Source organism: Aquarana catesbeiana, linkage group LG01, assembly GCF_042186555.1.
Source record: "Aquarana catesbeiana isolate 2022-GZ linkage group LG01, ASM4218655v1, whole genome shotgun sequence".
Lineage (NCBI taxonomy): Eukaryota > Metazoa > Chordata > Amphibia > Anura > Ranidae > Aquarana > Aquarana catesbeiana.
The window spans coordinates 761,437,454-761,576,075 of record NC_133324.1 but is presented as its reverse complement, the minus strand read 5'-3'; the positions used below and the strand labels follow the sequence as shown (position 1 = coordinate 761,576,075).

General features: G+C 42.4%; 2 protein-coding genes across 2 annotated transcripts; one reads left to right on the top strand and one right to left on the bottom strand.

Moving 5' to 3' along the window:
• Positions 1 to 18,144: 18,144 nt before the first annotated feature.
• Positions 18,145 to 88,046, top strand: LOC141127696 (transmembrane protein 192-like). Its single transcript, XM_073614435.1, has 4 exons — positions 18,145 to 18,190; positions 33,796 to 33,927; positions 73,084 to 73,186; positions 83,230 to 88,046. Exons 1-4 carry the CDS (start codon positions 18,145 to 18,147, stop codon positions 83,366 to 83,368), a joined length of 420 nt encoding a protein of 139 aa, XP_073470536.1. The 3' UTR covers positions 83,369 to 88,046.
• A 33,972-nt stretch (positions 88,047 to 122,018) lies between these two features.
• Positions 122,019 to 131,506, bottom strand: LOC141122386 (apelin receptor early endogenous ligand-like). The gene is made up of 2 exons (XM_073611974.1): positions 131,057 to 131,506; positions 122,019 to 122,107 (listed from the first exon to the last, which is right to left on the bottom strand). The coding sequence occupies exons 1-2, from the start codon at positions 131,130 to 131,132 to the stop codon at positions 122,019 to 122,021; spliced, it is 165 nt and encodes a 54-aa protein (XP_073468075.1). The 5' UTR covers positions 131,133 to 131,506.
• Positions 131,507 to 138,622: the final 7,116 nt, after the last annotated feature.

Below are 138,622 nucleotides of genomic sequence, written 5' to 3'. Positions count from 1 at the left end.
CGCCTTGTGCGCTTCTTCAGGAGCATAGAGTGGAAAAAACTGTAATAAATGATACAATATTATCAGAATTTCCAGAACATTTTTTTGTATGTACATTAACGTATACACCAAGAAGGAAGGAATTAGTAAATAAAATAAATGGAGGCTGTCTAGAGAAAGCACCAAGGGAGCATCAACCCTGCAGTAATCAGGCGGAGAAAAGGCAATGTGGGGACAGGTGTAACATAGTACAAATCTATAATAAAGAGTAAGAAAAGTAGAGAAGTGCTATATGAACTAATTAATAGGTAAAGTCAGGGAAGGGGAAGGAGGGGCAAGGGAGGAGTGAGATGGGCAGAAGGGAGGGGGGAGGGGAGGGAGGAAAAGGAGGAAGGAAAGGGGGGGGGGGGGAATAGGCGGGAATGGGGGAGGAAGGGGAGAAAGGGGAGGGAAGGGTTAGGAAAAGAGTGATAGGAAGAAAGGAGGGGAGAAGGAGGAAGGGAGGGGGGGGGAAAGAGGGGGGGGAAAGGGGGGGGAGAGGGGGGGAAAAAGGGGAAGGGGAGGGAGAAAAGGGAGGGGGGGAGAGGAGGGGGAATAAAGGGAAGGAGAGTGGGGGGGTGGGGAGAGAGGGAGGGGAAGAGAGAGGAGGAGAAAAGATGGGAGTGAAGGAGGAGGAGGGGGGAAGGGGAGAACACTAACAGGGACGGAGGAGGAGGAGGGGGAGAAAAGGGGGGGGAAAAAGGGGAGGGAGGAAAAAAGGGGGGCCGGAGACGGAAAAGAAGGGGGAGGGGGAGGGGAGGGGGAGGGGGGAGAGAGGATTGGGGTAAGTATTAAGTATAGTCTATAGGTAATATATGTAGAGGTAATTCCCAGTATATTGAATGGGGATGGCATATGTATTTAAAGGTGATTAGAAGGGGCAAAGATACACTTACCCTAGTCAATGTAGAAACTCATAATTAGGAAGGATAAAAACCCACAAACATAACCGACTCTTTAGTAGATAGTAATAATTCCCAGCATTTTGGTGGAGAAAGCAGGGGAAAGAAACGGAAATGCTGTCGATCAAGGACAGGCTTGTAAATTTCACCAAGATATATGAACATTAAAGTTCCTTGCGGAGCTATGTAGTTCCCCCAATCTTGCTGAGTCTGTTAGATAAGTAGAAAGATTGTCATATATAATAGAATCTAGACTGGGTGGAATTGAAGAGGGATGCTGGAAGTGTGGACTTACCTAATTGTAGAACATATAGGAGTAAAGGAACAGAGGTGGGTGGTGGAGCGTAACGCCGCTATCTCACCACAGGTAGTAGTTTGTAGAATCAGTACACAGAGAGACGCCATGACGGCGTCTCTTGTACACCCGCCCCGCCTGTAGTCACCAATCGGCAAGCCCGACGTGACGTCATTCAGGCCGGCCGCTGGCGCGTACTGCGCATGACCCAATCACGGCGCATATCAAAACAGCTGACAGCGCGCCGGGGAGAGGGGGCGGCAGTCGCGTCTAGGTAACCAAGCAACCAGAGGGGGCCGGGTCTGGAGCACAGACCGCTCATCCCCCTGTGGGCAAGTCATCCAATGGCGCAAAAGAGGGGCAGACAGGGGGGCGGTCCAAGCCCCTGCATCCAATGGATCTGGATGCAGGGAGGTCCGACACCCCGCATCTGCCCATCCATGTCGGCCAACGGATGTCCGTCCACAATGGAAAGGGGGGGAGAGAGAGGAACGGCGCAGACACGGCCGCACCGACTTGGTAGCCATGGGATACCGAACGCGCCACCATCCACAGTCATAGTAGAGGTGGCGCTGGGCGGCCGCACATTGCCCCTAGTGGCCCCACCATAGCACTGCAGATGGAAGATTTACCCCAGGTGGTACAGACAGTCTCCATGATACATCTGTAAATACAATGAACACATGAAATTACAAATTATAAGAACAGTATATATTCATATAAATATGAGTATCAAAATAACGGTTGCAAAAGGTCATAACAGCGATAGGATGGGAAGGAAAAAGGGGGGAAGGGCAATGACATATTGTGAAACCTATGAAAGTGCATTATATTTGCAATTGGTTTGTAAAACGTATACAATTTGGTATCTGTTAATCAGATGTGTATACAGAGGTATATAGGGGATTCTGGGTCGGCCTAGGTTAGTCGGTGGGACACTAAGATAGATTTCAATTAGTAGATGGGGATAATTTGATGTACTTATCCCACTCACATTGAGTCCACTTAGATTTAAAGAAATGGTTTATATGATTGGGCCTCGTTGATCCCTGGAGGGATGGTGGCCCTCAAGTGTTCGATCCATAGTGTTTCTTGTTGACAAACTTTTTTGTCCCACTCGCCACCCCTAGGGTCCGGTGGAATGACTGTTAGTGCGATAAATGAGACAAGAGAGGTATTGAATTTGTGATAGAGGTCCAAGTGCCTACTGACTGCCGTCACCATTTTTCCTTCCCCAGAATAATAAACGTGGTCCCTAATTCTGCAGCGTAGATGTCTAATGGTCTTCCCTACATAGAATGCGCCACATTGGCATAACATTAAGTATACCACACCTTTTGTATCACAATCTGCATAGAATTTGGGTATAAATTTTTCTCCATTTGGTAGTGTAAAGGAGTTTCCTACTTTGATCCAAGGCAAAAGGAACATTTGCCGCATTGGGCCATTCCTAGTTTAGAATGTCTGAATTTGGGTGTGGCAATATAGTGACTTGAGGTCAATTGGTCGCCTATGGACCTTGTTCGTTTAAATGTAATTTGGGGATTGGGACTGATATATTTGTTTAGAATAGGGTCCTCCTGAAGGATCGGCCAATGTTTATTCAATATGTCCCTAAGCTTATGGTGTTGTTGGGAAAATTTAGTAATAAATCTCACTGAAGTATTGGTCAAAGCATTTTTCTGTTTAAAGAGTAAGGAAATCCTTGACTGTCGGATGGCCTTATTATATGCACTGCGTAGTATGGTTTTCTTGTAGCCTCTTGTTAAAAGTCTATGGCGGAGTGCTCGAGCTTGGACTTTGAATTCCTCTAGGTGTGTTGCAGTTCCCCCCCCCCCCCCTTTCCTTCCTCCTTTTCCCTCCCTCCCCTCCCCCCTCCCTTCTGCCCATCTCACTCCTCCCTTGCCCCTCCTTCCCCTTCCCTGACTTTACCTATTAATTAGTTCATATAGCACTTCTCTACTTTTCTTACTCTTTATTATAGATTTGTACTATGTTACACCTGTCCCCACATTGCCTTTTCTCCGCCTGATTACTGCAGGGTTGATGCTCCCTTGGTGCTTTCTCTAGACAGCCTCCATTTATTTATTTTATTTACTAATTCCTTCCTTCTTGGTGTATACGTTAATGTACATACAAAAAAATGTTCTGGAAATTCTGATAATATTGTATCATTTATTACAGTTTTTTCCACTCTATGCTCCTGAAGAAGCGCACAAGGCGCGTAACATGTCGAGCTTATGAGCTTACACAGAATTTGACTGCCACCATCACATAGTGTTTGAACCCTACAATTTGTATTGTAACTATATAGATCAATAAGATGTGTTGGTCTTTTGTTGTTCTTACAATCTTTTTGCTCTTTCTACACTAACTGACCTATTGTGTATGGAGTGCATATTCTGTTCATATTGTATGTCATACCTAGTTTTTATCTTTTTGTTCTTTCCCGTTTTTTAATATAATATTTTTGAAATAAAAACAATACTTTTAATAATATAGTATCCTTATTGTGCCTATAAAGTCTTGGTGCCTGCCCACACTTTCTTGTTTTCCCAATCTATTCATATTAGACGTGGCACACATAACTATTCTGTATCCGCATGACCACTATGCGATGATACATATATTATCCATTTCAAGTGCAAACATTGGGATTTTACGTTTCTCTTGCATTATATATATATATATATATATATATATAATATATATATATATATATATATATTATATATATATATATATATATATATATATATATATATATTTTAAATAAGAATAATGTAATATTTAAGCCTAGCTCCTGGGAAAGGAAAAAATGCTCCCTTGCAGTTGGGTTGCCCCCATGCTGCAAGAGTTAAATGCTTGTTTAGGTCTAGGAGCCTAGGAACAACCGTTTCACTTACCTGATCCCATTCCCCCAGCAGTTGGTGCTCTCCTCTACTTCCCTTAGCTCCAGCTTGTAAACTTGCTTCTCAGAGTCCTCTTACCTAATGCAAGGCTATGGGCATTGTGCTTGTTGACACCAGAGGACCTGGAGCATAGGGGAAAAGCAGGCTGGTTTAGCAGCACATGGGAAGCCTCTGGACTTGGAGGAACGGGTTAGAAAAATTGCTTTTTCCTTTTATCCTAGACTTGGTATACATGTTTCTTCACATTTCACGACTCTTTTCACTTTTGCTGGCACTATTCAGCAAAGTTCCCCCATGACCCACTTACTGTATACTCGTCTTTCCTATGCACCCTTGCTACTCCATTATGCAGGGGGTCAAACTCTATAAGCTCCATGTAGAATGGCGTTGGGAGTTCCCAAAAGGTAACGGCATTATCCCTTTTCCCTTGCATAACAGTTTTTGGGCCTAGTGATTAGCCACTCAAGCCTCAACACTGCATCCTGGATGAAGATTACATGCCTCAACAAAGGTGATAAGTGAGTCATAGGTTGAGCTATCAAGAGACTCTGTCACTTTGTCCTAAATGACTCTTTGAAAAACAGATAATAAAGTTTTCAGATTCACAACTCAAGCGTTAAACTGATCCCGAGCCTTACTTTCAGTATTGCACAGTTATATTGACTCCTCTCCTCCTGTACTGAAATTGCTTACTCTAATTTCACTGCACACTATGAGCTCCTAAAAGTGTACATTAAGACCCCTTTCACACTGGGTCGTTTTTTCAGGCGCTTTAGCGTTAAAAAAAGCGCCTGTAAAGCGCCTGAAAGAAGCCTCATTTGCAATCCCAATGTGAAAGCCCGAGTGCTTTCACACTGAGACCCCTTTCACACTGGGGCGTTTTTCAGGCACTTTAGCGTTTAAAAAAAGCGCCTGTAAAGTGCCTGAAAGAAGCCTCATCTGCAATCCCAATGTGAAAGCCCGAGTGCTTTCACACTGGGGCGCTGCGCTGGCAGGGCGTCAAAAAAAAGTCTGCAAGTAGCTTCTTTGCAGCGCTTTCGTGCTTTTGCCACCAGGCTGGGTGCTCCAGTGGCCCGAGCCTTTTCACACTGCCAGCGCCCGAAAAACGCCTGAAAAACGCCCCAGTGTGAAAGGGGTCCGAAGCAGCGCTTTACCAGCGTTTTTAAGGCGCTGGCAGTGTGAAAGGGCTTGGGCTTTCAAATTAGGATTGCAGATGAGGCTTCTTTCAGGCGCTTCTTTTAACGCTAAAGCGCCTGAAAAACGCCCCAGTGTGAAAGGGGTCCGAAGCAGCGCTTTACCAGCGTTTTTAAGGCGCTGGCAGTGTGAAAGGGCTTGGGCTTTCAAATTAGGATTGCAGATGAGGCTTCTTTCAGGCGCTTCTTTTAACGCTAAAGCGCCTGAAAAACGCCCCAGTGTGAAAGGGGTCCGAAGCAGCGCTTTACCAGCGTTTTTAAGGCGCTGGCAGTGTGAAAGGGCTTGGGCTTTCAAATTAGGATTGCAGATGAGGCTTCTTTCAGGCGCTTCTTTTAACGCTAAAGCGCCTGAAAAACGCCCCAGTGTGAAAGGGGTCTAAAAGCTGCAGAAAGTTGGTTATAGCCAACTTTATTTCCAGTTTGGAGGACAGCAAGCAGCATCCTGCTTTTTCCTCCCTAAACTTACTGTCAATAGCCTGCTCCCCTTTTTTTTTTTTTTTTTTTTTTGTTTTTTTTTTTTTTTTTTTTTTTCTTTTTTTTTTTTTAATTGTTTAAAACATTTTTATAAAACCGACAATAACGTGAGAGATAAGTAGGACATTTCAACATAGAGGGAGTGTCACATGCACACAGGAATGTGAACTCTCAAATGCATGGTGTAGTCTAACAAATCAACTTTCTATTTTTGTTTAGGTTACACATATGTACTACATCATACCATACTGAACAACCGAATTAAAACAAACAAAAAAAAAAAAAAAAAGTAAAACCTTCAAAAAGGGAAAACATTGGAGAAAGGAAAAATGGTTCCAAAGGGGTAAGGGGAGATGGTCACAATCGTTACTGAACCATAGTGTGAGAGGTGTACTGGACTCTTAATTAATACTTCATATACTTATCGCACACTTTTCTGGATGATTTCACGAAATGTGGGTGCTGCAGCAACAACCAGCTGGATATTGGTTCAAGTCAAAATGAAAATATTTGCCAGCCCACCATGGAACGGCGTAGATAGCGTCCAAACGTGTAGTTTATTGCATGATCACAACACAAAGAGAGTGCAACGACGATGCTGAAAACCATTGTGGGGATAGAACAGCTGTCCAGGAACATCAGGCTGCAGTGCACAATCCCTTAACGGATCGGCACCGGTGCTTGAGGAGGTACCATGATGACAGTTTCACATTACTTTTTTTCTGTACCCTCCTTTGTCATTTACTCTTCCTCCATTCATGAAAAAAATTTTTTAAACATTTGTTAGTGCCTTTTGGCGGGGTTTATGACGTCACACCAGTCTGGGGGTGGGAGGAGTCTTTTGTTTTGTTTTTTCCTTTTCTCTTCTCCTGATTGGTTGATGTTTCTTTATATAATTTTCACTGTTTTTTCACATTTATCACATGCCTGACGAAGGGGTCCTGCGTGACTCCGAAACGTTGCACTCTCTTTGTGTTGTGATCATGCAATAAACTACACGTTTGGACGCTATCTACGCCGTTCCATAGTGTGCTGGCAAATATTTTCATTTGGACTCTTAATTAAGGCACCGAATGGATCGGTTCCAAAGAGAATTCAGATTCATCCCATGTTTTCCAGATCCTGGGTAATGAACCGTCAATCAATGCAGTCAAATGTTCCATCCTTCGTATGTCTGTCACTGTGTAGCTAAAAATTGTGGGAAGGTAGGGGGAGATGTAGACAACCAGCATCTAGGTAAGACCCTCTTTGCAGCCAGTAAAATTAAAGGACACAAGTCTCCCTGAGGCTTTAGGGATACCTGGTAGAGGAAGACCCAATAGGTAGTAGTATGTATAGGGTTGAGAGGTACAGTCAGGTCCATGAATATTGGGACATCGACACAATTCTAATCTTTTTGGCTCTATACACCACCACAATGGGCTTGAAATGAAACGAACAAGATGTGCTTTAACTGCAGACTTTCAGCTTTGAGGGTATTTACATCCAAATCAGGTGAATGGTGTAGGAATTACAACAGTTTGTAAATGTGCCTCCCACTTTTTAAGGGACCAAAAGTAATGGGACAATTGGCTGCTCAACTGTTCCATGGCCAGGTGTGTGTTATTCCCTCATTATCCCATTTACAAGGAGCAGATAAAAGGTCCAGAGTTCATTTCAAGTGTGCTATTTGCATTTGGAATCTGTTGCTGTCAACTCTCAATATGAGATCAAAAGAGCTGTCACTATCAGCGAAGCAAGCCATCATTAGGCTGAAAAAACAAAACTAACCCATCAGAGAGATGGCAAAAACATTAGGTGTGGCCAAATCAACTGTTGGAACATCCTTAAAAAGAAAGAACGCACCGCTGAGCTCAGCAACACCAAAAGACCCGGTAGACCATGGAAAACAACTGTGGTGGATGAACGAAGAATTATTTCCCTGGTGAAGAAAACCCCTTCACAACAGTTGGCCAGATCAAGAACACTCTCCAGGAGGTAGGTGTATGTGTGTCAAAGTCAACAATCAAGAGAAGACTTCACCAGAGTGAATAGAGGGTTCACCACAAGATGTAAACCATTGGTGAGCCTCAAACAGGAAGGCCAGATTAGAGTTTGCCAAACAACATCTAAAAAAGCCTTCACAGTTCTGGAACAACATCTTATGGACAGATGAGACCAAGATCAACTTGTACGAGAGAGATGAGAAGAGTATGGAGAAGGAAAGGAACTGCTCATGATCCAAAGCATACCACCTCATCAGTGAAGCATGGTGGTGGTAGTCTCATGGTGTGGGCATGTATGGCTGCCAATGGAACTGGTTTGCTTGTATTTATTGATGTGACTGCTGACAAAAGCTGCAGGATGAATTCTGAAGTGTTTCGGGCAATATTATCTGCTCATATTCAGCAAAATGCTTCAGAACTCATTGGACGGCACTTCACAGTGCAGATGGACAATGAGCCGAAGCATACTGCGAAAGCAACCAAAGACTTTTTTTAAGGGAAAGAAGTGGAATGTTATGCAACGGCCAAGTCAATCACCTGACCTGAATCCGATTGAGCATGTGTTTCACTTGCTGAAGACAAAACTGAAGGGAAAATGCCCCAAGAACAAGCAGGAACTGAAGACAGTTGCAGTAGAGGCCTGGCAGAGCATCGCCAGGGATGAAACCCAGCATCTGGTGATGTCTATGCGTTCCAGACTTCAGGCTGTAATTGACTGCAAAGGATTTGCAACCAAGTATTAAAAAGTGAAGGTTCGGATGATTGTTAATCTGTCCCATTACTTTTGGTCCCTTAAAAAGTGGGAGGCACGTATACAAACTGTTGTATTTCCTACACCGTTCACATGATTTGGATGTAAATACCCTCAAATTAAAGCTGAAAGTCTGCAGTTAAAGCACATCTTGTTTGTTTCACTTCAAATCCGTTGTGGTGGTGTATAGAGCCAAAAAGATTAGAATTATGTCGATGTCCCAATAATTATGAACCTGACTATATGTGTGGGTGGACTCAGTTGGAGAGTGTCATGTAGAATTTTATATATAGACAAAATTGAATTGAGGTTCATAAGGACCATTAGCACAAAGGTAGTGGGTTTCTCCAGAAACAGTGAGGGAAATTTTATAGAGAAGTAATGTTTAAATTGCAAGTAGGCATAAAAAAGTGTCTTGGGGACCTGGTGTTTCGCTTGGAGATCTGAAAAAAGAGAGAAATCTACGTGTCACTGGGTTCACAAGGCGTCCAAAGCTGGAAAACCTCTGCCTGAGTCCAAGGTGGCACCCACTCGTAGGATAAACTATTAGTAATATCTGGGTTAAAGAGCACATTGGAAAAAAGGAGAACAGAGGGAGGAAAGGGAAAACCATCCTGAGCATCTCTTCCATATGGATAACGTGAATAACATTGGACCTAGGCACATGGATCTCAATTGTGGCATATGTTTGCTCGAGGAAGGCCGCAACATATAGCATGGATGGACTGAGGAGGTAATCCCCATTTCGATTTTGGCCCATCTATTTGAGGCCTTCCTAGATGTCCAAGATGTCAGTACCCACAAATGAGATGCATAATAATATTTAATGATGTCTGGAGCGGCGAGACCCGCCTTAGTTTTTAGAGCAAGGACCACTGAACTCGTGATGCAATGGGAGGCATTATTCCATACAAAGCATAGGCACTTTGGTTGGAGAGCCTTTTAGATGTGAAATCGGGATTACCACTGGGAGTGTCTCAAATAAGGACGTTTTGGGAAGTATCGACCTCTTGAGTACATTAATTCTTCCAAGAAGCGACAAAGGGAGGACAGTCCATTGATTTTATAGTCACGTAATTTCCATGATCGTCGGGGGGGGGGGGGGGAGACGTCTTGGAATTGGCCTGATAGAGAGTAGAGTAAGAGGGTGTGATGTGAATGCCCAGATATTTAAGGTTATGAGCACACCAGTGGTCTTTAAAATTATGTTGGAGGGAAGCGAGTTGATCTGGGGGGACATTTATAGGTAGGGCTTCTGTTTTGGACAAATTAATTTGAAACCCTGATATATAACTAAAAGATGCTAGGGTATCGTGTAGAGAAGGTAGTGAAATGTGGAGATTGATAAGCGTTAGCAGGATATCGTCGGCAAAGAGTAACAGCTTATAATCTCTCTGTCGCAGCGAAACCCAGCGGATGTCTGGATGAGACCTAATGGCCTCAGCCAAAGGCTCCAGACGTAAAATAAAAAGCAAAGGCGACAAAGGGCAACCCTGTCTGGTACATTACTTAGGAGGAAGGGCTGCGACAGATGAGAGGACAGTTGGACTTGGGCAAAGGAATGTGAATGTAGAGCCTTTTAAAGCATTAATGAAAGAGCCCGAAAACCCATATTGGGCTAGTACTGTGAACATGTATGGGCAGCTTAAGCGATCAAACACTTTTTGAGCATCCAAGTTCAAAACGATGGCAGGGCATTTTGTCTTAGGAGATCTATTGTACGTCTTGTGTTGTCTCCTGCGTGTCTAGTCGGAACAAAGCCCACCTGGTCTTTATGTATTAGAAACGGCAGCAATAGCGAGTGTCTATTGGCTAGAATTTTGGTAAATCTTTTATAGTCTGAATTTAACAATGCTATGGGACGATAGTTATCGGTTAGTGAGGGGTCTTTGCCTGTTTTTGTTATAAGTTATGTTCGCATGTAAAAATTGGGAATGTGGGAGTGCCTTTGAGCAATGATGAGAATAGGGCCAGTAGGTATGGGCCTAATGTTGGGAGGAAGGTTTTGTAGTAAGAATAGGGGAGCCCATCAGGTCCCGGAGACTTATGGGATGGTAAAAGGTTGATCACTTCAGCAATTTCCTCGGCCGTAAAAGGCAAATGTAAGTTTAGAACGTTGTTCACAGGATATCTCGGGCAGTTGTAGAGATGACATAAAGTCGTCGAATTTACCTTGTGTGAAATGTGAGGTTGGATCTGAGCTCAGACAATTCTAAAGATCTTTATAGAAATCCCCAAACACCTTTGACATGGTATGAGGACAATAAGTGGGGCTACCATTTGACTGCATTAAGTGATCAGGTATAGACAGAAATGGACGTGGCTTGACTCTATTCACTAGCATTCTGTGTGGTTTATTAGCATACTACTAGAACTTTTGTCTAGAACACAACAATGATTTAGAAATCTTATTGAAATCCAAGGACTTAATACGATTCCGGAAAGAGACCACAACTCGTTAGACGTTCCACTGTGGGGGAATGGAGTAGGCTCGTCTAAGCAGCTCGTAGCTGAGAGACGAGCTTGGCTTTCAGTTTTGTCAGCGTCCTGTTTTAAGCAAGAACCAAGCGAGAGGTGCATGATCTGACCATGTGATAGGATTTATCTCCGAAGTGACTACATATATAGCAGCAAAGGCGCAGTGGTATAGGCAAAGGAGCATTCTGGTCTTTCAAATGCTTCCCTCTTTAACCCCCCCGGGTACAATGGCACCTTCCATTCGGATCTTTAGAGACGTAGTGCTACGCGATCTAGAACACATTAAAGTTAAAAAGATCAAAGTGCAGAGGGACTTGGAAGTGGGTCTTGATTCCTTGTGTAATAACAAATCATTGGTCATTCGACCAGCTGATAAGGGGGGGGGGGGGGGGGAATTGTGGTCCTAGACCAGTGTGACTATCTCAAGAAAATGTACCGGATTGTGGGGGATAGTGAGACCTATACCCCTCTAAATAGGGATCCTATTTCTAAGTATAAAAAAGAGCTGGAGAGCATTGTCGATACGGGTTTCCATAGTGGTATTCTTACTAAAGAGAGGCTGTTTCTGGTACCATGTGCCCCCCGCACTCCAATTATTTACTACCTCCCGAAGATCCATAAGAGCCAAACTTGCCCCCCGGGACGTCCCATAGTGAGTGGGATTGATTCGGTCATGTCCTGGGTGGGCAAGTATATCGATCATTATTTACAGCCTTTGGTTAGGAAAATCCCATCCTATATCAAGGACTCCAAACAGGTCATTAATCTACTATCAGGAATCACTCCTAGGAGTGGGTTATGGCTAGTTACAGCGGACGTAACCTCGCTCTACACCATTATCCCCCACCAATTGGGTTTGGAGGCGGTTAAACCGTATCTGGAGAGGGATTCGGGATTGGTTCCATTGCAGATTGATTTTATTATGGAGTTGTTAATGTATGCCGCTACCCACAATTATTTTCTGTTTGACCAACAGTTCTATCGTCAGGATAGGGGTGTGGATATGGGGGCCAAGTATGCCCCTCGCTTGGCCAATTTATTTATGGCCAAGTGGGAGGAGGACGTCATTGATGCTCAAAATAGACCAGAGGTGGTCTTATGGGCTAGATATATCGGTGACGTGCTCCTCCTATGGGATGGCAGGGAGTCGGATTTGCTGGATTTTATGGCACTCCTTAATGATAACAATAGGGGCATCAAATTTAATTTTGAAGCTAGTTTGGAGGAAATCAACTTTCTGGATTTGACAATCACAGTCAAAGAGGAGAGATTTAACACGTCTACTTATTTTAAGTAGACGGATAGAAACTCTTACATCTCTTCAGACAGTTGCCATTATAAACCCTGGCTTAGAGCTGTCCCTTATGGCCAGTTCATGCGGTTGAGGCGCAACTGCACTGAAGTTGAGGTTTTTGACAATCTGGCAGCTGTCTTGTCTGCCAGATTTATAGAAAAGGGCTATGACCTGCAAGTACTGTCCCAAACTGTGAAGACGGTAAGGGATATAGACAGATCGTTACTTTTGGCGGATAAACCCCACCAGGTGATGGAGGATAAAATGTCCCTGCCATTTATCGCGATGTTTTCAGTACAATTCCGGAGTATTAAGAAATTAATTCAGAAGCACTGGCACCTACTAGGTAATGATCAGGTTTTGAGGAATATATTACCGGATAAACCACAGATAGTATTTAAGGGGCATCCTCACTTGGGAACAGAATTGCTCCCAGTGTCCAGGATCCTCCGAGAGTGAACAGATGTTTCTTTCAAAATCTCACTGGTTACTATCAGTGTAAGAAATGTCAAGTCTGCTCCCTTAATAGGTGTAAGGATAGGAAGATCTGCAAATTTGTATCCACTAGCACCTCTCTGGCCTTTGAAGTAGAACCCTTCATCACTTGTTCATCTGAGGGTGTGGTCTACCTCATCCAATGCCCCTGTGGGTTGCAGTACGTGGGGAGGACCAAAAGGGCTCTCCAGGTAAGACTGAACGAACACCTCAGCAACATCAGAAAGGGCTTTAAGAACCATTCAGTCTCCAGACATTACGATGAGGAGCACCACAGAGACCCCTCCAATACATTTTTTATGGGGATAGACAAGTACAAGACCCACTGGAGGGGTAGCTCATTGGTTAGGGAGATATCCAAACAAGAAATGTCTTGGGTATACGTCTCAAAACTTATGTACCTTTTTGGCTTAAATGTGTATACCGATGTTAATGCATTTATTAATAACTCCTAGTTTGCATTTTTCCTATCGATATCCACATTTGTTTTTATGTACGATTTCCATGCTGCCATTTTGTTAATTTTTCAATTTATTCTGTTCAACTATGGTTATGACCAACCGTCCTTTCGCTATAGGTGGATACCTTTTTGGTCATTAGATTTATAATCTGTACCATCTGTTATGCGTATTGTATGAGCTTACATATTGTTTGTGAATTCTATTAATGACCTTTGTTCTGAGCCCTCACACCTCATGGACTTATTATCCACAGCAGATGAACTTAGGTATTTAACTTGCTGTTATTTCAGTGGAATATGTTCTTTATGAATTTTATGTATTTTTATCAACTCACTAATTTTTATCAAGTGACCAGGTTGCTGTGGTCCTTTTGTGTGGGTTGGACAATTTTTATGTTGTCCACTGGGTGTCGCTGGGCCGCAGCGCTGAGTTTGTCACCTTCACACACATGTATTTCCGGGGTGTGTGTGTGTGTGTGTGTGTGTGTGTGTGTGTGTGTGTGTGTATATGCGATACGGCATTGTTCCATACCCATTTTAATTACATTTTAAAAAAATTAAGTTTGTCTTAGGTCCGAGTCATGTTGGCTCGGCCGTGGACTATAATTCATTCTACCGCATATGTTCGTGGGTGTGTGGTGGCTCGGATTGAGGCTTGGTACGCTTTTTTTCTGTACAAGTAGAGGTGACGCAGTGCGCCGCCCGTGCCCCTGGACGACGTAAGTTATGAAATGCATAGGGAGGAGCGACGCGCTGATGTCACCCTGTGCTCCATTCACTTACCCAGAAGGACGGGTTGTCTGTTTGTGCTCCCGGCCGGCGCATCAGACTTCAGGCCCTTTTTTTACTGCAATATTGTAAGTGTGCTAATTTCTTTTTTAATAAACAATCATTATGTTTTACACTATATGGAGTTTATTTGTTCTATGTACCACGCTATCCATGTGATGGTCTGATTGTCTGTGAGGTGGTTTCCCAGAATCTGTGATCATGCCTGCTGTCTTTTGGAACCAAGTTGTGATTCATTACATGCATTCCTTGATCCTCTTTCATGGGGGATCATGGTGATCTGGTAAGGGTTTGATTCCTGCTGATTTGGTGGTGGATTCAACACAGCTTCCTGCTCATAGATTTTGAGGGCGGCTTGCTCACAATTTATGGACTTTTACTTCACAGTGCACTGGTGCATTTTCAATTAATCACCATGTTTTGATTTTTAAGTTCAGCTAATTTATTTTGTGCACTTATGGACTCATTATTTCACTATCATTGATGTTTACTTTTATCAATTTATCCTACATGGATTTAATATTGTTTTTGGTTATCATTTGATTAGATGTCTGTGGATTTATATAATTTTTTTTTTTTTTTTTTTGATTCGTAATCACACTTTTTGTATTTATGATCACACCCACAGGGGATTCTTTATAAGATTTGGTCCATACATGTTAGTTTGATTCTGGGTCAGAATCTTATGGGTAGCGCGATTCTTAATTTTTTCCAAATTCTCTTTTTTGGACTATAATTACATCTGCTCCTGAGGCCTTGATTTCCCTCAAAGCTATTCATATTTTTGAATGGATTTCAAGCTCTTCACATTACAGGAAAGTACTTTAAGAGCCATTATAAATCATAATGATAAGTTTCAATGTTAACTCAGGTAACAGGGAAATGGACACAAATCTACAGTGCATGGAACAGAAAATATATTGAGGTTGGTTTGTTGAAATGATGCAACGGAGGGTGCATCGAGTAACCCAGAAAAGGCCAAAAAAAAAACAAAAAAAAAAAAAAGCCTGCTGAAAAAGATATATCATCAAAAGATATAAAAAACAAAACAAAAAAGTTAAAGGGGTTGTAAAGGTAAAAATTTTTCCACCTTAATGCATTCTATGCATTAAGGTGAAAAAACTTTTGACAGTACCGCCGCCCCCAGCCCCCCGTTTTACTTACCTGACGCCTCGAATCTTCGCTGCTCGTCCTCGTCATCTTCATTGCAGCTCAGCCTGGTCGCTGATTGGCTGCAGTGGATGGATTGAAAGCAGCGCAGCCATTGGCTCGCGCTGCTGTCAATCACATCCGATGACGCGGCGCGCCGGGGGGGCGGGGCCGAGTGATACAGCGAGCGGCTATAGCCGCCGGCTGTATCACGGGAGCGCGCCCGCAAGCACTCACCACCGTGCGAGGGAGCTCGCACTAAGGTGGTAAATGCTTGCGGGGAGGAGCTGAAACAGCCGCCGAGGTACCCCAGAAGACCAGGTTCGGGGCCACTCTGTGCAGAACGAGCTGCACAGTGAAGGTAAGTATAACATGTTTGTTATTTAAAAAAAAAAAAAAATTTAACTTTACAACCCCTTTTAATAGCATTGAGAAAGAAAAACATTGTAGAAGGCCTGAATTATCGGCACAAGACAGACATGAAACTTTCAAGAACACATGGGATCCATGGAACATGTTCATATTTTCAGAAGAGGGTAAGGCCCTATACGAGACCTGAGTAAATGAAAATTACCCGTATTTATCGGCGTATAACACGCACTCCAAGTTTAGGAGGGATTTTTAAGGAAAAAAACTTTTAGGAGTAAAGTTTAAGGAAAAAAAACTTACATTTAAATGCCCATCAATCCAGCCTTATCATGTCCATCTGCAGCCGTGTCAGTGCAGCCTTGCCCCAGTGTCCATTGCAGCCTTGTCAGTGCAGCTTTGCCCCAGTGCAGCCTTGTCAGTGCAGCTTTGCCCCAGTGCAGCCTTGTCAGTGCAGCTTTGCCCCAGTGCAGCCTTGTCAGTGCAGCTTTGCCCCAGTGCAGCCTTGTCAGTGCAGCTTTGCCCCAGTGCAGCCTTGCCCCAGTGGTCAGTGCAGCCTTGCCCCCAGTGTCCATTACATGCTTGGACAGATCGCCACCGACATACACAAAGCGTGTAAATTTGGCGCCGCAGAGTTCGGAGGGACTCGGCGGAGCTGAACGAGTGCCGCCGAGATCACAGTGACTGGGCGGAGCCGAGATACACATAGCCGAGTGTTCTCGGCTCTTCTCGTTGCCGCTCAGTCACGCCCAGTCCCTATGATGGACATAACACAGGTCCAATGGCGGGACTGGGCGTGACTGTGAACGGTGCCGAGAAGAGCCGAGAACACTCGGCTATGTGCATCTCGGCTCCGCCCAGTCACTGTGATCTCGGCGGCGCTCGTTCAGCTCCGCCGAGTCCCTCTGAACTCCGTGGTGCTATATTTAAAACTAAACGCTATGTGAATGTCGGCGGCGATCGCTCCGATAGATCACAATTAGCGTGGATCGGCGTATAACACGCACCCACGATTTTCCCCTGATTTTAAGGGGAAAAAAGTGTGTGTTATACGCCGATAAATACGTTAGCTTAAAGACTGAAGACTAAGACTGACCTAAGCCAAAAATACAAGCTTAGTCTAACACCATCCTCTCCGTTTCCCTTCCCTCCCCCCCTTTCTTTCTTCCCCCTTATGGATAAGTTATAGTAACTGTCTGGAAATTAGATTATGGGCTGCCCGTATACTTTGACACACATATGTATACATTTAACAATAGTAGAGCCTTGTAGTTACAGGAAGACAGCAAAAGTCACTTGCAAAATCTTCAATATGAACACTGACTGTACTGAAGTACATTATTATTATTATTATTATACAGGATTTATATAGCGCTAACAGTTTGCGCAGCGCTTTACAACATGAGGGCAGACAGTACACTTACAATACAAATCAATACAGGAGGGATCAGAGGGCCCTGCTCGTTAGAGCTTACAATCTAGTTACTGTACCAAAATAAATATAAAGGAGGCTGCGACCACCGCTGTTGATGGCTTCTATTGTAAACTGGGGGCCTTGCCCTATTTTTAATTTTTTTGAAAACTTCATAAATCTATATTTGGGGGGGGGGGGGGGGAGGCCTGAAGGAAAAAAAAACCTCTTCAGGGATCCAAGGCGGTTGCCTTGAATATTGGTGAGGTGCATGGCTACCTGCAAGATCAAACGGTCTAGGGAGCACATAACCAGATCTAATAGGAGATAAGAATTTAACCGGGGAAAAAAAAAAACAGAGTACTTCAGGAGAGCGGGAAAGGGTCTTCTAGGTATAAATGAACGACTCACGTACTGGAGTCCCAAACACGGACTAATCAAATGTAGACTGTTCGTGGAAAAAGTAGAATAATTTTCAGCTGCTTTCAGTCGTCAGGTAGGGAACTGGAAGGAGCAGCCCGTTGAGGTGTTGTAGACGCTTTCTGCGATCTCCGACGTACTGGGGTCCAGATCTTGGCCGGTGTCAGGAGTGGCTTTGCAATCTGAATAGGAATCTGAAGGTCCTCCTCAGGAATAGGCGGAAGGCCTAGGTTACGGATGAATGCCTTGCTTTCATGAAGATCTTTTAGAGAGAACTGCACACCATCCTTAGAAGCAGATAGGCGGAAGGGGAATACCCATCTATAGGCAACTTGGTGGTTTTGTAAATGTGTGGTGACGGGGCATAGATTGTGTAATGGATGAGAGATCGTTGAAGATTTTAATCTTGGCGCCCTTGAAGTCTATGCAAGACTTGTTACGGGTGGCGATTAGTAAGAGCTTCTTTGCTTTTGTAGTAGTGAAAGCGAATGATAACGTCTCTTGGGTTGGAGCCCTGAGGTGGTTTGGAAGCCAATGACCTGTGGGCTCTATCCAGGCGCCAATCAATATCGGGTATATGAGGTGCCAGGGTGAAAAATAGAGCCAGAAGATACTGGCAGAGCTCTTTATCGTTAATAGACTCTGGAATCCCACGAATTCTGAGATTTTGGCGGTGTTCCCTGTTCTCCAAATCTTCCTGCTGCTGTTGAAGTTGTGTGTTTTTTAAGGGCAGTGCTATCTTCCTCAAGGTCATGACCATATTGGACAAGATCATCAAATTTGCTTTCCAGGGTATCAGTACGTTCACAAAGTTGATCAATCTTGCCTCTAAGTTCCTGTGCAATTTTCCCAACCTCCTTAGTCCCATTGTGAGTCAAATCCTGAAGCAGGGTTTGTAGTTTTTTATCAAGCACAACAACAATCTCCATTGCTGTAGAGTCTGTGAGCTGGGATTGCTGGGGTATGTGGTCCATCTGCAACAGATTAAACACTGACAGATTTGACAGGATACTAGAGGCTGGGGATTGTGGCCTAAGGAGGTATCGCTCCATGTGCTAATTAGGCCGGAACAGAGGCGGTGGAATAAAACCAGAGATAATTTGTTTTTCTGGTCACCGATTTTGCCCATGGAGTACCCGGCACTTCTGGCTGCGATTGGTGCTGGGGTGGTAGGTAGCTGTGTAGTGGAGCAGGAGCCTCAGACAAGGAGACGGGGACCGGAGCTTAGCTCTCACATGTCCACCATCTTACAAGCCGCGCATGCGCCCCCTCCAGCCTGCTTTTTTCATTGATTGGATTTAATTTTTTTCAGTCATGGAGTCCCAGCATAACATATGTGGGCACTACATAGGACAAAATAAACTAAATTCTGCCGCGCTAATACAAACCACATTATTAAATGAAAAAACGTGTGTGAAAAAAATTATATAAATAAGTCAGTTTTAAAATGTGCATAAATAAAACCACAGTCCCAATCATCAAAAAGTGGTACACACCGCTGTGTGATGAGGAGGAGTGTCAGAAAGCTTCTATATTCACCACGTGGGCCATCACCAGTAGTTGGATGGACTCTTACCAGAATCTATGGACTCTATTATGGAGTCGGATAGGCCTGCAAACAATATCCTTATGTAGACCATTGTTCCCCGGATGATGTCAATTATGACTAGGCCTAGCTAAAGCATGATACGTTGCCAAGCTTGTACATAATCTCTGGGATTTGCAAAAGCATTTGACACTGTTCCCCATAAACGTTTACTGTGAGTACATGGTTTGAAACATGGCTACAAGGGTGACTTCAGAGGGTGGTGATAAATGAGGAATACTCGGAATGGTTAGGGGTGGGTAGTGGGGTACCAAAGGGTTCTGTGCTGGGACCAATCCTATTTAGTTTATTCATAAACAACCTGGAGGATGGGGTAAACAGTTCAATCTCTGTATTTACGGACGATACTAAGCTAAGCAGGGCAATAACTTCTCCGCAGGATGTGGATACCTTGCAAGAAAATCTGAACAAATTAATGGGGTGGGTAACTACATGGCAAATGATGTTTTAATGTAGAAAAATGTAAAATAATGTATTTGGGTGGCAAAAATATGAATTCAATCTATACACTAGGGGGAGAACCTCTGGGGGGAATCTAGTATTGAAAAGGACCTGGGGATCCTAGTAGATGATAGGCTCAGGAATGGCATGCAATGCCAAGCGGCTGCTAACCAAGCAAACCGAATATTGGCATGCATTAAAAAAGGGATTAACTCCAGGGATAAAGGGATTTAATTCTCCCACTCTACAAGACGCTGGTCCAGCCGCACCTAGAGTATGCTGTCCAGCTCTGGGCACCAGTCCTCAGGAAGGATGTACTGGAAATGGAGCGAGTACAAAGAAGGGCAACAAAGCTAATAAAGGGTCTGGAGGATATTGGTTATGAAGAAAGGTTGCGAGCACTGAACTTTATTCTCTCTGGAGAAGAGATGCCTGAGAGGTGACATGATTTAAATTTACAAATACTGTACTGGTACCATAGGGATAAAAGTTTTTCACGGAAGGGAGTTTAACAAGACACATGTCCACTCATTAAAATTAGAAGAAAAGAGGTGTAACAATAAACTACGTAGAGGGTTATTTACTGTAAGAGCAGCCAGGATGTGGAATTCCCTTCCACAGGCAGTGGTCTCAGTGGGGGCATCAATAGTTTCAAAAAACTATTAGATAAGCACCTGAACGACCACAACATACATGGATATACATGGATATACAAGGTAATACTAACTTATAATCACACATAGGTTGGACTTGATAGACTTGTGTCTTTTTTTTCAACCTCACCTACTATGTAACTATAACTATGAATATCTAGATTTGTTTACTACTATGTTGTGTATACACAGCACTGTTTTTATGGTCTTCATTTGCGTAGCCTTGCACTTTACGTTTAATAGTGTGAATCCATAAAACATTTTTATATGGGCATATCTGTTTACAGGCATATCTGACTCTGACTCCATGGATTTTGATAATAGTCCATCTAACTACTGGTGATGGCCCACGTGGTAAAGATAGAAGCTTTCTGACACTCCTCATCACACAGCACTGGATGTCACTTTTTTTAATGGGACTGTGGTTTCATTTGTGCAGGTTTTTAAAGAGATTATTTATATATATATATAATAATTTTTTTTTTAAGTAAAAGGGGGGGGGGGCTCTGGGGGAGAGCTGCAGCAAAAATGTTTTTTCACCTTTAATGCATAGAATGCATTAAGGTGAAAAACCTTGAGACTTTACAACCACTTTTAATGTGGTTTGTATTCTTATTAGCACATCAGAATTTTGTTTAGTTTGTTCAGTGCACAGTGTGTCTGTCTCTGCCAGCGGCTTTCTCTGTATATGCCTGTGCGTTTTCTGTTTGTTTAATTATTATTACATAGGACGATCCGAGAGGAACCAGTGAAGGCAAAATATAAGCAGATAAAATCTTCTTCTTTTTCATAGTTGTGAGGCAAAAAGTGTTCACATGATACAGTGCTACACTTGTAGAATCAAGGCTTACATTGTGAATGCGCATTGGAAAGCTTCATTATTATGTTATAGAAACCGTCCCTACAACAATAATGTAATTTCTTTCTCATACATCACGGGACACAGAGCCTCAGTAATTACTGATGGGTTATATAGGGTATCACTAGGTGATTGGACCCTGGTCACACCCTAAACAGGAAGTTCAACCCCCTATATAATCCCTCCTCTTGCAGGGATGCCTCCAGTTTTTTAGCCAGTGTCTTAGGTGTTGGATGTGTAAAGATGCCCTGTGCTGAGCTCCAAAGGGAATATCCTATATCCTATATCCTATATCCTATACTGGGGCAAGCCAGGCGAACCGGATCCATTTCAAAGTGTCCTTTCTAGGCCGAATTGGATGGTACCCGGGCCTCGTGTCCGAAGAAACGAGGTTTTACCTGTAACGCTTCCTCTTTTTAGAGAGCTGGACCCCGCATATCAGAAAATGGTTTTTCTAGCCTTATTTCTGGCTGGGTGCTTTACAGGCCCAGAACTGCGGATCCCCCTATCCATAGGGGGCCCCAGTCTCTGAAGGTTTTTCCAAACGGAGCCCACTGTAAGAGGTGAAGATTGGGTCTGTATAACAGAACCCTGCGGCTGGATAAGGTAAGGGAGATTCCACAGAATTTTTTAATTCTAGTAGGTTTTCTCCTTTAAGGTAAATGCATGCTATGCCTATTGTCGCCACCGGGGGCTGCCAAGAGCACATACCTTCTCATGCTGATGTCTATCTCAGTGTTTCACACTGCACAAGCTCCTCCTGCCGAGCTTCAGGTAGGATGGGGGGTTCTCCTCTGGATATTCCCCCCAGAATAGGGGGAGGCCGCAGGTGGTCTGTGAGGCGGTAATATACCGCACTTTCATCACCGCCGCCATTTTGCCACGTGCAGGCCCCATCACTGCCAGCCTCTCTCCTTCCTGCCCCACCCCCAGCCTTTCCTCCATGCTTGCCAGGAGGGTCGGCTTGCGCGGGAAGCGCACGTTTTTTTAAAAGACGAGGGGGGGGGGGCGCTGGAGAGTGGGGGGGGGGGCGGAGCGTCATCGCAGCATCCAGCATGCTTAGACGCCCAGATCGCCGGCTGCAAGGCTATAGAGGCATACTTTGCAGGTGCACACAGCCTTTGGAGGGACACAGAGCTGACGTTCGCATGTAAGGTGGGACTCAGGCATTCTCCTAGGCAGCATTTACTAAAGAAACACTAGACTGGGCATTTGGTATCAGGGCTTTTGCCGGACTACATTGCTCAGCAGTCAGTGTTCATTTGTGATACCTCCACCTTGTTGCTTTGCACTATGTGTAGAAGAGGTTCAAATACCCCAAGAACTAGAGGCTCTAGGGGATCTCCTTCAGGTTCTTAGGACTCCCTTTCTGCAGCACCTTCCCCCCCTTAGGGGCCAGGGACGGCTAGCCAGGGAGGGCCGTTGGGGTCAGGGGCTACACCTGCTTCTGGCACTTCAGCCCCTGTATACATTACGCAGGAGGTTTTTTTCCTCAACCATTAATGGTTTAGAGGAAAGATTAATGGCCGTAATTGCATCTTCACTCAGTGGAAAAAAGACGCACCAGGCCTTCCTCTGTTTCCCAGGACCCTCAGGAAGGAGCTCTGGGATAGGGGAGAAAAATCCCTTTCAGAGGATCGGGATGGGACGGATGATTCCTTTTCTGATGAATCAAGTGGAGAAGGGCCCTCTTCGCTTCTCAGTATGAGAAGGTGTTAGTACAGATCCTTGCTGGATTGGTCCGCTCCACATTTAAAGTACCCGTATCTGAATCAGTTAAAGAACCCTCTACTTCGTTGGGGTCACTAAAGCCTCCTCAAACAACACATGCTTTTCCTGTTCATAATTTACTTGAAAAAGCTCATTTATTCTGAGTGGGATCACCCAGATAAACGTTTTTTTCCGCCTAAAAAGGTTTTCAACACTTTATCATATGGAAGAAATGTTTATAAACATGTGGGGGATACCGGCCGTTGATGCCGCCATTTCCTCTGTAAATAAAAGTCTGATTTGTCCTGTAAACAATGCTCAGATGCTCAGGGACCCTGTGGATAAAAAGTTGGAATCCCTATTAAAGGATATTTTCTCCTTTGCATTTTCAGTAGTTCAACCTGCAGTGGCAGCGATCGGAGTCTGTCAATACTTAAGAGACCATGTTAAGCAGGTCATCAAGGTTTTACCTGAACAGCAGGCCCAGGGGTTGGCTAACCTTCCAGTGGCCTTATGTTTTGCTGTTGATGCCATTAGAGATTCTATCATGCAAACCCCTCGTCTTTCACTTGGGTTGGTGTATATGCGTAGAATCTTATGGTTCAAAGATTGGTCAGCTGAAGCACCATGTAAGAAACTTCTGGCTAGATTTCCATTTCATGGTGCAAGGTTGTTTGGAGAAGACTTGGATAATTATATCGAAAGGTTCTCTAGTGGGAGAGCACTCTCTTACCTGTTAAGAAGAGGAGTAAGCGTCCCTCTTTCAAACGCACCCTTTCCCCAGTGCCAGGGGCATCAGCCTCTAGGCAGTCGCGACGGCCTCTTCCGTCAGGGACAAGAAGCAAGAGTCAACCCCAGGGACAAGGAAGTCCTGGGGGAAGAAGCCTGCTAGACAGGACTCTAAGGCCTCTTTATGAAGGGGCGCCCCCTCTCACTCGAGTGGGGGGAAGACTGCTACAGTTCTCAAAAGCTCTGGCAGGAGGATTTCAGGACAGATGAGAATTTCCCTCTCCTCGTTTCCTCCGATCAAATGTCCCCAGAGATCCAGAGAAAAAGCAGTCGCTCCTTCTAGCGTTAGAGCGGCTTTTGTCGCAAGAGGTCATTATGGTGGTTCCCACGAAGGATCAAGGATTGGGATTCTATTCCAACCTTTTACGGTCCAAAAGCCAGATGGCGATGTCAGACCCATTCTGGATCTAAGGGATCTGAATCGATTCCTAAGGATTTGGTCCTTTCGCAGGGAATCAATTCGGACAGTAGTCTCCATCCTGTAGGGAGGAGAATTTCTGGCATCGATGGACATCAGAGATGCATATCTGCAGGTGCCCATTTTTCCTGCTCCTCAAAAGCTCTTATGCTTCGAGATAGGAGGGCGCCATTTCCAGTTTGTGGCTCTGCCTTTCGGACTAACCACTGCACCTCGAGTGTTTACAAAAATCTTGGCCTCCTCTGGCCAGATTAAGGGCTCAAGGTATAACTGTCATAGCATACCTAGACGACCTGCTCTTGATAGACCGGTCGGTAGCCTGTTTGAACAGAAACTTGAGAACCACAGTCTAGTATCTGGAACACCTAGGTTGGCTCCTCAACTTAGAAAGATCTTTCCTAAAACCAGTAAGAAGACTGGAGTATTTGGGTCTGATCATAGATACAAGTAGGGATGAGCCGAACACTCTCCTGTTCGGTTCGCACCAGAACATGCGAACAGGAAAAAAGTTCGTTCGAACACGCGAACATTGTTAAAGTCTACGGGACACGAACATGAATAATCAAAAGTGCTAATTTTAAAGGCTAATATGCAAGTTATTGTCATAAAAAGTGTTTGGGGACCTGGGTCCTGCCCCAGGGGACATGGATCAATGCAAAAAAAAGTTTTAAAAACGGCCGTTTTTTCAGGAGCAGTGATTTTAATAATGCTTAAAGTCAAACAATAAAAGTGTAATATCCCTTTAAATTTCGTACCTGGGGGGTGTCTATAGTATGCCTGTAAAGGGGCGCATGTTTCCTGTGTTTAGAACAGTCTGACAGCAAAATGACATTTTGAAGGAAAAAACTTTGAAGGAAATTTAAAACTACCCGCGGCTATTGCATTGCCGACAATACACATAGAAGTTCATTGATAAAAACGGCATGGGAATTCCCCAAAGGGGAACCCCGAACCAAAATTTAAAAAAAAAAATGACGTGGGAGTCCCCCTAAATTCCATACCAGGCCCTTCAGGTCTGGTATGGATATTAAGGGGAACCCCGGCCAGAATTAAAAAAAAAAAAAAATGACGTGGGGTTCCCCTTAAATTCCATACCAGACCCTTATCCGAGCACGCAACTTGGCAGGCCGCAGGAAAAGAGGGGGGGACGAGAGTGCGGCCCCCCCCCTCCTGAACCGTACCAAGCCACATGCCCTCAACATTGGGAGGGTGCTTTGGGGTAGCCCCCCAAAACACCTTGTCCCCATGTTGATGCGGACAAGGGCCTCATCCCCACAACCCTGGCCGGTGGTTGTGGGGGTCTGCGGGCGGGGGGCTTATCGGAATTTGGAAGCCCCCTTTAACAAGGGGACCCCCAGATCCCGGCCCCCCCCTGTGTGAAATGGTAAGGGGGTACAAAAGTACCCCTACCATTTCACTAAAAAACTGTCAAAAATGTTAAAAATGACAAGAGACAGTTTTTGACAATTCCTTTATTTAAATACTTCTTCTTCTTTCTTCTATCTTCCTTCATCTTCTGGTTCTTCTGGCTCTTCTGGTTCTTCCTCCGGCGTTCTCGTCCAGCATCTCCAGCGGCGTCTTCTTCTCCTCGGGCCGCTCCGCACCCATGGCATGGGGGGGAGGCTCCCGCTCTTCTCTTCATCTTCTTCATCTTCTTCATCTTCTTCATCTTCTTCATCTTCTTCATCTTCTTCATCTTCTTCATCTTCTTCATCTTCTTCATCTTCTTCTCTTCTTCTCTTCTTCTCTTCTTCATTTTCTTCTCCGGGCCGCTCCGCACCCATGCTGGCATGGAGGGAGGCTCCCGCTGTGTGACGGCGCTCCTCGTCTGACAGTTCTTAAATAACGGGGGGTGGGGCCACCCGGTGACCCCGCCCCCCTCTGGCGCACGGGACATGACGGGACTTCCCTGTGGCATTCCCCGTGACGTCACAGGGAAGTCCCGTCAAGTCACCGTGCGTCAGAGGGGGGCGGGGTCACCGGGTGGCCCCGCCCCCCTGTTATTTAAGAACTGTCAGACGAGGAGCGCCGTCACACAGCGGGAGCCTCCCTCCATGCCAGCATGGGTGCGGAACGGCCCGGAGAAGAAAATGAAGAAGATAAGAAAAGAAGATGAAGAAGAAGAGAAGAGCGGGAGCCTCCCCCCATGCCATGTGTGCGGAGCGGCCCGAGGAAAAGAAGAAGATAGAAGACGCCGCGGAGGAGATGCTGGACGAGAACGCCGGAGGAAGAACCAGAAGAGCCAGAAGAACCAGAAGATGAAGGAAGATAGAAGAAAGAAGAAGTATTTAAATAAAGGAATTGTCAAAAACTGTCTCTTGTCATTTTTAACATTTTTGACAGTTTTTTAGTGAAATGGTAGGGGTACTTTTGTACCCCCTTACCATTTCACACAGGGGGGCGGGATCTGGGGGTCCCCTTGTTAAAGGGGGCTTCCAGATTCCGATAAGCCCCCCGCCCGCAGACCCCCACAACCACCGGCCAGGGTTGTGGGGATGAGGCCCTTGTCCTCATCAACATGGGGACAAGGTGTTTTGGGGGGCTACCCCAAAGCACCCTCCCAATGTTGAGGGCATGTGGACTGGTACAGTTCAGGAGGGGGGGGCCGCACTCTCGTCCCCCCCCCTCTTTTCCTGCGGCCTGCCAGGTTGCATGCTCGGATAAGGGTCTGGTATGGATTTTTGGGGGGACCCCACGCCGCTTTTTTTTTTTGGCGCGGGGTTCCCCTTAAAATCCATACCAGACCTGAAGGGTCTGGTATGGAATTTAGGGGGAACCCCACATTATATATTTTTTTTTTTTTTAAATTTTGGTTCGGGGTTCCCCTTTGGGGAATTCCCATGCCGTTTTTATCAATGAACTTCTATGTGTATTGTCGGCAATGCAATAGCCGCGGGTAGTTTTAAATTAGTTTTTTCCTTCAAAATGTCATTTTGCTGTCAGACTGTTCTAAACACAGGAAACATGCGCCCCTTTACAGGCATACTATAGACACCCCCCCCAGGTACGAAATTTAAAGGGATATTACACTTTTATTGTTTGACTTTAAGCATTATTAAAATCACTGCTCCTGAAAAAACGGCCGTTTTTAAAACTTTTTTTTGCATTGATCCATGTCCCCTGGGGCAGGACCTGGGTCCCCAAACACTTTTTATGACAATAACTTGCATATTAGCCTTTAAAATTAGCACTTTTGATTTCTCCCATAGACTTTTAAAGGGTGTTCCGCAGCATTCGAATTTGCCGCGAACACTCCAAATTGTTCGCTGTTCGACGAACTTGCGAACAGCCAATGTTTGAGTCGAACATGAGTTCGACTCGAACTCGAAGCTCATCCCTAGATACAAGCCAGGAAGAAGGTATTTTTTCCTCAGGCAAAGATCACTGCCTTAAGGGAGCTGATTCTGGTAGTCAGGACCAAGAAGGGTCCTTCTGTCCGCCTTTTGTATGAGGCTGCTGGGAAAGAGGGTAGCTTCGTTCGAAGCAGTTCCCTATGCTCAGTTTCATTCAGGACTGTTGCAACACAGTATCCTGTCGGCCTGGAACAAGAGGGTTCAGGCATTAGATTTTTCCGATGCACCTGTCTCATGCAGTGTGTCAGTGCCTCAATTGGTGGTTAATGCCCGAAAGCTTGCAGAAAGGGAAATCCTTTCTACCGGTCACCTGGACGGTGGTAACAACGGATGCCAGACTTTCGGGTTGGGGAGCAGTTCTGGAACAGTCTGCAGTCCAGGGGGTATGGTCCAAAACTGAGAGGACTCTACCCATCAACATTATGGAGATCCGTACGGCATATCTAGCTCTAAAAGCCTGGACTCTCAGGCTACAGGGTTGCCCAGTCAGGATCCAGTCCGACAATGCCACAGCAGTGGCTTATATCAATCATCAGGGAGGCACCAGGAGCCGAGCTGCTCAAGGAGAGGTGAACCAGATCTTAGTCTGGGCAGAGAAGCAGGTGCCATGCACATCGGCAGTCTTCATTCCAGGGATAGAGAACTGGCAGGCGGACTATTTAAAGGGGTTGTAAAGGTAAAATTAAAAAAAAAAAAAAAATAACAAACATGTTATACTTACCTTTACTGTGCAGCTCGTTCTGCACAGAGTGGCCCCGAACCTGGTCTTCTGGGGTCCCTCGGCGGCTGTTTCAGCTCCTCCCCGCAAGCATTAACCACCTTAATGCGAGCTCCCTCGCATGGTGGTGAGTGCTTGCGGGCGCGCTCCCGTGATACAGCCGGCGGCTATAGCCGCTCGCTGTATCACTCGGCCCCGCCCCCCAGCACGCCGCGTCATCGGATGTGATTGACAGCAGCGCGAGCCAATGGCTGCGCTGCTTTCAATCCATCCACTGCAGCCAATCAGCGACCAGGCTGAGCTGCAATGGAGATGACGAGAACGAGCAGCGGAGATTCGAGGCGTCAGGTAAGTAAAACGGGGGGGCTGGGGGCGGCGGTATTGTCAAAAGTTTTTTCACCTTAATACATATAATGCATTAAGGTGAAAAAATTTTTACCTTTACAACCCCTTTAAGTCGCCAGCAGTTACTCCCAGGGGAATGGTCCCTGCATCCCGATGTCTTTTGGGCCATATGCCAAAGATGGGGGGGTTCCAGATGGAGACCTCTTTGCATCCCAATTCAACAAAAAGATACACAGATTTGTGGCAAGGACAAAGGATCCTCTTACATGCGGGATAGATGCGTTGGTGATTCCGTGGCATCGGTTCTCACTGATTTATGCATTCCCGCCTATTCTGCTACTGCTACGACTCCTTCGTAGGATCAGGCAGGAAAGTAAGTCAGTACTTCTGGTAGCCCGCGCTTGGCCCAGGAGGACCTGGTATGCAGAAATAGTAAGGATGACGGTGGGTTCCTCGTGGACCCCACCGTTACGCCCAGACCTGTTTTATCTCAAGGTCCAGTGTTCCATCCTGCCTTACAAACGTTAAATTTGACGGTTTGGCTATTGAAACCCACATTCTAAAAAATCGTGGGCTTTCAGGTCCTGTGATATCTACCTTGATCAATGCAAGGAAGCCAGCTTCCAGAGTAATTTATCATAGAGTCTGGAAAGCTTATGTATCCTGGTGTGAATCCAGGGGTTGGCATCCCAGAAAATATGTGATAGGTAGAATCCTTGATTTTCTACAAATGGGATTAGAGATGAAGTTGGCCTTGAGTACCATCAAGGGCCAAGTTTCGGCCTTATCAGTATTGTTTCAACCACCACTTGCTTCGCATTCTTTGGTCCGAAACTTTATGCAGGGGGTGACGCGTCTTAATCCTCTGGTTAAGGCGCCCCTAAACCCCTGGAACTTGAACTTGGTTCTGTCTGTTTTACAGAAACAGCCTTTTGAACCAATACATCAGATTCCTTTGGTCTTGTTGACAAGGAAGTTAATTTTTCTGGTAGCCATTTCTTCTGCTAGAAGAGTATCAGAATTAGCAGCTCTTTCCTGTAAAGAGCCTTATTTGATTGTACACAAGGATAGAGTGGTACTGCGCCCTCATCCTAGTTTTTTACCGAAGGTGGCTTCAGATTTTCATCTAAACCAAGACATTGTTCTGCCTTCCTTTTTTCCAGATCCCTGTTCTTCGGAAGAAAGGTCACTACATTCTTTGGATGTAGTAAGAGCAGTCAAGGCCTATCTGGAAGCAACTGCTCAAATTCGCAAAACGGATGTTTTGTTCGTTCTGCCAGAGGGTCCCAATAGAGGACAGGCAGCGTCAAAAGCTACCATTTCTAAATGGATTCGACAATTGATCATTCAAGCTTACGGTTTGAAACAGAAGATTCCTCAGTTTCAGATCAAGGCACATTCCACAAGGGCTATTGGTGCTTCTTGGGCAGTGCATCACCGGGCCTCTATCGCTCAAATTTGCAAGGCCGCAACCTGGTCTTCAGTCCATACATTCACCAGATTTTATCAGGTGGATGTGAGAAGGCATGAGGATATCGCTTTTGGGCATAGTGTGCTGCAGGCAACGGTACAGGGTCCTCAGGTCTGATTGCGCCCTACTTGGTTGTGATTCCCCTCCCCTCAGGTAGCATTGCTCTGGGACATCCCATCAGTAATTACTGAGGCTCTGTGTCCCGTGATGTATGAGAAAGAAAATTGGATTTTTTTATAACAGCTTACCTGTAAAATCCTTTTTTCGATGTACATCACGGGACACAAAGGTCCCGCCCCTCTTCTAATACACTTATATTGCTTTGCTACAAAACTGAGGTATCCCTGCAAGAGGGATTATATAGAGGGTTGAACTTCCTGTTTAGGGTGTGACCAGTGTCCAATCACCTAGTGATACCCTATATAACCTATCAGTAATTACTGAGGCTCTATGTCCCGTGATGTCCATCGAAAGAAAAGGATTTTACAGGTAAGCTGTTATAAAAAATCCTATTTTTCCAATGTGCATGCACAATGTAAGCCTAAAGAACCAAAAAAGATAAACCCTTTGCAAGATATTGGTACGCGTAGACACACTGTATGTAATCTCTACACCCCCCACCCTAAAATTGGGCTTAGGATCTTCTGTGTTTCCAGTTGTCCACTATCCTTGTCGGTATACAGAAGTCCTCTTTCAATTAGGTGGTCTTATTACCATAAGAGTGTCCAGTGTGTACCAACGTAACACTTCTCCATTTATAATTTTTCCATGCATTTTCAGCTTAACAAATGTAAAACCTAGAAAAACAATCTCATCTGTAGTCCTAAAATGCCTCCTTTTGTTTTTTACTGATCCATATATTAGCATAACAATTCCTTGTTATTATGGCAGAGAGCAGTGATGTTCTGTACAAGCCAGCCAATGCAAATATGTGGAGGATGCAGGCTACCTCCGCACAGTTGGAACCGTTTAATTAGGAAAAAAGGAGTGTATGGGACATCTGGATCCCAATGTTGTATCCAAATACTGGCCACACATGGGCTGTCCAAGACTTTTTCTTTTGCTGTGGGCTACCCAGTCTATAGTGGTGGTCACATATGACAGATGAGCAATTGGTACACAGGGCCACAGTAGTGGGCATACCAGAGCCTACCCTTGTAATAATGCATCCTCGATTCTCAATACACACATCTAAAATTACATTCTCTGCATAATTAGCATAAGTATTGAATTCTGATATTTCCAGGCAAAATTATTATTTTTTTTTCCCCAGTTTGAAGAATGATTCAAATTTGCCAGTTTTTACTTCTATTTGGTCCTGTTGGGGAGATATCTCCTCTATTACAAATCCCAGTGACATGTCACCAGGACAAGCAGTGGGATCACATTTTTTAATTTCAAGGGCACAAATTACATTAAACCTTTTTTAATTTTTTTGTAGAGTAGGGGAAGGCCTGCACCTCCTATTACTTTCACATGAGAACTACAGTACGTAATGTATATAACTGACACTTAAAGGCTAAATCTAAATTGCCAGGCATACCATAATTGTGTCTAAGCATCTGTAGGTTCAATGTGCACTATTTAACCTTATACATGACGATAGACTGTACATAAGGTACAATGTGCTAATTAAACAGGGATATTCAATCAGTGATGAGCATGGAAAAATATATATATATATATATATATATATATATATATATATATATATATATATATATATATATATATATATATATTATATTTATTTATTTTTTCACACAAGCTTGCTTCTCTTCTGATTAAGTTGGCCATACATGTATAGATTTCTTTTGCTCCGCCTTAGCCTAGGTCCACACATATCCAATGTGGGAACCAGAGTGATTCCTGTGCCGGTTCCCGCATCGCATCTCTCCGCAGGCAGTTCACACTGCCTTTTGCAAACCGATGCGGGTGTCAATACAATGTTATTGATACCCCCCGATCGGTTATCGGTTCACAGATCGCAGTGTGAACTGTGAACTCGCACAGGAATCAGATTGCATGGGTGACAACACCCATGCGATCCGATTCCAGTGCGGGGGAAAAAGTCCCTGCACTATTTTCCTACGAATCCAATGCGAGTTCAGCCCTACAACTGTAGGGCTGAACTCGCATTGCACAGACATGGCATGCGATCGGCACCGCAGTGCAGGTGCGAATCGCATGCGATGTCTGTGTTCGCACAAGTGTGAATCCGGGCTAAATGTAGGTAGATACAGGTTTACCTCTGTCCAGTAGGTGGTACTGTGCCATTATACAGATGGATTGGAGTCTAATAAAGAAAATGTCCTCTCGTGGACTACATCAGTGACGGTGTCTCAAAGGTGTCAGCAGTCTGATTGGACACTGCAACTTCTGGAGACCTTTTGGCAGCCGTCTTGGTGTGGGAAGTTTATAAAACAAGGTATCTGCATTGTTCAGGCATGCCAGGAGCAAGTGGTAGGTCAGGGACAGAGACCCTGCTTGTTAGGGAAAGCCAATACTGCAGGGAAAAGTCCCTGGTGAGTGGGGTCAATTCCAGGAAGAATGCCTGCCTACAGGAAACATTCCAGTTGCCGGATCAAGTACGTGGGGCTCTTTCCAGCAGCACTGTTGCGCCATCTCAGCGCACCACCACAACTTCAGCAGAATCTGTCCTCTCTCTGATAATAGGGTTTGGATTGAATGCAAGCATTGTTTGGCCAACAATTTTCCAATAGACTCCTTCAGCAAAAGTCTGTTAAACAAGTGGTGCCGACAGGGCCATATACTGCATGAATTTCGTACAATCAAGCAGGAATTGACTAAAATTCAAGCATTGAATGACTGCCTTTAAGCCGGCTATACATGGATTGAAATTTGGCTGAATCCATAGGGACTGCCTGAACTTCGATCCATCTACCGATCGACTTCTGTACTACCGCCGAGTTGGATTTTTGCTGCTCAATCAGTGCTGCCAGCTATAGCTGTGTATTCTGATGGAGGGGAAGTATCCCCAGTGTCAGAATACAATAGCTCAGCAGGGAGCTGGCATTCGAGGTGCATGGGGGAATCAAGTCAAACTGATTCATGTACGGGCTGCCTTAAGCCTGCCATTGGTCGAATCTCAGCCGGTTCAGCAGTACCAACCTTAATTTGATCCATCTATGGGCAGACTGGTTGTACTGAAGTCTATTCATCAATCGACTTCAATACAATCAGCCTGTCAGATTTTTTTGCATGTGATCATTGTGTTCTGCTGGCAGGAAAGGCTTTCTGACGGTAGAACACAGTAGCGCTGCTGGAGAGATTCCCCCATCAATACTGACTGTGTTGATGGGGGGCATCGGAATTTTCTTTCCCTTCACCCATGGTGGAGAGAATTTGTATGGCTTGCCTTGCAAATTTCTTCCCTGCAACCACGACCATTATGCTCTCTTGGCGGGGGAAGCTGTCCTAGTTGGTAGAACACAGTGATTCGCATGTAAAATCTGGCAGGCTGGTTGTTAATTAACTTTAGTCCATTCAGCCTGTCCATACATGGTTCGAATCTCGGCTGGTTCCTGCTGAACCTGAGAAGATTCGCTCCCTCTATGGCCGGCTTTACTCTGTGTATAGTGCTTTACTGTTCTCCACTTTTGTGTAAGTCTGTTTCTGTGGACAAAATGAAAGCGGTGCTCTCTTGTTCTGTAAGTGTTTTAAATCCAGCCCTTGTTCAGAAGGGATGCTCACTACGTTGTTGGATATAATGTCTGAACAGGGGTCAGAGATTGTGTTTGTAAGAAAATATGGGATGCCAGGAAAGTAAAACATGAAAGCTTCTTCGAAAATGTATTTTAACATGACATTCAAAGTAGACATAAATGTTTTCAATTGGGACCCCTGGAAGTCAAAATGCATAGCAATGCTGGGACATTACATAGCTGTGAATTGGGTTGGGGGATGCAATTTTTTTTTTTTTGAAATGACTTGTTCTGCTGATTGTCTCTATGTACAGTATTTTCCCCAGAAGCATTAATTGTACAGTCCTCTCCTGTTTCTTTGTTCTTTTCTGTTAGGCAATGCGGCTGTCCTCCTGGTTATCTCTTCCAAGGATTTGTTGAATGACAACAACCTCTATCTCTACCTTATCTGGAGTGTGCTGATCCTGGAGCTGATCCTAACTGTGATATTCCTGCTAATGTATACAGGTGAGAACACGGGAGGCCAAGGAATGCTTCTCATCTTATTTATAGCTATACGACACAACCATGCACAATGTATGTAGTAGATTTTTAAAAAAAAAATTTCTCCATTGGGTTTTAGATGATGATGATTTCATATGTTGGTATCTACTAAAAGGGTACCGAAAACCTTCCTTTTTTTTTTTTTTTTTTTCCCCTTTCCTCTTTCCTTTTTTCCTTTTTTTTCTTTTTTAGAATATGATTGGTTGCATTGGTGGATTGTAGAAAAACATTGCTTGAGGGCACAAAAGCTAATTCTGTAATAAGCTGGCAATTGATGGTGCCATGCACCTTTGGTCAGCGTGTTATGGGGGAGATAGCAGCAATTCCCCATGCAGTTATCACTGTTTCCCCATTAATACATTGATGGCACAGGTGCCTGGTTTCAGCTCTCCCTCACACTTTAATAGCATAAGCGTGCATATTAGGGCGGATTGCCGTTATTCATCTAATATAAGCTAGTGCCTAAGATGACATGCTGCATCTCCATCTTTCTCCCGCTTCCTCCCTTCTGTTCTCATAGAGGCAAGCTTGCATGTTTGTGAAGCATTCAACTGTTCTTTTAGTACAAGGGCAGGCTCACACATACCAACAAATTTCATATTTCCCAAATCTAGATAGCATCAGTAACATGAAATTGTTCCTGAAGTGCATCCAGCGCCTCATGCATCAGCCCCATGCTGTGGAGGTCTCTGAGCACTTACTTTGTGGGGGAGCTATCGGGAATGACAAAGATGAACTGCATGCAACCAGTGCTTTGCCAAATGCCTGAATGTATTGAGTCTTTTGAACGATCGTAATACATCTCTGTCTGCTTCAGGTGCCAGGTAGCACTTGTTGAATCATAGAAAAGTGTTCGAAATACATTTAGTGTGATGGGCTATGTCTACAAAATCATTTACAAATTGTGATATCTGTTTACTGTGATGCAGTTAACTTTGTACCATCTCTTATCCAGCACCACAAAGACCAGACTACATTTTTCTTCTTAGCCAGTGCAATACTACAGGATGTCGATGCGATATGAATACCCTTAACCCAGATGATGTTTGTAGATGGTTACAAACATGAACTTGCTTTGTAACATTTGCCCTTTTTATGCTGTTGAGATTACCTTTTTGTGTTCGAAGAGTTGGTGGGGGAGGGGGGATAGGAAGTGTTAACAATTGAAAGTAGATCATTAAAGTGTCTGTGTTTGCTCAGAACTCAAAATATCCAGGACTGTGCCATGAAAGAATGCTGGTGGAATGTATATCCATCAGAGGCCTTTAGAGGCCGTCCAAGTCATTGTACTTTTACTAAGATGGCATTACACAGTTTAAAGAATCTCCCAAAGTATAGATACTATTGGTAGAGCTGGCCAGTACATAAGTGATATCCTATTATTTTACTTCAGATGCTTTCCACCTTCAGTTCCAACTTCATGACTTCCGTTTAGGAAGGCTTTATCTCTTCCAGTAGGCCTCGGCATTCTTGACTATCCCAGGAATGAAAAGTGTTTCCTCCCTTCTGACTTCAGGTTCTCTTTGATGTCATTTTCGGCCCTCTTAGGCTTCTTATCTGTAGAGATATAGATTTCTTCTATTACTTGCTAAGTATGTGTCCCTCAGGCTTATTTAAAAAGCCCAAAAGCAAGATTGCTAAGCATGTTTCCCTCAGGCTTATTTAAAAGGCCCAAAAACAAGATTGCTACGTATGATGACAGATCCAGTGCAATGCTATAATGTCCATTTAATAAAATCCCTCTGTTCTACATCTGGTATTGTCTTCACTCATTAGTATAAAGGTTGCACTGTCTCTTTTACCAGACCTTAGTTGGCAGTTGTTTAGGTATTTTTTTCCAGATTGCAGACAATGCCAGACCTTCTAAAACACTGCTGAAATATAGTGGTTGTTGGGGGTGAGTTGAGTTGAGTAGGTCCAAAACTATCAGAGCACACATTTGTGCAAAAGTACTTGGCATTCTTCTTCCTTTTTTTATTTTTTTTTTTTCTTCCTTGAGTTGAATGTATGGATATCTGTTATCTAGTAGAGCCTCTGAAGTTAGGATATGGTTATTTGTGTATATTTGTGTAGAGAGACTGGTAGGGAGAGTATCCTATACCCAAGATTTATGTAGGGTTATGGATAGAAACCAGTAATGCAAACGTAGACAAAAAAAGCAATGGATTTAGACATATACTATTCCACAGGGGTGAGATATATGAAAAACACCTATAATATGCTATGCTTTAAATCTTGAAGTGATATAATAGAAGCAACGTAGATTTGATAAAATATAGGAAGGTGGAGACGTGTTTCTTGTATGATTTTGTCTCGTTTGTTTGTTTTTGTTTTTTTTTTGTTTTTTTTTTCTTTCTAAATGTTCACAATATCCAATTTTAGAAGTGTTGAATGTATTTTTGTATATCTTGTTAAACAATGAAAAATAAGCGAGATTATAAACAAAAGTACTTAGCATTGAGAGCAAGTATTATCCACAGACAAAAGGCAAATATTTGCCATAAAACAAAGGAATCTTAACGTATAAAGTATGTATTGATTACTTGCCTAGTTATATTTGTAGCAATGATTTTGTATGATCGAGTGTGCCTTCATTTGTTCGAAGTAAGCTGGTGAAAGATTGCTTACATAGCAAGATGGAATCCTAACCTTGTGTGAAAGGGAGAATTCTTACATTTTTGTATATGAGACGGGCTCATTTTTTGTGGGAGTTACTAGAAACCTGTCGAGCACAAATATATGCATGGAAAACAATACCTTTCACAATGTATCAGCAACCAGACTGAGCATCATCCAGATACATGGTAGCCTCTAATTCCCTTTACAATGTAGCGGGTACCAGGATGGACACTGTTCTGATGTTGCTATGTAATCGCACACTATTTTACCTGTAGTAATTATGAGAATGTATGCATTTTATGTGACCATGTATTTGGTGTATTTCATTTTATATTTTTCTCATTGATAATTTTTCACACATACTGTATATTGGCAGAAAAAAGCTTGTTTAGCTCTTTAAAAGTAAAGGAGAGTTCAATATTCACTACAATCATATTCAATGACTGCCTTCTTGCAATATTTGCTAATTATTTTTCCAGCCATTTCAGCAATTAGGAAGATCAAAGGATATTTTCAGAGCCTAGATCAAACACTTTAGTCAGGCTATGTAATATCTAGGAGATGAAAAGGGGATGTTTGAGAAACCATTTTTTTTCATGTGTTTGCCTAGTACCAGTTGACTTTTTTTTGTATGTTTTCTGGGCCATTCTATCCAAGCTAGAGTATCATTCTAAAACAGTCAGGTGGCATGAACCATAAGGTCTCCATATTAATGTACTACGTTACTTCTGCTGTTTAGTGAAGTATAAAAGTTGCTTCTTTCACTGTGTGTAGTTTACCAGGTATTTAATTTTATACAGAAACAATAGTTCATGTCACGTACTTGATAGGAGACTGAAATGATGAGGTCAGCCTCTCTTCTCTCCAGCCCGGCCCCCACTGAAGGTGGAACAGAGGGTACTGAGGGACACGAGTGCCTGCAGATATTGATAGGAGAACTTGCAGCAGGAGATGCAGTCCCATGGAGACTGGTGAACCAATTGGTCAGGAACAGTAGTAAGGTTCAGAAGTCTAGCCCAGGTTAAAGGGGCACTCCGCTTAGGCTGTTGGTTCTGGACATTCGGCTTGTCAGAGCTACCAGCAGACTTGAGGCAGGAACACTCAGCGGTTCACAGAGCTGGTACAACAGACAGCCAAACAGGCACTTGAGCAGAACAGGAATCCAGGATCAGAGATCAAAGCATAGTTACAAGGAATAGCCATGGTCATCAAAAGGCAGGCAGCAAGATACCACATCATGGGCAAAGCTGTAGTTAGGAACGGAGCTGGTTCAGGAATGAACGACAGTTCAGAAGCAGAATCCAAGATCCCGTCAGGAGCAAGCTGGGTCAGCAACAAGGAAATCATACAGGATAAATGCAGGACACAGGGAACAGCTGAAGATCAGTCAGCACTGAACACTGGCATGAGCATCCTTCTACATAGCCTGTCTGGTGCCAACAGAAATTGTGCGTGTACGTTTGCGAATTTTTGCATGTATGTGCATATCTGCTCACTAGATGTCTCACATGGATTCCCTGGCACTTTCCTGATTCCTTAAAGCAGTCCTGTACTTCAAATCTGAAGTATATAAAGAAATAACAATGGCTTAAGCTGGCCATACAGGTATATGGCGATATCCCTAACCGATTCCTCCATCCATGCTAGTAGTGCAAATGGATCTCCCATTGCGGGCTATTGTTTGCCGACAGTAATTGCTGTCGGCTATAGGAATACCCAAGCAGTGCCTGTATTTGATTGGATACAGGTTCTGTTCTCCTGGCAGTTTTCCACCTGGCTTCTTCAACAAGAGTTGATTGAAAAAGTGACACTTGTCAATCTCAGTGTTGCCATCAGGTTCACTGATGGAGTGTATTTCAGTGGCTTCAACATAAATCTGCTGACATTTGATGCATGTGTCACTAGCTTCAAATTACTTGGCTGTCTTGGAGATTATGCTGCTAGCATGACTAGAATGCTAAGGGTTTAGTTATGTAATCTCTGTTAACAGAAGGTTTGCAGCCCAGAGTCTAGAGTCCAGATTGGCTGAACCTCTCCTTTCACAAAAATCATGTGACCAAAAGCATAGACTTTGGTTATATTACCATCACTAGTAGCAACCAGGAGCAGCAAAGGTATTTTATTTCAGCCCTCATATGATTCCTTATCAGTCCCAGAAAGACTAGGAACATAGTTTTATGTGTACATTTAAATACTATAGGTTCATATTATTGGGTTTTGATGGCCTACCTGGCCTAAAATTTGAGTTTTGTTAAAATTTAAAGTGGTACTTCACTCTCGCATTTAACATTGTCTATTTTTACTCCTTATGCTGCTAGCATTAGTAAATAGAAAAGTATATCATATTTACTGGTTTTAGGCTGGGTTCACACCCGCATCCAATTCACATAGCAGGAGAATGTGACTGGCTCTCTATGGAGCCGGTTCACATGTCTCCAGGGTGGCTGCGGAGCGCACTGCACAGAAAAGATGTGCATCTTTGCCTCCATTTCAGGGCCGAATTCAAGCAAAGATTCTGCCCTGATTCGTCCCTTAAATGGAGAACAGGGACGGACAGCGTTGCTGTGCGATCCACGGCCGGTTTAGGTGTGAACCAAGCCTTAAATTTTCGTTTCCTTAATGTTTTCTTTCTTTTTTCTTTTTCCTTTGCCTAGGCAAATTATGTCATACACCCAGGAGTCTTCAGGAAAGGAAGAGGGGTCTCAGCTAGGCACACCCTCTTGCTTGTATGCCTGTGCTAAGGGCAGATGGATTCCAGGAAGTAAAAACATGAATCATCTGCCCTTAGTCAAGATGGCCACGACCAGAGATGCTAAGAAAGTTGTCTTTCAAAGTGATTTCTCAGCAAAATAAATCAGAGACATGAATAGATGAGGGAGCTTGCTTTGATTATTAAAAATGAATTGAATAGCTTTTTTATTTTGTGGTGCTTAGATGTTGGTAAACCTGGATCAAAGAATCACAAATGACCATAGACAAAAATTTACTTTTTTTATTTTTTTTTGTCAGGCTGCAACCACTCTGATAACCTTCAGACAAGAGTACCTAAACAAACCCTTGTAGTGGCCCCTACCCCATACTGCAAGAGTTAAATGCTTGTTAAAGCGGTTCTTCAGTCATCTCTTCAAAAATTAGAAGTCAGCAGCTCCAAAAACTGTAGCTGCTGACTTTTAATAAACCGACACTCGCCTGTCTTGGGATCCAGCGCTGTCCTTACCTGGGTCGTTTTTTTTCACCCTTCTCTGATCCCTGGTGCCAACAGGTTTACTGTGGGCAGCTAGCTGTGACTTTGCAGCTGGTTGCCCATTGTGCATTTGCGATCCGCACTACGCCTTGTGAATGGTTCCCCATTGTTTAGGGCGGGGGGGAGCTTCTGCACAGATTGCCTAATCCCATCAATGCCCTGCACCCCCCCCCCCCAAAAACAATTTTTTTCCCAAATATGACAAAAGAGGAGGAAAAGCAACACGTCTCCTTTTGAGTGAAGTTACGCTTTAAGTCTAGGTGGTGTAGGATGAGGTTGCATTACTTACATATTTCTCCTGCTGGCTCCTAACTCTCCTCCTCTCCCTAAAGCTCCATATGCTCTGTGAGCAGTCCCTCATTGTCATCAGGTACAACGAAGGGCTATTAATCCCTAGAGTAGTTTGAAAAGGAGGTAGAAAGGGGACTGGTTGCACAGCTGGAAGGAGCCTGCCAGAGCAAAGAAGGGGTAGGTAATGTAGCATTTTCTGCAACCCTCTGTTAATATGCATTTAACTCTTAAGTGTGGGTGGCCCACTGCAAGGATAGATAGATCGATCGAGATATATAAAAAAATATACATTTCTAAGATTTAACTCCAAAAAATGCTAGTTGACTATCTGACCCAGAACAAAAACATTTTTCTCCAGTCATCTTCCAGGATGGCACACCTGAGACATGACTGGTCTCGCCTGACAGGAAACACAATTGACAGAGTTTAAAAGGCCCCACCCGTCCCTCTGTCGCTCAGTTCTTGAGTGTTTCCCATAAGATGCAGCAAAATCTTTTTTTCTTTCCTCCGGACCAATGCCTGGGGCTGAGGTCCCCCCCTGGGCGCTAGACCCTATGCAGACCAGTGGTGGATGCAGGTTTTGGTAAAGCTTGCCTTTGCCCAGGGGGGATATTGTCCCCAAAGAGTTCCCCGGGGGGGGGGCAGCAGGATCTGGAAGAGCCCCCCTGAGAGCTGGAGGCCCCTGGACAGAGTTAAAGTGTGTTCAGAACTCCAGGGACCACGTTCCCACTCTCTCCTCCTACCTGACAGTGGTAGATGGGATGGAGGAGCCGGTCTGCAGAACCCCATCTGCCCGGGGAGCGAAAGGCTCCTGAAATCATGCAGGTCCCTAGCATGGCGTGTACGGCATTCTGCTGGCGCTACTGCGCAGGTCCTCTTGCCATGCAGAGGGGCGGAGCGCACACAGCGTCACTTTCCACAGGTCATTTTCGGGGACAGAGGTTCCATCAAGACTGATGGAGAATGAGGGACGGATGAAGGATGTGCCAAGTATGGCCACAGCGCTTGAGGAGCCAACAGGGGGTGAGTCTACCCAGCTGATGTGGGGGTAAGGTTAGGGGTGGCCCTATTCCTCACCCCCGCAAGACACCTTAAAGGGGCGCTAGGCTAATGGGGATTTGTCTGTGTTTATTTTGACAGAAACAGAATGCTCGGCCCAGGGGACTGCCAGCAGGTCAAAGTGCAAGGGCCCCTCTAGGACGAAGTGTTGTGGGTACTGCAATGAGAAGCTCCCGCAGGACCATGCCAAGCCATTTTGTTTCAAGTGCATCCATAAGTTAGCGGGCAGGGGCACGGCACAGGCCATGAAAGAGTGCCTTGCTCTGCAATCTGAGATGATATCGACTCTCCAGTCATTCAAGTCTACAGTTGGGGCTAGTCGGCCGGCACAGGCCCCTTTCTGTAGGGTGGGCTCCCCCTCTCAGGAGGGAACCTCGAAAAGTAACACGGAGGTTCCAAAGAGCGCCTGCTCCTTGTTCTGATGAGAAGGCAGAGGCCTCAGAGCAGAGGTCTCTGGAGGGGGAAGATCCAGACCGGGATAGTCATGGTAGCGAGGAAGCAAGGCCTGGAAGGCATCTCTTCTCAGCCGGAGACATGAAGGGTCTCCTCAGAACAATCTATGCATCTAAGGATATTCAGCAACCATCCACGTAGGTCTCGCCTCAGGATAGAATGTATAGGGGGGCAAGGACATAATCCTGAGAGAGTGGAAGGAACCCGAGCGAAAAGGTACTAAGGCTCAAGACGTGAAAGCGCAGATGTCTCTTCAGAGAGAAGGAAGAGGAAAAGTTCTTTAAGGTACCATGGCTGGACACTTCCCTAGCTCAGGTGTCCAAGCACTTGCACCTCTCCTTCGAAGATTCCGGGATCAAATGGATCGGAGGTCGGAAACCCTGCTGCGTAGGGCCTGGGATGCCAATACAGCAGCTATGGGGCCTGCATTGGCTTCCGCCTGTGTTGCCAGGAATGCCGACACATGGGTCAACAAATTGGGGGACCATGTGTCACGGGGGTCCAAGACCAGGGACGTGTTGGATTCCCTGGAGGTCATCGTCAAGGTGGTAGCCTATCTAGCAGATGCAGTGGTAGAAACAGTAAGGACGACTGCCAAGTCTGCAGCCCTCTTGAATTCTGCCAGGAGAGCACTTTGGGTAAAGATGTGGGATGGGGAGTATACCCTTTGAGGCTGACTGCTCTTCGGGACTGGCTTGGAGCAAGTCCTGTCCCAGTCGGCGGAGAAGGGGGAAAAAGTTCCCGGTTAAACCCAATAAGGGTAAAGTTTTTTTTTTTTTCCAGGCCCCCCTTCAAAAGACCATTTCAAGGGTAAGATGGAGACAGTTAAGAAGTGGGTGTTTGGTAAGGGCAACAAGGAAGCGAAATGACGCCAGCCCCAGGGTTAGTGGAAGGCTCTTGTGGTTTCTCCCTCAATGGGAAGAGATCACTCAGAGCCCATACATTTTAAACCTTGTAAAAGAGGGTTACAGGTTGGAGTTCCTGTCTGCCCGTCCTCCGAGCTGTGCCCTTACCCATCCCCCCAAAGAACCACATAAAGCAAGGGGCCTGTTGGAGAGTGTCCGGGAGTTAGCGGAACAAGAGGTCATCATCCCAGTTCCAGCAAATCGGATTGGTCGGGGGTTTTATGCCCACATATTTGTGGTTCTGGAACCCTCAGGCAAGTTTCGACTAATTATAATCTTGCGAAAGCAGTACAAAAGATTTCCGTATGGAAAGCATCTACACGGTCAGGAGGCACCTCTAGGAGGGAGTCTTCATGGTCGCGCATCCTTCAAATCCAGCGTATCTCCTTGTCCCCATCGCCCAGAAACCCCAAAGGTTCCTTTTGGTTCGCAGTTCAGTCAAGTCAGGGCGTCCAACATTGGCAATTCAGGGCCCTTCCCTTTGGCCTGGTGGCCAGTCCAAGGATCTTTACGAAGGTTCTCGCTGAGGTAGTATTATTCCTTCACCTCCAGGGAGTAGCCTTGATTCCCTATTTGGACGATATGCTGATCTACAATCCGTCTCGGTAACAGCTCCTGTCAGACCGGGACAAGGTGATGTCCAACCTAGAGAAGTCCTCCCTGGAGCCCTCGCAGTCAAAAGTATATTTGGCATACCTAGTGGAGTCTATGGCTCAAAGGTTTTTCCTTCCCTGGAAGATTGCAAGGGTGCTGGGGGCAGTGTCTACTCTCTGCGAACCCGTAAGGGTCTCTCAGAGGACCCTCATGAGGGTGCTTGGGGTAATGCATTCCAGCGGTACCCTGGGCCCAGCTCCACTCTCGGGTTCTCCAGGGATTCATTCTCTCCTCCTGGGACAGAAGAAAGGAATCCCTGGACGTAAGGATATCCCTCCCAGGGGAGGTAAGAGACTCTGGAGTGGTGGCTCAGTCCAAGCAATCTGTCAGGGGGTCGGGCCTGGGCCCAGCGAAATCAGTTGAGCGTGACAACCGATGCGAGTGCCTGGGGATGGGGGGGCCCACTAGGGGATCTCTGCGCCCAGGGTCCCTGGGACCAGGGTCATAGCAGGGCCTCCTCCTTCAGGGAACTCCTGGCGATCAAAAAAGCCTTTGAGAATTTCAAGGACCAGGTTCGGGGGAGAGAAGTGCAGGTCTTCTCGGACAACGCGGTGGTGGTGTCCTACTTAAATTGCCAGGGAGGAACGAGGTCCCGGAGGCAAATGAAGCTGGCCCAGGAGATCCTGGGGGAGCAGAGAGGAGAATCCCCTCGATCTCAGCGGTCCATATGAGGGGCCCTCAATACAGAGGCGGACTACCTCAGCAAGCAGCCCATCCATCAGGGAGAGTGGGAGCTAAACGGCGAGGTGTTTTTCTGGTAAGCTAACACTTTTGCAGACCAGAAATAGATCTGTTTGCAGAAGAAACAGAAAGGTCTGGAAGTTCTTCCCTCTCGCCGGGGAGCAGGGCTCCCAGGGGGTGGACGCTTTAGCCCAGAGCTGGAAGTTCGGTCTGGCATATGCATTCCCTCCCCTGGGACTCATCCCCTGGGTGTTACAGAAGTTGACTCAGGCACACTGTTGTCTCATTTTAATTGCACCTTGGTGGCCAAGGAGGGCATGATTCCCCACCCAAAAGAGGTGGTCGATCTCCCCTCCATTATATCTTCCATCCAGACATGATCTCCTCTGCCAGGGACCAGTTCTACATCCCGATCCGGGGTTCCTTTCCCTGACGGGCTGGTGCTTGAGAAGGAAACAAAGGTTTGGAGGGTCTTCTCTCCTTGGAGTCAGGCTAGAGAGGTCCCTCTCCAAATGATCCCGATGGTCCTGGACTTCCTCCAGGAGTTGGGTTGACCAGGGCCTGGCAGTCAATACCCTCAGGGTCCAGATCGCAGCCCTATGTGTATTTTTGGATAGAAGGCTCGCCCTGGACCCTCTCATAAAAAGATTTTTGTTGTTTTGTTGTTAGTTTTGTTTTTTTTTTTTTTTTTTGCTCCTAGAAGGTATTCCTCAGACAGGTCCCCTTGTACCTACCTAAGGTGACCTCAAATCTCCACAGGTCACAGGAGATTGTGCTCCCTATATTTTTTGAGAACCCCCCAGAATGATAGGGAGGCAAAATTTCATTCACTAGACGTTAGACAGTATCTACTAGTCCAGGGATCCTCAAACTACGGCCCTCCAGCTGTTGCAGAACTACACGTCCCATGAGGCATTGTAAAACTCTGACATTCACAGACATGACTAGGCATGATGGGAATTGTAGTTCCTGAACAACTGGAGGGCCGTAGTTTGAAGACCCCTGCACTAGTCTATCTAGAGAGAGTTAGATGCTTTAGGAGATCCAACCACTTATTAATTTAGTTTCTGTGGCCAGAGAAAGGGTCTCTGGGCCTCTAAGCTGACTGTAGCGAGGTGGCTAAAACAGACCATCGTGGTAACATGCGAGCACTTGGGTAAACCAGTCCCTCTTCTCAATTTTGTTTACTCTTCTAGTCAGCATGTTCACACGTGCACTGTCAGAGACCTGTTGTCTTCTCATTTGACTAGATCACTGGTGACCTCCTGGGCAGAGAGGGTGGGCGCATCTATTGACCACATCGGCAAGCCAGAACACCTTTCTGAGGCACTACAGGGTGGAGCTGTTGTAAACTCAGGACCTGGCGTTCGGCAGGGAAGTCCTACAGGCGGTGGTCCCACCCTAAGGTAGGCCTGAGCTTCTTGCTCGTCTCAGGTGTGCCGTCCTGGAAGATGACTGGAGAAAATTACCAGTTACACTTACCGTTCATGGTCTTTCTAGGAAATCTTCCAGGATGGCAGGCCTACTTCCATACCCTCATTTGTTGGTGATGTCCGATTCTCACAGAATGTGCCCTCTTGCACTGGTGTGGGCTAATACTTTGTCACAACTGAGGGAAAGAGAGAAGGGTGGGGCCTTTAAAACTCTATTGTTGTTTGTTTCCTATCAAGTGAGACCAGTCATCTCTGAGGTGTGCCGTCCCTGGAATATTTCCTAGAAACACCGTTACCGGTAAGTGTAACTAGTAATTTTTCTGCTTGGAGTTCCATTATAAAGTAAGTCTCTCCTGTGGAACTATGAGGACTACCATTGCTAATTCTGTTCTGAAAATGCTAGTTAACAAGCTTGAAATGCTGATGTTCCCAGTCTGTAATTCAGAAAGCACAGAAGCTAGTACAAGTATGCATATTAGTCCTTCCCTGTTCTGGGTTGTGATTCAAACTATTAAAGCTAAGGAGGCAACATGAAAGAAGAACTCAGTCTAGAAGGGCCAGCACTTGAAGACAAAAGGTCTCTGTGACAGTGCACGTGTGAACATGCTGACTAGAAGAGTAAACAAAATTGAGAAGAGGTATAGTTTTATTCGTGCACTGTCAATGCTGCTTCCCATTTTGCAAATTACTGATTGTCATGTTTACATAGTTTCTTTAATATTTTGTGCCCTGTACTTTGATCGGGTAGCATATGTTGCTAGAACCCCATGGATCCATACCAAAGGTTTCCTAAAGCGATTGCATCAGGTGTAGTAAGTGCACTTATCACATGCCTGCCAAAATGTCTTGCGCAACTCAAAAACATTGAACTTGGACTTGATGTAATTGATTTTGATCCATGGTGTGCAGGCAACGGATGCTTCCTTGTATGTTAATCACTTGTTATTGCTGCAGCATCCACATACCCAAGGCAGCCCCTAGAAGGATCCATTTTTTTTTTTTTTTTTCTGTTCGACCAGGGGGTTGAACGAAAAATACTGACCCAATCCCTCCATCCACACATGAGGTGGATGGGGGAATCCTCTCTGCTGCAACATTTGTGTTTTGACCTTCCCTCTGTCAGAATACACTGATCAACATTGCAGGCAATAGCCTGATCAAGAGGGTAACATCCATCAGGACGGTTCACAGAAGTCAATCTGTAGATTGACTTTTGTACGACCATAGTGCCCATACATGGATTAAAATAAGGCAGGGTCCCATCTGAACCAAATTTAGTTCCATGTAAAGCTGGCCTCAGGCTTTAACAAGGGAAGAGTGTGATGGGAATATATTCATCACCTTACTTTAGCCCAAGCATGTAAATAAGGATTTCTTATTTTTGTTCTGAGTTTACGGATATGCATATTTGTTCTAGGTCCGTGGTTCAAACTTTACTGAACCTAACTGGTCACTGTTCAACCAGCATCTTAAGAAAGGGGTTGGTAATGGCATCCCAATGTGTGTCTTAGGAAAGAGGTTTTACAGTTTTTCTGCAAATGTGTTGTTTGCACATCCAGAGCTTCTTTGGTACAGGGTACTGTGTCACCCACAGCATCAATGACATTCTATCATTATTTAAAGAAGAACCATAAAAAGCACCTGCCTTGTGTTCTTCACTGGAAATGTTGGCACTTGCTACCAGCATTTAACTATTGCATTGCTCAAAGAAAGCTACTTTCAAGAGTTTTTGCAGTTGGGAAACAATTGAAACTGCTGGTACTAGGCTGCCTTGATTCCTTTGTTGATTTTGAAACAGAAAGCTGGTTGAAAGTCACAAAAAAATTGCTTTGTGTGTGTGTGTGGTCTTCCTGAAAGTTGTCATTCAACCCATTACCATGTGGACCACTAACACTAATTGTAAACTGTTCTTAGAATTGGTGGACAGGTTTAAAAAAAAAACAAAAAAAAGGGGAAAAAAACTGTCATTTAGGCCATCTACGTTTTTGTGTACCATAAATATTAAAATTCTTCACTAATTTGGAAGGAGTTGGCATGTAATTTTATTGCAGGGTAGTAAATTCCACTACTTTCTGTTCCTATATGATTATCCACTAGTAAATGAGGGGCCATAAAAAATGTGTAACTTGAGGCAGTTTAGAATGGCCCTGTTGTAGGTGCAAGTGTTTGGTCTTCAGCCTACATGCATCTAGCCATTACAGCTGCAGTATTCATCTTACTTTTCCTGTGTGAATTCATTACACAGTACCGCCATGTGGCTTTTGTGCATTCCATTTTTTTTTCACTGTTTGACAAACATATTGCTTAATCTTCCTTTTATAGTCTAGATCGGGAATCCAAATGTGCTGGAATCTTCTTATCTGAAATTGACTGTGTGTTGTTGTGGAAGTAAGCAGCTTTGTCCTGTCCTAGCCTACGGGTTATGTAGCTGTGTTTGCGTTTTGTGATTTGTACATAAGGAGAGGGAAAGCTGGCTCTTGTCAGCTAAACAATATGTTTGCATCAACTGGTGAATGCCTCATTATACATGTTTCGTGTGATCTTTCAAATAGCTTTCCATTTTTCGTTTAATCCCTGAAGATTTTAAAAAAATTTTGGGGTCATGGATTGTGACTGACATTTGCAGATATCAGTAAACATGTTGTGATTATACACATTTTATTCTTAATATCAGAAAATACTGCTGTAAAAAATAACTAACTTCTCAGCACTCCTGTGCATTTTATACATGAATTGTGTGTGTGTGTGTGTGTGTGTGTGTGTGTGTGTGTGTGTGTGTGTGTGTGTGTGTGTGTGTGTGTGTGTGTGTGTAGCTGCATCTCGTACAATTAGTATATCATCAAAAAGTTAATTTATTTCAGTAATTCAATTAAAAAAGTGAAACTCCTATATTTTATATAGATGTGTTACACACAGAGTGATACATTTCAATCATCATTTAATTTTGATGATTGTAGCTAACAGCTAGTGAAAACCCCAAAATTCAATATCTCAGAAAATTTGAATATTTACATAAGACCAATAAAAAAAACAAACAAAAAACAAACCAACAAAAAAACCCTCCAAGACAATAGCATAATATGCTAGTATGCATCGCACCCGGTCACTGCTGAGGGAGCTAACATGTTCCCTCGCCGTTTCTTCCAGGTTCGCTGACTCCGGTGCTGTGAGTGGCCGGAGCCACGATGACGTCACCCGGCGCACATGCGCGCAGGAGTTTTCCGTTCTGAATTTTCGTCACGATCCACTGGACCTTCAAAACGCATGTGCCGCTGATGTCAGCGGCTGCATGCAGGGTAAATATCTCCTAAACAGTGCAGGTTAGGAGATATTCATTTTAACTACAGGTAAGCCTTATTATAGGCTTATCTGTAGGGAAAAATGACCAAGCGGGGGATACAATACAGAAATGTTGGTTTACTGAAAAGTATGTCCATGTACAGTATATATGCACTCAATACTTGGTTGGGGCTTCTTTTTCATGAATTACTGCATCAATGCGGCATGGCATGGAGGCGATCAGAGTGATATATTTAGAGCATTTCCTTTTTTTTTTTTTTTTTTTTTTTCTCTTGATGAATATGGCTTACAGCTAGTAAAAACCCCAAATTCTGTAAAATATTACATAAGACCAATAAAAAAAGTTTTTTTCTTTCTCGTACATCATGGGACACAGAGCCTCAGTAATAACTGATGGGTTATATAGGGTAATCACTAGGTGATTGGACACTGGCACACCCTAACCAGGAAGTTCAACCCCCTAAATAATCCCTCCCCTTACAGGGATACCTCAGTTTTTACGCCAGTGTCTTAGGTGTTGGACGTGTAAAGATGTCCTGTGCTGAGCTCCAAAGGGAATATCCTATATCCTATACTGGGGCAAGCCAGGCGAACCGGATCCATTTCAAAGTGTCCTTTTTAGGCCGAATTGGATGGTACCCGGGCCTTGTGTCTGAAGAAACGAGGTTTTACCTGTAACGCTTTTTAGAGAGTTGGACCCCGCATTTCAGAAAATGGTTTTTCTAGCCTTATTTCTGGCCGGGTGCTTTACAGGCCCAGAACTGCGGCTCCCCCTATCCGTAGGGGGCCCCAGTCTCTGAAGGTTTTCCAAACGGAGCCCACCATGAGAGGTGAAGATTGGGTCTGTGTAACAGAACCCTGCAGCTGGATAAGGTAAGGGAGATTCCACAGAAATTTTTAATTCTAGTAGGTTTCTCCTTTAAGGTAGATGCATGCTATGCCTATTGTCGCCACCGGGGGCTGCCAAGAGCACATACCTTCTCATGCTGATGTCTGTCTCTCAGTGTTTCACGCTGCACAAGCTCCTCCAGCCGAGCTCCAGGTAGGATGGAATGGGGGGTTCTCCTCTGGATTTTCCCCCCAGAATAGGGGGAGGCCGCAGGTGGTCTGTGAGGCGGTAGTTTACCGCACTATCGCCGCTGCCGCCGCCGCCATTGCCACGTGCAGGCCCCATCACTGCCGGCCTCTCTCCTTCCTTCCCCACCCCCAGCCTTTCCTCCATGTTTGTCCAGGAGGGTCGGCTCGTGCGGGAAGCGCACGTTTTTTTTTTTTTTTTTTAAATGAGGGGGGGGGCGTCAGCGCAGCATCCAGCGTGCTCAGACGCCCACACTGCCGGCTGCAAGGCTATAAGAGGCACACTTAACAGGTGTACGCAGCCTTTGGAGGGACACAGAGCTGATGGTCGCATGTAAGGTGGGACACAGGCATTCTCCTAGGCAGCATTTACTAAGGAAACACCAGACTGGGCATTTGGTAGCAGGGCTTTTGCCGGACTACATCGCTCAGCAGTCAGTGTTCATTTTGTGATACTTCCACCTTGTTGCTTTGCACTATGGGTAGAAGAGGTTCAAATACCCCAAGAACCAGAGGCTCTAGGGGATCTCCTTTGGGTTCTGAGGACCCCCTGTCTACAGCATCCTCCCCCCCCTGAGGGGCCAGGGACGGCTAGCCAGGGAAAGCCGTTGGGGTCAGGGGCTACACCTGCTTCTGGCACTTCAGCCCCTGTATACATTACACAGGAGGTTTTTTTCCTCAGCCATTAATGGGTTAGAGGAAAGATTAATGGCCATGATCACATCTTCACTTAGTGGAAGAAAATGCACTAGGCCTTCCTCTGTTTCCCAGGACCCTCAGGCAGAGGAGCTCTGGGATAAGGGAGAAGAATCCCTTTCAGAGGATCAGGATGGGACTGATGATTCCTCCTCTGAGGAATCAAGTGGAGAGGGGCCCTCTGCAGCTTCTCAGGAGGAGAAAGTCTTAGTGCAAATCCTTGCTGGATTGGTCCGCTCCACATTGCAAATTGCATTAAAATACATTAAATATCTGAATCAATTAAAGAACCCTCTTCTTCTTTGGGGTCACTGAAGCCTCCTCAAACAGCACATGCTTTTCCTGTTCATAATTTACTTGAAAAGCTCCTTTATTCTGAGTGGGATCACCCAGATAAACGTTTTTTTCCCTATGGAAGCACTTTATCCTATGGAAGAAAAGTTTATTTAAAATGTGGGGAATACCGGCTATTGATGCGGCCATTTCCTCTGTAAATAAAAATCTGACTTGTCCTGTAGACAATGCTCAGATGCTCAGGGATCCTGTTGATAAGAAGATGGAATCCCTATTGAAGGATGTTTTCTCCTTAGCAGGTTCATTAGTTCAACCTGCAGTGGCAGCGATCGGAGTCTGTCAATACTTAAGAGACCATGTTAAGCAGGTCATCAAAGTTTTACCTGAACAGCAGGCCCAGGGGTTGGCTAACCTTCCAGCGGCCTTATGTTTTTTGTTGTTGACGCCATCAGAGATTTTATCATGCAAGCCTCTCGTCTTTCACTTGGGTTGGTGCATATGCGTAGAATCTTATGGTTGAAAAATTGGTCAGCCGAAGCACCATGTAAGAAACTTCTGGCTGGGTTTCCATTTCGCGGTGCAAGGTTGTTTGGAGAAGACTTGGATAACTATATCAAAACGATCTCTTGTGGGAAAAGCACTCTCTTACCTGTTAAGAAAAAGAGTAAGCGTCCCTCTTTTAAACTGACTCTTTCCCCAGCGCCAGGGGCATCAGCCGCCAGGCAGTCGCGACGACCTCCTCCGTCTGGGTCAAGAAACAAGAGTCAACCCCAGGGACAAAAGAAGTCCTGGGGGAAGAAGTCTTCTAGACAAGACACTAAGGCCTCTTTATGAAGGGGCGCCCCCGCTCGCTCGAGTGGGGGGAAGACTGCTACAGTTCTCAAAGCTCTGGCAGGAGGACTTCCAGGACAGATGGGTAATCTCCACGGTAACCTTAGGGTACAAACTGGAGTTCCAAGAATTTCCCTCTCCTCGTTTCCTCAGATCAAGTGTCCCCAGAGATCCAGAGAAGAAGCAGTCGCTCCTTCTACCGTTAGAGCGACTTTTGTCGCAAGAGGTCATTATGGTGGTTCCCACGAAGGATCAACGATTGGGCTTCTATTCCGACCCTTTTACGGTCCAAAAGCCAAATGGGGATGTCAGACCCATTCTGGATCTAAGGGATCTGAATCGATTCCTAAGTATTCGGTCCTTCCGACTTGGAATCAATTCGGACAGTAGTCTCCATCCTGCAGGGAGGAGAATTTCTGGCATCGATGGACATCAGAGATGCATATCTGTATGTGCCCATTTTTCCTGCTCATCGGTAGTTTCTGGGCTTCAAGATAGGAGAGTGCTATTTCCAGTTTGTGGCTCTGCCTTTCGGGCTAGCCACTGCACCTCGAGTGTTCACAAAGATCTTGGCTCCTCCTCTGGCCAGATTAAGGGCTCAGGGTATAACTGTCATAGCATACCTAGACGACCTGCTCTTGATAGATCGGTCGGTAGCCTCGTTGAACGGGAACTTGAGGACCACAGTCAAGTATCTGGAACACCTAGGTTGGATCCTCAACCTAGAAAAATCTTTCCTAAAACCAGTAAGAAGACTGGAGTATTTGGGTCTGATCATAGATACAAGCTAGGAGAAAGTATTTCTTCCTCAGGCAAAGATCACTGCTTTAAGGGAGCTGATTCTGGTAGTCAGGACCAAAAAGGGTCCTTCTGTCCACCTTTGTATGAGGCTACTAGGAAAGATGGTGTCTTCATTCGAAGCAGTTCCCTATGCTCAGTTTCATTCAAGACTACTGCAACACAGTATTCTGTCGGCCTGGAACAAGAAGGTTCAGGCATTAGACTTTCCGATGCACCTGTCTCATGCTGTGCGTCAGAGCCTCAATTGGTGGTTAATACCCGAAAACCTGCAGAAGGGGAAATCCTTTCTACCGGTTACCTGGACGGTGGTAACAACAGATGCCAGTCTGTCGGGTTGGGGAGCAGTTCTGGAACAGTCTGTGGTCCAAGGGGTATGGTCAAAAATCGAGAGGACCTTACCCATCAACATTCTGGAGATCCGTGCGGTATATCTAGCCATAAAGGCCTGGACTCTCAGGCTACAGGGTTGCCCGGGCAGGATCCAGTCCGACAATGCCACAGCAGTGGCTTATATCAATCATCAGGGAGGCACCAGGAGCCGAGCTGCTCAGAGAGGTGAACCAGATCTTAGTCTGGGCAGAGAAGCAGGTGCCATGCATATCGGCAGTTTTCATTCCAGGGATAGAGAACTGGCAGGCGGACTATTTAAGTCGCCAGAAGTTACTCCCAGGGGAATGGTCTCTGCATCCCGACGTCATTTGGGCCATATGCCAAAGATGGGGGTTCCAGATGTAGATCTCTTTGCATCTCGATTCAACAGAAAGATAGACAGATTTGTGGCAAGGACAAAGGATCCTCTTGCATGCGGGACGGATGCGTTGGTGATTCCGTGGCATCGGTTCTCACTGATTTATGCATTCCCGCCTATTCTGCTACTGCCACGACTCCTTCGCAGGATCAGGCAGGAAAGGAAGTCGGTACTTCTGGTGGCCCCCGCTTGGCCCAGGAGGACTTGGTATGCAGAAATAGTAAGGATGACGGTGGGTTCTCCGTGGACCCTACCGGTACGCCCAGACCTGTTATCTCAAGGTCCAGTGTTCCATACTGCCTTACAAACGCTAAATTTGACGGTTTGGCTATTGAAACCCACATTCTGAAGAATCGTGCGCTTTCAGGTCCTGTGATATCTACCTTGATCAATGCAAGGAAGCCAGCTTCCAGAGTGATTTATCATAGAGTCTGGAAAGCTTATGTATCATAGTGTGAATCCAGGGGTTGGCATCCCAGAAAATATGTGATGGGTAGAATTCTTGATTTTTTACAATTGGGATTAGAGATGAAGCTGGCCTTGAGTACCATCAAGGGCCAGGTCTCGGCCTTGTCAGTATTATTTCAATGACCACTTGCTTCGCATTCTTTGGCCCGAAACTTTATGCAGGTGGTGACGCGTCTTAATCCTCCGGTTAAGGCACCCCTAAACCCCTGGGACTTAAATTTGGTTCTGTCTGTGTTACAGAAACAGCCTTTTGAACCAATACGTCCAGATTCCTTTGGTCTTGTTGACAAAAAAGTGAATTTTTCTGGTAGCCATTTCTTCTGCTAGAAGAGTATTAGAATTAGCAGCTCTTTCCTGTAAAGAGCCTTATTTGATTGTACACAAGGATAGAGTGGTATTACGCCCTCATCCTAGTTTTTTACCGAAGGTGGTTTCAGATTTTCATCGAAACCAAGACATTGTTCTGCCTTCCTTTTTTCCAGATCCCTGTTCTTCGGAAGAAAGGTCACTACATTCTTTGGATGTAGTAAGAGCAGTCAAGGCCTATCTGGAAGCAACTGCTCAAATTCGCAAAACGGATGTTTTGTTCGTTCTGCCAGAGGGTCCCAATAGAGGACAGGCAGCGTCAAAAGCTACCATTTCTAAATTGATTCGACAGTTGATTATTCAAGCTTACGGTTTGAAACAGAAGATTCCTCAGTTTCAGGTCAAGGCACATTCCACAAGGGCTATTGGTGCTTCTTGGGCAGTGCATCACCGGGCCTCTATGGCTCAAATCTGCAAGGCCACAGATATATAATATAAACTAGACCCCTGCAGAAACTCAGTTCAGGGAGGTGGCGCTTCATGCCTGCAAACGCCCAGCTCCCCCCGTTTTTTTTTTTTTCTCACAACGCTTTTTGGGGGGAGGGGGTTGGGGCAGTGGACAGTGTTGGTAGGGCGGGGAAAGTGGTGTCAGTATTTATTTTATCTTTTTTAATTTTTTTGGGGGGCTTTGGTGAGATGTCAGGGATCTAAACAGAACCCTGCCATCTCCCCTTTGAGACAGACAAAGGGACTGAGGACACATTCCCTAGTCCCTTTCTCAACAATAAAGATGAATGAACAGAAGACAGAGGCTCCTGTCCATTCATAAACTGAGCAGAGTATTCAGCAGCAGTTTACTCTGCTCAGTAATCACAGGGCACAAGAGCGATCTCGCTCACTGTGTCCTATTACTAGTCCCCCCCATAGCTGGCAGGAGAGGAGGGGAGCCGGCTGCGGGGGATGAGGGGGGGGGGGCGGAAGAGAACAGGGGGGGCAGAAAAGGACACGGAAGGGGACAGGGGAGGAGCACACAGAGCAGCTGGGGATGATCGGTGCGGCTGGAGGGACAGCTGTAAAGGGGGTCTCTGCTCACCAAAGCCTGCCCCACCTCCTCCCCTCCCTTATCAAAGTCCACAGAGCACCCCTTAAAATCATTTTATACACTGGGAGGCAGGAGAGAGGGTGAGCTTACTCACCCCAGGATGGAGGCTGAGGCGCAGACTGTCTGCAGCTTTTCTTTTCTGGGTTTAAACATGCCCCGGAAGTGTGGGTGGGGCAGACCCAGGAGGAGGAGGAGCTGATGAGCCCTATCTCTCTTCTCGCGTCCGTGCAGAGAGAGGAGGGTATTCAACGTCGGTGTGCTCTGAGGCTGAGCTGTGTGTGAGAGACAGCCATCTACCTGAGAGTAGACTCAAAAAAGTTTTTTAAAAAAGCTAATTTTTTCCTCAGATTAGGCTGATATGTATTCTTCATATTTTTGGTAATAAAAATCACAAAAAGCGTATATTGATTGGTTTGCGCAAAAGTTATAGTATCTACAAAATAGGGGATAGATTTATGGCATTTTTTATTTTAATTTTAATTTTTTTTTACTAGTAATGGTGGCGATCTGCGATTTTTATTTTTTATTTTTATAGAGACTGCAACATCATAATGGCAGACACATCGGACACTTAACACATTTTTGGGTCGATTGACAATTTTATACAGCGATCAGTGCTATAAAAATGCACAGATTACTGTATAAATGTCACTGGCAGGGAAGGGGTTAACACTAGGGGGCGATCAAGGGGGTTAACTGTGTTCCCTATGTGTGTTCTAACTGTGGGGGATGGGAATGACTATAGGAGATGAGAGATTGTGGTTCCCAGCTCCCTCTCCTCACAGAACTGGGATGAGTGTGTTTACACACACATATCCCTGTTCTGCCTCTCGTGCCCAGCGGACATCCCTTCTGCCAGTCATGAGCATCGGCACCTCCGCTGTGCAGCGGGCGTGCGCGCACCTGTTATCTCACTTAAAGCGACTGGCATATAGCTACGACGGTTCGCGGGATCGTGCCGACCTGCCGCAGTATAATGACGCCGGCTGGGCAGCAAGTGGTTAAAGCATTTTATACAGCACAGTACTCGTGCTATGTGATTTGGCCCCCTGTAATACCTGGCTGATCCTGCCAGTTTCTACCCTCCCCTATGTAAAATGACCACTGTTTATCATGGCTGCTGAGCCCTGACACCGTGGTCAGTTTATGTTCCTTAGTCATCTGCAGCTCTCCTGTCTTCCTCTGTCCTCTCCTCAATTCTCTCCTCCATCCTCTCCCCCCTCCCCTCCCTGCCTGCCCCTGTGACAGTGCCCACCCCCTCCGCTTCTGCTGCTCTTATAACTGTTAAAGCTTTATATAAGCCCCTCTGTGTCCTAATAAAAAGTGCTCTTGTCTTGTGTGTTTTATTAAAAAAAAATGCCTCCTTCACAGTGGTTCCCAGCAATCACGTGACCGGCCGTCTCTCTCTCTCTCCTCCTCGCTTCCTGATGTAAACGGGGGGCATCTCGGCCCCGCTCACTGCATCTGTCAGCTGGGCAGAGGAGAGAGCCGGCCGGTGATGTGATTGCAAGGAACCGCTGTGAAATTGGTAAAGGAGGTTTTTTTTTTTTAAAATAAAACCGACAGAAACACATGTTTTTAGGGCACAGAGAGGCTTATATAAAGTTATACAAGTGGGTTAACAACCACTTGAATTCTTCATGGCATAGTTTCAACAAGGTGTTGGAAACATTCCGCAGATTTTGGTCCATATTGACATGATGGCATCACGCACTTACAGCAGAATTGTCAGCTGCACATCCACAATGCAAATCTCCCGTTCCACCATATCCCAAAGGTGCTCTATTAGATTGAGGTGTGGTGACTGTGGAGGCCATTGGAGTACAGTGAACTCATTGTCATGTTCAAGAAACCAGTTTGAGATGATTTAAGCTTAGTGCATTATCCTGCTGAAAGTAGCCATCAGAAGATTGGTACACTGTAGTCATAAAGGGATGGACATGGTCAGCAACAATACACAGGTAGGCCATGGCATTTAAACCATACTAAGGGGCCCAAAGTGTGCCAAGAAAATATCCCACACACCATTACTCCACCATCCGCCTGAACCGTTGATACAAGGCAGGATGGATTCATGCTTTTATGTTGTTTACGTCAAATTCTGACCCTACCGGGGGCGTGGCCTGAAGCTGCATGCGGTGGGACGTGTTTGAGCTAAGCTCCGCTGGCGGTATCCTTTTTATTTGATCCCATTTCCTCAAGCTACCCGCCCAATAATCTACCTCGATTGTCCCGGTGTGTTGTGGAGACGTGTCACCGCCCCACAAAGCGACGGACACGGCCGCTAAACTTGATAAATTCCGCCATCAAGATGGACAGTCACAGGCCAAAGATGGCGGCTCCCCATCCTCATCGCTTGCCTCTTGTGCTGCTGACAAGAGCGAGATCAGGGAACTTTGAGACCATCAGGGAATCAGAGCATCCGCTGGGCCACGTGGATGATGGGCCCCCCTGCAAGAGTCATCAAATCAGGCGAGCCGCCTCATTGCCCAACTACAGCAGAAGCAGGATGACCTTGAGAATCGCATGAGGAGAAACAACCTGTGCTTCATAGGCCTCCCTGAAGGCACAGAGGGTAACAACCCTGCTGCATTCCTTGAGGAGCTGCTAATCGCATCATATGGGCGTAAGGCCTTTTCACAATCGTTCGTTGGGGACCGTGCACACCGGATGACTGCCAAAAAGCCACCCCAGGGAGCACCACCGCGGGTCTCTATTGCGAAATGCCTTAATTATAAGGACCGCAACGCTATTCTCCGCTTTATCAAGAAAGAAGGGTAACCTACCTCTGCATAACCATTTCCAGACTTCTCCGCGGAGGTTCAGAGGCAACGCAGCGAGTTTACAGATATCAAGAGACGCCTGCGAGTCCACCATTTGAAATATGCAATGTTCTTCCCTGCTCGCCTTCGTGTCGTTGGTGAGGATCGAGTCCACTTCTTTGAGGAGCCGGGAGCTGCCAACGCCTGGCTGGATCAGCTAAACCCCACTTGAGCCACGAGTACTGTGAGGGCCACTGCTTGCCAATAGTCTCCCTCACATCGGACGATTCTGCCCACTATCCCATTCTGACTTTAGTTTTGGTTCTAGACTTTGCGGAGGGATGTGCACTCATGTTTGGGCCGTTTATTTTAGCCCATGTTCTGTTTTCTTGCCTCAGTGCACCCCTCTCATTACTGACACTGTTCAGCCTGATACCCGGGATACAAATCTTGCCATCTATAGAACTAACTCGTGCAATACTACCGCCTGCAGTCTTGGAGCAGCTTTGTGTTCAGTTTCTTAATCCCCATTATTGACCACGGTCGGTAAACCACCAGAGTCATGCTGCATGCAGTGCTTTTCGGAGGATTCTCCCCCCCCCCCCGTAGGATTGGTTAAAGGGATGACTTTTTCGTCTCACATTTTTCTGCTTTAAGTCTGTTGCCCCAGATGGTGGTTTGCTCACTTCAGGTACCACACTGGTGTTTACTGCGGTATCTTACCGATTTGATTTTATTTATTTATTTTCTTGGCACTTATGCTTGCACGAGTCGGGGACTGTGTAGAGCAAGGAGGGTAAGAGTGTTTGTTTTTGTTTTTTTTGTCTAATTTTTACTCATGTTTGACCATAAGTATGTTGCTATCTACTCGTATGCTGATTGACTGGTGTACTTTAACATGTATTTTATCACATCTGTCCTTTTTTATAGGAGTTTTCATGGCCTTTCGGCCCTCACCTTGTCTTATGTCTCTATGGCTAGGTTTAAATTTCTAACATGGAATGGCCGTGGCTTAAGAGATAAACTGAAACGCACCGCAGTCTTGTCCTTTCTTAAGGGCCAGAGGGCGGATGTGATAGTCTTGGTTGAGACCCATGTGCAGGGATGTTTGCAGCGGTGCCCATGGATTGGATGGGCATTTCATGTTACTCATACCGTATATTCCAGGGGTGTCTCAGTGCTTGTAGCCAAGTCAGTGTCCTTTGAGCTCCAATCAGTGGTTTTGGACCCCCAGGGTAGATATGTATTTCTGCACGCTAAGGTAGCAAGTAACCCTATGTTGATTCTGGCCTGGTATGTTTCCCCCCCCCCTTTTAACTCCACCATTCTTAGCAAGGGATTCTCTTTCATGGCCAAACATCCTACTACACTGGCAATATGGTTGGGAGATTTCAGTATGGTGGCCAATCCCTTTCTGGACCGAATGGCCCTGGGATCACAGACACCTATGCTAGATCGGGACACTAGGTTCTATCGCATAATGACGAGCTTTAATTAGGTGGACACCTGGCGACACTTATATCCTAAGCGGCAGGCCTACTCCTGTTTCTCTAGCTCCCACTCTACCATGTCATGGATAGATTTCATTTGGCTCTCTTGTACCCTAATCCCCAGGTTGCAAAATACTGGGTTTGGCCCCCGACTATTATCGGATCACGCCACTTATTGGGTTGAACTGACACCATACAACAACCCTCGGCCACTGAACTGGAGACTGAATCCTTTCTGGTTAACTATGCTCCCTGACACTGATAGATTAGCCATGGAGGTTCTTTTTTAACAATAATACTGCTATGTCCTCCCCACTGACGATATGGGAAGCATTTAAAATACATGCCAGAATGCACCTTACAGAATACATCTCCAGGTTTAGAAGAGATTCTAAGTCTGGCTATGTTCAAGCCACTGCTCAGTTGACTGAACTGGAAGAACGTTATGCGCCATCACCCTCGCCCACCCCACTGGCACAGCTGAAGATTCAAATTAGAGCGGTTGACCAGCTGTGCCAAGAGCAAGTTCGGCATAAGCTATTTTTTAGTAAACAAAGGATTTTTGAACAGGGTGAACGCCCTGGTAAACTGCTGGCCTATTTGATGCATCTGAATTCCAGACCTCCAGTGGTTATTACCCTACAGTCTGATATGGCAAGTGTCCTCACAGATTGTCAGGGAGTTTGCCAGTTTTTTTTTCCCAAGAAATCTACACATCTAAAGTTGGCTATCCTCCCCTGCAGGATCTGGAAAACCTTCTTGACGACCTCACTGTCGGGGCTGGGCTCAGCCCTTCCTTCTCAGAGCAGGCAGCTCAGCTATCGGTTTATTGCCAGCTCCAGTCTTTTCCACAGTGACTCACCTGAGGATAATATCCTGTTCGTCAGTCCTGCTGGTTACTTAAGCTGCTCAGTTCAGTCCCTCTCTGCCTTCGCCTTGGTCAACACATCCAGAGACTCTCTCCTGTGTACCTGTTGAAGTCTTCCTTGGCTGACGTCCCTTCTGGTTCCTGATCCTGCTTGCTATTCCGCTACACTGATTCTCCAGTTTCCTGATTTCCTGGCCTGTCCTGAAGTATGCTGATCTCTGGTTCCCTGACGTCCTGGCTTGTCTGACTATCTGTTCCTGTTACCAAACTCTGGCTATGATTTGACTACGTTGCTCTGTTTACTTAATAATAATAATAATAATAATAATATTATACAAGTGTGATTTTAACTGTATTTCTGTCTCAGTCTGATTCATGGTTTCTGACACTCGCCCTCCCTAAATTGACCAATGAACAGGTGAATATGTTGGAGGCTCTGCTCTCAACAAACGACATTAAGCTTGCTCTTTCGCATTTTTCTAAAGCTAAAGCCCCCAGCTCTGATGGCCTGCCTATTGAATTTTATGTCCACTTTTCTGATGTCTTAGTCCCTAGACTTCTTGCTCTTTTTCAAGTGATATTTGAGGCCACTGCCCTTCCAGAATCTACGTGTAAAGCCATCGTAGTTCTCATCCCTAAGCCTGGCAAGGACCCCCACCTACCTGAATCATATAGAGCTATCTCACTATTGCAAACTAACGTTAAAATATTGGCCACAATCTTAGCTTTGCTCCATAATAAAGTTATTCTCTCCCTAATTCATCCCGATCAAACGGGTTTCATGCCAGCGAAAAATATGGCCTTTGCTACTAGAGTATCTTTATGAATATTCAGGCTGCCCATCACCAAATAGGATCTAGAGTAATTGTCTCCCTTGACGCAGCTAAGGCCTTCGATTCGGTTGAGTGGCAGTGTCTTCACTGCTTTGGGTTTGGCCCCAACTTTATTAAATGGCTCGCTATCCTTTACAACGCTCCGCAGGCCAGCGTAGTAGCTAATGGTTGGACCTCTGGCGCCCTCCCACTTTCAAGAGAAATGAGACAGGGGTGCCCCATCTCACCCCTCCTATATGCACTGGCGGTGGCTCTTAGGGCACATCTGGATATTCATTGACTGACATCTGGTTCAGTGGAGAAGGTGGGGCTATATGCCAACGATATTATACTGTATCGGACTCTGGCCCCTCCCTCCTGACAGCTCTACAGATTATCGAAAACGGTAGATTTTCGGGACTTAAAATGAATTGGGACAAATCCCCAGATTCTCCCCATGGATATGTTCCCTCTGTCATGAGACCAGGGCAGTTTGCCCCTAGTCAGTTAGTACCTTTTAAACATTTTGGGAATTCAGATCTCCTGGTCCACGGCCGACTTTATCTCGCTGAGGCACTCTCGGGTCTTGCAGAGGAGGAAGATCAAAAACTGTGTTTTTATTGTCAACGTTTCAGTGAAGTTCAGTCCATCTTTCGCAATACTAAGCCTTGAGAATCTTCCTCTGCTGCAAGACCCTCCTTGAGTGCCTCTAAACAAGTTTTGGATCTATATGGAATTCTTTGTGGGTGAGCACCTGGACATTTATTTCAAGCAATAGAGTGCTGTGGCTACCCTTGGCACAGTTTTGTGTATGTGTGTGTGTGAATATATATCTTATATGTGGTTCCTTATGCGTATTGAATTGAGCCGTCTTCTTGCTTCATGATAGTCCTCTAGTGGCCCATAGACAATAGAAGTAAAAAAGTTTTAATTATTGTGATAAATCTTTTTTTTTTTCTTTAGTTGCATGCCAGATTCCTCAAGGGTAGAGGGCATCAGTTTGGTTGCCCAACACTACTGTGATAGGATACTAGTTTCCAAACTAGATAACATTTTCAACACCATAAGCCATTTTAATCTAAAAACGTTTAGGCTTTGTGGTACTGCAGTTATTTCCAGAACTTCAGAGTTTTGTATATTTCGAATTACATGATGGGGTTGATTTGCTAAAGGCAAATAGGCTGTTGACATAACCAATCATGTGCAAGAAAATAAAAACTACATTTTTTGCTTGCACATGATTGGATGTTGGAAGACAGCAGAACTTCACCTCCATTTACTAAATTCTGGGGAAAATTCCCTTGCAAAGTGAACAGTCCATTTTGTCTTTTGTAAATCCATATGTTGTCAAATATTTCTGGTTTTATGCTAGTTCAGATCTCGTATAGAAATGCGCTGACCACCGAGATTGTAATAATATCCAGTATTATGTTAAACACCTGGGTTCAAATCTGCTAGTGTACTTTCAGATCAGGGAATGTTTGTAGATTCCTTCATGAGACTAGCTGATGTTTCCTGGCTGATCCGGTTTGGTGTAGAAGCCAATTGGCCTAGATAGATTCACCCAGTCAATTGCTATTGTTTCCCCAGGGGCAACCCGTGTCTGCAGTGCACACCCCCCGTAAGCAAAAAGGGCTTCTTATGTAAGGCATCACATGTGTGGATTATTTCAATTTATTCATAAGCATACAACTAGTACGCCAATGGACATTAAGTGGTGGCAGGTAATGTATGTGAAGTTTAAATGCTCTTAAAGATCATTTATACTGGTCTATAAAGATGACCTAATTTGGGTTTTTTATCGGGTAAAATGGTAGCAAGCAGCTGGGAAAATCCAAGCCAATGCAACGTGTTTTTTTTTTTTTTTTCTCTAGTGGGTTTAAATAAGATTTTAAAGGAATGACCATAACCATATGGATTGGAAAATACTTCTCCAACGAATTCTGTTACCTTCAGGTTGGACAGCAGAATCAGCTAGCAAAGTGTTCATTTTTTAAATGATCACTAATTTAAGATCTTTTCCTACATCAAGCTTAAATAGTAGCTCATCTTTGTTGTGTTCATGACCCTCATTGTTCCAATCAATTTTGTTTATTTGTTTGTTTTAAATTCCCTTTTTGGATTACTTTGATGTTGTCGTCTCTTTTAGCTTATTGTGTTTTAGTTTTTGAACTTTGAAGGTTGTATTATGTTGTTTTGCAAGTGAAAACCAACCGAGGCAAAGCCAGGGTTTGAATTCTATGGGCTGCCTGACATCAAAGGCTCATTACTTTTACCTTTCATACATCCCTGGTGTTTAAAAGGAGAAGTGATCTTCCTTTATTTATTTCCATGGCCAATCCATGTCCTTCTCTATTTAAAAAGACAAACCTCTTACTAAGTAGTTGGCTTTTGTTATATATTGTGTTTGAAGTTGAGTCTTCCTCCCCAGTACTTGCTGTGCTTCAGTGAAATGGGCTTTTAAAACTAGGGTTTTTTTCATCTGCTTCAAGATAAATAGTTCAGATCAAGCCTATTTGTGCTGAGCTATACAGCATACTAAGAATTAAACAGTAGATTCAAGATAGCAAATTGCCTGTTTAGAAGAATCTTCCTTTGGCACCCGTTTTGCTCAATTCCACCTGCAAATCTTGCTTGGTTTTCCTCCAGTTTATAAAAGTTGGCATGGAAGTTGCAATATTGAAGTGAACTGTAATAAATGGTAAAGAGATGCAGGCTAGGTAAGTGGCAAAATATAAATTACTCTGTTATAAGGAATTTATCCTTCAGTGGTATAAGTTCTCAGTGAAAATCTATCAAGAAGAATTATGTTCACCTTTTGTGAAATAAGATGAAAGTAAATGGAGAAGTTGACCATATCAAAAATTATAGTTTGAATAAACCATTGGAATTGACATTTACCCTTGGGAAACATTTCAACCATTTATAAGTAGGCCTTATTCAGTATTGTAGAGCTAAGGGGTCCTTTTTTTTGTAATTTTTTAATTTATTTTTTATTTTTGTATATCTTTGGCTGTTGTTTAGATTTTATTTTATTTATTTATTTATTTTTGACTGCTCATACACGGCCAGATTTTCAGAAGTGGTTTGATTAATTCAAACATTAATAACAATGTTTGGGTAATGTAGTGGATAGGAAGTAACAGAATATATCTGTTTATCATTTTAATAAATCCATCTTCCATTAGAAAAAGAAAAGATCCTTTCTCTGCCCATGTGTTTTGATCTGAATATTGTGCCAAGCTGAACGCAAATATTTAGTTGACATCCAATACTGGAAACTAAGGGCAGACAAATCGTGCAGTCTCTTGTGAGGTCTGTTGATCTGCAGATGCACTATAGGTGCTTAGTGAGAATGATGGCTCCTTTAGGCTGCTCAGATTGTTCTTAGTAGGAGATTGGGCAGATTGGCTGGGATACATTTTTCATATTCAACTGCTACTGTTACACCCAAGATAGACACCGATGCTCAGTAATGCACATACCTCTGCCAGAAAACAATTCAATGGTGAGACATGTAATGGCATCCTATGCCTAACTTTCCAACAGCAGTTGGCTCAAGCTCCCTGACATCAAAGGAATATTAAGGGAATAGCAGCAGTAAGAGGTGGGTATGGAACCTGCCAAATAGACTATTCCCTATGTGAGCCATTCATTTGCCGGTTTATGCAGGCATGCATTGGAGGAGTTTTATTAAAGGCAAATAGATTGTTCAGTTTGTAAGGGAAGTTGCACTTTGAAAGGGAATTTCCTAAAGCTTAGTGAATGAGGTCAAGCTCTGCTGACTTCCATCATCGAATCATGGGAAAGCAAAAAAAAATTTTTTCTCCTTGTACGCGATTGGGTATTCTTTCTGAAGTGAAATTTCGCCACATTCACTTTGTTCCAGAGGGACAAGTGCAAGTGAGCAGTCTATTTGTCTTTAGTAAATCAATTCTATTCTCTGCTAATCTAGCTGAAAACTGCTGTCCTTTTTATTGTCTCTGGGTACCAATAAGCTTGCATGCTAATACCATATCCATAGTGTCCCCTGTGCATACTTTCCTGCTTCTATACTTTGGCTTGTCTGTTAGTTAGTTTACCAATGTGTCTTTTCTTTTTTTTCTGAGATGCAAGGTTACTCAAGGCAATTCAACAAACAAATTGTTCCTAAGGAACATTTTATTTTGCTTTAATATAATGATCTTTAAAATCGTGCTTAGATTCTAAGAATTTATATGAGGACAAAGTATTCTTCTGGGTCATCAGTCTGTTATCTGGCAGTTATAAGGTACCTCAAGGCAACAGATCTTCTATGTAGAAGGTGACTGCACAGTTTCTTTCAAAGGATTTTCGTCATGCGCATCTGCATTGGGAGCATTTGCTTGTTTTGGACTAAAGGAGGTGGAAAAGGGGAGCACTTGTCTGTGGACAGCCTCAGACAACTCTATTACTACTATCACAGCAAAAGAATAATACAAAAGCTCTTAGGAATCTATTGAAAAGCTAAATTTGCCTACATTTGGACTTAATGTGGCGAACATCCGCATGATAAATGGGCCTCGGTATTTGCCAAATATCTTTATTCTTTCCATGGTAAGCCCTTGTGTCCACAGACATTGCAAGCTGATGAAGACAAAAGCTTCCCCCTGTGAAATCCTAAATGTGTTTTAGTTAAACTAGACATGAGCTGGCTGCATTTAAAATGTGTTTGAAACCTTTGTAAGCTTGCTCTTTTTGGAAAAAAAATCATTTTTTTTTTATTAGCAAGGTCATCATCAATACATTTGAATAGCAATTGTGAACACATTTCCAATACATCTGAAATATGTATGCTGTATTTACTATGCATTTCAGGGGCTTTCCCATTGACACAAATTTAATTAAAAATGTGTGTGGTGCGTGCTTAAAAAGAACAAGCTGCATTAATTGAAACCACTTTCAGTGGTTTTCATTAATATCTCACTTCACATAAATCAATAGGTCACGTATTATAACCAAATCGCATTATTATTTTGAGTAAACCAAATAACACTTTCCTACCAGGAAACTGCAGTGGCTTAGTGGTCAGCACTTCTAGCTTGCAGCACTGGAGTCCCTGGTTCAGGACGCTATCTGCATGCTTGTTCTCCCTGTGCGTGCATGAATTTCCTCAGATAGGATAATCTAGTCTGTCCCCCTACACACACACACACACACACACACACACACACACACACACACACACACACACACTCCAAGGACATGATGGTAGACAGATTGGCTGCTCTCCAGATTGGTATGTTTGCATGTGAGATGGGGGACCTTGGCGTGTAATGTGAAAGTACTGTATCCCTTCAATTAATAAAGTCTCCAGTATAAGTACCGAATGGCATAATTTTGGCTTGCACTCTGCAGCCCTGTGTTGTGTTTTTTTTTTTTTTCTTCTGGTTATAAGTTTAGTGACAATTGGACCTAGTTCACCCTTATAACACCAGACGCTGGCTAACTCTTGCTCAGAAGAAACCATTCTTTGTATTATCATGACTCTACTCGGTGATCCTTTGCTTGGCAGAGCCCCTGGTTCACCAGTCTCTATTAAAGGTTTTTGCTAGCTTACGTATTCAGGATTAGTGCTTCACCAGCAGATACTACATCTTTATTTCTTTTTGTATAAGATTTATGTTTAAGGACTCTTAGGGATTTCAGATTCTATCATGGATTTTTAGTAGAATTTTTTTTTTAGCAAGAGCAAAGCGAATATTTTTTGTTTTTTGTTTTTTTTTTATTTTTTCTTGCCAATAATTTTGAGAATCTTCAAATAGACTTTTTGAATAGATGTGGTCCTTCAGAAGGAATTAGACTGCAGAAGTAAACACCACTTCATGTTGCAGGTTAGGGCTTATGAAGAATGAGGAAACTTTAAATCATCCCATCTTTAGAACTGTGGTGTGGTTTGAAAATAATAGACAGTATATTAAAGTTTTATTTATTTTTTTTTTTTAATTTGGATGGAGTGGAAAATGATTGGAAAACTTGTCCAGTTTTTGCTGCTATCCAGGACTCTGTTAGAAAAATTACTTCCTAAATTAAAATCAATAAATCTATTTAGACTCTTTACCATTTGGTCTGTCACTCCTTCTATTGGTATTGGTATTTTTTTTTCCGTACTTTCTGTTGACCGTTTCAATAGCCAAGGAGTTGAAACTGAAAAATGTTTAACCTGACATACAATTTAACTCAAGAAGTGTTGTACAAGAAGCACAAGAATTTGCTTTATGCCTTAACTGATGGTTAAAAGTATTTTTACGTTTTTTTCTTAAGGTACAATGCTTGACGTGAGCATGTGCCACTATAAGAGAATGAGATGTAATACAGACTATTGGCAAAGTTGATCATTTTATCTTATAGGAGATTTAGTTGCTTGGAATAAAAAATGGGAGTATTCTATTCTACAGGATTTATATATCGCCAGCAGTTTACACAGTGCTTTACAATGTAGAGGAGGACAGTACAATACAGAAGTTCAATACAGAAGGAATAGGAGGGACCTGCTATATGACTGGACAGCACCACTTTTCAGAAATTACCATCAGAACCGCCACTAGATGCTTTTCTTACTTGGCATTGTATAGAAAAGGGGGTCAAGACTGCTATTTTTCTATGGTGCCTATACAGATGCTTCGATTTATTTTTTTATACCCATGCTTTCTCTTTTTGGCTGCAACTTGAGGTTTACTTCTTTTTCTTTTTTTTCTTACACGTAAGAAGATTAGGTTGACAAACCAAACATAATTATTTCACATATTGCAACTAATAAGCAAAAGTTCAGTTATCATCTACAAGTTCTAAAGTTCTCCTTTATTGCCCTTTTTATTAGATAAATATTGTTGTTTGAAGGTTTACACATTGGTGATTCCAACAAATCAATGCCTTTAATCATCACATCTGACTTGAACACACATTTACTTGGCAGAAAAAATGTCCTAATTAGGCAAGATAATCGTATTTTTATTTTTCCTTTGGATGTGGTCTGCGTGAGTCGTCTTTAAGGCTGCTGCTCATATTTGGTTTCATGGATGCACTTAAAGAAGCAAACACTTCTGCTCTAAAATGTAGCTTACAATGGCGGAGGTGGGAAGGACCACCAGCAACTGTTCTGACATTGGCCTGTCTAATTACTTTACAACCTGCTGTTTGATATTCGTGTACTTCTGTGGGAGAGTCATTGTCAGTTGCATGGTTTGAGTCATATGCTCTGTTCCCAAACAAGCAGGTGGTCTGTAAGAACAATGGTTGAGAGCTGTATGGTCTTCACAAAGGAGGACAGAAAGGACTTGATGGGACATCATATATGAGCACCATACATGGGGCAGTGCAGTGTTAAGACTATTGCCCTTATGGGTATAGATAAGCAATCTTAATGAACCAAAATCAAACACATGCTGGTCTGCTTTCAAAAGTATATACATGTTATATGAATATATGTGTGTGTGTTATATATATATATATGTGTGTGTGTGTGTGTGTGTGTGTGTGTGTGTGTATATATATATATATATATATATATATATATATATATATATATATATATATATATATATATATATATATATATATATATATTTGATTTGCTGAATTTTCAAATATGATGCAGATTGACTTGATATAAACAATATTGAACATCTAAACTGTGGACCATATAATGTTGGTGCCATTTTTTTTTTTCTCTTTCATATCTGTCTTTAAATAACATTATAATAATGGTTGCGAAGGGCAGCATCACTCATGGTTTACCTCATTCTTTTGCTTTTTCAATAAGCACTAGAGTGTGTGTGTGTGTGTGAATGTATCCGTTTATTGTAGATTAGGTCATTTTTACTCCAAAGACATGCTGGTAGGTTAATTGGATCCTGTCTAAATTGTCCCTAGTATGTATGAATGTGAATTAGGGACCTTAGATTGTAAGCTCCTTGAGGGTAGGGACTGATGTGAATGTACTATGTATATGTAAAGCGCTGCGTAAATTGACGGCGCTATATAAGTACCTAAAATAAATAAATAATAAATAAATGTTTAAATCCTACGACCTCCTCTGAACCAGTGTTAATTTTGGCAGCAAATTTCGATTTAGTTTTAGTCTTAGGACTAAAATGGCATTTTAGTTTTAGTCCCATTTTAGTCTTCTGCATTTGTTTTAGTTTTAGTCATATTTAGTCGACTAAATCTCCAGTACATTTTAGTCAACTAAAATGTCCTATGTTTTAGTCCACTAAAATCTCCAGTACATCTTAGTTGACTAAAACTAATTTTAGTCATCTAAAATCTAATGGGTGTAATTAAATTGTAATGCATTAGTTAACATTTCTCTACAATTTCCAAACTCATTCTATACGGCTGGAGTCATAAATCTAATATGCTATTATTTATGGTATTGAGGTATGAACATGCACTACAGACCAGTGTTAATTTTTAAGTCAAATTTAAATTTAGTTTAAGTCTAATGCCCTGTACACACGATCGGACTTTCCGACGGAAAATGTGGGATCGGAGCTTGTTGCCAGAAATTCCGACCGTGTGTAGGCTCCATCGGAATTTCCAGCACACAAAGTTTGAGACCTGGCTATAAAATTTTCCGACAACAAAATCCGATCGCGTAAATTCCGATCGTGTGTAGACAGTTCCGACACACAAAGTGCCACGCATGCTCAGAATAAAGCAGAAGAGCCGCACTGGCTATTGAACTTCATTTTTCTCGGCTCGTTGTATGTGTTGTACGTCACCGCGTTCTTGACATTCGGAATTTCCGACCAACTTTGTTTGACTGTGTATGCAAGACAAGTTTGAGCCAACATCCATCAGAAAAAGTCCAATGGATTTTGTTGTCGGAATGTCCGATCGTGTGTACAAGGCATTAGTCTTTTGACTAAAATGGCATTTTAGTTTTAGTCTCATTTTAGGATTTTGACTAAAATGCCGTTTTTTAGTTTTAGTCGTATTTTAGTCATCTCAATTGTTTTAATTTTTAGTCGTATTTAATCGCCAAAAATGTTTTAGTCGACTAAATTAACACTGCTCTGAACTGAGTGATGCTGACAGGGGCATTTATTTCCGAATCGGACGAAATGCAAACCATGTATAGCAGCCGTAACGCTAACCTTCCTTGAAACCCTCCACACTAGCCTATTTAACACTAACCTTCTGTGACCATAAAACTAGCCTTCCCTGTAACCCTAACTGTATTTATCATTATTTCTTATGGGCATTTTATATAGCACAACAATTTACACAACGCTTTACAAAATGTTCATACACCTCAGTCTCTGCCCTCCTAAAAGCTTACAATATTAGGTCCCTATTTCATATGTGTACATACACACTAGAGCCAAATTGGGCAGGAACCAATTAACCTACCAGCAGGTTTTTGAAGTGTGGGAGTAGAGCTGTACGATTCTGGCCAAAATGAGAACCACGATTTTTTTTCTTAGAATAAAAAGATCACAATTCTCTCTCACAATTCTTGCGACGTAAAATGTTTCACATTATACAAAAAAAAAAAAATAGGTTACCTTTACTGGTTAGATTTTTTTTTTTTTTTTTTTATAATTCATTAAAGTATTTTTTTCCAAAAAAATTGCATTTGAAAGACCGCTGCGCAAATAGTGTGACATAAAATATTGCAACAACCACCATTTTATTCTCTAGGGTGTCTACTAAAAAAATATATATAATGTTTGGGGGTTCTAAGTAATTTTCTAGCAAAAAAAAAGATTTTAACTTGAAACCAACAAATGTCAGAAAAAGGTTTAGTCTTTAAACTTTTTTCACTTAACACAAAGTCTATTCCATTGACAAATTGTTACAATGTTTATACTTAAGTTCAACTGATAAAGAATGTTTTGATTCTTGGCAGACTGCCCAGTTTTTCTCTTCCTTTCTTTTGAGGGCTGTGGCTTCAGAAGAGCAGAGAGAATTCTTTGCATAGTAAGAATTGTGAAACACTTTAGTCAAGATCGCGATAGCGATTCTTGACGATTAATTGTGCAGCTCTATGTGGGAGCAAACCAGAGTACCCAGGGTAAATCCATTCAAGCACATGGAGAACATACAAATTCTATGCAGATTGCATCCTGGACAGGATTGGAGCCGAGGACCCTAGTCCTGCAAGGCAAAGGTGTTAAACACTGAGCTACTATACAGCCTATAGAAAGCCTCCCTATTGCTCTAGCAACACTAACTTTTCCTTGTGAACGTAACACTATCCCTCACACTAGCCCTTTCTTTAGCCCTAACACTCACCCTCCCTGTAGTGCTAACACTAGCCCTCAAACTAATCCTCCTAGCAACTTACTCTAACCTTACCTGTGTCCCTTACTCTAACCTTACCTGTGTCCCGTACTCTGACCTTACCTGTGTCCCGTACTCTGACCTTGCCTGTGTCCCGTACTCTGACCTTACCTGTGTGCCGTACTCTGACCTTACCTGTGTGCCGTACTCTGACCTTACCTGTGTGCCGTACTCTGACCTTACCTGTGTGCCGTACTCTGACCTTACCTGTGCGCCGTACTCTGACCTTACCTGTGCGCCGTACTCTGACCTTACCTGTGCGCCGTACTCTGACCTTGCCTGTGTCCCGTACTCTGACCTTACCTGTGTGCCGTACTCTGACCTTACCTGTGTGCCGTACTCTGACCTTACCTGTGTGCCGTACTCTGACCTTACCTGTGTGCCGTACTCTGACCTTACCTGTGTGCCGTACTCTGACCTTACCTGTGTGCCGTACTCTGACCTTACCTGTGTGCCGTACTCTGACCTTACCTGTGTGCCGTACTCTGACCTTACCTGTGTGCCGTACTCTGACCTTACCTGTGTGCCGTACTCTGACCTTACCTGTGTGCCGTACTCTGACCTTACCTGTGTGCCGTACTCTGACCTTACCTGTGTGCCGTACTCTGACCTTACCTGTGTGCCGTACTCTGACCTTACCTGTGTGCCGTACTCTGACCTTACCTGTGTGCCGTACTCTGACCTTACCTGTGTGCCGTACTCTGACCTTACCTGTGTGCCGTACTCTGACCTTACCTGTGTGCCGTACTCTGACCTTACCTGTGTGCCGTACTCTGACCTTACCTGTGTGCCGTACTCTGACCTTACCTGTGTGCCGTACTCTGACCTTACCTGTGTGCCGTACTCTGACCTTACCTGTGTGCCGTACTCTGACCTTACCTGTGTGCCGTACTCTGACCTTTCCTGTGTGCCGTACTCTGACCTTTCCTGTGTCCCGTACTATAAGCTCCCTGTAACACAAGCTTAACACCAAAGCTCCATAGATGGATTAAAATTTGGTCTGTTCAGCAGGCATTTGCCGAATTTTCATCCATCTATGGCTGTTCCTGTTCATGAGAAGTCGATCAAATGATTGACTTCTCATGAAGTGGCTTGTTGGAACATTTTAATCAATGCAGGCAGCCATTTAGCTGCAGCGCTGATCAGTGTGTTCTGGCGGTGGGGGAGTCCCACTTGCAGAATACAATGACACAGCTGGGAGGGTTCCTGCATTACCTCAAATATGTGGATGGGGGAATCGGTTCAGTTTTTTTTGTTCGGCTCTCTGGCTGAACCAAAAAAACTGAGCCATGTGTGGCCAGCTTAAAGTAGAACTATAGGCAATGTTTTTATTATTTTGGATAGAGTGAGTATCCCATTATGGAGATTTACCTTCACTTCCTGTACCATAGCTAAACAGGAAGTGAGAAGAAAAAACCTGCAAATTAAGGGAATTCTTTGCGGATCCCCAGGTCACCAGAGCTAGTATCCACATTGGAAGAGTTCACCTCTATTCTTTTTGTAGGGACAACCTAAAAGTGGGGTTTTCTTTTACTTTCACTTTCAATGATAATGGTAAACAGGACAAATAGAGTGGCTGAATCTCTTTAATGGGGGGCACCGACCACAATAAAAAAAAATGGACAAGTGTTCTAATCCCTCTTGAATCTATCAAAAACTTTAAGTTTTTTTTTTGGCCTTTTAGTTATACTTTAACCCTTCGTAATGCAAACTTAACAAAAGGGCATGGTCACCTGTTCTGCTTCAGGATTCATTGCATTTATAACTATATTTCCAAAATATATTTACATATATTTGTCAAAATATGCTAGTACTGAGATCCTGGTATCTACTGTTTAAAAAAAAAAAATGTACAGCAAAATAACATGGACCAATATACATATACACTGTAGCTTTAATATTTTGACTTTCTTCTTTTTTGTAGTGCATATATGCAAGTTTAATAGAAGGAAACTTGATGCAGATATTATTGAACAACGAAGGAAGACTGACCGTGCGCCCGAACCCTTACCAGGGATTGGATTCAGGTAAGTAGCTTCACAAACTTTTCTATGGCTTGAACCTGCTGTGGTCATGAAATTCTGGATCAAAAATTTGACCTCTGTAGAATTTTGCTTGCAAAAAAAATGTTTCTGTACGTATATTTTTAATTTTTATTCAGCCTAACAAACTTGCAGATATACCTGTCGCCAGCCTTATTTTGGGGAAACCCATAGCAGGCACCTGGGAATATAATTGGTTGACCAGGGATACCTGTACAGTGTGCTTCTGCAACATGCAATCATTATAGGCCAAATTGGGCAAAGAAAATCTCATGTAAATACTTAGCGAAAGCATGGTACATTCACTCCTGTTCTGTGTTTTTTTTTTTTTTTTCAACCCAGAGGGTTGAATGAAAAACTGACAGATTGCCGTACCAACACAAGCGATGTTGATGCAGCAATGTCCCCCGCTGTGCTATTGTATTCTGACAGGGGGACACACTGATCAGCGCCCACAGCCATTGGCTGCCAGGATTGATCGAATTCTGGTTCTCCACCATTCCCATTCGACAGAAGCGATTTGTGACACTCGCTTCTGTCTGACAGGCAGCTGTACACACTAACTGAATGTCAGTTGGTTCCTACTCGTGTGTACCCAGCATAAGACGGTTTACTTTTTTTTGTGTTTTTATGGTTTACAACTAGGCTGACCTCAGTCATTTTTATTTTATAGATTTGCAAAGATGAATTCCATGTCCAGCAACCTATGACTAGACATGGATGTTCTTACAGTATATAATGCTTTAGCAAGGCTTGGGCCAAAATTAATCATATACAACATTAGATACCATTGCTTTTGCTGTCAGATTTTCCAACTTCGACCACTAGGCATGTAATTAAGGTATATTTACTGGAGGTATTTGGGGAATTTTATTAGGCACTATACAACAGCAGGGTATCCTACTCTGAGGAGTCCCTGGATAGATTCTTCGACACCATTGATCTACCAAGCATTTCAAATGATAAAAGGGTGGCTTTGGAAGGCCCATTAACTTTGGATGAGTTAAGAAATGCAGTATCCCATCTACCTAATAATAAAGCACCAGGACCAGATGGTCTTACAGGGGAAATATATAAAAAGCAGCCCTCAAATTTTCCACTCGCATTTTGCAAGTGGAAAATGGGGGTTGGCAAGGAGCTGGGCTGCCTGGGAGTGGGGGGGGAGCACCACCGGCGAGCGGGGTTGACCGGGAGCCGTTCTCCCGGTGGAAGAGTGCAGGGAGTTAGAGGAGAGCCGCGAGCGGTAAAACACGCTGGAACAGCTGACATTGAAACTGTCTCCGCCCTGCTCACTCTCACACAGCCCCGCCTCCTAACCCCGCTCCTGTAATAGAATGCGGGTCCAATGCTGGGATGCATTCTGTCTATTACAGACGCGGGGTTAGGAGGAGGCGGGGCTGTGTGAGAGTGAGCAGAGCGGAGACAGTTTCAATGTCAGCTGTTGCAGCGTGTTTTACCGCTCGCGGCTCCCCTCTAACTCCAGTCACGATCCGGCCACCCCTCTCACTTCCTCCGCCCTGGCAAGGCTGCAATGGGGGCACTGTAAGGTTGAAATTTAAGGCTGCAATGGGGGCATTGTAAGGCTGCAATGTAAGGCTGCAATGTGGGGCACTGAAAGGCTGTAACCCTAACTGTATTTATCATTATTTCTTATGGGCATTTATATAGCACAACAATTTACACAACACTTTACAATATGTACATACACATCAGTCTCTGCCCTCCTAAAAGCTTACAATATTAGGTCCCTATTTCATATGTGTACATGCACACTAGAGCCAAATTGGGCAGGAACCAATTAACCTACCAGCAGGTTTTTGAAGTGTGGGAGTAGAGCTGTACGATTCTGGCCAAAATGAGAATCACGATTTTTTTGCTTAGAGTAAAAAGATCACAATTCTTGCGACGTAAAATCTTTCATATTATACAAAAAAAAAATGGGTTACCTTTTACAGGTTAGTTTTTTTTTTTTTTTTCTTTTTTTTTCTCTCACACAGCCCCGCCTCCTCCTAACCCCACTCCTGTAATAGACAGAACGCGGGTCCATTGCTGGGATGCATTTGGTCTATTACAGACGCGGGGTTAGGAGGAGGCGGGGCTGTGTGAGAGTAAGCAGAGCGGAGACAGTTTCAGTGTCGGCTGTTACAGCGTGTTTTACCGCTCGTGGCTCCCCTCTAACTCCAGTTATGATCCGGCCACCAATCTCACTTCCTCCGCCCTGTCAAGGCTGCAATGGGAGCACTGTAAGGCTGCAATGGGGGCACTGTAAGGCTGCAATGTGGGGCACTGTAAGGCTGCAATGTGGGGCACTGTAAGGCTGCAATGTGGGGCACTGTAAGGCTGCAATGCGGGGCACGGTGAGGCTGCAATGCGGGGCACGGTGAGGCTGCAATGCGGGTGCCCGGTGAGGCTGCAATGCGGGGCACGGTGAGGCTGCAATGCGGGGCACGGTGAGGCTGCAATGCGGGGCACGGTGAGGCTGCAATGTGGGGCACGGTGAGGCTGCAATGCGGGGCACGGTGAGGCTGCAATGCGGGGCACGGTGAGGCTGCAATGCGGGGCACGGTGAGGCTGCAATGCGGGTGCCCGGTGAGGCTGCAATGCGGGGCACGGTGAGGCTGCAATGCGGGGCACGGTGAGGCTGCAATGCGGGTGCCCGGTGAGGCTGCAATGCGGGGCCCGGTGAGGCTGCAATGCGGGGCCCGGTGAGGCTGCAATGCGGGTGCCCGGTGAGGCTGCAATGCGGGGCACGGTGAGGCTGCAATGCGGGGCACGGTGAGGCTGCAATGCGGGTGCCCGGTGAGGCTGCAATGCGGGGCACGGTGAGGCTGCAATGCGGGGCACGGTGAGGCTGCAATGCGGGGCACGGTGAGGCTGCAATGCGGGGCACGGTGAGGCTGCAATGCGGGGCACGGTGAGGCTGCAATGCGGGGCACGGTGAGGCTGCAATGCGGGGCACGGTGAGGCTGCAATGCGGGGCACGGTGAGGCTGCAATGATGGTCACAGTTCACGCTGCATTGATGGGTGCTGAGGGGAAATGATAAAGTTATTGTTAAAATTTATTTTTGTAACTTAATTCTACATAAAACATTTAAGTGTCATTTCATGAGCTAATTTATGATGGCGTGATTAGGGGCGGGGCAGGGTAAGGGTTGGGTGGGGCAACTGGTGGCGAGTAACACTTGAGACCTGGCTAGTAGCTCAGAAATTTTGAGCCCTGTAAAAAATATGGGGATATATTGCTACCTGAACTGCTCGATGTCTTTAACTATGCCATGGAGGTGGATTCATTACCCCCCTCTATGAATGAAGCAGTAATTATTATTTTATTGAAACCTGATAAGGACCCAAGTAACCCTGATTCATATCGTCCAATATCTTTAACATCAGGTATTAAGTTGTTGGCAAAGCCATTGGCGACTAGACTATCAAGATGTATTTTAAAACGAATCCATTGTGACCAATCAGGCTTTATTCCTAATAGATCCACAGCAAATAATATCCGACGGTTATTCCTAAATTTACAACTTCCAACAGATAACATGGGAAATAGAGCCATAATGTCACTCGATTTGGCTAAAGCATTCAACAGCATAGAGTGGGTCTTTTTGTGGAAATGCTTAAAATGTTATGGGTTTGGCCCCAGACCTATTAATTGGATACAACTTTTTGTATGACTCCCCAAGTGCAAGAGTACAGGTTAATGGATGTGTATCGGCCCCCTTTTCATTGTCCAGAGGGACGAGGCAGTGTCCCTTATCCCCGCTTCTTTTTGCTCTGGCCATTGAACCACTGGCGGAGGCTATTCGTTCCTCTACAAATATTGTGGGATTTTTTAGATCTACGGGTGAAGATAAGATAGCACTTTATACGGACGATACTCTAGTGTTTCTGGGGCACCCGGTCCCATCTCTGTTTGCAGTCCTTAATAGACATGTATGGATCCTTCTCAGGATTCAATACCAATCCATGCCAGAAGTTGGCCTTGGTTACATCATTTATATATTTGGGTGTGGTAATTGCACCGAATGTTATAGAATATACAGATAGGAACATACTCCCTCTTATTGCTAAATTTAGACAACAGAGTAAAACGTGGAGTAAATTTCCATGGTCTATGGTGGGGAGAGCGAATTTGGTGAAGATGGTGTGGATGCCCCAGATACTATATGGTTGATGTTACGATTATTTAGGACTATTGATTCGGTTTTTAGGCATCTCGTGTGGAAGGGTGGAAAATTTAGAATTAGATTTGAAATATTACAACAGCCCATAGATAAGTTGGAATTGCAATACCAAATGTATCTTTATACTTTATTACTTTATAGCATTAAAACTAGAACATTGGCATGGAAGACCCTACACAGAAGATAATAGTATCCCAATTTAAAAAAAATATCCTTTAGTTCAACTAATAGTAGCTCACCGTTTTTATAATAAAATGGGGTTCCCTACTTTCTACTTGATCCATAGGATATGGGAAGCAGTGTGAAATATCACTCAGCATAGGGGGTATACGAAACATATGCCCATATGGGATAACTTTTTTGTCTTTATGAATTGAATAGGCTCTCAGAATTTCCAGATTGGAAAAAGGCGGGCATAATATTTTTGTATCAGTTATATGAAGGGGATGTTCTACTTCACTTTGATATATTAAAGGAACGCTATCAGTTTACGAATAGCAATTTTTACCAATATCTTCAAATATGTCATGCATTACAAATTCAAAGCTCAAAAATCCAATTACAGTATGAACACTCTAAAATACTAACAAAGGCAACCTCGGCTGCCTGTACAAAACAAGGATTAATAGGAGATCTTTATTCCAACTTAAAAATGATAGAGAAAACTGAAAAACATAAAAATAGTTTTCCTTGGTGGCAAGGTGACAGATCTAGATAAGGTGGACTGGACACGAGCCTTGGAAATACTTCCCAGGTTATCTCTCTCGCCCTCTCAAAGGCTGTCTCAGCTTTTTATTATGCATAGGGCTCATACCCCACAAAAACTCTATGCTTGGGGGGGAAAAAACATAACACCGTTATGCCTGCGAGGCTCTTTATTTAATGGTTATCTTCTCCACATGCTCTGGCGATGTCCAAAGCTCCATAGTTACTGGGAAAAAATATTCATAACTTTAACCGCTTCCTGACCAACCGCCGCAGTTATACTGCGGCAGGTTGGCTCCCCTGCGCTTTCCTTTTCTGTTCTGACAGGAGTGACAGATCGTGTATTCCTATTAGCTAGGAACCACAATCCGTCACTTCCTTCAGTCAGTCCCCTCCCCCTTCAGTTAGAATGCACCTCCCAGGGAACACAGTTAACCCCTCAATCGCCCCCTAGTGTTAACCCCTTCACTGCCAGTGACACTTTTACAAAAATCAATGCAATTTTATAGCATCGATCGCTGTATTGATGCCAATGGTCCCAAAAAGGTGTCAAAATTGCCCGCTGTGTCCGCCATAATGTCGCAGTCATGATAAAAATCGCAGATCGCTGCCTTTACTAGTAAAAAAAATAAATAAATAAATAAAAATGCTATAAATCTCCTATTTTGTAGACGCTATAACTTTTGCACAAACCAATCAATATACGCTTATTGCGACTTTTTTTTTTTTTTTCCCAAAAATATGTAGAAATAGAATACATATCGGCCTAAACTGAGGAAAAAATATTTTTTTTATATATATATTTTTTGGGGGATATTTATTATAGCAAAAAATAATGCGTTTTTTTTTTCAAAATTGGCGCTCTTTTTTTTGTTTATAGCGCAAAAAAAAATTTTGTTTGGGTACAACATCGCATGACCACGCAATTGTCAGTTAAAGCGACGCAGTGCCGAATCGCAAAAAGTGCTCTGGTCAGGAAGGGGGTAAATTTCTTCCGGGGCTGAAGTGGTTACATTTATTATGCTCCACTGAGATAACCGGGACATCCAAACTTGTACTACTGGGAATAATACCTAATGGAGTATTACCAGTAGAGATGTACACTATGTGGCTAGGATCTCTATACTTGGCACGTAAAGTTATTCTACAAAAATGGTTATCTACTGATCCTCCAACCCATAAACAATGGGTTAAGAAACTTAACTATATACTTAAAAGACAAAACTAAACATATAAGCATAGAGGTACACCCCAAAGGTTTGGTAAAATATGGTCATTGTGGTTAGAACCTAGTAATGAATTTTATGATGGTTCATCTAGTAGACAGGAGTAAAGAGCTGAGGTAGAAGGGTGAGGAGTAGATGAGAAGAGAAGAAATTTAATATGTAAAAGAGATAATTTGAAGCTACATAGAGGAAGCTACCATAGTCTGACAGTTCTTAAGGGAGCTTAATTTGATGAGTAAATTGTATTTATGCTCCTATTATGCTTTGATTATTATACTTTAAGTTACTTTAATACGAGAAGTGCAAGGTTTGATTGGTTTTGTGTTATTTTTATATATTATTTGTTTGTATGTAGAATTATAAAAATAAAAAAAAAATATTTGATTTAACCACTTCTTGACCACCACACGCCGATATATGTGCTAACTTTGACAGGGGATATCGTTGTTTTAGCAGCAGCTGCCATAACCCTGGTATCCTCGTATTCGGCCGGCGGTCCAGTTTCTGATAAGAGTGGTTTCTTCGTGGGATTCGCTGCAAGATCACTTTTATCGGTGGCGGGAGAGGGGCCCCCCTCCTGCCACGCTCCGGCGCCCTCCGCCGCTTACTGGGTCTGTCTGCAGCAGCGGAGGCAATCGGATCTTCACCCTGGCTGGGCATGGAGACGAGTGAGGGGAAGATGGCCCCCACTCGTCTCCATAACGATGCAGGGTCAAAACGTCACTTCCGCCCAGAGCTCTTAAAGGGCCATTTTTTTTTCAATTTTTTTTTAAATGACAATTTTTTTTTTTTTTTTTGCATTTAAGTGTAAATATGAGATCTGAGGTCTTTTTGCTCCCAGATCTCACATTTAAGAGGTCCTGTCATGCTGGGATGTTTACATTCCTTGTAATAGGAATAAAAGTGAAGCTTTTTTTTTTTTTTTTTTTAACAGTGTTTAAAAAAAAAAAAAAATAGCAAAATGAGAAAAAATGTCTAAACGCGCCTCGTCCCGCTGAGTTTGCGTGCAGACGCGAACACATACGTGAGTAGTGCCCGCATATGAAAACCGTGTTCAAACCACACGTGAGGTATTGCCACGATTGGTAGAGCGAGAGCAATAATTCTAGCCCTAGATCTCTTCTGTAACCTAAACCATGCAAACTGTAGAGTTTTTTTAAACATCGCCTATGGAGATTTTTTGGGGTAAAGGTTTGTCGCCATTCCATGAGCGGGCGCAATTTAGAAGCGTAACATTATCTTTCACAATATAAAAAATATTGGGCTAACTTTACTCATTTTTTAATTCAATTAAGTGTATTTTTTTCCAAAAAAGTGCGCTTGTAAGACTGCTGCGCAAATACGGTGTGACAAAGTATTGCAACGACCGCCATTTTATTCTCTAGGGTGTTAGTACTCCCAACATTATACATTTTTTTTTTTCTAAGTCATTTTCTAGCAATAAAAACTGTTTTTAACTTGTAAACAACACATCTCAAAAAGAGGGTCGGTCCTTAAGTGGTTAAAGGTATATTTGCTTTTAGATATGACATTTTAGAGTAATGTTCTTCTGTACTATTTTTTTTTTTTTTTTAGTTTTGGCTGGACCTGAAACTATTTGTTATCTTTGAAATAAAGTTGATTAATTCTCTCCTTCTCCTTCTCCTATCCATGGTTATACACAGTTTCATGTGCACAATTCCTCCTGAAATTAAAACCCATTGATTCTCTCATTTTTTAGATGCCTTCTTTGACCAACCACATATATTTTTTTAACTGTTGCTCTGACGGATTTCCGCAGAAAGCAATATTCCATAGAAGAGATGTAATGCTGTTGGTTGGATACATTGTTTGCATGTGGAAAAATAGGTTCTCAAATGTTAGTTTAAAATTAAAGCTTAACATAAATATCTTGTGGCCATTAGTGTCACAATTTGCTACTACACACCATTCTAGAGATCATTAATTTATTCTAATTGGTCTTGCAGACCTGAACAGTACATTACATGACATAATATATACATTAAGTAATATATCAACGCCATGGGAAGAATCCTATTTCAACATGTTAGAAAAACAAAAGGGTACGGTGCTATGTTTTATATTCAAGGAAGTTTATTTTTCAGAATAAACCTAGGAAAATCCGGGCTTCGGCTCATGCCACTGGCTGCAGATTTTGAAGTGATGAGCTTGGTATACAGTAGGCAGGGGAGCACTGGGAGATCTGATCTAGGTAGACACCCAACCACCTAGCCGTTTCACAGGAAAGTGTTTCCACTGCTAAAAGAAAGCGTGGTCACAGCAGCTGGGGAATGTGGTTACAGGGCATTGCCTTTTAAAGTGGTTGTAAACCCTCTGGGACCACTTTTACCTACAGGTAAGCCTAGATTAAGGCTTACCTGTAGGTGCAACAAATATCTCCTAAATATACACACGTTTAGGAGATATTTGCAAAAGACTGGCACCGATTCTGAGACTGCTGGGGAGCCGTTTTTCAAGCGCTTTACAGGCGCTATTTTTAGCCCAAAAGCGCCTGAAAAACGTCTCAGTGTGAAAGGGGTCTATGAATTTTCACCTTAAAAAAAAAAAAAAAAAGGCATCTTCTGTATGTTGATCTTGTTTGGTTCCCTTTTAACAAGTGTCCCAGTATGCTTACCAGAGCAGGAGGTATTGGAAAATCTTCCAATGGGGGCATCTGTTCTGGTGACAACTGTCTAAGACCCCTTTCACACTGGGGCGCTTTACAGGCGCTACAGCACTAAAAATAGCACCTGCATAGCTCCTGTCTCTCCAGTGTGAAAGCCCTCCAGTGCGCTGGCAGGACTCTAAAAAAAAGTCCTGCAAGACGCATCTTTGGAGCAGTGAAGGAGCGGTGTATACACCGCTCCTGCCTATTGAAATGAATGGGCACTGCTGCAGAACCGCCTGCAAAGCGCGGGCCGTTTGAACCCTTTTTCGGCCACTAGTGGGAGTTAAAACTGCCCCGCTAGCTGCCGAAAACCCAGCAAAAATGACGGTAAAGCGCTGCTAAAAATAGCGGCGTTTTACCGCTAACGGTGCCCACGCCCCAGTGTGAAAGGGGTCTAAGGGTAGATTAGCCTGCACTTTGGGAGATTCCTTTTTAGTTTGTTCTGTCTCTGGCACAGGAAGTGAAAAGAACTTAAAAGTATTGTAGAGTACTGCCCATTCACTCACCTAACTCCGTTGCAGGTGCAGCCCCCTTTAACTCCTTTTCCCACCGCTCCCTGCTTCCTGGACACACATAGGAAGATAGGTTCCTCAGCTTCCCTTCCACAGCAGATCAGAGAGATTAACATACATCAGAGGTAGCTTCACAAGTGATCTGCAGCCAGGTAAGTGCCCCTCCACTCTCAGAGCCAGTAGGTGGGCAGCAAGGCTGCAGCCTTATAGCACCCAGCTTCTCTGGAAGATGCAGCTACTCTAGGGAGGACTAACTACCATATTTCTGCAGTTTCGGGTGCCCCCCCAGTCTGGGATCCCTTCAGCAGTGTTATGTGTTATCCACCCTGGACTTCACTGAGAGGGAGGATGTTTATAAGGATAAGCACAAGTAGCTGTGTTCTCTTGTTTTATTGAAGTAGTGGTTCTCGGCTTTGTTGCTATAGAGTCTTACAGAGACTATGCTATGCAGCTATATTACCCTGATTGAGCTACAAAGACATTGCTGTGAAGAGTCCATGTTTGTGCAGCTTTCATAATGTTTTTTATTATTCTGCTATTGATTCTATTGCTATTGATGTGTCTGATCCTTTCATTATGGGCATATTCCATATAAAGTAGTTAGGGTCACTTTATTTAGCAAATGAAATGGCTGACTGTCAGTATAAGACATATTTAATTTATTTACACATCGTGTTTTCATGTATATGTACAATGTCCTAACATGGCAACTTTATATATATTTTATAGGTACAAATCAGATTTAGAAGAAGTGATTGAAAGACAAGGTGAAGAAATAGTTGCTCTTGAGCGTCATAGTGAACATGTTTGTAGGCTGCTACTCTCAGTGATGGAAGAGCTACGCGTTGCACAGGCATCACAGCAGTAAATCAAAACAGACTGATGATTTTTTTTATTTCGGTGTCCTACTGAGTCTCATGAAGTTAATATTCAAGATCACAAATGATGGACTTATTTTCTGCTGCTCTGGGTTTTACAGTTTAGTGACTTTCTTGCTGGTGAACATCTCTCATGCTTATGTGGATGGCATGTAATTCTGTAAATGTACTCAAATAATTTTGTACTGGTGGGTGTCAAAAATATTTCACAGTATTATAGTCCTCTTTCTGAACGAATCAGTATTTTCAACTTCTAGAGCATCCAATACTGCTTTCTACACTGTGAATATGGAGACACATTTGCTGTATAGGTAAAGTGCAAACATGTGACTGGAAAAAGGAAACTTGTATTTCTGTACTTACGGCTCATTTTAGTACTGGCACCAATTTGGTGCAATATTCAAAGGCTGGGGAATTTAGATGTGGTTATAGAAGTGTGTGGTCTGTCCATAGTGCTCAGATTTGATCCTATCAATAGATGACCAAACCTGCTGCTGAACATGCTTCCCTCAGCTGGGAATAGGTGACTGTCTTATCTGTAAGGGTATGGACAGCTTACAGCCACTATCCCTGAATTAAATGTTTTCTTGCAAAAATTAGTTTTTGCCAACCACTCCTGCCACCCACACTGCCAATTGATTTGACTGAACCCCCCCCCCCCCAAAAAAAAAAAAAAAAAAACAGCTGCCCGAAGGCTCCTAAGACACAAACTAATGGGAGGATATTTGGCAGGTTCTTGGTTTCCACTGAGCCAATTGGTTTCTGCCACTGACTCTTGCATCACTAGAGAATACAGTGTTCTTGTTATGCACAGCAGCGTGTTATAATGGGTTCCAGTGTGTCGGAATGTGCTTTGCTGTGCAAAAGGTGCAACATGCCCTCCCTTTTTTTTTTTTTTTTTTTTTTTTTTTTCTTTTTTCAGCGTGTTGATGTGAACTGATAACATGAAAAGTCAAATTGCCTTGTTCTTGCACTAGGACTGCACTGGGATGTGTTGTCCCACCAGCTAATGTGAATGGACCCTTAAATTGTATGTAAGCCAGAAGCTGTTTTGTATACAGTAGAGATGGGTTGGAAACTGGGTAGAGTTACACCTTTTGGTTGTTCTAGTGACCGAATACAAAATTTTTACGCTGTAACCAGATCAAGAGATCTGGGTGAATTTTATAGGGACACTTGTGACAACTATCTAAGAGGAGAGGTTTCCCTTTCACTTTGTGGTAAAGCTAAGTTCCTTTTTTTTTTTTTTTGCCGAGTTATATTGGTTCAGCTTGGAGCGATCAAGTATGCATATTTCCTACCTGGCTCATTTCTGTGGAAGCGGAGAATCACCTTAGCTGCTGCTTCTACAGCAGGGATCCTCAAACTACAGCCCTCCAGCTGTTGCAGAATTACACAACCCATGAGGCATTGTAAAGCTCTGACATTCACAGACATGACTAGGCATGATGGGAACTGTAGTTCCTGAACAACTGGAGGGCCGTAGTTTGAAGACCCCTGTTCTACAGTGATCTTCATTTCTCTTCTGGGTCTTATGCTGAGCAGCTGTCCTGCTGAATAGTAACCACAGGGGATCGTTTGCTTGGCACAGGTGTCATTCAGAGAGCGCTTTGCATTTTCTCAAAGCATGGAAAGGGTTTCTGTTTGATTGGACAAGGTGGAAAGGTGGGATGGTGAGGTCATGATCTTCACCTTGACCAATCAGAAAATGCCGTAACCACTTACGGACCGCCCGCCGTCACTAGCTACCATAACCCCAGTATCCCCTTCTTCAGCAGGCACAAGGTCACTTTCATCGGCTGCGGGAGAACGTCCCTCCTGCTGCGCTCTGGTGCCCTCCGGCGCTTACGGAGCCGTTGTTAGTGGCAAAAGTGATCGGGTCCTCTTCTGTGTGTGGTATAGAGATGAGTGAGGGGAAGATGGCCCCCACCCGTCTCCATGCCATTGCACGTCAAAACGTCACTTCCGCCTATAGCTCTTAGAGACATTTTTTTTAATTTATTTTTTTCTTCAAATGACCTTTTCATTTTTTTATTTTTTGTTTTTTATTTTTTTTTATTGCATTTTACTGTAAATTTGAGATCTGAGGTCCTTTTGTTCCCAGATCTTTTATTTAAGAGGTCCTGTCATGCCTTTTTTCTATTACAAGGGATGTGTTCATTCCTTGTAATAGGAATAAAAGTGAAACTTTTTTTTAAAAGAACAGTGTAAAAATAAAAGATAAAATAAATAGGAAAACATATTTTTTTAAACGCGCCCCGTCCTGCCGAGTTGTGCAGAAGCGAACGCATACGTAAGCAGCGCCCGCATATGAAAACGGTGTTCAAACCACACATGTGAGGTATTGCCATGATCGTTAGAGCAAGAGCAATAATCCTAGCCCTGCTCTGTAACTCAAAACATGCAACCTGTAGAATTTTTTAAACGTCACCTATGGAGATTTTTAAGGGTAAAAGTTTGTCGCCATTCCACAAGCAGGCGCAATTTTGAAGCGTGACATGTTGGGTAGCAATTTGGCGTAACATTATTTTTCACAATATAAAAAAAATTGGACCAACTTTACGGTTTTATTTTTTAATTCAAAAAAGTGTATTTTTTCCCAAAAAAGTGCGCTTGTAAGACCGCTGAGCACATACGGTGTGACAGAGTTTTGCAACGACCGCCATTTTATTTTCTAGGGTGTTAGAACCCCCAAACATTATTTTTTTTTCCTAAGTAATTTTCTAGCAAAAAAAAATGTTTTTTAATTTGTAAACACCAAATCCCAGAAAGAGGCTTGATCCTTAAGTGGTTAATAGAGAAAAGTGCAAGGCGTTCTATGAATGGCAGTCATGCCAAGCAGGCGGCCCCATGTGTTTTCTATGTAGTAGGAAAACCGCTTGTCACTGGACCCAGAAAAGAGCGAGGATCACTGTAGTAGCAGAAACTTAGTCATTCTCTTAATTCACAGGAATGGCCAGGTATGGTATATGCATACTTACAATGGTCCAAAAAAAAATAAAAGGAAAAAAAATACCTGAAATAAGGCTCCAGTACAGTAAGTAAATGAGAAATCTTCCCAAAGGAAAGACAAATTAAACCAACTGGTGTTTACTCTACCATGCAATATACAAAAATAAAATAAACATTTGGGCTATACATGCCTTTTAAGCCTTTTAATAAGTTTTGTGAATATTCTAATTAGTCCAGACTATATCAGGTATGAACTGTAATAGAACTTTGCCAAGAAGCATTAACTGTTTTATTTTCTAGTTCTTTTATTTTGTTTGCTGTAACAGTTTTCTTTTATAATTATATACTTACATTCATAAAATTGTGAGCATAGTGTTCCCTAGTTTAAAAAAACAAAATATTTATATATGTGTTCTTGGCGTAGTTGGACTAGTTGAGGTTGATAATCATCCTCAATAAATGAATACAGGCTTTCTTGTTTTTCTTGTTTTTTCTTTTTTTATCTTTTTTTCTACAACTGTAACAGATCTACTACTGCTATACCAAGCATGCACCACCTTGAGTGAATTGTCAATTAGGAATGCTAAGGCTGGTCACAAAATTCATGAGCAGTGCACTTGGTACTTATGAATGAATGACCTGCAACACTAATTAATCAAGGAGCGTTTCCAGAATGCTAGAAATTCACTTGTGACTATTCTTCAGCAAATCTTCCAATCCTTGTACTCCACGTGCCCCTTATCAAGAGTGGTGACAGTAGCCAGGAATCTACAGTCTACAAATAAAAAAAAAAAGACCTTGCGTCTATTTGACACATTTGAGCCCCAACTCAAATACCTCAAAAATAAAAAAAGAAATGACTACGTCTCACTATTGGCAGAGACTTATCAAGTGCAGAAAATCTTTGCATAGTGGCTTATCTACTGAGAAAGAATGGTTTGACTGCAGGCTAACCATTCAAGTGTTGACCTTTTTTAATCTTCTATAGAAAAACTGAAGCCATGGTGTGAATTTATTGTTTTCAATTAATTGAGTAGATTTCTAAAATCTGTCCCTTGCCTATGCCAGTCTGCAAATTTCAGCCTTAATTTTCTTCTCTAGGCTAAAATTTTAACATAAACCCCTTTCCCCTGGGCAACAACTCCCTTGTACCACTCAAATATGTGCCATTTTATTTACATGTAAGATGCCACCCACACCAGTATTATTTCAGGCGCCCGTAGATAGTCCAGTAATGTTTTAAGGGTATCTTTTGAACATTCTGGTGAAAATATTTGGGTTTCAAATGAGAATTTTAAAAAAAGGTATCAATCATGGATTTGTTTTTTAGCCCTCCAAAAAATGTGGCTATCCTCTCCAAATTCCCGTGCCTGCTGATAACCTGATTCTAGCGGTCATCTTGAGGTGCAAACCAAGTGTGGACAGCTACTCAAACTGCATGTTTAAACCTGATGTCTGGAGAGTTACAGCAGTAGCAGACTTTTCACTTTGAAAAAAGAACTTTATTGCTGCTAGTTCTGATGTGTGAAGTGTTTCTATTTTACTACTATGGATAAACAAATCTATAGTCTTCTAGAGTTCTATCCCAGAGTCAATTGTCTGTTGAAATAAGATGATGAATAATAAAATGCATTAGTTGCACATTTTGTATATCTGGTTTATCATTTATACAGTACGTAAATGTACAAACATAATAAATAAACTGCTTAAAAAATGTGCCGATGAGTGTGAATTTTACTTCTACTGCATAGGGGCCCTAAAGTGTATGTAATCACAATGAAGTTCTTATATTTTACCTTTTGGTCTGCTATATATACAATTGAAAGCATTTTGTTATATATGCTGTTATTGTTATGAAAGCGTTTATCGGCGTTTGGCTTTTTTTAGCGGTGAAAAATGGCACTTTGAACGCGAATTTCTGGCGTTCAGAAAAAAGCCCATAAACTCCACTGCTCATTAAAGCTAAAAAACGTCCATGTGTGCATGGACACATAGGATAACATAGAGTGGAGTTTATGGGTTTTTAAAAAAAAAAAATGCCAAAACGCCAATAAACTGCAGTTTATCAGCTCCAGTGTGCATGGAGCCTAAAAGTAGACCTATAATTTAAAAGGGAGGGTTTTAACCCCTATCATTTTTTTTTTTTTTTTTTTTTTTTTTTTTCACAATTTGCACCCCATTGCAGAGAGAGAGGGTGAATCTCCTTGAAGGGGGCACAGACAAGCAATAAAAGCTGAGAAGCATTCTAATCCCTGTCTACTCTATCCAAAACTAAAAAAAAGTTTTGCCTTAAGTTATACTTTAACCACTTAAGGGCCGCCCACCATATATATATTGCTGCAGGGCGGCTCTACTGCGTGAAACAATGTACCTGTATATGCAATAGATAGTGTGGGCACGCACGCCCGCTGCACGATGGAGGAGCCGATGCATGTGTCCGGTGGATCCAATGTCCGCCGGACACCTGCAGTTGCTCCACAGGGAGGCAGAACGGGGATCTGCCTATGTAAATAAGGCAGATCCCCATTCTGACAGGAGAGAACATGGATATCGTCTGTTCCTAGTAATCAGGAACAGCGATCTGTGTTCTTCCTGTCAGTACTTCCCCCACACAGTAAGAAAGTACAAACCGTGAACACATTTAACCCTTTGATCACCCCTTTGTTACCCCCTTCCCTGCCAGTGTCATATTTTTTTATTTTTTTATTTTTTTTTAGCACTGATCACTGTATTGTGTCACTCGTCCCCAAAAAGTGTCACTTGGAGTCAGATTTGTCCGTCGCAATGTTGCAGTCCCGCTAAAAATCACTGATCGCCGCCATTACCAGTAAAAACAATAAAAAAATAAAAGTCCATAAATCTATCCTGTAGTTTGTAAAGGCTATAACTTTTGCGCAAACTAGTCAATATACGCTTATTGGGATTTTTTTTTTTACAAAAAATATATAGGCAGAATACATATTGGCCTAAATTTATGAAGACATTTTGTTTTATTTAAATTTTTTTTTTTGGATATGTATTCTAGTAGAAAGTAAAAAATATTGCTTTTTTCAAAATTGTCAGTCTTCTTTTGTTTACAGCGCAAAAAATAAAAACCGCAGAGGTGATCAAATACCACCAAAAGAAAGCTCAATTTGTGGAAAAAAAAAAATATTATTTTATATTATTATTATTTTATATTATTATTATTATACAGGATTTATACAGTGCCAACACTTTACGCAGCGCTTTGCAACAGTCGGACATACAATTACAATACAATACAGGAAGAATTGGAGGGCCCTGCTCGTTAGAGCTTACAATCTAGGAGGGAGGTTCAAGTGATACGAAAGGGTAATAGCTGTGGGGGATGAGCTGATAAAGAAAATAAAAGAACAGTTGTTAGATGGAGGCAGGATAGGCTTCTCTGAAGAGAAACGTTTTCAGGGATCGCCTAAAAGTAGATAGATTTGGAGATAGTCTGACAAATTGGGGTAGGGTATTCCAGAGGATGGGAGAGGCTCAGGAGAAGTCCTGGAGGCGAATATGGGAGGAGGTGATGAGGGAGCTAGAAAGTAGGAGGTCTTGGGAGGAACGATGAGGACAATTAGGTTGGTATTTTGAGACTAGGCTAGTGATGTAGTTGGGGGCCTAGTTGTGGATGGCTTTGTAACTTATTGTTAGTATTTTGAATTTAATTTGTTGGGTGAGTGACAGCCAATAGAGGGATTGGCAGAGAGGGGTAGCAGACATTGAGCGGTTTGTAAGGTGGATGAGTTTTGCAGCAGAATTCATGATGGGCTGAAGGGGGGATAGTCTATTTAAGAGTAAGCCAATGAGGAGGGAGTTGCAGTAATTGAGGCGAGAGATGACCAGGGAGTGAATCAGGAGCTTTGTGGTTTCATTGGTTAAGAAGGGATGAAGTTTGGAGATGTTGAGGTGGCAAGCTTTGGAAAGTGATTGGATGTGGGGCTGAAAGAAGAGTTTAGAGTCCAGGATAATACCTAGCACTCTGGCGTGTGGGGTTGGGTGGATAGTTGTGCCAGAGAAGTCAGGGGAAGAGACATTTTGGAGGAGGAAATATGAGCTTGGTTTTGGACAAGTTGAGTTTGAGGAATTTACATCAGTTTTATTTATTACAGCGTTGCACGACCGTGCAATTGTCAGTTAAAGTAATGCAGTGCCGTATCACAAAAAATGGCCTGGTCATTAAGAGGGGAAAATCCTTCCAGGGCTGCAGTGATTAAAGCACATTTAAAAACAAGCAATTACAATATTGCAGCTCACCAAGCTTCAGATGATGTGGTTTCATTCATGCTCCTTTTTCAACTGGTGATCCTGTGAACACCTTTTCATGGCTATACTCGCTTCTACATTGTATCTATGGAGGCAGGCATGATTGTCACACATGCTGGAGTTAAAAACATATCTCCCTTTTTTTTTAATCTCAGGTACATGGTGGTTGATGAGATATAGGGGGTTATTTTACTAAAGGCAAACCCACTTTGCACTAAAAGTGCACTTAGAAGTGCAGTCGCTGTAGATCCGAGGAGAATAAAAATCAGTATTTTAGCTTGCACATGATTGGATAATAAAATCAGCAGAGCTTCCCCTCATTTCAGATCTACCTCTCAGATCTACAGCGACTGCACTTCCAAGTGCACTTGTAGTGCAAAGTCGATTTGCTTTTCGTAAATAACCCCCAAAGTTTACAAAATAAAAATGGCATTCATTTTGCTATATTTTATAATCGACAAAGCTACCCAATTTCTGGCAAGAGCAACAGATATTTTCTATACTTGGTGAAAATGTTCCTAGTCTGAAAGATAAAGAAAATTGAGTTTCCATATCTCATAGCAATACATACGTAAATGTTTGCTGTGGGGTTTAACATTAATACTGTGTTTAGCCAAGTGGAGACTAGAAACAAAGCTCTTTAATATAATCTGAGAAGCACATCTCCAGGGGTTGCACAAAAACATGGAAACACTACATGATTTGCAGGTGTGAAAGTGACAACATGTTTAGCGTTGAAAGTAGAAGTGAGGTAACATTCTTTTGCTTCTACTGTCTATATCCTCATTAGGAAGATTTCATCTTCTTCCTGTCCGAGACAACAGGAAGTGAGAGGAAATCTACTTCTAGGAAAAGAAAATCACTCCTGTAAGAGTTCTCATGGGAAAGAGGTGTCGCAGGGACAGAAAGTGAGGTGAAATCATCTGAACAGTGACAGACAGCAAAACAAACATTACAGGCATAGGTGTGTGCAAGCCTATGGCATTAGGGTGTGCACCCCAAAGCTCAAATGCGCACACATTTGATAGATAGATAGATAGATAGATAGATAGATAGATAGATAGATAGATAGATAGATAGATAGATAGATAGATATTATATATATATATATATATATATATATATATATATATATATAATATCTCTATATCACACACATATGAACGTTAATAGCATCCCAGTCTTAGTCTGTAGGGTTTAATATTGAGTTGGCCCACCCTTTTCTGCTATAAAAGCTTCAACTCTTCTGGGAAGGCTGTCCACAAGGTTTAGGAGTGTGTCTATGGGAATGTGTGACCATTATTACAGCAGCTCATTTGTGAGGTCAGGCACCGATGTTGGATGAGAAGGCCTGGCTCGCAGTCTCTGCTCGAATTCATCCCAAAGGTGTTCTATTGGGTTGAGGTCAGGACTCTGTGCAGGCCAGTCAAGCTCCTCCACCCCAAACTCGATCATCCATGTCTTTATGGACCTTGCTTTGTGCACTGGTGCAAATCATTTGGAGGGGGGATTATGGTGTGGGGTTGTTTTTCAGGGGTTGGGCTTGGCCTCTTAGTTCCAGTGAAGGGAACTCTTAAGGCATCAGCAACTAAGACATTTTGGACAATTTCATGCTCCCATCTTTATGGGAACAGTTTTGGGGATGGCCCCTTCCTGGTCCACTATGATTACGCATCAGTGCACAAAGCAAGGTCCATAAAGACATGGATGAGCAAGTTTGGGATGGAGGAATTTGACTGGCCTGCACAGAGTCCTGACCTCAACCCAATAGAACACCTTTGGGATAAATTAGAGCAGAGACTGCAAACCTTGCCTTCTCATCCAACATCCGTGCCTGACCTCACAAATGCGCTTCTGGAAGAATGCTCAAACATTCCCATAGACACACTCCTAAACCTTGTGGACAGCCTTCCCAGAAGAGCTGAAGCTGTTATAGCTGTAAAGGGTGGGCCAACTCAATATATAAACCCTACAGACTAAAGCTGGCCATACACCTATAGATTATCTGCAGATTTTCTATGGTTAGATGGAAAAAGTGGGAGATTCCTCCATCCACACAGTTTAGCAAACATGGAGAAATCTGTTGCACTTTTTCCATCTAACCATAGAAGATATGCAGATAATCTATAGGTGTATGGCCAGCTTAAGACTGGGATGCCATCAAAGTTTATGTGCATGTAAAGGCAGGTGTCCCAATACTTTTGGTAATATTATGTGTGTATATATATATATATATATATATATATATTACATTGTGTGTGTGTGTACATACAGTATCTCACAAAAGTAAGTACACCCCTCACATTTTTGTAAATATTTTATTTTATCTTTTCATGTGACAACACTGAAGAAATGACACTTTGCTACAATGTAAAGTAGTGAGTGTACAGCTTGTATAACAGTGTAAATTTGCTGTCCCCTCAAAATAACTCCACACACAGCTATTAATGTCTAAACCACTGGTAAAAAAAAAGTGAGTACACCCCTAAGTAAAACGTCCAAATTGGGCCCAATTAGCCATTTTCCCTCCCCGGTGTTATGTGACTCGTTAGTGTTACAAGGTCTCAGGTGTGAATGGGGAGCAGGTGTGTTAAATTTGGTGTTATCACTCTCACTCTCTCATACTGGTCACTGGAAGTTCAACATGGCACCTCATGGCAAAGAACTCTCTGAGGATCTGAAAAATTAGAATTGTTGCTCTACATAAAGATGGCCTAGGCTATAAGAAGGTTGCCAAGACCCTGAAACTGAGCTGTAGCATGGTGGCCAAGACCATACATCGGTTAACCACTTGCCTACCAGCCGCCGTCGTTTTACTGCGGCAGGTCGGCACAATACCGCGAACCATCGTAGCTAAACGTCGGCTCGCGGGACCGGGATAGTAGACGTGTGCCCGCTGCACAGCAGGGGTGCCGATGCTCGTGCCCAGCGGTCGCGATGACCACTGGCCACGAGCAATTGCGAGCAGGAGAGACAGAACAAGGACGAGTGTGTGTAAACACACACTTCCCTGTTCTGTTCTGAGAGGAGTGACAGATCGTGTGTTCCTATTAGCTAGGAACCACGATCCGTAACTTCCTCTAGTCAGTCCCCTCCCCCTTCAATTAGAAACACACACTAGGGAACATGGTTAACCCCTTGATTGCCCCCTAGTGTTAACCCCTTCCCTGCCAGTGACCTTTATAAACTAATCAGTGCATTTTTATAGCACTGATTGCTGTATAAATGCCAACAGTCCCAAAAATGTCCGATGTGTCCGCCATAATGTAATTATAACCATAACCAATCAATATACGATTATTGCAATTTTTTTTTTTTTTTTTTTACCAAAAATATGTAGAAGAATACATATCGGCCTAAACTGAGGAAAAATTTGCTTTTTTAAAAAAAAAAAAATGGGGATATTTATAATAGCAAAAAGTTCAAAATATGGCATTTTTTTCAAAATTGACGCTCTTTTTTTTGTTTATAGCGCAAAAAATAAAAACCGCAGAGGCAATCAAATACCACCAAAAGGTAGCTCTATTTGTGGGAAAAGGACGACAATTTTGTTTGGGTGCAGCGTTGCACGACCGCGCAATTGTCAGTTAAAGCGACACATTGCCGAATTGCAAAAAATGGCCTGGTCATTCAGCAGCCAAATCTTCCAGGGCTGAAGTGTTTAAACAGGTTCCATTCAAAACAGGCCTCTCCATGGTCGACCAAAGAAGTTGAGTGCACGTGCTCAGCGTCATATCCAGAGGTTGAAGGGGTGGGAGTCAGCCTGTCAGTGCTCAGACCATACGCCGCACACTGCATCAAATTGGTCTGCATGGGTGTCGTCCCAGAAGGAAGCCTCTTCTAAAGATGATGCACAACAAAGCCTGCAAACAGTTTGCTGAAGACAAGCAGACTAAGGACATGGATTACTGGAACCATGTCCTGTGGTCTGATGAGACCAAGATAAACTTAGTTCAGATGGTGTCAAGCCTGTGTGGCGGCAACCAGGTGAGGAGTACAAAGACAAGTGTGTCTTGCCTACAGTCAAGCATGGTGGTGGGAGTGTCATGGTCTCGGGCTGCATGAGTGCTGCCGGCACTGGGGAGCTACAGTTCGTTGAGGGAACCATGAATGCCAACATGTACTGTGACATACTGAAGCAGAGCATGATCCCTCCCTTCAGAGACTGGGCTGCAGGGCAGTATTCCAAGATAACTACCCCAAACACACCTCCAAGACGAACACTGCTTTGCTAAAGAAGCTGAGGTTAAAGATGATTGACTGGCCAAGCATGTCTCCAGACCTAAACCCTATTGAGCATCTGTGGGGCATCCTCAAATAGAAGGTGGAGGAGCGCAAGGTCTCTAACATCCACCAGCTCCGTGATGTCGTGATGGAGGAGTGGAAGAGGACTCCAGTGGCAACCTGCAAAGCTCTGGTGAACTCCATGTCCAAGGGGGTTAAGGCAGTGCTGGAAAGTAATGGTAGCCACACAAAATATTGACACTTTGGGCCCAATTTGGACATTTTCACTTAGGGGTGTACTCACTTTTGTTGTCAGCGGTTTAGACATTAATGGCTGTATGTTGAGTTATTTTGAGGAGACAGTAAATTTACACTTTTATACAAGTTGTACACTCACTACTTTACATTGTAGCAAAGTGTCATTTCGTCAGTATTGTCACATGAAAAGATATAATAAAATATTTACAAAAATGTGAGGGGCATAGTCACTTTTGTGAGATACTGTGTATGTATATGTGTGTTATATATATATTTTAGTCTGCACACACTCCTTCTGACTTCTGCTCAGCGCACAGCTGACACCACCAGAAGAAGGCAAGCCCAGCACGATCTCGAAGGCTGGCACATCCCCATCCCGCCCACTGAAGCTTAATTGCAGTACTAGAAGAAAGCAACAAGGAGCAGGCAGGTTCCACCTTGGGGGTGTTCCTGCAGTCACCCTGAGAGTTTGGAGCACCTGAAACTGCTGGGGGAGGAGATTCATCCTAGTAATGTGCATGTAATCCAGGACAGTTGGTAACTATGGGTGATTAGGGTGTGCCCAGGCACACCTGGCACACACCTATGGTTACAGGTGTGTCAACCCATCCCTATGCTATTCCCTATGCTATTGAAAACTTAAAAATATATTTTTTTAGCTGGAGTTACACCTAAAATATGTACTTGTTCCAAGTTGCATACAAATTCGAATTAAAGCGGGACTTTACCCATAACAACATAAAAACAACATAAAAAATGTTATTTAGTAAAGAACATACATTCTAAATTGCTCCTGTTTTTCTTGCTGGAGGCTGCCATTTTGCTGAGCCCAAAGCCCTAGCAGTAAATCGTAAAGCGAGACTAAACTCATTGATTACCGTTTTCAAAAAACAGTTTGATTTGATTGTGTCCTCAACCAAACTGACAAACCATCAAATTGGTGGTGTCATAACTGATTACATGTGCAGCACCATGGCAGTTGCAGTCCAAACAGAAACAGCTTCCTTGGCTGTAAAGGATAGGAGGGTTTGACCTCTTGCCGACCAGCCACCGCAGTTATACAGCAGCAGGTTGGCTCGGCTGCGTGAATCGTCGTAGGTGTACATTGGTTTGTGCATGAGGTTATGTGGGCGCGCGCCCATTGGCCAGCGGGGGAGCCAATCAGCAGGTCCGGTGGACTCTATGTCCACCGGCCGCCCATGGTCGTTCCCCGCAGAGACAGTACGGAGATCTGCCATAGTAAACAAGGCAGATCTCCGTTCTGTCAGGGGATGACACAGAGATCCTGTGTTTCTGCACTGAGGGATATATATTTTGCACTGATCACTGTAATAATGTCACTGGTTCCCCGAAATGTGTCAAAAATGTCAGCTAGGTGTCCAATCTGTCCACCGCAATGTCGCAGTCCCGCTAAAAATCAACACCATTACTACTAAAAAAAAAATAAAAATGCCAAATCTTTCCCCTATTTTGCAGACGCTATAACTTTTGCGCAAACCAATCAAGATACACTTATTGTTTTTTTTTTGTTTTTTTTACCAAAAATATATAGCAGAATACATATTGGCCTAAATTTTTTGAAGAGATTTGATTTTTTATTGGGTATGCTTTATAGCAGAAAGTAAAAAATATTGTTTTTTTTTTTTTCAAAGTTGTTGGTCTTTTTTTGTTTATAGCGAAAAAAATTTAAATTGCAGAGGTTATCAAATGCCACCAATAGAAAGCTCTATTTGTGGGAAAAAAGGACATACATTTTATTTGGGTACAGCGTTAAACGACCACGCAATTGTTAAAGTAACGCAGTGCTGTATCGCAAAAAAGGGCCTGGTCAGGAAGTAGGTAAATCCTTCCGGGGCTTAAGTGGTTAATTTTGCTTTCAGCACGTCAGCCTCTACAAACTAAAAATGGAGAGCGACTGAGCATGTGCAGAGCAGGGTGAAACAGTGTATTACTGGATTTTAAACGGTATAAGCACTTATTTTTAAGTTTTTATTTTACATAGCTATACCTGTAAAATGGGCCAGCCTGAGGGGATCTAGCAGGACTTCATTTTCTGAACCCAGGAACTGTCTGTACAGGTTTCTTTTATATATCACAAATTTATCTTTAATATTTTAGTACATTCTCTTTCAAGTTTAGTAAAATAGGACTCTAGACAAATAAATCAAAAACACCATAGTTAAGGCTGTGCAATAATTCAAAAATTGTTAGGACTGTTTATATTTTGTTAATACAAAGAACCAATCAGGATCTACTGGTAGAGATCACATAGAGGACTAGAGTGGTGATGTTTACCCTAAAGTCAAACATGCGGAGTCAGAGGTAGGTGACGCATTGAGCTTGGGGTTTTTTGTCACCTTTTTGACCACATGTAGTATAAGCGAATGACTCACAGCAGTTGCTAAAATGAATTGCAAACATGATATGAGTGTTTCCTCCTGATGCGTTGATGTTAATCAATGGAAATGCATCAAAACACATATCATCACTCATTAAGCAGGGTTTTCATACATTTACATTGCTGGGGAGGAATAAGGAATATGCTGCACAAGGAGCCAACCAGTTCATGTGCTGACCAGAAGCATGCTGGTAGGAAGAGAGCAGATTGACGGAGAGATTTTGCTGCTCCTCCTTTCGCTATCCAATAACTGGCTGGAGTGGGTCCAGGAAAGGATGGGCTTACAGTAGGTGGGTGAATGATGGTGGCCATCAGACTGAGGACAGTTCATAGCAGATAAAAAGTACTGCATGTATTATATATGTGCTTTTCATCCATATCTTTTTATTTTTGTCTGTGACTTCTGCTCTAAATTTATAATAAAGTGACAGATTTTCTGTAAGGCTCGACTCTGGACAAATAAAAAAAAAGGTCCCCTGCAGAGATAATTGCTGGTTTATGTCTAGTAGAACAATAAAAGGAGATATACGTACCTGAACCTCAACTCCTCCCTGCAGCTAGGCTGGTCTGTGCAGCTTTTGCACTCAGCCCCCCCTCCACCGGTCTTTGGTCATGACACCACCAAGACCAGAGCAGGGTCCATTGCCCTACTCTGGTCGTGAGGAGGCTGAAAATCTGTGCATTTATTATTTTTTTTCTGTAAAGGTGAACTTAGCCTTGGTTATCCTGAACATGAAAAAAGGAGCCTAGCACTCCACCTTTTGGCTGAACACAGAAAATATAAAATATTCATGTAATATGTCATATTTAGGGGACTATTCTTTTTTTATACAGATTATAATAAAGAATACTGTGTATATATAGAACACCATATATTCACTTTAACACTTAATTACTCTATCTCTGAGTACTTCATTCTCACTCTAACGCCGCATACACACGACCGGACTTTCTGTCAGAGTAGACTCTGGTGGTCTTTCCGACAGAGTTCCGCTGAAACAGACTTGCCTACATACGATCACACCAAAGTCCGCTTGTTTAGAACGTGATGACGTATGACGGGACTAGAAGAAGGAAGTTCAATAGCCAGTAGCCAATAGCTGCCCTTGCGTTGTTTTTGGTCAGTCGGACTAGCATACAGACGAACGGTTTTCCCGATAGGAATTGATTCCGTCGGAAAGATTTGAAACATGTTCTATTTCTAGGTCCGTCAGAATTTTAGAAAGAAGAAGTCAGATGAAGCCCACACACGATCGGAATGTCCGACGGAATGATTCCGTCGGACCTTTTCTGCCAGAAAGTCCGGTCGTGTGTACGCAGCATTAATGTTAATTAATATCACTTAATATCAGTATACAAAGATTGGCAGCTTTCTTTTATATTGCACTCCTAGTACTAACATGTTGTGGAAAGTATCCAGGAATGGATTAAAATTTAGCTCCAGGCAGAAAGGGAAAAAAAACAAAAAACAAAATGTAGTAATGTATCCAGTAAAAATCATTAAATATATTTTGAGATGTAATTAGTGTAAGTATTCAAATTTTACGTGAAATGAGCATCTTGTTATTCCATGAACAAAAGAACTCCTACTAGGAGAAGTAAGGGCAGCAATAGGGACCAATCAGATATTCTGCATGAACATGGTGACAGAAGGAGAATGCAGAGTGAGTGGTGATCTTATCTTTGTCTCTCTACTCCTTCCTTATCCAATCACAGGCTTTGGACAAGGAGGTGACCTAGATGTATTCAGGGCTGCTGTTGGAAATCATGGGCTCCATGCAGCCTACCTGACAACAACCCCCCGGCTGAAAGTGACTGAGGACATAGATTTATCAGTCCCTTTCTGTGCAGCCTCAGCTGCACAGCTGAATGAATAGGAAGTGCTTTGAGGCTTCCTGCTCTTTCACAAACTGAAGCATAGTAAACAATTTACTATGCTTCAGCTATGAATGGACGCAGGAGTGATTGGTACCGATCGCTCACTGTGTTAATTAGGGAAAGGAAGGGGCCAGTGAAATACATATTTACCAGCCTTTTTCCCCACCCTCCATGCTGAAACATCCCCCTGTATGCCTGCAGCAGTTGCTGGCAGGAGAGGATGGAAGCTGCGTGGGAAAGGGACACATGGGGGGGGGGGGGGCTGGACAGCAGATGGAAGGGGGCGCATGTGCTAGAACCAATCTCCCTGCATTGCAGCTGGCGGGATGGAGAGGAGGAGAAGCCGGCAGCGCTGCAGGGGGAGGCAGAAGAGGATTAGTGCCTGCAATAAGACAGTACAGCCAGCCCTCCTGCTTAGCAGGAGCCCAGGCCCCCCTTTTGAACTGATGGGGCCCAGGTCCAATACAGGAGGTCTGGCTGTAATGCCTTATCAGCGGCCCTGGGTTAATTAACTACAGTAGAGAAAAGTCAGGTCTCTAGCCTGGCTTTGCTGTCTGGCAGTGTTGTATAAATCTGGATTAACAGAAATACAAATAATTTGGCAGGAAGAACATGTATTCCAACTGTGTACTTTGCGATTTGCCTGGAGTTCAGGTTTAAAAATAAATAAGAAACATATCTTTTAAATAAATGTCTTCTAAATGCCTAATTTCTGGTCAAAGGAAATGTCTCCTTTTTTAATATTATTCTTCCACAAGCCCCACTAGTTTTAAAATAACATTGTTTATCAAGTGTTCTATTTTTAAGCCAGTCTGAAGCTTTTTTTAAAATTGGTTAAATCTAAAAATTACAAAGCTGACAAACGCTGAGCCGCTATAAAAAAAATACATAGTTTATTACAACATACATTTTTAGAAGTGCATACTTTCACTATACACATTTTGTAATTAGAAATATGAACACAACTAGAAGACTGGCATGCATTAAAAAAATAACTGTATACAGATTGAAATATATATACATATTTTACTGTCTGGCATATATATCTATAAAAAAATAATAATTTTATTCACTTATTGGGTTGCAAAAATTACAAAAACTATTGGAAGTTATCAGCTCACTGGGTTTCTGGGAGGATCAACAGGTATGTTTTTGTACAAATATAACAAAATGCTTTTAAATGTATATTTAACAGACCAAAGGAGCGCAAGTAAAAGAACTTAATTAATGAAGTTTACATACACTTTAGGGGTCAAGCACAGACATTTTCATTGTGGCGTGTTGAGGTAATGTGCATGTTAAAGTTCATGTTACTGCAATGCACATTAATGTACATTACATGTGTTAGCAAGTCGCAGTGCCACTAATTTTGAATGGCATCCCAAGACACTAATTTTGAATGGCATCCCAAGACACTAATTTTGAATGGCATCCCAGGACACTAGGGCAGTGATGGCGAACCTTGGCACCCCAGAAGTTTTGGAACTACATTTCCCATGATGCTCATGCACGCTGCAGTGTAGATGAGCATCAGGGGAAATGTTGTTCCAAAACATCTGGGGTGCCAAGGTTCGCCATCACTGCATAAGGGCAATGCAGTTTCAATCCACCTGCATGGTAACACTGCCATGCACTGTGGTGCACTGTGTTTTCATACACTGTGCATGTCTGGCTTTTTGGACCTTTTTGATGCATTGCCAACCAATTCTTTTGAAAAATACTGCCTTAATACATTGCCTGTTAAGGTGTGAAAAAACACACATCAATGGGCTCTCAGCTTTCGCTACATACGCCATTGTTAAATAGGAACACTTCGTAAAATTCTTCATACACAAAATTACTCCATGTGACTTTCTTTATGATGCACCACATTAAAAATGCCCTTGACCATTTTTTTTTTGTATTGCGCCTATTAAAATGTTGTTTTAGCCATCTACCAAAACAGATCAGAGCTGGAGAAATCCTCATTACCATGGTGAAAAAGAGTCTGATGATCATTACGGTATCCTCCCCAGATCTGGCTAATGAATATTTGAAGTGTTTCGAAATAAGGGACCAAAATTCTGACAAACAAATTGTGAGTATTCTGCTTCCCCAAAGCTTGTTCCAAAAACATGCAACAACTCTGATCCACCTTTAACCTCAAGCCCCAGTTCCTGGAAATCTGATATTGAGTTACTTTTACCATTCAACGATGACATAACCTCCAGCTCCAGCGTTGACCTTTGGGAATGGAATGGTACAGCTAGGCCAAAACGAGGAAACATAGAGCCCACTGGCTTCTTACCCGGAGATCAGCTGAGAATAGGAGTATGATTTATCTTGCAACTCTTTTCATATATTGGCTATCATCTGTATTTGATGCTTTACACAAGTACAAATGTTAGTATCATTTAAGACCTCTGTCATATGCAGTATTACTGTAAAAATAATGTGTATATTTTGGCATCGCCTCCTTATATGCTGGAGGACCTTTTCCGGGCACTTTCTCCAATTGTACTGCTCAGTTGCAACCTATCTCCACAACTGCTATCAGTGGTTTGGAGGTAGGTTAGGTCAGTGTGGAAAATTGAGTCCAAGGAGTGAAGAGACTATAGACACCCATACACTGCCGTCTCCAGCACCCTCTAACTTTTTGTGGTATTCAGCTAAGGGGGATCCACTGATGATCAAGCCATGGAGTGGAGCACTACAACCTGTACTACACATCAGCTGATCTCATTTCACTTTCAGCTAGTAGTGGAGCAATAGCAGTCAGGATATAGAAGATCCCTATCAGACCTTTGCATTAGTGCATACAGGAAAGGGCAACTACAGTTAGGGTTTAGGTCCTCTTTTGTTTATGAATGACTTTTGCATAAGCAGTGCTGACTCCTAAGGTTTTGGAAAGAGTTTATCAGGCCTGTTATATGGGAACATGTCCCCCAACCTGGCCTTACCTATGTCCCTTTTTAGATGAATTAATATACAGTATACTGACACTGGCATTGATGCTTTTACCTAGGGTGGCACATGGCAGATACATGGTGGAATTGGTGCTGTGTTGCTATATTTACAATATAGACTTTTATGGGAAAGAAAAAAAAAAACTTAGAGATGCTAGATATATTTTACTTTAACAAAATATATTAAACCCTATTAAAAAAAATACATACTTAGCAGCTAATTTTGAACACTGATTCAATATTCACAACAATATACATAACATAATCAGCTTCCAGGTTTTTTTTTTGTCAAAACTTATTTGAACAAGCTAAAGTTAGAAACTGGCTACCATGCACAGCTGCACCACATTTTTCACTCTTCAGTTTTAGTAAATCAACCCCAAAATGTCAAAATACTTTTAAATATGAATAATTATTTCTTTAACTGTTACATGAGGGTCAGTCCAATGTAGTTTTAGTCAGGACTTTTTTTCTAAAACAATAGGTGCTGGAACTTAACCACGTTCCGGCAAAACCCCTCCCCCTACACACCCCCTCAAAATCACATCAAATAGTGGGTGTGGTCAGTCAAATTTCACAAAAACAGTAGGAGGGTCTTCAAAGGGCATTCATTTCCAGAATTGCATTACATACAGAGTGCAGGGCTGTCACTTGTAAACACAGAAAACAGACTTCTGTGTTTACAAGTGATTGTGGTGAGCAGGCACCAAAGGGTCTGAGCCAGAGGTGGTGGAACTGAGTTCCACCAAGTTCCCCCTGAAAAAAAGCCCTGGTTTTAGTAAGCCCTTTCTATGATCTTGATAACATCATTGGGTAGCAAAAAAAGGTTGCAATGATAGAAATATGGGAGCTGCAGATGTCAACCTTTTATTAAGTTATTTCACTGTCCCTCATGCTTATTTCTTTGGCATCATTACTAATTGATTCATTGACCATTGACAAGATCTAGCATATTGGTGGGACTTATTTAATTGATTCTGTGCTTTGTTTGGGTCAGTGACTCAAAATATTAAAACCAAAAGGTAAGCATGATAGCCAGGTAGCTAGTAGCCAATAAATAGCCAGCAATGTATCCCATATTTGTATCATTACATATTTACTTTAAATCTGTTGAAGAAGCTAAAAAAAAAAAAAAAAAGTCACATAGTATTTCCAAGATAATAAAGGCTAAGTTTATTTTTATTTTTTTAAATCAGCACAAGGAGCGATATAGCTTCCAACACCAAAAGGTACTCTATGAATGGAGCAGAGGGACCTTTCATTCATAGAGCGCTTTTCATTGCTAGAAACTATAATACAGCTTTTTTGAATGTAGGAGGGGCAGAAGGGGTAGGGATAGTTGGCTCTCTTAACAAACACCCATGACAGGTCCAGCTACTCGTATTAACCCCCGCAATGCTGGAATATTTTCACTGCAGGGGTGTTGGGTCCAGCTACTCGTATTAATCCCCGCAATGCTGGAATATTTCCACTGCAGGGGTATTGGGTCCAGCTACTCGTATTAACCCCCGCAATGCTGGAATATTTCCACTGCAGGGGTATTGGGTGGGAGGGTAGTGAACGTAAGAGTTGAACTAAGACAGTAGCTAGCAAGGGACACTTCTCATTCAATGTAAGTACCGTCCCTTGTGCTGATTATAAATAAGAATCTACCAAACTTAGGCTTTAACTGTGTAATGTGGTGATGGTCTAAGAAATGTGTCCTTGTCAGTATGACAGCTAACGCCTTGTATGAGACCACAGGTCTTAGGGGTTTTGTAGGAACTCCAATTTTCTGCATCTCGTTCGCATAGTTTGATGGCAGCCATACCAATAAAAAGTCAGTTAGCTGTTGTATGAAATCCAATCTTCTCTAAAAAATAAAATAACGTGGGCTGTGAGATGAAGAGATCAGCAGCAGCTCTAGTGAAGCACTTTGATACATGCAACTACAGAGACTGCAGCCTTGCGGTGTGGGACATATAGCAGGCTTGTCTTCAAGAACAGGCTCCTGGGGATCAGATACTTTGCTTTTCTCAGTCTTTTATACACATTATACATCAGATTGCTTGCTTTCTTTAGTCTGTTGGGACACAGCTGGATGCACAGCACCTAGCTGTCACTGTGGTATTTGAAGTCTTATTGCAGTCTCAAGCCAATGATTTCATCCCTTAATTTTGGTCTCTGCTCATCTTCCTTAAGCCAAGTGACAAGCGATCCTGGTCCACAGAGATGTGTATCCGATATGCGCAGAGCATCCTTTAATAAATAATACTTTTCCATTTTCATCTTCCTCGGTTGTTATAGATGACCTATAAATAAAAAAAAAAGCAATTTAGATGTAGGTCATGCGAGGACAAAAGTGCTGAACATGTTGATGGCAGGTAAACTATCTAGAATCTTTGCAATGGTACACAGAATAAACATCATCAAGCTCTCTACACTGGACAATACAAGTCTCCTAGAGCCTTATTTAACAAAAAAAAAAACTTAATTTAAATTGTTCGTTTTTCAAACAAGGTTTTTGGAAACGGGCAGACGGTATTGCTGAGAGCAGCCAAAAAGTTCCCCATGCTCATTGTTTCAGTGCAGGTCAAGAGATGAAAAGAGAGATGTAATTAGCAACTATAAGTACTGTGCTTGATGAGTCTCTCCAGTATTACTAAATTAAACTAAACCTGTCATGTAAGAAATATGGGGCTATCACTGCTGACCTTCTCCTGAAAATGTTAGTTTTCTTGGTAATTTTCCCAAACCTATAGCTTTAACGCATTCTGAATAAGTGACTCAGAACCACTATGCTCAAAAGGAAAGTTAGAAAAAGTCAAAAGTTGTTGTATCCATACTCATTCCATGTCAGTAACGCAAAGTGCTGAAGCCGGAGGATCAGGTTGACAGCCAGGAAATTAGTATTCCAGAAGAAAAGCTAAGCAGTGGAAATTTCCATGCTTTTCTTTTTTACAGGTTTCCTTTTAACTTTCAAAAGCAACTGCCCATGTAATAGCTTACTAACTAGATAAAGTAACTGTAATACTAATTTAATGTTCTTCAGTATTCACAATTCCCAGATCTGCATTGTTCTGCTATAACCATAGATTAAAGTAGAAGTCAACATTTTTTTTTTTATCTTGAATGCTGTAGGGATGAGTTAGAACATCTGCCGTGATTTCCCTCAACTAAAGTTCTTAGGCTTGTATTGATAATCAGTGTAAAAATAAAAAGTTGATCTTTTAACTCTAGACTAGAGATTCTACTAAAAGATCATATTCAACAAGTTTTTTTTTTTTTAAATTGTACTTTTACACTATTCCTCATGTAACTTTACTGGCCTTTTTCACGTGATAAACGCTAGACATTTCAGATAATTTTGATTATTTTTTATATTCATAAAAACATCACACTATATATAGATGCTGATTCCTTTTTAACTTGTCTTTCTTTGTCACATTCCTTAAAATACTTGTACTCTGATAATGCAGACAATAGGCTGAGGTCAGACAATGATTTCTTTCTACAGGCTATTTAATTTGACCTAGTTGGGTGGGACGTTAACAGTCCAAGTCGAATACCCTTATATGCAACTGATACTATGTTGCCCCCTCTTCGCTACAATGGGGGCCTATGGTAAATATGTTCTGTTGAAATCAGCTAAATTATCAGGTTAGTCATTCATCATCTGCTTGAGAGTTTCAATAGGACTGCGGAAGCCCTTGAGATAGTAATGTTTTAATAGGCACAGTATCAGTCAATTAGTGGTGCTGATATTTAACAAACACAGTCCTATCTTCTCAATCCACTGCAATAATGTATCATGTGATCTGGTGCCTAGAGTGGTGTACACAGAAGATAAAGTAAAGATGCTAATTTTGGTGTGTGACCTAATGCTGACAATGAAGAGGGTAATGTTTTGGAAACAGGTATGTGTGCTCTTCCAGCTAGAGTTTATAGTCCAAGGAACCTCATGCACGTAGAGTTTTACAAGCTACTGCTTGTGAAAATCTGGCAGGAACACCTTGTGAATGGTAATGATCATGCAACCTTTAGAGCAGTGGTTCTCAACCCCTGTTCTCAGGACCCACCAACAGGCCGGGTTTGCAAGATAACTGAAATACATCACAGGTGATATATTTTGCAGCTCAATGATTGCAGTATTCTAGTCTGCATCTCCCCAAGGTAATACTTAAAATCTGGTCTGTTGGTGGGTCCTGAGGACAGGAGTTGAGAACCACTGCTTTAGAGATTTGGGAATTTTTGGGTGCTGTAGCTCCTTCTGCTTGCCCCTACATCCTATAACAACTTAGGAGCCTGTGTGAAGAATCACAGTAGAATTTTATTACATGAGTTGTAGGAAAGTATATATTGTCTTCCGTTATAGGCCTGGCTTTACTTTATGGTCATTGGACCATATTGACAGGCTTACTTAAAAAGTAGATCTTAGCCCTAACTGGGCAACAGTTATTCTGCTAATGCACTATTCACCTTTCTTCTCATCCTTTTTTGCATCTCATTGCTTCTGATCTCCTCCACCCTATTTTAGCCAATTCCTGTCTACGTGCACCACTCCATTGTCTGCTGCATACCATTGCTCAAGATCATCTTCCTGATAGGGACATTGATGCACAATGTGTGTCAGCTTGGCCACTTGTAGCCAGCACCAGGGACACTTACGTGACAGGGTGACGATGTAGAAGCACAACTAGGAGACAATTGTCACCCCATACCAGGAGGCACCTGAATAAGGACTTTCATGGCAGGATTGGCACATATTATTTTAATAAAAGCTGTAGATTTATAAATATTGAAAAAAGTTTTGAAATTAAACTAACATGTTAAAGTTTTATGACATGTCAGGGATTGGGTTTTGATCTTTACAAAGATAAGCCGTAATCAGCTTGGCTGGCTAATGCAATATTAGGGCTGAACCACAACAAGTGGTTCACGCAGCAACTTCTCTCCAAGTGCAAGTACTAGAAGTCCAAAAATGGCAGCATCCAAACTTGATCCAATCTAAAGTTACATTACAGTATGTCATATATGTCATTTGACATACTGAAATAAAAGTTTAGATGGATCCCAAAAACGGGTAAATCTATAGATAGACAGGAAACAAAAAGCAGCGCTTCTAGCTCCTTAATTAAACATCCATTGCTGAATGGATGGTACTCATGCATGGATTGTGGTCTGCTGAAGAACTGAAAAAAGGAAGATCACTGGAATCATGATCAACTGCAGCAAGACATCTGCTTTATTAAGACATTGGTGTATACAGCACAAACAGTCAACGCATTTCCGCCATAGCGGCCCTACTCATGACTAATCAGTCATGCAGCCTTACTCATGACTAACTAGTCATGAGTAAGGTGGTTATGGTGGAAACGCGTTGACTGTGCTGTATACACCAATGACTTAATAAAGCTGATGTCTTGCTGCACATGACTGTGATGCCAGTGATCTTCCTTTCTTCGAAACTATAGATAGGCCAGTGTCAAGGTGGAGACATCTGCACACTTTCTGAAACAATGAGACCTGTTGCTTCTCTTTTTGTAAATCACAAGACCTATTAAAGTGGACAACATGGTGCAAAATGCTTCCACCCACTTTCTAAATGCCCCAATGTTTGCCCAAATGTTCTGTCTGAACATTGAATAGGAGTAGGAATTTTTGCCATCATTTAACTGCTTAATTACCAGGGTAGCCAGATATGCTGGCATAGTAAAATTGTGTTGAGATACATAAATAGGCCAGTGCCTCCATTAACAGCAAAGTCGTTCTTAGCAGATTATCTTTCCCTATGTCCAAAGGGAGGGCACAGGGAAGGATATAAGTTAAGTTGGCAGACTCGGGTGGTGCCACTAACCTTACCTGACAACCATGTGATAGTAACTAGATGAACTGGGTCCGTACTCAAAAAAAGTATGTTTGTTGCCTAATCCAATTTTTTTTTAATCTAATGCCTATTAGTATCTTTGGAAAAATTTTCAAGTCAGTGTCTGAGGTGTTCATTCTTCATGCTCCATAGTGTAAAAATGACCAAAGCATTTATGCCTGAAGGTGGTCCTAAAAACATCCTCAGACAGTCAAACAGCCCGTGCACATCCAATTGTCTTCTGATGCCTGTACTCAACTGCATTCTAATTTACTCTAATCATTTCTCTGTAACTTCCTATACTCTGTCTCCTCTTACTCAAACAGCACTGTCCTAGCTGTCTTACCCCTCCTTTCAAACAAGCCTTGTGATTGATGTGCCCTACAGCTTTAGCAAGGAACAAATGTGGTATAATTGATCTTTTTACAGCTGAGTACAAGCTGGCAAAATTAAGTGTGACCATTCGTCTTGAGTTAATTTGTTGATAAACATCTGATTTATATCACAGCATTATTTTTCCATTTATTGTAGGCCATATAACATAGTTCACATGAATAATGATGTTTCAGGAGACAAACTCTCACATCTGGTTGGGGTGGAGGTGACAGACATTGTTTGGTAAAAAAAAAAAAAAAAAAAACTTAGTTATGTGTTTAAATCACCAGAGAGGTTTTGCAGAAACAATATTTTGAAAAAGAAATGTTTTCCTGATAAAAATTTTGCAATTAAGGTAGTAAAGTTTCCATGCCTTATTATTTTGTTAGTGAGGGGCTAAATGTTATCCAGGGGAGGTAAGAGGGAGCAGACCAGAGCCAGTGACCAAGAAGCTGGTTGGTGCTAGCATATGAGTGTGCTCCTAGTTTAGGGTCCTGGAGCAGGGGATCTGGAGCAGTGAACAGGCACCCAGAGGTGCCACCTATTTATTATGAATATCAGAATTGGCCCAGGTTTACTGCAATGTAAATAAGCTTATTGATGTGTGTTAATGGTTTACAAACCTACTTTATATGTATAGTTTGTAATTGTATACTTACTCAAGGACAGCCATATCTGATCTGTTTCTTGTTTAACCACTTGCCGACCAGCTGCCGTCATTATACTGCGGCAGGTTGGCCCCCCTTGACGAATTGCTGTAGGTGTACATCGGCCACTTTAAGAGCGATAGGGGGCCCGCGGCGCCGGAGCCGATGCACGTGCCTGGCGGCCGCAATGTCTGCCGGCCACCCGCAATCACTCCACAGAGAGCCAGAACAGGGATCTGTGTATGTAAACAAACAGATTCCCATTCTGACAGGGGAGTAGAGAAAGATCTGCTGTTCCTAGTGATCAGGAACAGCGTTCTGACTCCTCCTCCAGTCAGTACACTGCCCCAACATTTAGAAATACCTCCCTAGGGAACACTTAACCCCTTGATCACCCCCTAGTGTTAACCCCTTTCCTGCCAGTAACATTTATGCAGTAATCAGTGGCTCATTTTAGCTCTGATCACTGTATAAATGTCAATGGCCCCAAAAAAGTGTCCAAAGTGTCCGATCTGCCCGCCGCAATCTCGCAGTCCCGCTAAAAATCACAGATCGCCGCCATTACTGGTAAAAAAATAAATGATAAAAATGCCATAAATCTATCCCCTATTTTGTAGGCACTATAACTTTTGCGCAAACCAAACAATATACTCTTATTGCGATTTTTTTTTTACCAAAAATTTGTAGAAGAATACATATTGGCCTAAACTGATGAGGAAATTAGTTATTTTAACATTTTTTTTGGATATTTATTATAGCAATAAGTAAAAAATATTGTCTTTTTTCAAAATTCTTGCTCTTTTTTTGTTTATAGTGCAAAAAATAAAAACCGCAGTGGTGATCAAATACCACCAAAATAAATCTCTATTTGTGGGGAAAAAAGGACATCAATTTTGTTTGGGTACAACGTCGCACGAACGCACAATTGTCAGTTAAAGCGATGCAGTGCCCATATCGCAAAAAATGGCCTGGTCATTAAGGGGGCAAATTCTTCTGGTCCTTAAGTGGTTGTTTCACAGTGATTATAAAGCTGGGTACAAATGACTAAATTATTTTCATTCAACCTGGATGAAACCAGTATAACAGATTCCTCCATACACAATATTCAGTGCAGATATATGAATCTGCTTCTGTGGCTATTGTATTGTAACAGTTTCAGCCAGCACCTTTCAGAATACCTGAACAGTGGCTGCACCTGATGCACCTGATTGTATGCAGCCTGTATTTGGCTGACAACTTTCTGCCTGGCTCGTTCAATTTTTCAAAGAGTTAGGAGGTGGCTGACGGCTGTAAGCGATGTAATATGTTGTGAGCCGTAATAGATTACATTTCTACAAAGTAGAGAGAAGTTCCATTGCCATAGACAACTGCCTGGTCTGAAGTTATTTCAATACTTAGGAAAACGGGCGCATGCATGGCATATCACATAGCATGGGCATATGGCATTTGCAGTACCAGTTACCTAATGAGCAGGTTAAACGGTTAATCTTTAAGGGGCTGTGTTGCTGTTGCTAGAGATTACAGTACATGTGTCCATGTGCATTATTGCAGCTAGCCAGGAAGCTCACGTGACTTGGCATAGGTGGTAGAGGTCCCTGGTAGCAAAGGAGCCTGTGTGCTTGGTTCCTACCCCTAGCGATTGGTACCCCAATCTGGGTCTGATTGCAGCACAGGGCATCCTAGGGACCCAACCTGGAAGTCACAGAAGATGGAGTGAGAATGCAGAGTACTAAAGCATAGATAGAGAACAGTACAGAGCTTCCTGGGATACAGATCTAGGGGTGAAGAAGAAGAGTTAAAAATGCATATCAGTGTCACTGGGATAAGGTGATAGGTTGCTGAGCTGGTGGCGTCTGGTGCACGCTACAAGGCACCAGCTCAGAAATGCTGTAGTGTATTCATGAACTGCTATCTGTAAAATTTAGTTGAGGAAGGGATTAAACCACACACTACAGTATTCAAAGAGTTAATGAAATGTCTGGTTAGTAGAAGTGTCACATATAACGGAGAGTTTCGCTGAAACGCCATACCCTGTCTTTAGGCATATACCCCTGGCAGCCTGCAAGGTCATGAGCCCTCTGCCTCCCCAGGTCGCCACAATAAACCCCCTCCCACATGCTGACCTTATGTTACTGAAAGTCTACCAGACAGAACCTGTCTAATTGAAATTAACAGTCTATAACCTCAACATGAAAAAATATATGTACGGACTTTACAGGTGCAACTGAGATGCAAGTTTTTATTACTTCATTAAAATATAAATAAATCACTTGAATCCTAAAAAATGTATAACCCTTTTATTTGCCAACATCTCCTCATGACTGAGTTTCAAATATCACGTACAATCCAAGTTTACTACAAAGCATACAATATACAAATAACACATAACTTATAATGGTGGATCCTCTGAGTCAACATGTTTCTCATAAAGCTTCTTTAGGACCAGTCGAGGATCAGGTAAGGAGATTATGGTAATTACTGCATATGATAATTGTTGCCCAAACTGATATTCAGTAATGTTCAGTAATATTCTGTTTATTTGGGAATGTTGTAGTACATGCGATGTAGACTGACCGTAATCCCTCATATAGTCCCCAAAAATAATTACAATCATAAAAGTATCCTCTACACCAGCCAGCAAAGCACAGGGGAGGGAGGCATCCCTGTGGAATCGTGAGGTGACATGTTAACAGAGGGCTGGAAATAGCTCTATTTGGATTTTGGCTCATTAGATACATTTCCTTTTGCCTTTACAGCATCCTGTGGTGCTGGCTGGTGTAGAGGATACTCTTATGATTGTACTTATTTTTGGGGTCTATATGAGAGGCTGTCATCTATCTACATCACATGTACCACAACATTACTAAATAACTACTACTATGTACAGCCATTACCATAATTTCCTTATCTGATCTTTGACTTGTCCTAAAGAAGCTTTATGATCAATGCGTTGACTTGGTGGATCCACCATTATAAGTTTTATGTGTTACTTGTATATTGTATGCTTTATTTACTAAAGCTGGATTGTACATGATATTTGAAAATCAGTCACGAGGAGATTTTGGAAATGATAGGGGTTCTAAACTTTTAGGATCCAGGTAATCCATTTATATTTTAATGCAGGAGATTACCAGAGACTGCGGACATACTGCAGGAGACAATCAGAGACTGCGGAAATACTGCAGGAGATTACTAGAGACTGTGGACATACTACAGGAGACAATCAGAGACTGCAGACATACTGCAGGAGACAATCAGAGACTGCAGACATACTGCAGGAGACAATCAGAGACTGCGGACATACTGCAGGAGATTACCAGAGACTGTGTAAATACTGCAGGAGACAATCAGAGACTGTGGACATACTGCAGGAGACAATCAGAGACTGTGTAAATACTGCAGGAGACAATCAGAGACTGCGGACATACTGCAGGAGACAATCAGAGACTGTGTACATACTGCAGGAGACAATCAGAGACTGTGTACATACTGCAAGAGACAATCAGAGACTGCAGACATACTGCAGGAGACAATCAGAGACTGCAGACATACTGCAGGAGACAATCAGAGACTGCAGACATACTGCAGGAGACAATCAGAGACTGCGGACATACTGCAGGAGATTACTAGAGACTGTGGACACACTACAGGAGACAATCAGAGACTGCGGACATACTGCAGGAGACAATCAGAGACTGCGGACATACTGCAGGAGACAATCAGAGACTGCAGACATACTGCAGGAGACAATCAGAGACTGCAGACATACTGCAGGAGACAATCAGAGACTGCGGACATACTGCAGGAGATTACCAGAGACTGTGTAAATACTGCAGGAGACAATCAGAGACTGTGGACATACTGCAGGAGACAATCAGAGACTGTGGACATACTGCAGGAGACAATCAGAGACTGTGTAAATACTGCAGGAGACAATCAGAGACTGTGGACATACTGCAGGAGACAATCAGAGACTGTGGACATACTGCAGGAGACAATCAGAGACTGTGTAAATACTGCAGGAGACAATCAGAGACTGTGTACATACTGCAAGAGACAATCAGAGACTGCAGACATACTGCAGGAGACAATCAGAGACTGCAGACATACTGCAGGAGGCAATCAGAGACTGCGGACATACTGCAGGAGACAATCAGAGACTGCGGACATACTGCAGGAGACAATCAGAGACTGCGGACATACTGCAGGAGACAATCAGAGACTGTGTAAATACTGCAGGAGACAATCAGACTGCGGACATACTGCAGGAGACAATCAGAGACTGCGGACATACTGCAGGAGATTACTAGAGACTGTGGACATACTACAGGAGACAATCAGAGACTGTGGACATACTACAGGAGACAATCAGAGACTGTGGACATACTACAGGAGACAATCAGAGACTGTGGACATACTACAGGAGGCAATCAGAGACTGCGGACATACTGCAGGAGACAATCAGAGACTGCGGACATACTGCAGGAGATTACCAGAGACTGCAGACATACTGCAGGAGACAATCAGAGACTGTGTACATACTGCAGGAGACACTCAGAGACTGCAGACATACTGCAGGAGACACTCAGAGACTGCAGACATACTGCAGGAGACAATTAGAGACTGCGGACATACTGCAGGAGACAATCAGAGACTGTGTACATACTGCAGGAGACAATTAGAGACTGCGGACATACTGCAGGAGACAATTAGAGACTGTGTACATACTGCAGGAGACAATCAGAGACTGCGGACATACTGCAGGAGACAATCAGAGACTGCGGACATACTGCAGGAGACAATCAGAGACTGCAGACATTATACAGGGGATGGTCAGAGAACTTTCAGCAATGCACAGCTTTACAGTTAAATAACACAGTTCAGGGTTTAAACATTCAGGCATTCTATGGTTGTAAGGACATACCTGGCCAGCCACACTCACTACATACATTCAGGACTGTGGGCGGGGCTTCCACTCTCTGCTCTCACTAAAGCAGCTGGGAGCTCCACTGATGCTTTGTTGGGTGGGCCCTGGGCCCACATCCCCCATGAATGGTCGCCCCGATGACAGCTTTGCAGAGCGCACAGAGAACATGGGAGGATGTATTCTGCGCTAGCCAGCTGAGAGGGGCGGGGCCGGGAGCTCCACTGATGCTCTGACCCCGCCCACGTGCAGCCTGTGTACTGGGAATAGAGCGCCTGTAGTGAGAGCAAGTGATCGGAGTGGGAGTGTCATTGGAGCTCCCGGCCCCGGCCCCGGACCTCTGTATTCAACAGCCAGTATAGAGGGGGCGGGGCCGGAAGCTCCACTGACACTCCCACTCCGATCACTGGCTCTCACTACAGAAGCTCTTTTCCGAGTACACAGGCTGCACGTGGGCGGGGTCAGAGCGTCAGTGGAGCTCCCGGCCCTGCCCCCTCTCAGCTGGCTAGCGAGGAATACATCCTCCCGTGTCCTCTGTGCGCTCTGCAAAGCTGTGATCGGGGCCCCAATTCACGGCTAGCGCGGGCCCCCCAACAAAGATTGGGCCCAGGGCAAGTGCCCCGTTTGCCCTGCGCTAAAGACGGCCCTGTCAGGTAGAAAAGTGTAACATGACCAATCAACTTTGCTTCCCCTAAACAAACAGGTCTGACCAAAGCTGGCTAAACTGTATGATGAAGAGGATCTCTCATGAAACAAAATATATAAATTGTGGTGGTACAGACAATATAATGATTTAAGCTGGCCATACAGGCATTGGAATTCAGCCGATTCAGCAGGGACTGGACAAATTTTGACCCATGTATGGGCACTTTGATTGTATGGAAGTCAATCTAGAGATCAACTGTACAACGACCCTGTAGGGTTTTCCCACAAGCTATAGCCAGCAGTGCTAATCAGTTTATTCTGATGGCAGTGAAGTCTTTCTGTGGATGGGGAAATTTAGTAATTTTTTTTAACTGGTGGGTTGAACAAAAGAAAAAAAAAGGCATCTATTGCTTTACGTTTGTAGTTGACTGTTGGACAATTCTAACAAAGCGTTGGAACTTCCTGGAAGTGCTGAAGCTCGCTCTGTACTTTCTGTCTCCTGCTCATTCTTATTGGCCAGTGAGGCAGCCAATTATAGTGATGGACCAATATGGATGTGTAGGGGTTGGATGTAGCCACAAGCTTTCCTACCTAAGTGTTAGTGCTTTGTCCCTGGATTTGGACACAAAAGCAAAATATGGGAGTCTGTTTTAGGTACGTGTAGGTATCTCTGGGTGCCTGCATTTGATATGAACTGTTGCACATTTCCTTGCAATTTTGTAAATTAGTTCAAAGAGTATTTGAAAGTGCATATTGACTACACTAAATAAAATATGATGGGTGCTTTGACTGCTCATTTTTGCACCATTTAGCTACTTTATGCTCAATGGCGATCAAATTGAAACAATACAAAATTCTTAAAAAAAAGATAAACCAAATGGTGTTCATTTAAATGCAATATTTTATTTTTATATTGATATTTTAGGAGCTTCAATCATCTCTATTTAGGTGTGTGCATTTAACTGGTAAATATGCAGATATGCTTAGTTTGTAAGCCCATGTAAAACCCTTGCAGGATTAGATGTCCTGGACAATACTACAGCTTAACAAAACCCTATGACAAGGTGCCTGTATTTGTGTTCACAACCTGCCCACATTCATCATTCTGAGCCTTTTTCTCAACTTACACTTCCCAGGGGTCCAATTTTGCTTAATCGTGTGGTGCTTTTGTCATGTGAACACGTTCCCATTAGGGATTTACAATGAGGCCACCACATACATTTCAATGGGGCAAGCAAACTGAATTGAATCTGGATGGCTATGATTCTGTGAGAGCAATGGTCTTGTATAATTATCAGGGAATGGTCTATTACAGAACTTTAAGAAAAAGAAAGGTAAGCATATTATTGATTATTTTGGTTGGGGGTGAACATAATTATAGTCATACTTAGGGTTGATCATTTTAGTTCATATAGCTGGAATTGAAAGTAAATCAGTAGTGTATTACACCTTTTAAAAAAAATAAATGTTATAACTTACAATACTATAGCACATTTGGCTGGAAAAAAATATCTGGCAATTTAATACATGTAGCTATGAATTCTTGCATTCTGGTTTTATAGATGTAAACAGACACTTTTGAGTGTTTCATGCCTCTTATAATGTCTTATACCATTTTGTTATGCTGTATTATTCCATATAGAGGCAATACAAAATGGAAACATTTTTAGATGAAAACCATTGAAGAATTACTAAAATTTTTGTTTTCAATTCACCTTATAGCACAGATCACCTAAACTCAGCACAATTATATTATTTTACAGATTTTTTCCCGTAATTCATTCAATTAAGTCATTTAACAAAGATTATAGCACCAGCTATCACTCCTTAAAATACTACCAGCTTCAAGCTGTGATAACTATATGTTTTAATGAGCAGGCGAAGAAGCTATTTGATGTGGTGGTAAAGTGAATAATGAAATATTAAGACTTTGGGTAGTTAATACTTGAAGCTATGAATTCTTTCACTCTGGCTATATAGGTTTAAATTAGGTAGTTTCCCATAATGTTTAGGCCATAGACTCTTTTGAGCATTGCATGTCTATTCTCATAATGCCTTACCCCATTTTTATGCTCATATAGGGGCAATAAAAATGGAAAGAAATTTAGATGAAAACTATTTAAGACAGGGGTAGACAACCTCGGCTCTCCAGCTGTGGTGAAACTACAAGTCCCATGAGACACTGCAAGACCCTGACAATCACAGGCATGACTCCTAGAGGCAGAGGCATGATGGGATTTGTAGTTTCACCACAGCTGGAGTGCCGAGGTTGCCTACCCCTGATTTAAGAAATGCAAATGCTTGTTTGCCATTAGGGTCAATTTACTAAAGCATAATGGCTATTTTTGTCACCATGCCTTTCACATTTTTTTTTTTTAATCACTGCGATTTCTGTTTTCAATTTGCTTTATTGTACAGATCCCCTGAATTTATCACAATTATATTATTTCAGATTTTTTTTTTTCAGTAATTCCTATGTAAAAGTCAATTAACAAAGATTATAGCAAAAGTTATCGCTCCATAAAATAATGTTAGCTTCAGGCTGGTGATAACTATGTGTTTTAATGAGCAGGAGAAGAAGCCATTTGAGGTGATGATAAAATTGTGAATAATGAGAAATTAAGGCTTTGGCTGGTTAAACAGCCATTTCTCCTCAAATGGCTTGTTTTTGAATCGATCACTTTGAACAGTAAATAATTTTGAGATAAAATACCACAAGCTGTTAAAATAACTCTCATCCGTCTCTGTGAACTGCCTTTTTTTTCTCTGGTAACTGCTACTGCTATTGGCTCTAGGTTTACCTCTGGATAAACACTGCATTTTAATGAGAACTTCACCCTACCTAACCACCCCCCCCCCCCCAAAAAAAAAAAAAAAATCTCTAACGCTTTTCCCTTTTCTTTAAAAAAAAAAAAAACCCTACTTAATGCACCATAGAGTTCAGCATTGTCTTATTTGAGGCAGAAGTCCTCCCTCAGCTGCTCTTCGCCAGCGCTGACATCTTTAATGGACATCTAGTGCATGCACAGACATGCCACGAGTCTTTGCCCTTGTCTAAGGGAATTTTCCAGAAAACCCTGCAGCTTGTTTGTGCATGCTCCAGATTCCCCACGCATGCACACACCCACTGTGGGTCTTTGCCAGTTCTCTGGCAGAGAATGAAGAGCTTTTGTACACATGAGAGAGATCTAGCAAACTGTATCCTGGGATGTGTATATTTGATTTTAAAAAGTTTAAACTTTTTTTTTTAAATGTTTACGTGTCAAATCCTTGCCTAGGGAAAGATGATGTTACACATCCCAGGAGGCAGTTTGCTAGATCTCACACATGCAACCACGGGCTATGGGTGTTCACATGTGCAGGAGGCCCATGACATCATCTTTGCCTAGGCAAGGATTTGGCAAGTAAACATTAAAAAAAAAAAAGTTTAAACTTTTTAAAATAAAATTATTTTTAGCAATTTTGGATTTTTTTAAGAGTTTACAACAAAGTGAAATTCTTTTGGCATTCTGGCAATCAGTTATAAAGTATGGTAGAATCCAGTTACATTGATATGCCTGTTTGAACTTGCTAATAATCAGTGATCGGGATAGTGTCATAGATATACAGTAGCGAATGTTACTGAAAACTCGAGGAATCAAACAAGTGGACAAACCTGGAGATCAAGTAAAAAAATGCTTTATAAATGGCATCAATTATACAATAGAAAGAATCCAGTGTATAATCACAAGCTGATGATTTAGTGCTTTAAAAATATGACTGCCTACGTGTGTTCTGCTATGTTTGTTCTCTCTTTTTTAAATTGTGTTTACTCTTACTTTTTATAAATTTAAAAAACTAATACAATGATGTTGTAATATCAATAGCTTGCACTTTGCTCCAAGCCCTGATTATCTTGTTGTTAACTAGTGTCCCTAATAATTAAATGTCTATTATTTAATCAACCAAGCCCTCTTTAAAAGTTATCTTCAGCACTTTATCAGTGCTGAACCTAATGGAGATTTTTTTTATTTGGTTAAACAAAACTGTTGGTCATTTAGAAAATCAATCATCCTATCTGGATCTGGTTTAGAGAAAAGCTTTAATGGACTACACCATGGTAATTAATTTAAGAAGGCAAAACACATTACCATCTAATGTCAATAGCTTATTTTTCTTAGAGGTAATAGCGCTTCATGTAGTAAATTATTGCCAAGAATTTTATTTTAAACACAATTGAAAAAAACAATGCTGCAGTATGTACATAAAGAACTATAGTAACAGAACTATTCTGTTAGAAAACCAATGCATTTTTAAAGGATTGTTTTCAAATGGTAATGTCTTATTACTTTAAAGAAAGGTTAGATGTTTTCCTATGGCAGTGATTTTGGTAGGCGAAAGTCAAACAATGCAGTTTTTCTTCCTCCTAGGATAGGGCCATGCATTTGTTTGAAGTCTGTCTGGCTGATGTTATTAAAAACTGAAAAGCTTTTATCATTTGCAAAACTTCTAACCTCTGGCTATGAAGAATGCCATCACACATGTTGCTAGAAACATCTAAATAATACACAAGTTCAGGTTTTGTAGGCTAATAAACTGGTTTAGTGAATATCTCACCAATCCCTTGAGTATAAACCTTCAATAACATTGTGGAGAAGTTAACCATTTGCCACCCACCACCTGTACATTTACTGTGGGCAGGCAGCAGTTTTATGCTAATGCTTTTTTCAAAATGTTCAGATTTTTTATTTGTATAATAAATAAATAAAAAAACCAGAGGCGATTAAATACCACCAAAAGAAAGCTCTATTTCTGTGAAAAAATTATACAAATTTAATTTGGGTACAGCGTTTCATGACCGAGCAATTGCCAGCACAGTGCTGAAAAACAAAAAATGCCCTGGTCGTAAGGGGGCCTTCTGGAGGTCATGTGGTTAAACACCAAACTTAAAAAAATATTTGCTGTGATTGCAGTATAAGTGATCACTTAAAGAAGAGCACCCACAACAGATTTGTTATGTCCCTTTTTTCAAACCTGCAGAATATTGAGACTAAAGGTGTCCATAGACATGATATGATTGTTGGCTAATCTTAAGATAGCCATACATGTACTAAAGCAATTTGATAGAGCAACTGAACTTTTAATACATTTTTTGTTAAAATGCCAAAGCAATTGAATTCATAAAACTGTGTTTTTGATTGTCCACAAAGGAGATAGGATTGAAATTGACACCAAAAAAAATCAATTTCAAATGCACAGCCGTGAAGCTGTGAATTTACAGTATTGTCGAGCTTTGACTAAATATTGGTGATTGATTGAACTCATTATTGATAGCTTAGTTTCTGGCAATGATTTGGAATCCTATTTGCCATACTTGGTGATTTGAAATGTCCAACTTTAAAACCAGATTTAGGCCTATAGACACCAACAGGCTACTGAAAACACCAATAGAGCATTCATCATTGGGTGCCAATTAGCCACAATATTTGGGCTGAATGCTATTCGGTAGTGGTTAGGATAGGGAAGTTCACAAACATTTTCACACTGCTTTTAGCTGAGCGTGAATGTTTATGTTGGTACCTGTAAGTAACATTTTTGGGCAGGTTCATTACAAATAGAACAAGGCTATGGTGATCCTGCTATACACATACTAGGATTTATGATTGTATCAGAAGTGAGCAATGGGTTTGTGACTATATGAAAGACAAAAACATAGAACACTGCTGTTATCTGTGCCCCAGAAATCCATTTTAGGAGAGCAATGTCCTGTATAATTCATGGGATGTCTGTGGTGTCTGTTAACTGAATGTGCAGCTTTAATAGAAGCTTGTTATAATCTTGTTCTGGTGTAGGAATGCCCCATTTATAATAATTTCATGTGTTGTTCATAGCATTTACTTTATGACAGCCTATATACAAAATTAATTATTTATTTCAATTTTTATTAAAGGCATTAGGCCTCCAGAGAAAAGGAGGGTTAACAAGTTGACATTCTCATATGTCATGGTAGTGTATTAGTTGAAAAGGAAGCATTGCTGACTGCCATAGAAAATCCATATGCTTCTCGTTAAATAAAGCTCCAATGAATCAAACAACTCAAATAATTGAAGGTTGTGGTCTTTTTTATCCAAGCTGACAAATAATGTTAACTTGAAATATTTCTGTGCATCAGAGGAAATCAGCTCTGGTTTGCTTGCCATTGTCATGAGACCAATTGACTTCTATACTGGGAATGTTTTCAAGTTAGTCATGTGTGATATCACTGGGATAGAAGATGCTATAAAACATTTAGGTTTCATCAGAATTTACAATAGAAAGCAATCATAATTTATTGTGTACTGTAAACTGTCAGGGGAAATCTGATTGGATGCAATGAAACAGTGGATTTTGTCCATCATCTTTGCTGCACTTTGCATTGCTTTTTAATTTTATTGTTTAAATGATGGCCAGACGCAAATATATATATATATATATATATATATATATATATATATATATATATATATATATATAAAAAGAAATGGATAAGAAACAGAAGAAGCCATTGTTTGGTGCATAGGCAAATGGCACAGTCATGAGAGAAATATGGAGGTTGCCATTGATGAGCTCTCCAATTTCATGGAGATGAAGAGAAGGGAATGTTTTCTGTAGTCCTAACACACTTTCTGTCCTGCTCCTTCATAGATAGTAGAGTGAGGGAGCTCTGTCACCCTTGTACATGAATTATTGTATATTACTGGCAGGATCACCAGGTTAAAATATAACATTCCAGAAAGAAAATAAAATCAATGCAGCCCCCACTTCTAACAACTAGCCGCAATGTATTACATTTTTGTTCTTGGGGTTAGATACACTGCATCAAGTTCTTTGCTTGCTTTCAGAATTAATCTGTAACTCAATCACAAAGAAATAATAAAGGCAGGATATTTACAGAAGAAAAACAACTCCTCTAACAGTCTGTTGGGGAATAATTGAACATACAATTTAGCATGCAGAAGACTATAATGACATATGCACAGTCAGTGCTGGGACAAGGTCCTTTAGCATCCAAAGCAAAATAACCAATGTACCCCCCACCCATCAGCTGAAATACCCAATATGACCACTTCTACATCCCCATTAGCAGGTCCAACCTTTTTTTGTTCCCTTCCCAGCTAAAGTGCCCAAGATGGCCACCTCTTCTGCCTCCTCCTCATCCCAGCCATGCATACCGTATATGTCTTTTAGAAAGAAAATCTTAATAGATGTAATTAGGAATGAAAAGACTGAATAGGTAGAATAAGTGAAACTTTACCTCAGGGAAAGGGTACCCTTGAATGAAGAGGCATGCATCTTTTCAGAAAACAGTTGTGCCTGTGTACCCTTCTACGCTGACCTTGGTTTGCTGCAATAAATTAAAAATAAAATTAGAACTATTAAACCTTTAATGACTTAGGTTTTGTTTTCTTGTACAATGAAAAAAAAATTACAAACTGACATTACATTGCTCTCACAATAAAGGTGTAAAACTGAAGAAATGGGCCTCACCTGCATCTTCACTAATGCAGGGCAGGATAGAATAGGATAGGCAATCTAGTTGGTATTTATCACCACTACCTACAATTTCCTTTCTCTGTTATTGCTAATTATATAGAGAATGCAATTTCCTTCCCCGTTATTTTGATTATATACAGTTAAGGGTACAATTAACTTAGTCACACACATATTACAATTTCATTGTACAATTTCTGTACAATCTACTTTAGACTTTCCAACAGCTGTGTAATCCAAAATCCCACCTAGGCAAACTATTGATTTGCCCCATATAGTTGTTGATAAATATAATCGAATTGTAGCGTATGTGTGCCCATTAGATATAACATGATCATTGTTCGAGTGATAATAGGAATATATTTGGGCCCCTTCAAACCTTAGAAGAGATTTCTGGCTAATCTATCTCAGAAGGTAAAAGTTTTCCTTAAGTTGTTTTTGTCCCCAAAATAATAATGGCACCAAGGTTGTCTGTGGAGCAAATCATAGACTGTGGTATGTTCACTTCATTACTAAAGCTGACCCTACACAGTCAGTGTAGCTGACTTATGCCCCGTACACTCGGACTTTGTTTGGACATTCCGACAACAAAATCCTAGGATTTTTTCCGACGGATGTTGGCTCAAACTTGTCTTGCATACACACGGTCACACAAAGTTGTTGGAAAATCCGTTCGTTCTATACGCGGTGACGTAAAACACGTACGTCGGGACTATAAATGGGGCAGTGGCCAATAGCTTTCATCTCTTTATTTATTCTGAGCATGCGTGGCACTTTGTCCGTCGGATTTGTGTACACACGATAGGAATTTCCGACAACGGATTTTGTTGTCGGAAAATTTTATCTCCTGCTCTCCAACTTTGTGTGTCGGAAAATCCGATGGAAAATGTCCGATGGAGCCCACACACGGTCGGAATTTCCGACAACACGCTCCGATCGGACATTTTCCATCGGAAAATCCGACCGTGTGTACGGGGCATTATACTGGCTGATTGATGCATGAACAAAGGTGATCAGGTTATGTAAGTCTTCCCAAGGAAGCAATAACAAGCATTTAGGACTGTTTGAAGTATATATAGAAACTGTAACTTGCTGGAAAATCTCTGAGTGACAGGTGCCATTCTTTCCTTTTTCTTTGCATTAGCCATATACCGTAAGTGCCATATTTAAAGTGAACCAAGTTAAAATTAAGATCAGAAAGGGTTTAAGGATGAGCATCAGACTGTCTAACTGCCATTTTATGCTTATAGCCAGCTTAGGACCACTGACTGTACTATTATGTTAGATAGTATAAATAAAAAACACAATAAAGTCTTTTACACACCGGCAGCCAAGCATTAAGGGTTAAATAATCCAGTGACAACTCTTTCAAATGCTTCCCTCATTTACATTCTCTTCTTTAACACATTGTTCAGGGAATGTATAGAAACAAAAGTTCTTTTTTCTTTTACAATTGCCACCAACTCATGTGCATTTTGTAGTGTAGGTAGTATAAGGGAAGAAGAAAACAGCCACATCTGCCTGCATTGATTGCAGCTGAGCTACAATGTTTACCTATGCCGAGGAACACCAATGAATATCTTATGCATTGCAATTTGTTCTACCTCTAAACATTACTAATGGCCAGGGCTGTTTAAATAAAGATAGCTGTAAACATTTTTGTTTGTTTTCACAGATATTTGCACCATGACCATTTATATACAAATGAAATAGAAATTGGTCTTCCATATGAACCATTTACCAAGTAAGTAAATGAGGTACATTGTGAAACCTTGATAAATGGTATTAAAAATATGCTATGGGTACTTTAAGTCTAATGCCCCGTACACACGGTCGGACATTGTTCGGACATTCCGACAACGAAATCCTAGGATTTTTTCCGACGGATGTTGGCTCAAACTTGTCTTGCATACACACGGTCACACAAAGTTGTTGGAAAATCTGATCGTTCTGAACGCGGTGACGTAAAACACGTACGTTGGGACTATAAACGGGGCAGTAGCCAATAGCTTTCATCTCTTTATTTATTCTGAGCATGCGTGGCACTTTGTCCCTCGGATTTGTGTACACACGATCGGAATTTTCGACAACGGATTTTGTTGTCGGAAAATTTTATATCCTGCTCTCAAACTTTGTGTGTCAGAAAATCCGATGAAAATGTGTGATGGAGCCTACACACGGTCAGAATTTCCGACAACAAGGTCCTATCACACATTTTCCATCGTGTGTACAGGGCATTACACTGGCCAATGTTTTTAGGCTTGGGAACTTTGGGGAAGATTTAAACAATCTGTTGGGCATTTTTTTCTTTCTGTGGCCATATTAGAAGGACTTTTTGTCCAGGTGACATTCTGTACAAGAATTGGGAGGTGAAATCACTGGAATAAGAAGGTTATAGCAACAATAAAAGCATTTTCAGCATTTCCAATTCTGCCTCACTCTGATAAATATGTTATTTTTTTATTTTTATGTATGTCAAAAACAGCAGATCAGAATGTATGTAGGACATTTAGCAGACACTCTTGACAGATCTCTCTTGAGGAAAAAGTCTATTGACTCTGTAGGATATTTTAGGCCAATAACATACTGTTCCCCCAAAATAAGTATGACACTAGAAAGTTGGCCATGTATTGCCCAATCTTCTCTGATTTGAGGCCTTATACGACACTCAAGACAAAGATCAAGCCACTTAGATGTACCCATAATAAGTGTCATCTACACTAGTAAACTACCCATGCACTATATTAGTCTTACATTTTAGTCATGCAAGAAACCCTGTGTCCATCCCATTGCTTCAAGTGGTGGGCAGATGTCTGCCCACACATTGTTTGCAGGGAGACATTTGCCCATCTATAACTAGCCAAAATGTTTTCAAGGTTCTGTCTCCATAAGACTCCCATCATTTTCTGTCCAAACAGGATCTGAGGATAAACGTCACCAAAAGGGACACATACAGCAATAAAAATCTGATAAAGGATCTAAACCTTTTCTGTTCTATCCAAAACAAAATAAACTAGTTTGGCCGGATTTGGGATTTAACAGATTTCTGTCTCTGGGTAACTTTAAGAAACCCGTATAAGTGAAACGACTGTCAACTGTTCTAGCCTACTAAGAATCCCCATGTCTATGGACATCAAAAGACCTCCACAAACATCTCCGGCCAACTGACCTCAGGAGAAATGGTAATTGACAATGTATTTTGCCAGTTACTGGTTTTCCAAGAGAAAAAGATGGTGGCAAGAATTTCTTACAGTTCCCTCCTCCCTTCTTTCATTCCATACACATGTATGCTCAGGCAATCCAAGAATGTATGCTTATGGAAGATCTTTCAGAATAAAACTTGTACCACTATATTTGACAGTTCTGGTATTCAGAGAAGGTTTTCTATAGGAGAGTCTTACCCACTTACTACTTTACTTTATTGCTTTATTACTTACTTTATTGCTTATTTAGATATTCCTTTATAGAATTAAACTACAACTAAAGGCAAAACTTTTTTTTAGTTTTGGATAGAGTGGAGAGGGATTACAACACCTGTCAGTTTTTATTGCTGTCTGTGCCCCCGTTAAGGAGATTCACCCTCTTTATTTGTCCTGTTTACCAATATCATTGAAAGTGAGAGTAAAAGAAAATCTTAAATTTTGGGTTGTCCCCAGAAAAGTAATTGACGGGAAATCTTCCAATGGGGGCACTAGTTCTGGTAACCTAGGGGTTCCCAATGATTTTCCTTAATTTGCAGGGATTTACTCTCACTTCCTGTTTGGCTATGGGACAGGAAGTGAAGGGAGATCTCTGCAATGGGACACAGATGGCAAAAAAAAACCCGACGGGTTTTAACCCTCCCTTGCTCTATCCAAAATGAAAAAAAACGTTTTGCCTATAGTTCTACTTTAAAATTACCCGCTTCCCGATCAGACTACGCAGTTATACTGCGGCAGGTTAGCCCCCCTGCGCGAGCTGTCGTAGCTGTACGTTGGCTCTTCGAAACGCTTTAGCAGGTGTGCGTGCCTGCAGCATGTCCCCAGAGCCAATGTGCGTGCCCGGTGGGCGCGATGACCGCCGGGCACCCGCGATCGCTCGCGACAGAGCGGGAACTGGGATCTGTGTGTAAGCACACAAATCACGGTTCTGTCAGGGGAGAGGAGACAGATCGTGTGCTCCTACTAAGTAGTACTACTCAGTCCCATCCCCCCCACAGTTAGAACACACATAGGGAACACAGTTAACCCCTTGATCGCCCCCTAGTGTTAACCCCTTCCCTGCCAATGACATTTATATAGTAATCAGTGGCTATTTTTAGCTGTGATGACTGTATAAATGTCACTGGTCCCAAAAAAGTGTCAAAAGTGTCTGACCTGTCCACCACATGATAAAAATCGCTGATCACTGCCATTACTAGTAAAAAAAAAAAAAAATAATAATAATAATGCCATAAATCTATCCCCTATTTTGTAGACGCTATAACTTTTGTGCAAACCAATCAATATGTGCTTATTGCGATTTTTTTTACTAAAAAATATGTAGAAGAATACATATCGGCCTAAACAGGAAAAAATATATATATTTTTTAATTTGGGGATATTTATTATAGCAAAAAGTACAAAATATTGTGTTTTTTTCAAAATCGTCACTCTTCTTTTGTTTATAGTGCGAAAAATAAAAACCGCAGAGGTGATCAAATACCATCAAAAGAATGCTCTATTTGTGGGGAAAAAAGGACATCAATTTCGTTTGGGTGCAACGTCGCACGACCATGCAATTGCCAGTTAAAGCGACTCAGTGCCGCATTGCAAAAAATGGCCTGGTCAGGAAGGGGGCAAATTCTTCCTGGGCTGAAGTGGTTAAGGAAGCAGCTTGAATGTTGCTTATACCTTCAGCTGACACTCTTTCCCAGCAACCAGTCTGTCAGTAGCTTGTGTGCAAACCAAGTCTATACTTTTTATAGCCCTTGGCTTTCAGTACAATGATCCAAGGGTTAAAAAACAAAAATGATCCTCCAAGTAAGCCCATACTGTACAGTGGCTTATTTACTAAAGCAGTATAGCCTGTTTTCTTTGCAAACTGAATTTTCTCTTAAGAATACGCTAACAAACTGTGCATTATGATACAATTCGTATTAAACACTCATGTTTTTATAAAAAAGGATGATTGAGGGCTAACTAATGCTTTATGGTCAATGAATAGTGCATCTGAAGTAGGAATAGCTCTTCTATATGGTATACTAACTGTAGGTGCCAAGCATATCCGTTATGGAAGCCACCTTAACAGACAGCTGGCTGAAATGTCTAGTGTTTTTGTCTCATTGCCATCAACCATTTAAATGAGTTATAAACATTCATTAAAGCCTCCCCTAGGTTTATTCTGCACATGCATAAAGGTGCAATAGACCTTAGCTGGCCAGGTGGATAGCACTGTAGATGCAAGCTCCTCTTTGAGCTACTGATTTCAATCTATGTTGATGTCTTGCTATTGTATAGGTCTTCCATCACCATTTGATATGCATTTAGTGTTCCACTGAACTTTTGTTAGGCAAGAGCCAGTATTCCACCCATCCTAGGTCACATTGTTGAAGTCCTCTTCTATAAACTTCTTCCTCCCTACTCACTATTTTGTTATGCAAAAGTGCAGCCCTTGTGTTAACCCATTCATTGTGGGCAATATCACTGACAGCACAGTGCCTGTAGCACAGGTGTTAGCCCCTATGAACATACTTAATTCACTCAACCTACAAAACTGGGGTCGTGGGTACATGGTTGATTTGTACAAGTATTAACAAACACGTTTAGATATGAATAGATTGCAATGAAATTTAGTTTCTCTAAAATATCTCAGCTGATTGTGTATACAACTGAATTAAACTGATGACCACTTTACAACATTGTAAGCTATATCTTGTGTTTCTGCCTGAAAAATGTTTCTAAAATGTTATCTTGCTTTGTGCACTGCTCCAAAACATTTGGTGGAGGGGGTATTATGGTGTGGGGTTGTTTTTCAGGGGTTGGGCTTGGCTTCTTTGTTCCAGTGAAGGGAACTCTTAAGGCGTCAGCATACCAAGAAATTTTATACATTTTCATGCTCCCAACTTTGTGAGAACAGTTTGGGGATGGCCCCTTCCTGTTCCAACATGACTGCACACCAGTGCACAAAGCAAGGTCCATAAAGACATGAATGAGCGAGTTTGGGGGTGGAGGAACTTGACTGGCCTGCACAGAGTCCTCACTTACAACCCGATAGAATAACCTTTGGGATGAATTAGAGCGGAGACTGCAAGCCAGGCCTTCTTGTCCAACATCAGTGCCTGACCTCACAAATGTGCTTCTGGAAGAATGGTCAAACATTCCCATAGACACACTCCTAAACCTTGTGAACAGCCTTCCCAGAAGAGTTGAAGCTGCTATAGCAGAAAAGGGTGGGCCGACTCAATAATGAACCCTAAGGATTAAGACTGGGATGCCATTAAAGTTCATGTGCATGTAAAGACAGGTGCCCCAATACATTTGACAATATAGTGTATATATATATATATATATATATATATATATATATATATATATATATATATATATATATAGTATATGTTGTATATGTGTGTTATATATTCATTCATATACTGAGCAACATTGTATTAAAGATTTAGGTGCTGCTTATGAAAATTGTGGTAATAATTGTTATGAACTGAAGACAAAAGTTAGAATGTCAATGTATGGCCTAATCCCATCCCCAAGGCTTTGGTTTGTGAGCAAAGATAATTTGCATGTGATATTGAAAACAATGTTTTTTTTTTTTGCCACCATGGCATTTTTCAGGTCTGAACATCCCAAAAGACCCTTCCCTTTTTTCTTTGAGGAGAAGCAGAAATTCATAAACAACATGCATGCTACATCAGTCAGATAAATTGTACTAGAACAGTGGTGGGGCTTGAGTGTTCGAAGCTGGAAAGGTGTCTCCCTGCCTCTCAGTTTCACTGATACATGCTACGTCTATAACTAGCCCTGGTTGCAGAACTGGCGACTATTACTCATTAAGAGCATTACACTGAATTAAAATTAAATTACAAATTTTAATTATTCATTAAAAGCATTAAATTATATTTACGTCAAGTAAATAATACTTTTACTGACCATGAATTGTATCTATCTGTACTAAAAGTAACCTTACCTTCTTGAAGAAACAGGTGATTGTTAAATTTCCCTTTGCTACCAGTTAAATATCTGGCAGGTATCCAAATTAGTAACTTGATATACATTTTTTTAAGTGAAAATCTGAAAACTGTATACTTATATTTATTAATAATTTAGTATAGCAGTTCCAGAGCCTTTTAGAGAGTTTCATTAACACAGTCAATGAGGTTACATTTTAGTTCTGAAAACTGCATTTTTTCATTTAGTCTGGCAAAGTAAGCACAAGCTGGCTTATCATAGCACATTTATTTTGACTACTTCCACTTGAGCTTAACCCACCAATTATTCACCAAACTGTTTCCAGACGCACAAAAACTATTTAAAACACCAAGATGACACCAAAAGATTAATAAGAAATTACTCAGACTTGAGTCGTGATGAGCTAAGGTGTCATAAGTAGTGCCGGACACTGACAACTTGCTCCATTTTTCAAAAATAATTAAAAGACATCATTCTGGTATTAATGCAGTTTTTTTATCATATATTATATGTACACAATGCACTAAAGCAAACAATTAACCTGTATTGAGTTATAACAGTGATAACAATCCTTGCAATACCCATATTTTTAACAATGCTACAAACTGCCATTATTATCTAATAGCTCATGTAAAGCAGTCTATAGACTTTAGATAGTGTTTAGCCAGATTTTTCCTTGGTCACACAAAAGTTCATACAAAAGTTTGATCCCTCTGACTGAAAAAAATTCTATCTCAGCCGAGCAATGCTTGCTGACAATGTTGATCTATTGCAGGCATTTTTAGATTTTTGCAGACAAACAATCTACTAAGAGTCACACATTTCAACAAACCACCATTTTCTATCTGTGTGGCTTGAACAGGTGATTATTAAATTGCATAATAACCAATCAGCTTCTAACTTCAGTTTGTTCAGTAAAGCTTTCACAATACAATCTAGAAGCACATTGGTTAGTATGCACAGCTGCACCAGATGTTGTGTGCACCAGTTTTAGTAAATCTCCCCCTGTAAATAATCTCATAGAGACACAAAGGGTAAAATTAAAATTGACTCTTAACTTAACTTATATACGATACATTGTTAATTGATTATTTTCCTACTCCCACTCAAGTCTATGCAGGAGAGGAGATTATTATCTAATGCTGATGTGTTCATAAGTGGTTGAGCGCTCATCTGCGTGACTTCAAATCACAAGTGTAGCAGCTTTCATTAAAAGTAATGTGATGCAAACAAAACAGTCAGTTGCAAGAAATTTTAAGCAAAATTGTAAGGTTAAAGATTGCCATGCTAATCCTGTTTCAAATTTCTGCCAATTTGCAATCAATAATTGTATAGAATAACCACATTAAGTAAGCATAATACAAAAAAAAATAATACCTTTTAAATTGTAAAAAAATAAGTTAAATAACACAAATACATTTAAAACCTAAAAGCAAAACATTAAATACTATCATATACATATTAAAATGAAATGATTATATATATATATATATATATATATATATATATATATATATATATATATATATATATATATATATATATATATATATATATAATATATATATATATATATATATATATATGGTAGTATCAGTATTGGTTGAAGTTTTCTTTACAAACTGATTAAAAAAAAATCTTACCTGGTCTCTGTCCATTTACAAGAAATAAAGTCATCAGGATGATCAAAAAAATGTAAAATAATTTCTGAAAATCCATTTTCCTTCTGAAAAGGATATCCCAGTGAGATTTGAACCTGATGTATCAACTCCTTCAAAGCTTCTTTCAACTAACTCTACTTAGATTAAAGTGTTTGCTGCATATCCCTGGAAGGTTAATGATCAATGATGAGGAGACAAGGTATAGAGCCTCCCACTTTGTGCCTTTCTCTCTCATCCAGAGTGTGGGTCCTTCCTGCTTTCTCTGTCCTTGCCTAGTTTCCCTGAATAAATACTGATTCCACAAACAAAGTAAACAGTAGCTGGTTGCCAGTGGATATGGAATAAGAAACCCCAAAAAGGGGTCTTCCCTTTAAATACTTATCTGGGAAGACCTATGCAAACTAAGGCATGATCCTAGGACATTTACAACTGTTTAACTTGCATTTCCCATATTGAACTCATATACAGCAAAGCAGTGGAAATGACAGGAAGTCCCTCTATTGTCCCTATTTTCAATGAATCCTTGAAGCACATATTTAAAGCCTTGATATACTTTGTGGAGGGACTTGCTGCTCCGTTGGTTTATCTTTTACTGAACTAGCTGCAAAGTAGCATTCATTGAAAGGCTATCTATGGGCTGTTAAATCTAATCCCTGAGCATTGTGAGCCTGAATGGGTGTTGGGTCCAGCCTATCCTGGAATGAGTGGCAGATTCACTGACCCAATGACAGTGTCAGCTTTTTAAACTGAAAATTTGCACCCATCTTTAACAACAAATTCAGTTCTGCAGGAAGGAGATTATAATTTGGCAGTATGGGTGACCGAGAGATGTCTAAACTTCCACTTAGCTATGTGTCTTTACGGCTTTACTTCTAAGGTGCTTGAATGGCAAGTGCAGTGCACTGCATGATCATTGTTGTCCCAGAATGGATTTTTCATTAGCTTGTAATTTTTTAGAGTCAAAGCACTCATAGAGTTGATGTCATGATTCAAAATATTACATTGAAGTCCTGTCACAAACTGCATGGTAATTATTTAAATCATGAAGTTATTTGTTAGGAGAGAAAAGTATTGAGGAATATAAATGCTGGGTTGTTGTTTGGGCTCCTTGAAAAATCTTGTATCCATTTATTTAGATTTTAACTGAAAAATTTGAAAAAATTCTGTATTAATTTATGAAATCTTAACCACTTCAGCCCCGGAAGAATTTACCCCCTTCCTGACCAGAGCACTTTTTGCGATTCTGCACTGCGTCGCTTTAAGTGACAATTGTGCGGCCGTGCAACGTTGCACCCAAACAAAATTGACGTCCTTTTTTCCCCACAAATAGAGCTTTCTTTTGGTGGTATTTGATTGCCTCTGCGGTTTTTATTTTTTGCGCTATAAACAAAAAAAGAGCGAAATTTTGAAAAAAACACAATATTTTGTAATTTTTGCTATAATAAATATCCCCATTTTTTTTTTTTTAAAAAGCACATTTTTTCTCAGTTTAGACCGATATGTATTCTTCTACTTGTTTCTTGATTGGTTTGGGCAAAAGTTATAGCATCTACAAAATAGGGGATAGATTTATGGCATTTTTATTATTATTTTTCTTTTTTACTAGTAATGGCGGTGATCTACGATAATTATCGTGACTGCGACATTATGGCGGACACATCGCACAATTTTGACACATTTTTGGGACTATTGGCATTAATATAGCGATCAATGCTATAAAAATGCATTGATTACTGTAAAAATGTCACTGGCAAGGGGTTAACACTAGGGGGCGATCTAGGGGTCAACTGTTTTCCCTGGTAGGTGATTCTAGCTGAAGGGAGAGTGGATTGACTAGAGGAAGTGACGGATCGTGGTTCCTAGCTAATAGGAACACATGTTCTGCCACTCCTGTCAGAACAGAACAGGGAAGTGTGTGCTTACACACACTCGTCCCTGTTCTGTGTCTCCTGCTCACGATCGCTCGTGGCCGGTGGTCATTGCAACCGTCGGCCACGAGCATCACCACCCCCCGCTGTGCCGACCCCCGCGAGCCGACGTATCGCTACGACAGCTCGCGCAGAGAAGCCAACCTGCCGCAGTATAACTGTGGCGGCTGGTCAGGAAGCCGTTAAACAAGATGCCAGATGCAGTGGATGTAGTGGTTCTAAACTCAGAAGGTTACAAATTGTTGTAAAGGCACGCATTTATTTTTACTTGTACCATATTTACCTGCTCTTGTACAAAGTGGTCTCTTACCTCCTCTTCTGGAGGCCCTGCTTGCACTCTTCGCTCCTCGTCTTCTGCTAGTGCCCCCATAGCAAGTTGGGTGCTGTGGGGGCACTCATGTGGGCACGCTCCTGAGCAGTGCTGTGAGCATCCATAGACACACAAAGTGTGGCTTGGCCTCATACCTCTGCTACTTCCTCCCGGGATTTGATTGACAGCAGCAGGAGCTAAAGGCTCCCGCTGCTGCTTCTGTGTCCTGTGAGAAGTGGGAGAAAGAGCAGCACTGCTGCAGACAGGCAAAGCATTGGATCACAAGAGGAACCAGGTACGTATTTAGGGGGTGTCTAGAGGGAGCAGATATTGGAAGGGTTTGTTACCTTAATGCAATGAAGGCATTAGGGTAAAAATACTTATGCCTTTAGAACCACTTTAATGCATTCTCTGCATTAACATGTAAAATGCCCCACTACCTGTTCTAGAACTCCCCATCCCTAAACACTTACCTGAGTCCTGTCACTGATCCAGCACTGTCTTGGTTCCATCACCACTTTCCTCACTTCCTGCTTTCACAGCAGAAACTGAGGGAAGAGGAGCCATAGGCTCATACTGCCGTTACTAAAAATCCTGTGAGTAGGAAGCGAGGGGGGGGGGCTTTCTGGCTCTGGCTCTGGCTCGGGAGTGCATGCACATGGGTGCCCCCATAGCACATGGCTTTCTAAGGAGGCATCCAGGAAAAGGAGGAGTGAACAGTGCCAGTGGGGGATTGCCAAATAGAAGGTATGGGACCACTCTGTGTAATATGCACAGTGCAGGTAATTATACCAGCTTTTTTATTTTCGAAAAAAAAATTTCATTTCACTTGAAGCAAGCTTTCAATTCTGATTAGGGCGTATAGACATCAGTATTTTAACAACAGGCTTTTAATATGTGTTGCCCATGTCTTTCATAGTTGAACATACTCGCTTTCCTTTTGCTCCTTGGCTACATGCTTCCACCTCTTGGAGAGAACAGAGGAATCACACTGATGGCTACAACCTGTGATTTGGAGCTTACACAAAGAGGAGAATTCTCTCCCCATTCCATCTGACAGTGTTGAGTTCCTGAGCAGCATATCGCTAAACACCACCGCTGTCACATGGGGGAGGTAGTCACATACTCAACTATACTGGGAAATAATAGTTTTTCTTTGCTCCCAGGAACTGAGCTAAATGGTAGAAGGAGGAGAGGAAGAACATGTGTTACTGGGAAGGGCATCAAATAAGGTGGAACTAAAGTGTCAGAAAAAAATAAAATAAAAAATTGATGGTAAGTAAAGGGTATAGATATAGGTGGAGATAAAGTGTCAGAAAAAAGCCAAAATCAAAACCAAAAAAAAAATTGCTGGCAGGTAAAGGGTAGAGATATCTTGGTAAAAGAGATGTTTTATGTCTTTTCTGCCAAAAAAATGACTTTGCTTGCTGGTCTTTTTCAGTTGATGTGTGTACACCAAGACAACGGATGCTAGGAATGGAGAAGGTTGCTTGCAAAGTGTAATGCAGAAATTACATAGCCGCTGACCTCCCAGCAGCCATAGAGAGAAGACGGTCTGGAAGAAGTGGCAGGGAAGATGGCAGCAGCTACTAATGGAACAGAAAGAGTATGGAGCTGTCAGTGCTGGAGGAGCGCAAACTCAGAGTTTCCTCTGCCATAAATGTAACAAATGACAGGGGCAGGCCAGAGACAATAAAGCCAAAGAGCTAGATGATGCTTACGTTCTTCAGTCAACATATGATTGGCTCTATCTGACTTTCTGCAACTTCCCAAGCACACTGCTAGAGGCTCACACGTCCTTGTGACCCCTTACCATTAAGAGAGTCATGCCTGGTATTAGAAATCTTGATAATGTAAATCATTTTGGATCATCTGTACATGATGGATTTATGGGTACATGGCATTCCTCTTTATAAGTATCCAACTCTTTATAAGTATTCGCAAACTGGTGGCCCTCCAGCTGTTTCGAAACTACAAGTCCCATGAGGCATTGCAAGGCTGACGGTTACAAGCATGACTCCCACAGGCAGAGGCATGATAGGACTTGTAGTTTCGCAACAGCTGGAGGGCCACCAGTTTGGGACCCCTGATTTAAAGGCATAATTCCCCAAAAAACTGCCTATACAGACAAGGGACATCTGTAGATAAAAACAAACTGTGTAGCTTTAACTAAAGTTGAATAATACTCTTGGTATTATTCGCCTTTTAGTAAAGGTGAACAAACCCTTTAACCACTTCCCGACCGGCGCACGCCGATGTACGTCAGTAGAATGGCACGGCTGGGCAAATGGACTTACAGGTACGTCCATTTGAATTCCCCACCGTGTCATTGCGTGCGTGCCGCCGGCGGCGCATGCGCACGCCGGCCGGGAGCTCCGTGAGTCGGCTCAAGGGTCCCGCGGACTCGATCGCCGCGGGGATACCCGCAATCGCCTCACGGAGAGGACGAACGGGGAGAGGCTGATGTAAACAGCCTCTCCCCGTTCTGCTTAGTGACAAGTGTCACTGATCACAGCTCCCTGTCATCGGGAGCAGTGATCAGCGTAGTGACACACACAGCCCATTCCCCCTACAGTTAGAATCACTCTCCTAGGACATACTTAACCCCTCCCCACCCCCTAGTGGTTAACTCCTTCACTGCCAGTGTCATTTACACAGTAATCAGTGCATTTTTATCGCACTGATCGCTGTATAAATGACAATGGTCCCAAAAATGTGTCAAAAATGTCCGACATGTCCCCCATAACGTCGCAGTCACAATAAAAATCGCTGATCACCGCCATTACTAGTAAAAAAAAAATTATTAATAAAAATGCCATAAAACTATCCCCTATTTTGTAAACGCTATAACTTTTGCGCAAACCACTCAATAAACGCTTATTGCCTTTTTTTTTACCAAAAATATGTAGAAGAATACAATCGGCCTAAACTGAGGAAAAAAAATGTTTTTTTTTTATATATTTTTGGGGGATATTTATTATAGCAAAATGTAAAAAATAATGCATTTTTTTAAAAATTGTCGCTCTTATTTTGTTTATAGCGCAAAAAATAAAAATCGCAGAGGTGATCAAATACCACCAAAAGAAAGCTCTATTTGTGGGAAAAAAGGGACGTCAACTTTGTTTGAGAGCCACGTCGCACGACCGGGCAATTGTCAGTTAAAGCGACGCAGTGCCGAATCACAAAAAGTGCTCTGGTCAGGAAGGGGGTAAAATCTTCCGGAGCTGAAGCGGTTAATTAAAATATTTGGATCTGTCCTAATGCTCTAGTGAAGCCCTAGTTAGCAAAGTGCACCAAAATTATCAAATTTTAGTTCAATGTCCTATTAGGGAAATATTTCTGACTGGTTGCCACAGGTCACCACACTCTGAATTATGTTCTGCCCCTTATTAAATAAACCTGGTTTTGTATAGATGCTGCCCTCTACCTTACACAAAGGGGCTCAGACACTGCATTGAGATATCAGTAAGGAATTCCCAACTTTCCTCCTTCCTCCAAACACTTACACCTACAGCCCACATTTCAAATGCAGCATTGAACATCACCTGGAGGCATGTGTTTTGTTTTACCTAGCACTCTCTTTCACAATAGTTTTTTTTTTTTTATATAGAAATGCAGCTTTAGGCATTATGGCTGTTATCTCATGTCTGTTTTCCTGCAGTATAATATATGCATTTTACTGCATGAACATGCATTTCAAGTAGAAAATCCTATGCATTCCCGTGAGGCTAACCCACAGCTATTCACTGCAGCATCTTTGTAGGACTATGTGTGTTAAAGTGGAACTGAACTAAGAAACAAAAACATTTTATATATTGCAGCTAATCAGTCTGTAGATGCGGTGGTTTCATTCATTTTTCGTTTTTTTTCATTTTATTTCTTCTGGTGATCCTGCTAGTAAAACACTTTCTGTCCTAGGGTAGGGTTGCCACCTTTTCATCAAGCCAAACCCGAACACTTTAGCGGTGGACTGCAATTTTCTTTTTTTGCAGGATACACTATAGGATTATAAAAGACTTAGGACACTTTTGGGTGCCCAGGAAGAGCAGTAATGTGGTGCCGTGATGAACAGTGGAGGTGGCCAAAAGGTCAGTCTGTCCCCCAGTACAATCCCCCTAGGGTAGTCTGTCTCCCATTCTAACCCCCCCCCCCTCCCAGGTCAGTCTGTTGCCCAGTACATCCTCTCAAGTCAGTCTATTTCCCAGTATTATCCCCCCAGGACAGTCTGTACCCCCGTACATTCCCCCCAGGACAGTCTGTCCCCTAGTATAATCCCCCAGGTCAGTTTGTCTCTCAGTATAATCTTTCCCAGGTCAGTCTGTCCCTCGGTATAATCATTCCCAGTTCAGTCTGTCCCCAATACATCCCCTCAGGTCAGCTAATGCTAACAGAGGTTGGTGTGAAAGGGACAGGGAGTACTCTGTACAACAGCCCAGGAGCACTAATCAGAGAGCTCAGTATTTTAGAGGCACCCATAATGAAGGAGTAATCAGGGACCCCCATCCAGAAGTGCAAGGAGTAATATAAGAATCCCAACTGAAGTCAGGACCCCCCCCACCCACCCACACACTTCCAGGTGTACTAACCCCTCTCCAGGAGAAGGAGGCCCCTTAACAGGAGGAGTGCATGGAGGTGATTAGAAGGGACTCCCTTCCACCCATCCAAGAATACACACAAATTCAGGGAAAGGCCCATCAAGGAATACATAAATCCCTTCTAGTTAAAGGAGACCCCTCACCAGGAGGGCCATAGGGTGGTGATGACATTATACATGGGTTCCCCATCCAGGTATACAGGAACCCCCTGCCCCCAGTTATAGGAGACCCCTGGATAATATGATTGCAGGGGGGTGATCAGAATGGAACCCGCACTTAGGAATACAGGAACTCCCATTCCTCCCCCCTCTAGATAAGGAAGACTCGCAGCTAGGAGGGCTATCAAATGGGAATACCGGAATTCTCCCCCCTCCCCCTCCAGATAAAGAAGACCCCCAGCTAGGAGGACTGCAGGGGGCGATAAGAAGGGACCCCCATCCAGGAACTCCCTTCCCTTCCCTCCTCCAGTTAAAGAAGACCCCCAGGTGGGAGCACTGCAGAGGGGTGATTACAGGAGACCCCCATCTAGGTATACAGGAAATCCCCTCTCTCCCCCCTCTAGTTAAAGAAGGCCTCCAGCTAGTAGGACTGCAGAGGGAGGTGATAAGAGGGGATCCCCATCCAGGAATATAGAACCCTCCCTCCAATAAAAGAATATCCGCAGCTGGGAGGACTGGGGGGTGATAAGGAGGAACCCCATCCAGGGACATAGAGA

Bases quoted from the DNA above. Each gene is read 5' to 3' on its own strand.
- LOC141127696 (XM_073614435.1), top strand. From the start codon at position 18,145: ATGACCATATTGGACAAGATCATCAAATTTGCTTTCCAGGGTATCA. The intron at 18,191-33,795 runs GTACGTTCACAA...CTTTTCTGTTAG, and splicing joins ATTTGCTTTCCAGGGTATCA to GCAATGCGGCTGTCCTCCTG. The intron at 73,187-83,229 runs GTAAGTAGCTTC...TATATTTTATAG, and splicing joins TTACCAGGGATTGGATTCAG to GTACAAATCAGATTTAGAAG.
- LOC141122386 (XM_073611974.1), bottom strand. From the start codon at position 131,132: ATGGATTTTCAGAAATTATTTTACATTTTTTTGATCATCCTGATGACT. The intron at 122,108-131,056 runs GTAAGATTTTTT...AATTTATTGCAG, and splicing joins TGTAAATGGACAGAGACCAG to CAAACCAAGGTCAGCGTAGA.